Raw genomic sequence first — 121,896 nt, forward strand, 5'->3', positions numbered from 1 at the left:
TGATTTTTTTTCTCTCTCTCTGTTGGAAGGTATTTTTATGTCAATACATTATAATCCACCGCAGTGTTTTGAAAGGTTTATAGCTTTCACACTGCGTGAATGTATGTATTCCTCTACTGCAGAAGAGTGAGATCATCTTTAGTTCTTTATTGTTTCAAAGAATGCTACAATGAACATATTTGTGCACATGTGAATATTGTTAAGGAAGGGAATCTTGAAATGGATAGGAACATCTTTTTTTTTTTTTTTTTTTTTTTAGGAACATCTTGATAGGTATTACCAGATTGACTTCCTTAAAGCTAGGTCTGTCGGTCCACTGGATGACAGTCAGTTTGTCAAAATTTTTTGTTATTTCCTGGTCTTAAGTCTTGCTTTGTGAGGCCTTTCCCATCATGAAAATTGTAAACATTCTACCATATTTCTGCTTAGTACTGTTTTAATTTTGCTTTGTATTTAACATACAACTTTTAAAATCTATCCATTTTTTTTTTGAATTGGTGAGAAGTGGAGATAAAACTTTATCTTTTCCAAATGGATAGCCACTCTTTCCAACAACATTTGGTAACTATTCTATCCTTTCCCTGTGTTTTGAAATGCTACCTTTATCTTATCTTATATTCTTATATGTGGTCTCTGGCCTGTGTAATTGGTACATTATCTATTTCAGCGGGTCCACATTATTCAGCTATGGAGGATTTCTAGTTTGTTTGATAACTGGGAGGGCCATATTGCCCCTGTCATTTTTGTTTCTCTCATTTTCTTTGCCTAGCCTTCTGTATTTACTTTTGGGACAACCTTTACAACCACTGCATGTTCCATGACAAAAGCCTTTCATGGTTTTGGTCATGATCTGCTTGTGTTTTCTGTAATGAAGTCTTACCCAAAGCCATCCCCTTACAATAAGGCATGGAGGAGTAGATCAGATGTTTGAGGAGAGTGAAGTGTGAAATAATTGTTACGGAGACCAAAAGAGCTAGCTTTCTAGATTGTCCTGCAGGTGAGGAAGCAGCCGAGAATTTATTTATTTATTTATTTATTTTTTTTTTTTAAAGATTTTATTTATTTATTTGAGAAAGAGAGAATGAGAGACAGAGAGCATGAGAGGGAAGAGGGTCAGAGGGAGAAGCAGACTCCCTGCTGAGCAGGGAGCCTGATGTGGGACCCGATCCTGGGACTCCAGGATCATGACCTGAGCCCAAGGCAGTCGCTTAACCAACTGAGCCACCCAGGTGCCCCCAGCCGAGAATTTATAATAGAATCTTCATCCAGTGTGGGTGCTGGTTTCCATCAGCGCTCAGCGGTTTAGGAGTAGGCAGGAGAATGATTCAGTTGGGCTCCTGCTGGGATTGGGTGTGGCGAAGACAAGCCTAACAGAGGGAGGGAGGGACAAGAGAAATTAAGATATTTTTATTTATTTATTTATTTGAGAGAGAGAGAGAACACAAGCAGGGTGGATTGGCATAGGGAGAGAGAGAAGCAACTTTCTTGTTTTGTTGTCTTGAACATCTTTTAAAAAAAAATTCCAGTACAGTTAACACAGTGTTATATTAGTTGCAGGTGCACAATATGGTGATTCAACACTTCCGTACAACACTGGGTGCTCATCATGACAAGGGCCCTCCTTAATCCCCATCACCCATTTTACCCATCCCCCCACCCACCTCCTCTCCGATAACCATCAGATGGTTCTCCACAGTTAAGAGCCTATTTCTTGATTTGTCTTTCTCTCTCTCCTTTTTTTTTTCCCTTTGCTCATTTGTTTTGTTTCTATAAACATCTTAATAAAGTAAAAATGTCGACTTATGGGCAAGAAGCCTAAATTATACTGCTCTGTGTATTGTGTAAATAATTTATCTTACATATATTATCATGTTATACTTGAGATACTTTTCTTGTGTTGACAGGGGAGCACTTTTGGTGTAAATCCCTATTTTTTTGAACGTGTATATACTTCCTTAACATTTTCTTCTGTACTGAGCATTCTCAAATGTGCTCCCAGGGGGATCTAGAAATGTTGGTGCATATCCATTTGGCTGTTTAGGGATTTGTTAGAGTGTGGGAAAATTCTGAGGCATTTTCAGGTTATGACATCTGAATATTTCTTTGCAGGTCCAAAGAACAGTTTATTTTTAAAACTGTAAAGATACTATAGTCTTGGTCCTCATCGAGGGGAGAAATTGCTCCTATTTTGAAGTAATATCATTCAAAATAAAATCCCGAGTTATAAAGTTGAAGATCCAAGATCTAAATGAAATGTAAGAGTCTACTAATGTTTCAGATTGTGGTTTATTATATTTTCCTTTACTTAGACAAGCAAAATTCAAGAGTGATTAAAGAAGGCAGTCATAAGGGATATGACAATGGATATGACTGACGATGGATATTCATAAAATCAGTCCTCTTCCGTTTGTCTCGCCCTGCAAACCCAGGTGATTCTCTGCTCCATCTTGGGAATATAACTCAGAGTCTCTCCTTTGGGGCTTCCCAGACTTGTGGGATGCTCCCCATTCCCATCCCGACTGCCTCATATGTGGGGAAAGACCCAAAGTAGCTGTAACAATCCCAATGATACCCAGGGCTCAACTACTGGGAAGAGGAAATGAAGCCCTGTGGGATGGTTTGGAGATGGCCTCTTCCAAAGGCATCAGGCTGCTATTTTCAGAGTTGCCATCAGCCTTCAGAACCTTCTCCATATCTGCTTCAGCCACAGCAAACTGAACTCAGGCAGTTTTAAAGAAGTTGTTCCTGTGTAGACTCACTGCACCAAAATGTGGTCAAATCAGGTGACCGCAGTTTTCAAGAGTTGTCAGCAGCCTCGTGTGCAATTGTTCTGCTCGTGTGTTTTGGATAATCAACCACAACATATTCCCTGAACTTTGAGGTAAGAGAGGGAAAATAAAACATGAAACATCAATGTATTCTTGGCACATACCACCAATTAGAAAATTCACATTTCAGATTCTGACTCCTCTTGACACTTTTTCCCCCACTTCTTCCAACCAATCATAAATGTAGTCAATTTTGCTTAAAAATATACCTCTTACATCTATCTCCTCTTACCTGTTAGCACTGCCAAATTCTTGGTTCAAGACTTTATCATCTCTCACTCGGTACCTTATAAAAACCTATTGACTGGTATCACTCATCTTTTGAAAATGTACTCAGTAGTAATTTTCTCCTTAACAATTTTCTATGGATTATCTGCCCAAATGGTTGATTTGAATTCGTTCAAGTTCTGGTCCTTACCTATGTTGCCTGCCTCATCTGTCAGTCTCCCAGTGCTCCTACCAAATAGAATTACCTGCACTTCCAGTGCTGGTCCCTTTGCCCAGGGCTGATGTTCAAAATAGTTAAAGAATGGGAAGCAGCCAATCAGAACAAACCTCATACCCACTCAAAACTACTGCATTAGGGCTTTCTGCTGAATATCAGCTTTGGCGCTGTTTCTAGCACCTTGACCTTGATTCTCTTCCTGGGGAGTTTTTGCAGATCGTTCATACAGTTCACAGACGACTAGCATTTGAGCAAGGGCTGGAGGTAAGGATAGTGCCATTTAGGAAAGTTTATGGGCTTGAAGATATTATAACATTTCCAGTACCTATAGAGAGTCTGTAGTATTTGAACAGTACACACTATTTGCAGAATCTGAAATGACCTTTTATATTTTTTAAGCTGTGCTCAAAACAAAACAACACTGCTTTGTCTCTGGTTGCTTTGTAAATGGTTTTACTTGCTTCTCTTTCTCAGAATTTAATCAGCAAGAGACATCTACCGCTCACACAGGTCTACCAGAAGATCAGCTTTTTGACCAGGTTCCATCTTTTTATTTCCAAGCTGAGTAGGAACCATTATGTCCTGAATTGGTCTAAAAATACAGGGAAAAGTTCCAGGACCTTCTCTACCAAGAAAAGGAATAATACATGCTTTTCCTCAGTCCAAATCATAGTTGCATGAACTAGTCATCATTAATCATATTTCCTATATCAGCATCATTAAGAAATTGTTACTAAGTTGCCACACAATACAAAACACCAAGCCAGCATTGAGGGAAATGTAAAGAAAAATCAACACAATCCCTGCTTTCCATGAGCAGAGAGCCTGCTGTGGAGATAAGACATGAACAACTGAAATAAGAATTTCTATGAAAGCACTACCTTATGTATTACTATCAAATAATAAATGCTAAGGCAGGTGAGGGGAAGAAGTGACAATGTCTTTCTTTCAGTTAGGTGAGGCTTTCTGGAGGTGTTGGGTCTTGACCTGAACGTTGAAAGGTGGGTAGAGTTTCACCATCGTCTCAGCAGGAGAACCAGCATATGCTATGGACATAGATAACACAGGGCAGGGTAAAGCAGGGCCTTGACTTTGAGGTAAAGCTCGAAAAGTAACTGGAGTCAGACTGCAAGGAGGATTGTGCCCAAAGGAGGCATTTGGGCTTTAGACTAGAGGTAGATCCCTTAAGTTTTTGATTAGCAGGAGCTTGATGTAATCCAAGCACATTTTAAAATATTAATCAGGCAATAGTAGCTAGTAAGCAGTGTGTGGGGAAGAAATGTGGTATAATGGAAAACAGCCTGGCTCAGGGGTCAAGTACTGGGTTTGAGTCTGGCTCTGCCACTTTCGAGCTGGGGAGCCTTGAACCAGTTGCTTAACCTCCAAGTCTCCATTTAGTCTCTATAAAAATAGAGATAATACCTCATTCTAGGGGTTATTATGAGAATTAATATTTCACATTTATGCCTGTTGTCTCATTTAGTCCTTACATCACCATTTTATTTTATTCTGGTAAAATATGTATAACAGAAAATTGACCATTTTAACAAAGCTTTTTAAGATTTAAGAACATTCACACTGTTGGGCAATCACTGGCACCATCCATCTCCAGGACTGTTTTCATCTTCCCAAGGTGAAAGTCCATACCCATTAAAAAGTAACTCCCTGTTCCCAGCCCCCAAGCCTTTGCTTTCCACTTTTTGTCTCTATGTATTCAACTACTCTAGGTACTTCATATAAGTGGACTCACATAGCATTTGTCCTTTTGTGCAGGCTTATTTCTCTTAGTATATGTCTTCAAAGTTCATCCATGTTGTAGCATGGGTCAGAATTCCCTTCACTTTCAAGGCTGGATAATATTCTTTTGAATGTCTTATAGCACTGTTTCATCATGAGAAAATTGGATTTAGAGAGGTTAATCTGCCCAAAATAACATAGCTAAGAAGAGGAAGAGATAGCCATCTGGTTCCATAGTGCATCCGCATCTCTCCTATACATTCTGCCTCGTGTAGGTTAAGGACCCCCTGCTGCACCTGGCACAGGGTGGCTGTTGCAGGAAGACATTCTATTGTTCTCGATTATTTAGCACCACTTCCTCAACTCATCCTGGTAACACAATCTGTCTTTTTCTTGAGGAACACCCTCTATGATTCTACCACTGCTCCTGCCCCCCGCCCCCAATACAAGAGCCACAAGAGTAAGCATGTTACCCAAGCCAGGACAATCAGAGCCTTGCCCCTTCCCCTTGAAGGGACTGATTCAGGAATAGTCTCATGGGTGCAGTCAGAGTCCTGTCTGGTGCTCTGAGAAGGCCATGAGCCAGGGGTCATAGCTGCCATTTTAAGCTAAGCAGGGAGATGGCAAGAGAGGCAGAGTTCTGAGCAATCATCTGTCCCCTAGATTTAGACACATTTAAAGCCAACTGCCCCCATAAACTTCCCAGATACATGATCCAATACATTCCTGGTTTTAAGCTAATTGGAGTTGAATTTCTATAACTTGCAAGAGAAAGAAACTTGACTAGTATACTGGATCAAGTGGCCCTCAGTGGAATGGGAAGGATGGAACTAACAAGAAGTATTATGAAGCTGCATAGCATGAGGAAAAGGGAAAAGTCAAGAGTCCTTTTGAGGTTTGGATACCTGGTGACCAAAAAAACCCTCTGTTGCTGAAAAAGCAGAAGAAGTTGCTAGGTTGGGTATGAAAGAGAAAGTTACTAGTACTCCCAGGAACCCCGAGTGCTAGCTAGCTTCCAAAGGAAAATGCACAACATTACTTATATCTGTTAACCACTTTGTCCTCTTCTAGAATCTCAAACTCATGAAGTGTCCAAGGTCTGACTGGGATTGAGTTTTTGGACTCTGATCTTTATCCTCCACCTCCACCTAGTATGAATTCTCCTTTCAAATATAATCCATTCCCCGACTGGCTCATTCATTCACATAACACATACTTGGTGAGTGCTTACTCTATGTCAGCTATTGTGCTAGGTGCTGAGGACAGAGTGCTGAGAAAAGAGACCCAGTTCCCTGTCTTTAAGGAGTGTGTAATCTAGTGGAGAAAACAGACATAGCATGGACTATCACACAAATGAACATAATTAGAAATTGTGTCATGCGCTATGAAGAAAACATAGTTTCATAAGAAGTTTACAAGGACCCCCTAATTTAGATAGAGAAGGGTGAGGGCATTAAGGGATGGCTTCTATGGGGAGTAACATTGAAGCTAAGGCCAGGCCAGGGTGAGAGGTCAACACTGAAAAGGAAAGGTGGAAACCAGAGTAGTTAGTCTCAGCCGCCCCAAAGAAACAAGTGATTCAGGCATTAGGAATGTGAGCCAGGGAGGTTTGAAAATGGTTGCTTTGAACTGGAGCTACTACCCAGGGCCCTTGGAGCAGGGACTGGAGAATACATTAGGTATTGTACGACCCGCTGCTCGTTGCCCAGTCACCGCTCAATGGCTGCTCATTCATTCGTTCCTTTATTTACTCATTTATGAAATATTTATGGAGTACCCGCAGGTGGGGAGCGTTGTGCTAAACGCTGAGGATTCAGGAGAAGGAAGATCTCTAGCCTCGTTCCCAGCAGGACAGAAGCACAGGTGGGTCCTGCCTCAAGTGGCTCCAAGAGACACCCAGATTATTCCCTTAGGAACCCCTTAGACACAGGCATATGTGTATGTTTGCTAAGCCTTCTTTCTCCAGGCATTCAACCCTCCCAGACTTGTACACTTCTGTTATCTCAGAGATTTAAATCTAGTCCTTCCAGCAGAAGCAAAGCTTTACCCATACAAAGCTAAGAAACAGATCACATGGGGCCAACATGGCAGACTGACATGGAGCCCGGCATAGCTGCCCAGTCCCGCCAGATAAACATAAGGAAAGGTCATCCAAACACAGGAAGACAGCCGTCCCCTTGCCTTTTCCTTTACCCCCTCCCCTTCCTCCCTCTGGCTCCCTTATCCCCAGAGGGTGGACCCAGCCTTTCCCAAAGTTTATTCTGAGAGCTCCAGGCTCCCACAGTGGAACGTGCTGCGGACATGGGAATACAACAGCTTGGCCAACAGGGAAAACCAAAAATATAAACGGAGAGATTTAAGAGATTCCTCCCCTCTCCCAAAGTTGTAGCCGAAATATCTACTTTTACTGTTATTACTAATATTACTGCTTCTACCGTCTTTAAGTCAGCCCATCTTGGTAGGAGACCTTCTGAAGTTTATTGCATTTGTCAGTAAACACTTTGCACAGAAAAAAATTAAGCTTTCTTAGGACCTCAGTGCCACTGACTTGATCCACTAAATAAATGCAATAAAATGTTAGGAAATGAAGTCCAGAAAGTCTTACATTTCTAACACTGGCAATGAGTTTAACAAGAATACAAATAACACTAAAACTCCAGGAGGAAAATAAAAGTATCATTTTCTTTAAATCCACTATTGGAATTTTGTAAATAGCTAAAAGCCCCGAGCCCATAAATAGGAAGTCATTTTATCTTTTACTGCCATATTCCGATCAAAACAGTGGTGAGAGCATAGTCTTTGGTTTTTATTTTCCACGTAGGAGAAAACAAGTTAATATTACAGGATTGTGTACTTCAATGATTATAAATCAGCATTTGTGATGAAATGTTCAGGACTCATTTCAAAACAGACACAGTGTTTGAAAGCAAAGCATAATGGTGACCTTTCTCATTAGCTGTTGCTCAAACAAAGATATGTTCCAGCAATATCCGATGCTTCCTTCCTGCCAGGGCCTCCACCCAGTGCAATTTAAAACCCTTGTGTTACATCCAAACCAGAACTGGGGATGTGGTGGAGCAGAGTTTCGGCAGCGTTGTGTTTGTTATGACTTTCTAAGGTTTTTTAATGTTTTGTTTTCATAAACGTATTGTCACGAGTTGGGTCTGCAAGATTAAATATGTGAAACCCTACAAATTATATACGTATTTACTCTTCTATGCCTCCATCTATTTTTGTGGAAAATAACATCACAGTTTCTCGACCTTGAGGACACTTATTTTGTTGCTCTTTAGTAAATGTTTGTATTAATACATCGTAGGCCAAAAAACAAAAACAATCTTTAAGAGCTATGCTGAACTTGTTTTATGTACAATCCGATGACCACAAATAAACACAAAGCTAAGGAGAGAATGTGGGAAAGAAACAGAAAGAGAGAGAATGAGAGGCTGCTTTAATACACATCGTCCTCATTTTCATCACGACTGGTGTTCCTAAATCAGGTAATATAAGTGGAAAATGACCAAAGTCAAGGTGATTTTTCTGTGGAACAATAAATAAGGAAGTCTTTTTTTTTTTTTTTTTTTTCTGGTCAAAGATCCAGTGCTCGATCTTTGTGGAAATGACCATAAACTCTTAGTCCAACTCTAAATGACTTACCATTTATATTTTCTACAATGGATGTAATTTTAGAATAGAAAGAAAATACATGTTATTTTAAAAGTAATTTTACTTCTTTCTACTTAGGCAATATAAAGAAAGTATATGTATATGAGTTAAAAAGAGCTACTAATGATACTAATAAATACTAATAAATCCCCATGAAAGACCAGGTGGGTGGGTGACTCTGACTCAATTTAACCAGTCAGGGACTATCACTGGACTGAGAGTGGAATCTGTCATTCTTTAACAAATTTGCAAAGAATGGGGGAGCTCCTATATCCCCAAAGAAAATCTGGGTCCTACTAGGAAAAGGCAAGAGAGAATGGACAGTGAAGAGGCAACCAGTGACCATCAAGTTCGGTATTCCATCGAAGTTGCCATGAAGATTAAATAGTATCGTGGATGTAAGACAGTTTATATAGTGCCCAGTGCACTCAAGGGATGGGTTGAGACCCAAGCAAGGTAAATCTCAGTCCTTCCAGAAAATTTGGTGTATAAACACTGGAAGGGGCTCTTTCCTAAAGGACCATGAGATGCCAGGAGGTGAGCTTACAGCTGCCAGTAACCATCTTTCCCAATGGAGCCTATGGAGAAAGTCTGTCTGTTGCAAGAGAGAATAAGGAATAGAAACCTTTAAGAAACCTTAGAAATGAAAAAAAGAGAGCCCTAATAACATCTTCGAATCCCATGAATCAGGTATGTTTGGAACCCCCTCTGCCCTCGTACCTCTCAATTATATGAGCCAATAAATTCCTTTTTGTTTTAAGCTACTTTGAGTTTGGCTTCTGCTACATATAACCGAAGAGGTGCAGACCAATGCAAACTTCAAAATCACTAGTTCAAGCACCACACTCTTGTACAACTTGCCGTCTTTCCTGCAAGTTTGTCCAACGGTGTCTTCTCGGGGCACCCCGTTTTCTACCAACTCCTCCACTCTTTCCATATGCATTAGTCCCCTCCTGCCTTTGCTTTCCTCCCTTTGTAACTTAGATTTATGGTTCACCATTTCAAAAACTCCTTGGCCTCCATTTGGCAAAAATTCAATCCATGGAGCCTAACTACCTGTTTTCTCCATGTCTGAACATGAGCAATTAAATAGCAGTAGAGAAAAAAATCACACAAAGGAAAGGTTGATTTCACCTCAAGTTCATGACTAGACCTCATATGGGATCCAGGATGGTCAGCAATCCTCTACAATTCTCTGGTTGGCTTTCTCTCATGTTCCCTAATGGTAATATCATCTCTTCCCCACTCAATCTCAGTTGATGACCTTTGCTTCACAGACAAAATGGAACCCATTCTCTATTAATTCTCTTCACATAATGAAAGAGTTGTCCTTCCTATTTTAAGCCCTATTCATCTACCCAAGACTTGGATCTCATCCCCTCCCATCTTGTCAAAGATGTGCACTATCAGTTTGCCTTTCCCTAGTCCGTATCTCTAACTTCACTAGGCTAGACAGCTCTGTTTGCCTCTCCAGAGCCACTCCTTACCCTTCTCTACCCTGCCTTTGCTGGGGGAGGTGAAGTCTGTGTGAACTCTATCAGCAGGTGATTTTGCCTTTTGTTCTCTTGGGGGTGGGGGGAGGGTTGGCCAGTGGGAAGCCCCATCAGGAGATCTGAGAGAGAGAGGAGCCTGAGATAGGAGCATATATTTCTCTGACATCCTCACCTCAAAGTCTTCTTGGGTTGGCTGTTCCTTTTGAGCAAAGTTATTGTCCTCTCAAGACAGCCTTCTCCTTCTGAGTTCTGGTAATTTCTCCCTTCCCTCATCCCTTTAAATCTTAGGTCATTGTTCTTGCCCCAGGGTACCTTACAATCCCTTGTTGGTTCCCTATATTATAACGACACCATTGTACATAGTCCCTTCCTCAAATGATCCCAAAGTATTTTGTCTGTTTCCTGCTGATTGACACAAGGTAAATCTTATACTCTCCCTCTCTAATGAATTCTCATCAACATATAAACATGCTCAAGCAGCCTAGCCTCACAGATCTTTAATCTTTACCTGTTATCTACTTTTTCTATCCTACACTCTTGATCACATCCCAGAGCTTGTCATCAATTGGAATTGTTCCAGCTCTGAAATCTTAAACTCTAGTATCTGAGCATAATCTCCTAACCTTATCAGTATATATTTCATAATTGCATCAAAAGCACTAAAGCCCTTGACTCCTACACCCAACCACCAATTTCTGTCTCCTCTTCTCCTCATTCCTTCCACCAGGCAGTTTAAAAACAATGATACATTTTTCTTTCAATCTCTTTCTTGCTTAATACTCTCAATTGCATGTCTCCTCGTTCTTCTACATACCAACCTGGAGTAATCCCAGTCCTGAGTCAATCCAACTGTCCACCTTGTCTACCCTCTTCCTAGCAGCCATGGAGAGGAACACGTATTTGTACATATGGGTGCCACTATTCGTTTAACCATCTCTAACCTCCGAACTTTCTAGGTATCTCTAGTCAACACCTTCTCTTTTTCCTCAACAATATAATTTCAAAACTGCTTAAAATGAAAGGAGGGTTTACACTGTCATTTTACCTTTCTCACTTTCTAAAAGAAGGTTTATTTATTTGAGAGCAAGCGAGAGAGAGAGCGAGCGAGCGAGGGCAGGCAGAGGGACAGAATCTTAAGCAGATTCCCTGCTGCACAAGGAGCCCAGTGGGGAGCTAGATCCCATGACCCATGAGATGATGACCAGAGCTAAAATGAAGAGTCAGAGGTTCAACGGACTGAGCCACCCAGCTGCCCCTTCTTTCTCACTTTAACTCACTCCAATCTCTTTCAGTCTCACACTGTCCACTGAAGTTACTTTTCCATGGTCAGCAGTACATTCCTAATTTCTCAGGGCGATTGAATTTTCAGGCTTTGCCTTATTTGGCCTCTTGAAGACACTGATAATGTTGTCAGATTTCCTTCTTGAAACCTTCTACTGTCTTGCCTTTCGGTTCAATATTATCTCCTGTCACTAGAGGTTCCACTCTTTTCCCTCTTCTTGTCCTCCTCTTACTGAATGCTCTTCACATCTCTCCAGGGTGTTCTTACCACTGCCAACGGTCACCAGCATGAGCAACCTAGAAGCACAGGGTCCCTAAGTCTAGAGGTCAAATCTTGCTCCTAAGTTCCAAATCAGTATATCTAATTGCTGAGACTTTTAATTGTATGTTTGACCACTACCGGGAACTCAGTATGTTACAAATGAAATTCACATTACAGTCTGCCTGAGTCTTCCGTCTTAACTGAATGGCAGTCTTTTCCATTTCTGCAGTCACTGGGATCCAACTTTCTGCCAGCATCTTTGACTCGTAATGCACCAATTCTTACTATTCATTGGGTCACCAAGCTCTTATTGGTTCTAATTCTTTCTCAATAGTTCTGAAATCCATTCATCCTCTCTATTCCTTCTGACCACATTATTTCTTGCTTAGAATTTTATAACAGCCTTCTAAACAATCTCTATAATTCTAATCTATCCAACTTTCATGCCACAAAGAACGTGATCATTCCAAAACAAAGTTATCATGTTACTTCCCTTCTCAGAACCCTTCAGTGACTCTCCATTGTCTTGAGGGTAAAATCCAGACATGCTAACATGATATGATAATCTTTAATAGTGTAAATGCCATTGGCTGCAAGGAACAAAAACCAGCTTCTGGCTAACTCAAGAAAAAAAAAGAGTATATTTTATTGGAAAAATATTGGAGAAATTTATGGAATTGGAGGAATTGAACAACCAAATGCCAGGAAGAACCTGAATCAGGACAGCTCTGAGGATGTCAGGAGCAGAAGTTAAGAAACCTTAAATGGGGGGGGTGCCTGGTTAGCTCAGTCGGTAGAGCGTGCACCTCTTGATCTCAGGGTTGTGAGTTCAAACCCCACATTGGGTGTAGAGTTTACTTAAAAAAAGAAACAATCCTTAACCAGGGCTACCACTTATAATGGTGCTGATTGTACACTGTTTGTGGTGGCCCTTCTCTCTATAGGGTTATCATTAATGGGACTCAATTTAAAGACTCTCAGGCTCTGTATCCCTTGCTTCTAGGTTCAAAATTCCTAGGAATAATATTCTGAGCATCCACCTTGATTTCTAGACTCATGGCAGGAGCACATGGCACAGGTGTGACCATCAGAGAGTCCCTCCTGTGTATAGGACATTCGCAAAGAACTGGGAATCACTGTGAGTATATTAGTATATCTAATGGTCGTACACCATACCTTAAATTTCTTACCTCTCAATTTTCTTTCTCTACTATTCCTCAAATTATATTGTATTTTCTGTCATGATTTATGTTATGGACGGAAAGTTTATGTATCCTCAAAATTCATATGTTGAAGCCTTAACCTCCACTGTAACTCTATGAGAAAATAAATGACTATGTCACCGAGTCTATGCTAATTTGTCATGGTAGTCCAAGCTAACTAAGACAGTGTGCCACTGGCTGTCTCTCAGAATAAGTCATGCTCTTTCAGACTATCCTGTTTTTGTGACCTGTCTGGCTTTTTCACCCACTGTTGACTGGGATTTGAATTAACTTCTTCTCTTCACCAGTACACTCCCCTCCCTTCTTCATCTTGCAAAAACTCACTCATCTGTTAAGAATCAACTCAAGGATCACTTCCTCCAGAAGGTCTTCTTTGATTCTTCCAGGCTGATTTCATATTCCTCCTGTGTATCATAGCTTCCTGATCTTGACTTTATCACAGCTCTTACTGTAATTCTCTATTAAGGAATCTGTCTCTCTTACCGGTTTGTGAGATCTTTGGGATCAGGGGCTGGTGTGTTTTTTTAATCTGTATTGGCAGCAGTGAACATAGCACCCAACTCATTGTTTGACACTCAACATATATTTGTAGAATGAATGACTGAAATTCATGGCTGCCTTGTTCCATTCTCAATCTGCATTCAACAACATACTCTCTCCAACCCTTTATGCATTGTCTTGTGACTCAGTTGGTTATGAATGTGTGACTCTCACTCATGAGATTATGAAAAGCTAGAAGACAATTATTTTTACCTTTTATAACATCTCACTCTGTACTTGTACATGTTAGATAGACAATACATTTTTGTTAAAGAAATAAGTATATTTGACAAAAAACAAAGCTAACACACTCTAAGCCCTATTAATAAATGTTCAGTGCAAAAAAAATAGTGTTTGTGCTCCTAATGGTTCTTATGTGAATCAGGTCACATCTGAAGTATTGCGTTTGATTCTGGGCAACAGTTCTGTATTCCTTCCTTCAACAAATGTTTATGGAGTGCCTACTTTGTGCCAAGCATCTGTGCTTGGAAATTAAACAGACTTAGGTTTGAATTCTAGTTTAGCCATTTATTATGTATACTGGTCAGGATAGACTAGGTTTTGCTACAGAAACAATCAACCCCAAAATATCAGTGGCTTTTCACATCCCAGGTTTGTTTCTCATTCATACTGCATGTCCACCATGGATTGACTATGGCTCTACTCCAGACGGTCTTCAGTCCAGGACCAGGGCTGCCTCCATGCAGGGCTTCATGGAAAGAGAGAAAGCATGTGAATCATGCACTGGCTCTTAGAGTTGCTGCCAGAAGTGACACACATCATTTTTGCTCGCATTTTATTGGTTGAAGCTTCATATGACCACATCTGGATTCACACACAGAGGAGCAAAGAGGGGTGAGCAGTAATATGATCTACAATAGTATCTGTCCTAACCTGTTCAAGTCTCTGTTTTATCATTCATAAAATCATCATCATCATCATCATCATCATCATCATCATCTCTGCATTGAAGACAGAGGTGAGGGTGTAAAATGTTTGATAAAGTCTGTCAGGAAATGGTAGCTATTTTGGTTTAAAAGTTTAGAGGGGTGCCTGAGTGGCTCAGTCGCTTAAGCATCTGCCTTTGGCTCAGGTCATGATCTCAGGGTCCTGGGATCCAGTCCCACATTGGACTCCCTGCTCAGCGGGGAGCCTGCTTCTCCCTCTCCCTCTGCTGCTCCCCCTGCTTGTGCTCTCTTGCTCTCTCTCTCTCTCTGTCAAATAAATAAAATCTTTTAAAAAAGTTTACAGACCCTGATATTTAGCTTAAGAAATTACTGTAAGTGAAGTTCTTCAAGTACTTCAGAATAAAGTAAATCAGTTTACTCTTCTTTAGATTTTTTTTTTAAGACCCCACTTAAACTATCTGAACTATGTTTCCAGCCCTGGCTTGCTGTTTTTTTCCATCAAATGATTCTTGCCAGAATCAAAATGATCTGTGAAGAAATAAATTAGATAAAAATTCTGTGATTTATTATTCATTTTTTCATGTTCAAAGTCTATTTTCCAAACAGGATCATAAGCAACTGAGACAGAGCCATGTCTCATACCTTTTTGCATCACTAGAAACTAGCACAATTCCCCACCCAGGGCATTTCTTGGCGCTGATAAAGATGTTTGGAAATGGAATTAGCACTTTATGTTGTCATTTCCAGTATCCATTGATTTTCTAAATTTATAGTTACATTTTGAGATATTTATTTTTAAAAGCTTCTTATTTATTCCATTTACACATCATTTTCTATTGAATGATGTCAGAGCAAAGAGCAGGGTTGTCCAACTTGGCGTATAGGTCGAATTACACAAATGCTGGTAGGATCACTTACTGGATTCACCCACTGAAAAATAAGTAGAACAACAAGTTACCACTTTTTCATTACTCTTCCTAGCATGACTGAAAGAAATTCTATATAGGTAAAGAGTTGAAAATTCTTTCCATTGAGGTAATTGATTCTAGTTCTTTTAGAAATTTGGTAACCATGAGAACTATCAAATGTGATTTAAAAAATAATATGCACTTGGAAGCATTCCAAAAGGAGACTTTGAAGTGAATTATATATCTTCCTATTTAACCTCTTAAGAAATCTCTTTTGACATGAGGAACAGGCATGATGCTTGGAAGTCACATGGGTGGCACCTTTGGAGGTTTCTCTAAACCACTCGACCCTGTGAACTGGTGTGTGCATAACCACCAGACTATCCCTCAGCAATGTCACCTTGTGCAGAATACCTTTGTGACAAGGCAATGCTTTGAAAATAGGAGCCATGGTACCCAGGCTGCCATTCATACTAATTTACCATTTGGTAAAAACAAAACAAAACAAAACAAAAACAGATCCCACCAAGTTTGTAATCTCATTAAAAGATGCTCGATAACAATAGGAATTTTATAGGATTGGCAACGGGGATTAGAATAATGCTTTCATGCATTTTTTTCATAAGCTTAAAAAAAGGTTGCTGACAGCTGGTCTGTGTCTTTGCTAAACTTTTTAACTTGGTATTTCTAAAGTTCTAAATACTAGGGCCTAGCCTGCCAAGGGTGGGAGAAGTGAAGAACCAGGTCCACAAAAGGGGAATGGATACATCCTCTCTTACCCATAGAGGGAGAAATACTGATTTGAACTAGACCTGAGTAATTTAGATTCACTCAGGGGTTCAGTCTTAATTGTTGCCTGGGGACGAAACACGCAGAGAGGGAAATCATCCTAATCAGCTTACACATGACCCCTTTCTTAGTTCTCCGTCAGCATGAAGCAGTTCACAGCTCTCTAGGTTACAAGGCTTCCCCTCTCAACATCCTGTAAAAACCCTAAGGGTGTGGATACTCCCACAGCACAACAGAGCACTGAAGACCCGGAGGGATGGTAAGGAACTCTCAGACCTCATTCTGTCATCTTTCTTGTTCTCATCACTTTAATTTTTTTTTTTTTTTACCACGCATTAGCAAAAATGGACTATCACTTAAACTAGTGGTTCCCAAGCCTGTTGAATCACAAGACCACCCATGGAAATTTTTTAAAATGACAGGGTTCTAGGCTGTAGCACAGACTTTCTGAATCAGGCTCTTTGGGTAGTTGAGCTAGGAATTTGTGTTTTTTAAGAGTTCCGTGATTCTGATTACCTGCCAACTTTGGGAAGGATTGAGAGGATTGTCAGGCTATGGGCTACCTTGGTCTCTACCTTTGGTAAAAGAGGTGTACCTGGGTCTTGAATCATTTTGGCAATTAGAGAGATCTGGTTAGAGCTCCACCTCTCTCTCACATACACCATGCTGTTGTAGATGCTGAGGAGCCCAAACCTATGGACCAGAGACTATTCCATGCAGGGGCCTCAGTGATTGCATGCCCATCAACCTAACAGTCTTAAGCCGTCACATCTCCAGGGGGAAAAAAATTCCCCAACAGTGCTGCCAAGGCTGTGCTTACACTCAGAATTGATTTTCACCCACTCTAGCTGCTTCTCATCCTACTGTTCACACTGTATAGCATTTGCCCACCTGGGCGTAGCTGGTCCCTAGTTGATTTTATCCAGAACCCCCTTTCCCTTGAGTGCTTATAACAGTACCTGCAAGAGGAACTCATTTAAAAGGAGAAGCCTAGGGGCACCTAGGGGCTCAGTCATTTAAGCATCGGCCTTTCGCTCAGGTCATGATCCCGGGGTCCTGAGATCAAGCCCTGCCTCAGGCTCCCTACTCAGCAGGGAGTCGCTTCTCCCTCTCCGTTGGCCCCTCCCTCCCCTCGTGCTCTCTCTCTCTCTCAAATAAAATCTTTTTAAAAATAAAATAAAAATAAAAGAAGCCTATGCACACGTGATCCAAATTCTACAGTTCCCAACGATAACACTATTATGTGTGATTGTAATTCTCTACATTCTTTCAGCTTATTTCCTGCCACCAGAGTGACGAATGCTTTGATACGTTCCTGAATTTCTGTGATGCGCTGCCATGAAGTCCTGTAACTTGTCTCACTGATGGTGTTGAACTCAGGGTTAGCTTTAAGTGCTGGGCTGTCTTCAGAAAGAACCGCCTCTAGGCGCGCCTCCCACCTGGTGCTTGCCCAGTGCGATATGATAGCACAAGGGCTCCAGTTCCTTCCCTATCATGCTGTCCTGCTTGGCAAAGCTAAGGATTTAGTGCAGTTTTAGAAAATTGCAGAGTCTTGCTTTAGAAAGTGAGTTTAAGTGTGTGTATGCATATATCTATGTAAATATTTTATAAGTGCGGATGGGGCTATGTGTATGCGTATGTGTGACCTTAGGGTGCATGGGGATACCAATAAACTATAAGACACAAATTTGCTAGTGTTTCTTGTATCTCAAAGAACAATATTATGGCCATTTTGGTATCTAATAATCATAATAGAGCACAGTTGTTACCAGTAGAGATGTAATTTTTTTTAAGTAAGCTCTATGCCCAACGTGGGGCTTGAAACTCATGACCCGGAGATCAAGAGTCACATTCTCTACCTACAGAGCCAGCCGGGCACCCCATGTGGAGCTACAATTAATCCTTGAATTGGTTACCCTTCTATGTCACTGGAAGTCATTACTCAAAGTTGGGAAGATGCCTAGAAAGTCAGGACTGGTGGAGTATGTGGCAGTGGAGAATGGGGTGGAAACACCAGTTTTCTCTGCTTCTCCCACCACCATTCCCTCTGTAAGATAATTTGACAAATCCATCCCCTCCTCCCAGTTATGGAAGAGGAATGCAATAGTTAGAGGATCGGATTGCAGTTTGCAGAAAGGAATCAGGATAAGCTATAGACATTCTTTCTTTCATTCCTGAAACAAGTTCCCTTCCTAATGGTGCCCCTAAGTTATTTGTTCTCTCTCTCTTTTTTTTTTTTTTTTCAATTTTCCTAAGTCAGGGCAAAACATTTCTCTTTTTTTTTAAATTGGGATAACATATAAATAGCATAATATTTATCATTTTAACCATTTATAAATATACAATCCAGTAGCATTAGATTTCTCTACTTAATGGTGAATTCCATGAGTTCACCGTGCTGATTGTAGCTAGCTTATGTGGCTTCTGGGGGAGATTAGCAAGAGTGTACAAGTCAAAACCCTAGAAGCCTCCAACCTTTCCATCTTCCTCTACAGGTTTCTTAATAGTTTGCTCACTTTTCAATTCAAGGGACTTTTACTGAGGGCGGTTTACCTGTAAAAGGCTATGCCAGGTTGGATGGGAGATACAACACTGCAGAACATCTCCTGTCCCCCAAGGACATCTGCTGGAGAAGAAATCCAGACCAAAAAACTAATCATCAAACAAAATACAATGTAAACACAAAAGAAAACAGCAAAGTGCTAAAAGGTAGAAGAAGAAGGACAAATTAGGACTAACTGGGGGAGATTAGGAGAGGAATAAAATTTCTAAGGGAGGAGAAGGGTGGTCCTGGCAGAACACCAGAAAGAACAGTGCTTGACATATAGTAAGTGCTCAGTAGTTATTGAATAAGTGAATGAAATGCAAATGTGAATGAATAAATGAATGAGAACCAAATCTGAGCACAGACTGGGAACTGCGAAAGTGTAAGGAAACTGATGAATGATGTGTCGTAGCTGGATGTGGTCAGGGTGTCCGGGGGGGAGAAGTATCAAGAGGATAGGAGACGGACGCCTGGCTGGCTCAGTCGGTAGAGCAATTCTTGTAAGTTCAAGGCCTGCGTTGGGTATAAAGATGATTTAAAAAATAAAATCTTGAAAAAGATGATAGACAAAAGTAGGATCATATTAGGGAAACCTTGGCCCCAAAGAGCAATTTTCGTCAAATTCCCGTCAGAATAAATGGAAAGGAAGACCCTAAGGGAAAGACGATATAGCTACAGTAAAAGTCCAAGTCCACCGCACTCTTAAGAGAAGGCTGTCAGGACACTGGGGTGGGAATGGGGTGGGGGTGGGGTCTAAGAATTAACACAAAATTCAGACCACAGGGGAGATTCGGTGAAGATATTTATTCAGTGAGTCATAAAATAGTGAAGCAACAGCATGCGTTTGACAAACAGGAATGAAAGGCCTACTCAGGCTGTCCCTGGGGCCACAGAGTGGCTGGGGCAGTCACTTCCATCATGGTGTCCATTCTACTTTGAAAGACAGAAAGGTAAATCAGTGATTTGGATCGGCTCTGAAAGTGTTGTCACAGAGGTTCTGTGCTAAGTGAAATGGCATACAGTAAAAGCAGAGAGTGGGGTCAGTCCTCTGGGGTCAGGGAGAAACCTCACTGACAGGTGACATTGGAACCTCCTCTTTGGGGCATAATGTGCAAGCGCATCAGTCGGAGAAGAGAGGCGGGCGATCCGGACGAGAGGGTAGCAGAGACAAAGAGCGGCATGACATTGCACGGCGAGGGAGGCCCTGCTTCATACCATAAGCAGCTGCTCACTAATCTACGCAGAGATATTCAGACTGCTAGAGATTAACCATCTGGAGGACCCTCACAGCTGCTCTTTGAGAACCACGGTGTTAACGGACAAAAGGAAACCATGAGAAACAGTGAACATGGCCAAATGGTCAAAGAAGCCGGAAAGTAGGGCGCTGCTGTCCAGCACTGCTATGAATGCTAGCCGGATTAATAACAAGTGGTGAGTCAACTTGGTGTGTTATAAATGTACGCAGTAATTAGACTACTTTGGTTCCTTACAAATGCAGATTGATCAATATTATTACCGTCCTAGGGCCTGCACATCAGAAGTTAGTATTTTTCCTACTGGTCCCATTTGTGCCTTTACCCCATAAGCTTGAATTCAGTACTCATCACTCCACTTCCTCGAGGGCCTATGACAAGGGAAGGCAGCAGTTCTCCCAGGTGAGCAGCCTAAAGCTGTGAAGGCTGGAAGCATTTGCTCCCATTTATTGACTGTCGGGCTGGTCCAAAACCCATCTTTCCAGGCTGGCGTGCCTACTTAGTAATTAAAGTGAGGTTTTTATATGGCTTAAAATATTTTAATATGACTGTTCCCTGAAGGTCCACAGCAAAGTTTGGTTTAATAAACTTAATAACTAATTAAGACACCCTCAATTTCAACCTCCATTAGGTTAATTTTTTAATGAGTTTCAGAATGTCTCTCAAGACGTTTCTTCCCTAGATGTGGTGAGAAACACACACATGCATGCATGCACCCCAAGGATGGATTTGAGTCTTTGGTATGCCAGGCACTAGCTGTGTAACTTTGGGGAAAATCACTGAACCTGTTTTGGCTGCCTTTTCCTTATCTATAAAGGAAAAGGTTCGGACAAGGTTTTCAAATTCCCTTCATAGCTTGGAGGACCATAGGGGAAGGGAGGGAAAACTAAAGGGGGAGAAATCAGAAAGGGAGACAAACCATGAACCATGAGAGACTATGGACTCTGAGAAACAAACTGAGGGTTTCAGAAGGGACAGGGGTGGGGGGATGGGGTAGCCAGGTGATGGGTATTAAGGAGGGCACGTGTTGTGATGAGCACTGGGTGTTATAGGCAACTAATGAATCATTGAACACTACATCAAAAACTAATGAGGTACTATACAGTGGCTAACTGAACATAATAAAAACAAACAAAAAACAACAACAAAATTCCCTTCCAATTCTTACCTTTTATTAAGTCCACAGCAGAATGGCTGTTCTCAGTATTTCCCCTTTAAGGGAAGCAGAGGATCCTAAACTGTACAAAATATGCTGTGTGTGTGTGTGTGTGTGTGTACAAATGAATCTCAAACCATCTCATGGCTTTGTGCAAGTAGCAGAATTAGGAATGGGGATGTTATTCGTGTACAGAAAAATTCCTTAGAAGATATTATTAACTGGCCAATAAACATAAAATTTGAAGACAATTTGGAGTTACCAAGATGTATTTATTTTCCCCAGAGTACTTAACCCCTCTGCTCCTGGGAGCTTGGGTTGTTTTCCCTTCCGGTGCTACACCTTGGAGATGGAGAAGAATAACTCTAACCAACCCGCCAGTAGGGATTGTAGGGAAAAGCAAATCACCAGCCTGCTCTTTTGTCTTCCTTCTCCTCTCTCCTTGTCTGGCAGATCACACTGTGGGATATTTACCTTGATGGGGGAAGGAGGAGAGAATTTCAAAGAAAGGGAAAGAGGAAAATTAAAATACTATTTTGTGGCACAGGGGGCCCATCCTTCTTTCCAGGTAGACTTGGGGAGTACAGTCTTATTCACACATATGCATGCATGCACGTGCACGGTAGAATAAAAAGCGGAATCAGATCTACCTAGCACCTACAAAAATAAATGGTACTTTAAAAAAAAACTATTTTATAATTTGTTTAAAATCCTAGTCAAAATGAACATTTGCTTTCACCTTGAGCAGTAATTGGGGGGAACACGATCTGAAGAAAAACAAGGTCTGAGCTGTCTCATTCAGCATAGCCAAATGTTGATTATCCAAATCCATGACAAATCTGCCTTTCAGTTTCTTTGTGACATGACTCTCTCCCCCTGCATATTTAACTCATCTCTAAGAATGAGAAGTTGGCTTGTTCTCCAATTTCTTCAGAGCTGGATCTTCCCCGAATAGCAACATTATTTTATTTAAAGTCCATTGAATTCCTAGAATTCTAGAAACATCCATATTCAAATGTTAGAATAAAAACACATTCCAAAGTAAGATGAAAAAGTGCACTCTGCTCTAAAGCATGGAAAATTAAGAGCTGGCTGTTTGGGAAAGTTCCTGCTGCGTCAAAATCATTTGAGAGCATTGCCTGTCTTCATTTTTAGTATTCATAAAGGACTCAGTAACAATTTTTGGGCTCATAGCTATGGGAGTTAAACCCACTAGCTGGTTAGTGCCAAGACTCATAATATTCACTAAAGTTAGCTGGCCATTAATAATGCTCAGGAACAGGGTGACGAATACTACAAAAAAGAAAAGGAGAAACATACAGAGTATTTTTTCCCCAATATACCAATAATAGGAACAACAGCAACAATAGAAAATTGGGACTCAGGAATTTCTAATACCTATATCTTTAAAAAAATCTCTAAAAATCAATTTTATGTATGAACAGTTATAGCTTAATGTGATCATTTGATGCCTTTATCAGATTGTCTCTATGAGATCATCTTATTCATATTTCTATAGCCTAATAAGACACTCCTCTCCCTGTACTCTCTTCAGAGACACATGAAATAATTTAATATCCAGAAGGGTATCCAGAACTTTTTTTTGGTTGAAAATCCTCCTGCTGGGCTCATGGCTCTGCTTCTACCCAAATGCCCTAATTTGGAATGAAAGATGAAAAATCCTGGGTCTTTGGAGTGCCAGAGAACTGAAAACCCAATAATTGGACTAATTTTTTTTTTTTTAAGTTCAACGTGGGGCTTGAACTCATGACCCTGAGATCAAGACCTGAGTTGAGATCAAGAGTCGGACGCTTAACTGACTGAGCACCCAGGAGCCCCTGGACTAATTTTTAAAGCAGAATTAGGAAATTGGAACCCTTCTGCCACTCCAGCATTTCTTTTCTTTCTCATTGCCTTCTAAAACTCCCTCTCTTGTATGTTCCTCCTCCTTTACCCTTTTGCTTTTCCAGCTTCTAAGTTTTGCCAGCCGGCACTCAGTGATGCTACTGGACATAGTTTAAACCAACACGGGGGCTAAGAAGACCGCCAACCCATCTGTCCAGAACCCGGAGGCAGAAAGAGTCTTGCTTGTGCTTTACTAGGCTTGATTTATACACAGGTGCTGCTCTTTTGCTATGTAAAGCATGCCTGAAGTAAGCATGCAAGCATGACCCATCCAAGAGTCTCATTTTTATCCTGTTGCCTAACAAGGAGGAACTCCTGACCGTTCTTCAGCATATTAGGGCAACAAAGTCGACTTCCACACAACAGCCTATCAAACAAATCATTGGCCCTATATGGGAATGATGGGAAGGTAGTAACAGTGGTAAACATCCCTAAAACCAGTTAGATTTTTCCTTCCCTCTTGGTAGGATGTTTGTAAATGTAGTCATGGCAATAAACACAGAAGAGCTGCCTGGAAAGGTTAAAAACAACTTCAGAAATCCTCCCGACCAGCAGTTTCTAAACATAGTTCACGCACATCAAAATCACTTGGGGTGCTTGTTAAAAAGTTGGATTCTCAGACACTTAACCAAGACCTTCTAAGTCACGATCTTTAGGATCAGGGCCCTAGAGTGCTATTTCAAGTATCTCATATCCAACCAGGTTTCAGAACTCCTGCTAGGCCGGTCCACAGTTCCCCACTTACTCTACTTGCTGCTCTCTGGGAGAGCAGACAGCCACTGAGAGTGAGCACAGTGCTTCTTAGGGTAAGGATTCAAAGCAAAATAGGAGAAACTAAGATTCCTAAAAATAAACTGGTGATTTTTCTTTTTTTTAAACAGACCCCCAGGTGACATTGTCAAGCCCTGGCCATGAGAAATTTACACTGTAAAGAGCCCGAGTTTCACACTGATGGAGCCTGCACAGCAAGCTCAAGCCACACTCCAGCTATTGTTATTCAGATAACCTTTGTGGGGGCGCCTGGCTGGCTCAGTTGGTAGGGCATGGGACTCCTGATCTCGGGGTTGTGAGTTCGAGACCTGCCTTGGGTGCAGAGATGACTGGGAAATAAAATCTTAAAAAAAAACAAAAACAAAACCAAACCACAAATAACCTTTGCTCCTGGAGAGTGAGCTAAGTGGTAGGAACATAGTGTTGACACTGGATCATTGGCCCATTCTGCCAGAAGCCCCCTGATTCCTCAGGTCAGATAGTTGCCCTTCCTCTAAGTCCCCTTGCTACCCAATCACCGCCCCTATCATATAGCACTTATACAGTAGATTCACACAATAACTGGTTATTTACATGACTTTCTTTTCCCACTGTAAACTCCACTGTAAACTTAGGTATCTGTTATCACAATTGTCGGTACCCCAGCATTAAGTACTCACCCAGTGTTTGCTGAATGAATGAATTTGTATTTTAGATGGTTCCAACTTGGTTAGAATTTTCTCTGCGGGATTCCAAATGCATTTATTTTGAAAAGCAATCCACGTGCTTCACAATTTAAAACACTGTCCCACCTGAGAACAGCAAACAAACAATATTCACAGAGGTTAGGCCCACCTGCCAGTCCAGGTGGCCTGACTCTGTAAATAAAAGTCTTGTTGGAACACAGTTACACCCTTTCATTTACCTTATCGTTTATAGCTGCTTTCACGCTGCAACCACAGGATCAAGTAGTTGCCACAGAGAGACAGAGACTGTATTTCCCCACAAGAAGCCCCAAATATTTATGACCTGGCCTTCTACGGAAGGGTTTGCCAACTCCTGCCCTGGAGTTGGGCGGACCTTTGTGACATTGGACACATTGCTCGGCGTTTCTGAATTTTGGTTTTCTCATCTGGATAATGGGGATAATAATGGTGTTCTATCTTACAAGGTTTTGCTCGGAATATGTGGGATAATCCTTTTAAACCTGAACATACTCTGTGTTCAGCAAATATTAGCTGTTACTTTTATTACTTTGCCTATATTCCCTCTTGTCTTTTTTTGGCTATTCCTCATCTGCCTTAAAATTTTTAATAAAAATAAAGCCAGAGCATTCTCTAGCTTTAGAAGCTTTGCCATTTGAAAGAATTTTGGGTTCAACCACTCTTTGATGATAAACTGCCCCGCTCCTTAGAACAAAGACTCTAAATAAGTCTTTATTCCTATAAAAAATAAAAAACATCCAAGACAAGATCTTGGGGTATTTAAAAAACATGCTTTGCTATGAGATGCTTGCTTTTGCACAAGCTTCAATCATAAGAGACGGAAGAGGGGCTTGACCTCACACACATCTATCCCCCAGTTTGGTAACTGTCTTACATGTTATTCCATTGCCTCTAAAATCAGACACCCATAACACTTCCATTAAATGTCCTGAAAAAATGCAGAGGTGGGGAGTGGAGCACTAAGTGCATCGAATGGTTTTTTGTAGTGAAAAGGTCTGAGTGATAAATAGGAAACCAAGCCAAGAATCTCTAAAGGCATCTTTTACGTAACTCGGCGCCCTCATTTCTGGAAAGCCGGCTGACCACTCCTGTTAAAAAGTCCTTTCATCAGACAGATGTCCTGCTGAGTGGACTGTAGCTCATGCAAAGGACAACAGCTCTCTGACTCACCTAACATGTTATTTATTAATTTCTTTCTCTGATTGTGGAGCTCAAGCGGAGTTTCAGTTTTTCCTTTGCATTCAAGATTTCTGAAGTCTTGGCATTGACCAAGAGTCTGCCCTATAGGAATTTGCAGCAGTAGACAATTCCTACTTTGACTTCTTTCGGTACTCTTCTACCCATCTGTGGGGGTTACCTGCTTGGACACGGTGGCTAACTGCCCAGAGCAACAGGAATTTACAGTTTTTGTTAATGTACAAATCTATGCTCTGTAAGTGGGACTGTAGTGTGGACTTGTATAGTTGGGAGACTCGTGTGTTGGGTTAGAATCGATTCAGATTCAAGAAATTCCTTTGGGAATTTTACCCTGAACTCCCAGGGAGAAGTTCACTCAGCTCTTGCGTCAGTCCAGGTCCTCCAAGAAGAAGTCACCAAGAAGGAATTAGGCCGTCTGAGGTTTGCTGGGGGCAGAGCCCACTATAGGGGGCTGGAGAGTGAGAGGAGGCAGAAGAGCCTTCCAATTGCGATGTAGGTGTAACACATATGAAGAGAGAAGGGGAAGGAGAACTGCACAGTAGCTCTACTCTGAGCTGAGACAGAGAAGTCTCATGTTTGGCAGAATTGGCCTAGCTCTAGAACCCCCTAACTCAGGCGTTGGCTGGGACCAGCCTGGCATGACTGTGGCCACAGGGTGAACACTGGGACATATCCAAAGATGCAAGAACTGGCCTTACATCTGGTTCTCTTAAAGGGAGAACTGAACGACACACTTCTGTGGCCACCATCGTCCACTCCTACTGCCTCACAGGGCATCCATTTCAGACAAGTTCAAACAGCAGCTCATCCATGGTTCCTATAGTCCCCTCTTCCTGAGGAGCAACTTAGAAAAAGGAGGTTAGTGGGACAAGCTATTGTCCCACCTCTGTCCTTAGTTTTTGAGTCAAAACTGGTACTCACCCTCTCCCTCCTCTGCTATCCATTCTAGATCTCCCTCATCCTCTACCTTTACTTCCACAAGTACTGGTGGCTCTCCTGGGTGGTTGAACCCAAACCCTCATTCCTGAGGGGTCTTCATATCCTTCCTGCACTGGGGTTGCTCTATGTGCTCATTCACAGTTACAGTTGGGTAACAGACTACCAGGAGGTACCCAAGTACTTGTGTTCATTCCTGCCCCCATTGTGTAACAACAGCCCCATCTCTCTTACTGATCAGGGTTAATTGTTCCAGATTTTACTCTTTGTCAGCTGGTGTCTGGACACAAAGGTTTTGAAGTATCCAGGTGGTGAATGTACCTTGTAATTCAGTGGGACTCCTTGCTCTGTTTCATGGCAAGGGGGCACTTCCTTTGGGAACCAGGACTTCTAACCTTGCACTTCTCAGAATTACCAGGATAAGTCATTGGGAATAATGGCAAGAAAACTTCTGCTTCCATCCTTAATATTATTCTTAGCGGGGATACAGTCCCATAAAGGGGTCTCTAAAAGATACTGTGTTCTGAAGGATGGCACTCCATCCTGTAGGTATTGCCACCAAATTGGCACCTCAGCTGTACCTTCACTAGTCCATTCCAATGCTTTAATAGCATTGCCTGGGAATATGTATTGTGAAAGGCAGTTTCTATGATGGCTCCCAATGATCCCCACCTAATGGTGTCCATGCCCTTATGTAATTCCCTCCCCCTGGAGTGCGGCTGGACCTAGTGACTTACTTCCCACAAATAGAATACAGCAAAAGTAAAGGGATATCACTTCAGATATTAGTTACCAAAAGACTAGCTTCCATCCTGCTCACCCTCTTATACTCTTACTTGCTCGCTTTCATGAAAGCCAGCTGTCGTGTTGTAAGTTACCCTATAGAGGCTGATGTGGCAAGGAACAGAGGAACTCGGGCTAAAAGGCAGTAAGAAGCTGAGGCCCTCAGTGTAGCATCCTGTAAGAAACTGAATCCTGGGGTGCCTGGGTGGCTCAGTCTTTAAGCGTTTGCCTTCGGCTCAGGTCATGATCCCAGGGTCCTGGGATCGAGCCCCACATCGGACTCCCTGCTCCGCGGGAAGCCTGCTCCTCCCTCTCCCACTCCCCCTGCTTGTGTTCCCTCTCTTGCTGTATCTCTCTCTGTCAAATAACAAATCTTAAAAAAAAAAAAAAGGAAAGAAACCAAATCCTGAGAACTACGTGAGTGAGCTTGATTGCAGATCCTCCTTCAGTGGGGCCTGGAGATGAATCCAACTTGGCTGACGTCTTAGTTGCAGCCTGAGCCAGAGGGTCCAGCCAAACCACACCCGGATTTCTAACTTACAGACACTGTGAGATATGTGTTGTTTTAAGCTGCTAAGGTAATTTATAATGTAGCAATAGATAAGAAATATACTTTCCTATCTTGGGACATTTCTCCTTCTTCACAAAGAAGAAGGCATGCTGCTTGCAGCTCTGTCCATTGGAAAGATTTTCTTTCTTCACTTCCTTTCAAGTCCACCCTGAGAGTGGCTGTAATGTAGCTGCTGTCCATTTTTGGCTTGCTCACATATGCAAAGTCAACCCATCCAGAACTCAGACTCAGGCTTTGTCCTGTTTAAGCTGGTCATACAAGGACCCCCATATAGGTAGGTGAAAACTGAGGGAGAAATGCTTTTGTAACTGTTGTGGGGTGACATGGGGGCCTGGACTACCTGCTCATGAAGCTAACTTGTGCCTTCTGGTGTTGCTTGGGCTCAATCCTGGATGTACTAGCTCCATCTTTTAATGGATCACTGCTGGATCTGTTTGACTTTAAAACTTGATGGCATCAAAATAATCTAACTCATCACAGGTAGGTCTAGGTACTTGGTATTCCCTGTTCAAACAGTTCAGGTCTATAGGGCTCAGTGACGTATCAAGAACTCTGTTTAGCTATAGATGGCATGACCATGCTCCCAAACTCCAGAAGTCTACCTTGTGATTCTCCCAAAGAGACTGACCATAAACTCTACTTTTCCACCACTGACAACTTGACCATCATAGATCTGCTGGAGCTTATGGCCCAAGCAGCTCAGCCACTTATATTGGACTGGGTGTAAAGCCCTTTTCTGCTCTGGGCCCCACTCAAAGCTGGTAGCCTTCCATGATACCAGTATACGGACTAACACAATATTTAGGTGTAGAATGTGTTGCTTCCAGGACCCCAAAGTGTTATCGGTCACAGTGCTTCCTTCCTTGTAGCAGAAGATGTAAGATGCAGTAATATGTCTCTTACTTTGAAGGCATATCCCAGCACCCCACCCCATCTCCGACCACTGGATCCTGGAAACTGTACTGAAGTGGATCCCTGAATCTTCATAGGGCTTCTTTCCCACCTGCTGGAGCACGCACACATCTTACCCAGGTCTCCAGTATGCTAACTACCTCTTGTTTCTTTTGCCTGATCAGCATGATGTTATCAATGTAATAATGTTCTGAGAGAAGTCCAGTTCTTTCAGACTATATTGTGATAAGTGGGATAATTAGCATAACCCTGGAGCAAAACTGTAATGTTGTTTTTTATCCCTTGGCTTTCTCCATCTCCAACTTTCAAGTCTGTTAATCTCAATTATACACTTGAGAACAAGGGAAATGACCCCCATTTGGATCCATGGGCCCAGTGGACTCACTGAAACTGGGCTTTATCCAGGACTCTAATTATAAGCTCATGCACTTACCTGTTCTTTACTCGTTGTTTTTATGTCTCCTCAACTAGAGTATAAGTTCTTTGAGAGCCACAACTCTGTAGGTTTTAGTCTCTGCCATACCTCCTACACCTTCCATAGTGCTGGCACATAGTAGGTGCTCAACATTTAACAAATCAATTGCATTATTATTTTAATTTGCATTGTTTTAGTTATGAGTGAGATTGTTTTCCTTGTTCTATAAGCTCTTTCCTTCACTGTCATCACTGTCATTAAATATATGATGATGATGATAATAATAATACTAATGAATTTGCTCCCTCTGTTCCTGGCCATGAGCAATTGCCACTTCAGAGCAGTCAAAAGGACTGGTCCATTCTCAAAACTCTGGTTATCTAAGGGTGAACTTGACAACGGTTTGCATTACTTAAGAGACCAGGTATATGTCCTAACCCCTTGTGTTCCTTTAACATCCTGTTGTCCGCTATAAAGAGGCACTTATATTGCATTCTAATTGTCCTTTTACTTGTCTGTTACTGTCCTAGATTGGATTACTTACAGGGAGGAACTTTGTCCTTCCATTGTATATAACCAGGACGTAGCCCAATGCCTGACACAGAATGGGAAATAAATAAGTTGATTAAATTAATGTTCGTGAACATGAATCAAGTCAGCCTGTTAGGGCTAAAGAGCAAATAACAACTTTACTTTAGATAAAAACAGATTCTTTCTGAGCTTCCCTCTAAAATGATGCTCCTTCATATTCAAGCACCAATGTGGAGAATGATCCAGTTTTTCAGGGCCAAACCTGGACTCAACGCTGGGAGTTTTGAAAAGGAACCTTTTCTGGACTTTCACCCTGGGGCATTCACCGCAGGGATATGTGATGAAACATCTATGTCTTTTTTTTTTTTTTTAAGATTTTATTTATTTGACAGAAAGAGACACAGAGAGAGAAGGAACACAAGCAGGGGGAGTAGGAGAGGGAGAAGCAGGCTTCCCACGGAGCAGGGAGCCCGATGCAGGGCTCCATCCCAGGACCCTGGGATCATGACCTGAGCCGAAGGCAGACGCTTAACCACTGAGCCACCCAGGTGCCCCTGAAACATCTATGTCTTTAAAAATAAACATTCATTGCCTCAAAATAGAAAAAAGGAAAAAAAAGGATGACACTCTGTTGACAGGCTTAAAAGTTATTGCACTATGCAAAAATCTAATCTTCTTACATATGTGTATGTATGCGCATTTATGTGCATATTATGTATGTGCATGCATGTATACATATATACCTATGCAGGTATATATAAATATTACTGAAGTCTAGTTTAGCTTAGTAGGAAAATAAGAAAAGACAAATAATGGCTCAGAGATTTGTCTGTATTTTTACTACAGAAGATAATCATTTGGTAGTTCTAAATAGACCTGCTTAAGGACATATATGCCAGTGTATTCACTTAACACACATTAATATTTAACTTATTCACTGAATATCTATGTCCTAGGCACTACTGGAGGCACTTGAGAAATACTAATGAGAAAGAAGAGAGGAAGGGAGGGGGAGAGAGAGGGAGAGAGAAAGAGTAACTTCTGCCCATGTGGAAACACGCATTAAACACAATAAAATTACATAGTATGTTAGGTGGTGATAAGTGCTATGGAAAAAAAAATTGAGCAAGATAAAATGATTCAGGATTGCCAGTGAAGGGGGTGGGGGTGGTGGCAGGAGTGTGGGAAGGTGGAAGCTTGCAGCATTAATTGGGATGACCAGGGTAAACCCCATTAATGAGGTGAGATTTGAACAAAAACTCAAAGGAGAGGGAATGAATAAAGTGGCTATCTTTGAAATTAACATATCAGATATTGCCTATAGGTCTTGCCATATAATACAGATAACTTAATTAAACTAAGAGTTTCAATGGTTATAATTAAAATGAATATCTAAATTAAGACAGACATAATTCATTTAAAAAATCAAAGTATGAAACAGAACTATAATTAATGAAATTTACTCATCATTCTTCTCTGTTTGTCAAAAGAAGCCTATGTTTGCCTAAAGCTTATACAAGGTAAAAATAACTGAGAGAGCTAGAGAAAGAGGGAAAAGTCAACAGAACAAATATGAACACTGCCAGGATGCCAAAGAAACACAATTATATCATCTAGTAGCTTGAGTATCAAGGTTTCCTGTTATATAGTGAAGACGGAGGTAGTTCAAAGGACTGCAATAATCATAATAAGGTCAGGATATGATCTCAGATTTGTTTGATGTCACAATCCACCATCTCACTCTTGATGGTGGCCTCTACTACATTTTACTATTACATTTGTGTCTGTCATGGGAGATAAAATAATATGTGAGTTAAATCTTCACAAGAACAGAACAGAAATGTAAATAGGATTTTATGACCACATTGCACTGTTACTTGGTCCCAGAACTGAAGAAATGGTGACTTATGGACATTATGGTCATAACCACATTCAAATCTTGTGACACTATTGCCTTTGGAAGCCAGGGCTTTAGAAATGCATCTTAAGTGAGAAAATACCAATAAGCATTTTCCAGGATTTGGGATTACTCGCACACCTGTTGAGGATCTGGGTCCCATCATTCCCCATTCCATACATTAGCAGGCCATATTATTTTGAGGCTCCATTGTAGAAAGCCAGAAAGACAAAAAGAAAATGCCAAACAGGCAACTGGCCTATTTCTGAGCTACAGGAGTCATTTCAACTCAAGAGACAGCATTGCGTAAGCCAAAGTGAACCAAATGTTGAGGATGGCATGATAGGATAATGGAAAGATTCCTGGACTGAAGACAGATCTGAGTTCCTGTCCTGCCTCTACCATTAACTCGTGTGACCTTGGGCAAGTCACTTCACTTCTATGAGCCTTGGTTTCCTCATGCAAATGAGGCCCAGTGTTGTAAAGATTAAAGAAAGCCAATGGGTATATTTCCTTTAGGAGCTAATGATAGGTTGTCACAAATAATTTATTTGTATATCTGTCTTTGGAACCAGAAAGGTTGATTCAGAAAGCTGAGAATGGGAAACTCCAATGCTGGGGAGGTAATGAATACTGAGAGGTAAGCTATCATGAATTGAGTAAGGATTGGCTAACAGGAACTCTACGGAACCCACAGAGTCCTCTTTAGAACCAGAGTTAAAGGAATAAGTTGGTTCTCCCAGCCTCCCTCTGTGTTCTACACCCTGTACCCCATCACAGTGCAGATGAAGAGAGGCAAAGGCCGTAGCGCTAAAGGCCCAGTTCCTGAAGTGGGGTGGAGAAGAGAGCGGAATGGCAAAGACATTATTAGTTATTAGATCTACACAATAAGCACAACACTCAGGAGAAGTTAGCCCCTGTCTAAGTGAGAGAGATTCAGAATCCCATTCAAAGCTCTGATAATTCCTCAGCACAGTCTGGAGGTGAGGGAATATTGACGGTTGCGAGCTGTTTCTGGAGTAGCATGTGCTTCGGGAATTCCTAGTCTTTGTTTAAGCAGGAGGGAGCCCGGGAATAAGCATTACAGAAGGAGGGCAATGACAATGACCAGTGTCCATTTAGTGCCTGGCGTTTGAGCTTTGGCTGACCTCACTGCTCTGGCCGTGTCAGTTAGCCTGCCATCCCCTACTTTCCTGCTAGCTTTCCCTTCGAAGGTCCAGCCCTTCCTCTCATTCCATTTGCCTGAACTCTGAGTGGGTTTCAGTTTCTTTTGATCAAAAGCAGCTTGACCAGAAAGAATACCACCATGTGCCTTGCCTGCTGGCTCATAAAATAGACCAGAAACAAGAAGAGTGCTTCTTCCCAATCTCCCTACATCTGCATTCCTGGTGCTGTGCCCAGTCTGTCACAGCTGCCAGGGTGGCAAGGCACCAGACTCTTCTCCTGGATTTTTGGACTTGGGCTTCACAAACCAAGAGACATCTCTTCACTTTCTTGTTCCCCATGAGTGAAATAGCCCCTGGCCCTGTAGCACTCACTAGGGCAACCAGCCACCCCTACCCTTGAAGCAGGTGGATATAGATAGTCAGTAGCATGTCTAAGGAAAAGGTTTACCAGGGCTTCTGGGAGCAGGCAACAACAGCAAGGAGAGGAGATCCCATTTGTGTGATGGAAGCACTGTGGTAGCTCCCAATCAATTGGCGATCTGGAATTGGCTAAGAATATCCCATAGGGAGATGATGAGGGCATTCTAGACAATTGAAGGTTTCTTTCTTAGAGTTTCTTCAGATCCAAGTGGCTGTCCCTATTCTCCACATTATTTCTTCCCAAAGTATGTCCCTGGAAAGGATTTGCCGGAAAGGGTGGTCTGAACCTGAGTGCCCGTATTCAAGTATTATGCCTTATCTTCTCAAAAGAAAACCGAGATCAGAGGGGTTAAAATGTCCTGTCTCTACAGCTTCTGGAGCAGGGCCAAGCCCAGGAGGAGGCAGGGCCCTTAGGAATGCCAGGACATCCCTGCTAGGACAGCTTACGGACACAGCTCAGAGGGAAGCCAGACCAGGCCAGTAATACCAAGGTAGGAAGAAGGAGCCAAGTGGGGAAGAGGGATATCATATGGTGGGCCAGAGGCCAGAGAGAAGTTCAACAAAGGTGCTGATGCCAGAGATGAAGCTTAAATAAATGAGAGGTAGGAAGGACCAAATGGATATTGAGCAGGGAGGGGATAAGACCAGGGAGTGGAACAGAATTTATTAAGATGAAACTGGCAAATTGCCACAGCCCTTCAGTGCTCATTTAGTACACTCCCTTAATATCCTGAAGCAAGGCTTTGAGCTGTCAGCTTCTCACTGGACTCATAGCACATGGGCCAGGGCGTGCTGGGAACAGAGAAGAAACTCTGAGCCAAAGCGAGAGGGACTTGCCAGAGTCAAGGGCAAAGCTAGGGCCGAGGTGGCTTCCCAGAGGAGAGGATGGCAATAAGAGAACAAGACCGAGCAAAATTATAGGAACTACCGGCCCATTTCATAGATGTCAAGGTCAAAGGGAACAGCTAAAGGGAATGGTCTCTGGCAGACGAGTGGGGTGGGATGGTAGATTGTTGCAATGTAGGATTGTGAAAGATAAAGCTAAATCTTTCAAGGAAATCTATCCAATAGAAGACAGGGAAGAGTAAGAGATAGCTCAGTCCCAGGAAATGGGGCAGGCAAAGTGATGCAGGGAAAGCAAGTACCAGTTCGATTGTGGGCGACAAGGTGGGACTCCCCTGAGTGAACTCAAAAGCCCAAGAGAGGGGAGCCTGAGTGGCTCAGTTGGTTAAGCATCTGCCTTTGGCTCAGGTCATGATCTCAGGGTCCTGGGATGGAGCCCCAAGTCAGGCTCCCTGCTCAGCAGGGAGTCTGTTTCTCTCTCTCCTTCTGCCCCTCCCCCAGCTTGTGCTTTCTCTTTCTTTCTCTCTCTTACTCTGTCTCTCTCAAGTAAGTAATAAAATCCTTAAAAAAAAAAAAAAAAGCCCAAGAGAAGCAAGTGGAAGAGAGCTATAGAGGGACACCCAGGGGCATCCAGGGAGAATCATTGCCCAAAGACATCGAAGCACCAGGATCTTATTTCAGCTTGAGAACCAAAGACCATTTCCAGACTTGCATTGACTAGTAGGGCAAACGCTATTGACGTTCTTGCTAACCAAAGTCTTCCCAGTCTTTGGATGGAAGAGGCAGGTTTTGAACATCTGGATGCTAATTATGAACAGTGGAAATGAGATGAGGACCAGTATGGAACCTAACAAAGAAAGACTCAGGGAGGAGCCAGCAAGAAATCCAAGGCTCAGTGGGACTTCTGATACTTCACGGAGGCAAGAAATCAAATGCTGCTCTGTTGAGATGCATTCTGATATGCCACTGCCAAGACTGTGAAGAGGTATATTCTTTCTGGGGACCAGTTTGGCCATATGTTGAAAGATCCATAAAAATATGCCTAGCCTTTGACCAAAACTTCCATTTCTGGGGATCTAATCTAGGAAAATAAGGATTGATACAAACTCAGCTCTATGTACAAGGAAGCTCGCCATCTTGTTATTCATACCTAAGGAAAACTAGAAGCAATACAAACATTCAGTGGTAGGTTAATGTAAGGAACTTCTGGAAAATGAACTATTTTGTGACCACACTAAATCATGCTTTTGAAGAATCCTCAATGGCATGGAGAAATGCTTATGTTGTAAAATGCTAAGTCATAAAGCAAAAGCAAAGCAAAACAAACAGAACTAGAAAGTGGTATATATAGGAAAATTTCAATCTTGTGAAAAATTTAAATATATCTACAAATGCACAAAGACTAAAATGAGGAATACTAAGTCGTTAATAATCACTATCTTGGGTAGGGATGTTATAGATTGTGTTAAAATTCTCACCAATTTTCTAAAATGAACTTGTGTTATTATAAACAGAAAACAGAAACATACCATGTAACACCTAAGGGGAATTAGGGCACAGGGTGAAATTCCTTGCGTTGAGGAGTTCTGCCTCCTTGTTTGACACTTCATAATAATACCTCAAAATCACGCATGAACACACGGTCTGGAAGACTTCGAACATCTTTAGACCACTCTGGTTTCTGATTGCAGATAAGCTGGACACAGAAGACCCCAAATCTTTGACTTCTAAATTACTGAAACCTTTAATTCTGTTGAGATGTAGCTACACCTGACCCATTTGTATAATACAGTAAAGACAAGTGAGATCCAACCTTGTTGAAACAAATTCAAATGTTTATTACTTCATCGCTGAATGGAACCAGTACAACCCATGTGTCTTGATTTATAAGGCATGTCAGAACTTCTACAGCAAGTAAATTGGTAAAGGGGAAACAGCAGAATTGGGGTAAAAAGGACTAGCCAAGCTATGGTAATGAGCAGGCCGAGTGTCAGTGTTCAACGGGGGACTGGGTACTCAGGATCACTGTGAGGGTATCCAAGAATTCTAATCTGATGGAACTCAACAGTGGCACATGGTGGTTTCCTAGCCTGGTTTTTTAATGTCTCAAGAATAGAGATGTATTTACCTTAGTTAATGGCAGGAGTCGGAGGGATAAGATGGTGTTATAGGGATAAAAGTTGTATGGAAGTCAGAGAACCCTCTTAGTGGCTGTACAGCTGTGCCTCACAGAGACCAGAACAGCATTTAAAAACTAGAAGCTGCTTTAGAATACAGTGCAGCTTGGGTTGTCCGATGAGACGCTGGACACCCATCAACCTGACTGTAATGCTCTGTCCTTTTTACGCTTAGCCTGTTTTCTGTTCCTGCCTTTTACTGATAACTTCATGTCTTCTTCTTTTTGTTTCATGGCTTCTGCTCACTAATGGCTTCATGGTTTCTACTTTCTGGGTCTTTCCAATTTCTGTCCCTGCTACCAACAGCAGACGGTCTCCAGAGACTTAAACTCTCCAACAGAGAAGGTCTTATTTGTGCTGTTGCTTACCTTTTTCCTCATTGGGTAGAGCTCTCCTGCCCGATTACTTCATAGAACACTGATAGACCGGAAACGGGCTGCTCTTGGATGAGACATGCAAATGTGGAAGAATCGGCTGAGTGCAGGAGGTGGAAGCTGTGGCTAGCTTTTCTCAGAATGGACAATGGGCATTCTAGGAATTGAGAGTATGAGTATGAGAGATTCCTCCCCATTGCACAGAGTCCATCCAATTTGAGACAGACACTAGCCAGAGGTTAGAGTAAGACAGGGATCTGCCCTTAGAGAAATGAAAGCTGGTGAGGTTGTGGGAATCATAGTCCCATGAGGGAAACTGAGTCAGATGCCAGACAGGGCACACATGGCAGAGAATGGGAAAAGACTACTGTGTAACGCACACTCCAATGTCTATGGCTTATCCCAGCCATCTTGGATTTCAGACTTGCGTTAGTATGACAAATAGTAGTAGATTTATTAATGGGCTTCCTATCACAACAAGTCTTCGTCAAGTTTAGCTTAGAACTGAGCCATACTGAACCAACACACTGGATACTTCTGGTCCTCTGTTGAAATTCCACAGATGATTTCACAATATCTAGGGAGGGAATTTTGCCTCTCTGAAGAGTATATTCTTTAGCTAACAGTGGGTTAGGAAATACTTTCTGAACTTTTGACTTCAGGACTCTGAATTTAAAGTCAACACAAATTCTTCCATTCCTATTCTGAATGGGCATTACAGTAATTTTTTTTCTTTAACATGTGTACTAGTTTCCTGTGGCTGCTGTAACAAATTACCACAAATTTGGATGGTTAAAAACCATCGAAATTTGGGGCACCTGGGTGGCTCAATCGCTTGAGCATCTGCCTTCTGCTCAGGTCATGATCCCTGCGTCCTGGGATCAAGCCCAGCATTGGGAATCCCTGCTCAGCGGGGAGTCTGCTTCTCCCGCTCCCTCTGCCCCTGCTTGTGCTTTCTCTCTCTCTCTAAAATAAATAAATAAAATCTTAAAAAAAAAACAATAGAAATTCATTCTCTCACAATCCTGGAGGCTTGAAGTCCCAAAGGAAGATATTGGCAGGACCATGCTCCCTCTGAAGGCTTTAGAGAAGAATCCTTTCTTGCCTCTTCCTAGCTCCTGATGGTTGCCAGCAGTCCTTGGTGCTCCTTGGTTTACAGGTGCATTTTTTAAATTTCTACTCATTTTTCTATGGCCATCTTCTCTCTATGGAAGCCTCTGTGTCTCTTTCTCTTCTTATAAGGATTCCAGTCATCAGATTAGGGCTTACCCTAATCCAGTGTGACCTCATTTTAACAAATTACATCTGCAAAGACGCTTTTTCCAAAGAAGATCATATTCTGAAGTTCCACACAGACATGAGTCTTGGGGGGCACACAATCCAACCCAGTATAACATGTTAAACATTCCCCAATTTTTGGTCAAGTAGATAATGGAAAGAAAATCCTATGCTTTTCTTAGTCTCCATTGGGCAAGGTCTATTTCTTATTTATATTTCTAAAATGGGTACAGGATACAGAGATGACTAAGATCATGAAACCTTAAATCTTTGACCAGCTGCCTAGCATCACCATAGATTCTCAAGCAATCTGAGCAGAAGGGACACCTGGCAAATGAACACTGCTTATAACTAACTGGGACTTTGGCTCTCAACTTCCAAGGGGCCTCCATTCTAAGATTTGGGCTGAACCACTGGGCCTCTAGTTTAAAACCCTGAATAAGAGCAAGAAAATGTCTTCTTATAGACCCAAAGTCAATATTATAATTTTCTATAGTGACGAGAGGTCAGAAAGGATTCACTCAAATGAAAAAATGTCCCAAGGGGAAAAAAAAGTTGATCTCTCTACCTTGGGAAGCCACAGACACTAAGGATAAAGGTGTGGGCTTTGGAGTTAAGTTTGACATGAGTTCAGATCCTGATTTTGCCACCTACTAGCTGGATGACCTTGTTCAAACTAGTTAGTCTTTTAAGTCTCAGTTTCCTCATTAGGACAATGGAGATAGTAATATCTTCCCCGTATAATTATTGTGAAGACTAAATGAGATCATCTATGTAATGCATTTAGTACATGTGAAGCGCTAACTATAATCATTACTAAAGGCTACAACAACTGGCCCAAGTTGCTCATATCAGGCCTTTTAGCTCATGAAGTCCACACTGATTTCTACTGGAACTTTCTAGAGCAAGAAGGCCCTCCCACGTAGGAAGCACCCAAAGACCTTTTCTCACCAGCCATGAGAGACAAATTCTCCAAAGGGCAAACCAAAGAGCATTCTCATATCAGCCAGACATTTTAACCTAGAAGTTACAAACTGGCGGATCCCATGCCAGATTCTGCCCCTCATGAGTTTTCCTTGGCCTCAACAACATTTTTAAAAATTTGGAATTTGTTGGGGCGCCTGGGTGGCTCAGTTGGTTAAGCGACTGCCTTCAGCTGAGGTCATGATCCTGGAGTCCCGGGATCAAGTCCCACATCGGGCTCCCTGCTCAGCAGGGAGTCTGCTTCTCCCTCTGACCCTCTTCCCTCTCGTGCTCTCTATCTCTCATTCTCTCTCTCTCAAATAAATAATAAAATCTTTAAAAAAAATTGGGAATTTGTTGCCCTCATTAAAAATCCAAAGATGTTCTTCAAAAACCCAAATTTCTGAGTTGAAAAAAGACCAAGCAATATTATGCCTAAATTTTCCTATGACTAGAGTGTCCATATACCATATTTTACAAACTGGAACATTTTTGAGAGAGGAGTTTCTGTTAATAATTATGCCTGAACAACAGGCATTAAGTGAAACTGCTTTAAGCAAATAGGGATATGTGGTTGGTCACCCTACCCATTACCTCAATGTTCTGGAGCTAAGTAGAAATGAATGCCTACCTTCTGGCTCTCTCAGCCCCTACCTCCAGGGTTTTGAATTTTCAACCTCCATTTTAATACCTTTGTATATCATGCCTAGTAATTGGCCCTTCGTCACCACAATCAAACATCTCTGACCTGGGCTTCTATCATCTTCCTTCTCTAAGAAGGAAAGAGTGTGGGATGAGTCATCAATCAATGCATATTCTGGACTTCATTCACAAGCTACCAGGGATTCTTATAGAATTTCCAACAGCATAGTAACACCTATGTAATGTCATTAATACTTTGTCATCATCCAGTGTCTTATTAATTAGTCCTTCTCTGCATCTATAGGGCACATATCATTGGGTTATGTCATATATGTCACAATAATCTATAGACACTGTAAGATTCTTGAATTACCCTCTGAATCATGAAAGGATTGGTTTAAGAGGAACATAAAATAATTCTTTGAAAATTCTGAATTTTTAAGGAATCCCCATCCAGTGAATGGATTATGTTCCAAAAATTTGCTTGTAAGTTTAGCATAACGAATAAAGACATATTGCTATAAAACAATGCGGTTGCCTCTCCATCCCATACACATATACACCCCAAGTAAAATGGACTATATATAAAATAGATATACTACATGCTATAGTATATCTATAGTATAAAATAAATACACTAGTATATTAGTACACTGGGTACTAATCTATCCCTGGGTATTAGTAGTTTGAATTCTGTATGTAAGAGGAAGTATCTTCTAAGTATTCTTTTTTTATTATTATTTGTAAGTACTCACTCTTTAGAAATTCTGAACCAAGGCTAGTGGTGAGAAAAGTAATTTACTGAGGGGGTTTCTCTTCTTCTGCTCATTTGTGTGTGCAAAATGTTTATTCATATAGTATTTGTAAAATAAGCACAATACATATAATAAATGTCAAAGTTCTCTATTACCTAGAATATTTGATACACAGAAATATACATAATACAGAAATATAGAGAAAATGTCATTCCTTGATCAAAGTAGATTATATTTGAAACTTACAGTGTGGGATAGGACTATTCAGAGCTGGTGGGTGAGTTGGAAAGAGTCCTGCTTGAGGAGACAGGTGACCTTGCTCTGAGTTCAGTCTCTGCTATTAACTGATTGTGCAACTTTGGGTAAAATAGCTTACCTTCATTGAGATACAGTTTATCAGAAATCTGAAAAAGAGTGATAACAGTAATTCATATTTCTCAGACTTGTTTTGAAGATAAATTGAGATAACATATGGGATAGAGCTTCATATACTATGAAATGCTGTGAAATAGAAAAGTAAATGAACACTTATTGAGCTCTTATTTGAACCAAGAACTGATGGAATTGCTATTATTAACTAGCTACCAATACTAATTGCAGTGGCAGCAGTGGTATTGTTCCAACTGCCACTATAAATCTTCCTCTGTTCGATACAAATGAAGAGACCAGAGCATCCCTTCCACTCTGAGCAGAAACCAATCAGTCTCCTCCTACTGAAAATACTCACAGAGCAACAGGCTTGTACACATCCTGCCTTCTGATTTTAATGACAATATTACAATGGAGATGATGCCACATCCTGGCCTACACCCCAGAGTAGGAGTGATAATTGACTCACTGCAACTTGTGAATATTATGAAGAAGAAATATCTTCTTAAAGAGTTAGAAAATGGCAACATTCAGCCAGACTTGGACTTCATATTTCTATGGGGCAGGAGAAGGAAATGGTCTTGGGTCAAACTAGAACCCATTAATGGTATTATTATTTGATTCCTAGAACTTAAATGGTGTTATCTTGTGTGTTGGTTTACTACAGATGCCATAACAAAGTACCACAGACTGGGTGGCTTAACAAAAATTTATTTTTTCACAATTCTGGAAGCTAAAAGTCTAAGATCAAGGTCTTGGTGTGGCTGGTTTCTTCTGAGGCTTCTTTCAGCTTATAGATAGCTGTCTTCTCCCTGTTCTTCACATGGTCTCCCTGGGTGTCTTTACATGGTCTGTGTGTCTATGCCCTAATCTTCTTTTCCTCCTCCTCCTCCTCCTTCTTCTTCTTCTTTTTGACTTATTTATTTGAGAGAGAGAGAGAGGGAGAGTGAGCATGTGAGAGCGGGGTGAAGGGCAGAGGGAGAGAGAGAATCCTGAGCAGACTCCCCTCTGAGTGTGGAGCCTGATGTGGGGCTTGATCCCAGGACCCTGAGATCATGGCCTGAGCCAAAATCAAGAGTTGACCACTTAACCAACTTAGCCACCCAAGCACCCTCTAATCTCTTCTTACTGGAACATCAGTCATATTGTATTAGAGCCTGCACTAATGTCCTCATTTTAACTTAGTACTTTTTAAAAGACCCTATCTCCAAATACAGTCACTTTCTGAGGTATGAGGGGTTAGAACTTCAACATACGAATTTTGAGGGAGCACAGTTCAGCCCATAACACCTTGTAAGATAAATCAGTGATCTATTTTGTTCTCAAGAAATTTGCCCTGTGCTATGTCCTTTATCTTTTCCTTCTCCCCACAGTCTTGTCCAACCCCCACTACCAAAACCACCTAGCCCCAGTTTCATAGCACTTCAAACACTAATTCATGAATATAACATTGCTATTGACATTGGCAGCTCCATTTCACTGACTTGGTGTTCCAGAAAATCTTGTGTAGATTAAAATACCAGTTCTCCATGAAACATCTTCAAGGAGTCCTTCTAGAGGCCATTGTTCCTTGACCCACTTCTATGCTTCTACTCATTTTAGTATCTAAGTTAAGTCCAAGGTCTATATCAAGACCTCTGTCTACTGGTCTACTCATTTCCTTAGATTCTGGTTTCTTGATAAGCTTGTTTTATCTTTTAGTCATTTTTCCAGAATGGAACTCTCTTTTTCTCTCTCTTGATTCTTAGTCGTTACCCAGAAAGAAATCATTAGAAGTTGGCTTGATCTTGTTCATTCCAACTAAGCGTATTTGTCTTCATCTATTCACACGAGAGATGCATGTTTCACCTTGTAGCACAACTCAGGCTAACTTACAGTCTTGATGCCTTGTTTGCCACTCCGTTTGTTCTCCACCCTGAATATACTAAGCTGATGGTTTCAGTGATGTTACATAACAGGGATTTCATCAGCTTTCTGGCTAGTAACATATATGGTTATGTTTGTGACCTCATATGCTCTAGGACCATGTAGCTCTCAGACAAAATTTAATTACACTGATGAGCATCCTAAATTGAATATGTCATCAAGCATAATAACAATGTCAAATCTATCACTGGCAAAGGATATCAGTCTATCAGTGATAACCAATTAATATTTTGTAAGGTCTTTGAAACAGAAGCGTTTATAGACATTTCCAGACACCAAGAAGAGTTAATAGGATTATTAACTCATAGGACTAGTTTTTTCCCTATATTTTCTTCTTTCTAATTTAAGCCCCAGCTATTGAGATAGTTTCAAAATAGTTTATTTTTTTTTAAGATTTTATTTATTTGTCAGAGAGAGAGAGAGCACAAGCAGGGAGAGAGGGAGAAGCAGGCTCTCTGCCAAGCAGGGAGCCCGATGTGGGACTCAATCCCAGGACCCTGGGATCATGACCTGAGCCAAAGGCTGACTCTTAGCCGACTGAACCACCCAGGCATCCCAGTATAAAATAGTTTAAGTCTGGGTACCTAAATGACGAGATAATAATTGTTCTTCTGATGCTATAGAACGCAACCTCCTCTTGAATAAACTTGAAAGGAGACTTTGCTGAAACAGGTTTGTAAAACCAAGTTTTTTCAACTTTTACAAGCAGCCACTTTCCAATCCTCTGGCGAGCTTGCCACAGGCAGCCTCCCCTATATAAATATGCAGTTAGAAAGATAAACACTCATTAAAGTCCCTAGTGGTAGCATTGTTTCTCAGAGTTCAGCAATATTTGTTCAGTAAGTAGATAAAGAAAGAGATTAGCAATGTTTCCATTGGGTTTTACTCCTTCCTAAAGCCAACCAGCCTTCTCCCTAGGAGAAAGGCAGTAATCTGTGTGTGTGTTCCAGAATGTCTCAGGACAACTTTCTACTTCAAGAGCAAACCAAACTCCTCATTGGGTACATGCTAAGCCATTCATTTTTTTAGGGCCATTAATTTTAGTAACTTAGTAGGTCAGACCTCCAAAATAATAGGAGTAAATCTGTAGAATAAATTTCCTATTTAAACATGTTAATATAGCTTAAATATTTACACATGAAACTAAAAATGATTTGGGTAGCTGCTCTAATCTCATTTCATAGACTTACAGACCCTCTAAGAGCTTGATCTATCAGTTAGTGTAGAAAGAGCTCTGGTCTTAGTTCCAGCTGAATTAGGCCAAGGACTAACCGTATGATCTCTGAGAAAGCTGGGCTAGGCTTTCCTTATAAAATAAAGAAGAATGGAGTAGATGAGCTCTAATATCCTTCTGACTCTGAAAATTTATGATATGCTCTTGGGAAAAACAGCTCTCATCTTCCTATCTCTAAATGTTTTGGTGAGATCAAATGTCAGGATGTACTCCAAAGCATCGTGTTGACCATGGAATAGAATTCACAGGTGAGGGGTAGCTGTATTTGCTTTCTTAAGTCAGCATTTGGCAGAATAAATGAAAGAAAAACAATAGCAGAAAATGTTTGCCCCTCCACTTTAAAGAAGGAAGGAAATAATTTTAGATTCTAGAGTTATTTATGGCTCTTTCAGATAGAGATTGGGTGAAGTAATTAAATTTGTCATGTGTTAATATGCTGGTTCTAAGCAGCTAATATAAAATCTTTGTCAAACAAAGCAATATGGTTCTCATATCTGATTAAAATTTTCAAAATGTTAACAAACTAATCTTTTCAGAAGAGAAATCTAGTATTTAGGCATATGTTATTTTCTTTAAACTTTTTCATTCGTTGATTAATTTAAAGTACTTTTCCAGGGTCTGGGGATACAGTGGTGAACAAAACAGGCAGAGTCCCTTCTACCAGGGAGCTTAACTTCCAACACTAGTGAGGGAATATAAAAATACATGTAAATAAGCTAATAACTATCCCAAATCAGTAGAGGGCTAAGTGCCATAGTAACATTTAAACAGAGTAAGAAAGATGGGGGAGTATCAAAGAGGGGAAATGCTGTTTTCTATGGACTGGCCAGGGAATACGTCAATGATACAGAATAACAGGAGACTGGGAAGGAACAAAGAGGAAGTCATGTAGATACAGTCCAGGTAGAAGGAACAGTAAAGGCAAAAGCTCTATGCAAGTGGGACCTTGGGGTATCTGGGAAACAGCAAGAAGGCCAGAGTGGTAGAGTAAGAATGAGAGGAATGATTCCCCATTATTTTTTCCAAGGAAAGAGTGATCAAACTTAACTTCATCTTAACATCTACTTTAAGTCCAGCAGAAACTTTTTTTTAAAAAAGACTTTATTTATGTATGTATGTATTTATCTGAGAAAAAGAGAGAGTGCATGCACAAGCAGGGCGGGGGCGCCAGAGGGAGAGAATCTCAAGCGGACTTAGTGCTGAACGCATAGCCTGACATGGGGCTCGAGGCGGGGCTCGATCCCAGGACCCCAAGATCATGACCTGAACCGAAATCAAAAGTCGGACACTTAACCGACTGAGCCACCCAGGCACCCCAAGTCCAGCAGAAACTCTTCACTGAACTTTTTGTTTTGTGACTCAGTTTTTCATTTGTAAACTGGGGATAATAATAGTACCTCATAGGCTTGTGAGAACTAAGTGACTTACTAAATATAAAGAATAATTAAGACAGTATCTACCACAGAGTAGACCATGGAGGGCTAGTTTTTATTACTATCATCATCATCTCTTTATTCACAACAACATCAATAATTCAATTTTTTAAGTCAATAGTATTATTTTGGGTCAACCATTAATTATTGGGAGAGTTTCCTTACACGTGTTCTTAGGACATTAGGTAAGGTTCTGGTATGTGATGACTCAAGCTCAGAGGTTCATGTCATCAAATGTCTTACAGAGAACTTACAATAACATGGAAAAGAACTGGGGATTGAGATTTATATGTTAACTTAGGCATAAAATGATTATGATATATGCATATACTCACTTGAGTTTTTCTTTATTTTTTTTTTCAGTCAATCTTAGTTTCCTCTCCTGATGGCAACACAGAATTCTTGGATGTTTGCAATCTCTTTCACATTCATTTCCAGCATGTGGTCTGAATTGATTCCTTGTTTCTCAATTACAACCATCATAGAATCAAGATTAATAACCTGCTTGGTGAGTTTTGTACACTTTGGAATCTGGAGCTTTTGTACTCATTGTGGCCTGTTGGGCTCTCTGTGGTTCTTTCTAAATGCTCCTGCAGTGAAGGTCAAGGACAACAGCAAAGACAGGGAACCTGCCTGCCTTTGGGCCATCCCTACCTGTTTCCATGATTTCTTCTCTTCTCCCAGGGATGTAATCATTGTTGAGGAGAGTCTGGAAGTGGATTTAAAGTTCATTAATATAACCCCTGTACTTAGAATAATGCCTGACATATTGGAGGTACTCACTAAGTATTTGTGGAATAATTAAACATATGAGAGGTCTGGTGGACCATGTTGCACTCTACTAAACAGACTGTCACTGAAGCATGACAGAGAGGTAGAGCACCTGTCTACTGTACTATCCTGTGGGGCTGGACTCCCATCTCTACCTGCCGCATGGAGCATCTGCCTATTATCATCAGGCCCTTCAAATCAAGGCACAGGGTACCCAGGGCAGGTTTTACTTTTCATGGCCATTGCACTTGGTTTCACTAGTTCCAAGAGGTTGAGCAGAACTTATGAAGAAAGAAAGAAAGAAAGAAAGAAAGAAAGAAAGAAAGAAAGAAAGAAAGAAAGAAAGAAAGAAAGAAAGAAAGAAAGAAGGCATCCTGGAAAGATTTTTATTCCTGGGCTCACTGGTCATTCCCTCAACATTCCTCCAGAAAATACTTAATAGCAGCCCCTTCTGTATTGAACATAGGCCAAAGTAACATAATACTGTAGACCTGTATACTCTAATTAGTATAAATAAATACAACCAAATAAAATACTTCATGAGAATCATAAGTGGCACAAAAATAGGATTCTATATACCATATAATGTCAAATGGGATGATTGATTTTCAGTGAGGAGAACAGGAAAGCTTCAGAGAAGAGGTGGTATTCTCTTTATCATGGAAAGAATGAAGAACATTTCAATAGGCAGAGTTGTGTGTTATTAATAAATACTGTAATTATAAAATAGTAATATTACAACCATCTGTCAGAAAGTTTCATTATTAATCCATATTAATCCAAATATGTCTCTGAATTTTTGTCTGTGATTCCTTGTGCTCCAAAACTGTGATTCTGAGCCACTTTAACCAAGAAACACCTATAGGTAAGAACAAGTCAGTTTATAAGGCCATGTGCTGGGACACTATTATAGGATTTGGTGGAGGTATTGCCCTTTCTTCCTTCTTTTCTTTACTACACACGTGAGAGATCTGTCCCAGATGACAGATTTCTGATGTTCATTCTTTCTCAGTTAATAATTGTATTTATTTTATTGCAAAAAATGAATTACCATCTTTCTCTGAGAATGCTTTCAAGTGTCCTATTTCTCCTGACTAAGGACGAAAAGTGGAGACTGTGACAGGTGTTTAATATATTTGAGAAAGATCTAAAGGAAGGATGAGATTGAGGGATTTTTCAAATTCCCTTCCTATAATTTTGCTCATTTATTCAGCAGCTATTCATGAAGTGCCTGCTTTGTCTCATTCTAGACAATAGAGTATTCCTGGTAGAGTTGTTAAGCGTTATTAATTTATACTCTATTCAATAGAAATGCCGTACTTTTTTTCATATATGATGTGTGATCCAACATCTAGATAAAGGCTTTAATTTTGGTTGTTCGTTTCCCCAACAGCGTTGATGAGTCCCATTACTCAAGGAGCATTTAATGGTAAGAAGCAAGGAGCATAGTCGGGGGACATGCATTCAACTAGTATTTACTGAGCCAGGTACTATATATAAAATTTAACGTTATGAGTAGTTTAGTTTTCTGAAAATGACAATCAGTCGAAGATAGAAAAAGGCGGTCAGTTTTAAAGTTGAGCACAACATGTATTTTTGTTCTGAAAGGGAGAAGGAAGGTGTGGGAAGAAGGCAGACAAAGCAAGTTGAAGATCAGTTTGCCCATAGGGAGAAATTCATTGCCCACCAAAGAAATGTCCATTTAAACAAGGACAGATGATCTGCTACCTGCTGGACGATACAAAAGGTGACTTGTGCCTAAGGTTCGCTCCGCCTGTCGCGCCGCAAGCCGCACATGGTGGCTAACACGTCCTGCAACGCTGGGGACAGCCGGGCCGCTGGGGAGCCACAGACAACCCGCGCTCCGCGTGCTGGAGCCGGCAGCCGCCCCCACCTGCGGCACGGCGCCGGAGCCCCGCCCCCTAGGGCGCGCGGGCCAATGGGCTGGGCCCCAGGGGGCGTGCCGCGGCCGGGCGGGCGGTGCGAGGCCCGGGGGGCGGAGCGAGCGGGGCGGGGCGGTGGTGGCCGTAGCTGCTGGGGCTGCTGTGGCGGCAGCGGCGGCGGCGGCGGCGGCGGCGGCTTGGCCCGGCGTCCGCGGGCCGTGGGGGATGGGGGCGGCGAACTCCAGCCCTCGGCGGAGGCGGCGGCGGCCGTGAGTGTTGGGCGGGCGTCCGCGTCCGAGACGCGGGATGGAGCGCCGCGGTGAGTGTGGGGCGGCGGCCCTCGCTCCGGCCGCGGCGGCTGGGGCTCGGGGCTGGGGTCGTCCGCGGTGCGGCGGGCCAGTTGCGGTCCAGGGTGTGGGTGGCCCATGCGGCGGCCCCGAGCCGAGGCGGCTGCGGGCTGCGCTGAGGGTCGGGCTCGTGTCCTCTGTGCTGCTGGTTCTCCGGGAGGGGTCCGATGGGGCGAACGGCGCCCCGGGTGCAGTAGGAGCGGAGGAACCGGGAAGGGCGCGAGCATTCGCTGCGCGGACACTTTGGACCCCGGATGGGTGTCCTGAATTAGGCGGCGCCGCGCGGCCGCGGGGGAAAGGCTCGCCCGGCAGACTTTCATCCCCTTCCAGGTTCTCCCCCCGAGCGTCCTGCAGCCCCTCTCGCTTTTCTGGCCACAAGCCCTCATCGCCTCCGTGCGCAGTTTGGGGTTTCCTTTACCCCCTTACCCTATTGGTTTCCTTCACTGGGACTTAACGTTCGTCTTCCTCGCTTGGGATCTTTTTTTGGAAGTTTGGTGGCGTTTCCTGAAATTTCAGTCTGACAACTGGCAAGGATGAGATAAAATAACAGACATCTCGTGTTCCATATCTACCTTTTCTTATCACAACTCACGTCACCTAGGCCCAGGCTGTTTATTATTTGGAGAGGTGGGGGAAGAACTGAAGATGGAAAAACACTCTCCCTTTCTGAGTGCCCCCACTCATGCTTCTCTTTCACTCTCTCCACACGACTCCCCTCTCCCTACTCCTTTTCCCGTAGTAACTGGCCCTTCACCACCACCCCCTCCGTCCACCTTTTCTCAAGCCTTGGCTCTAGGACAAGTCCTGTGCTTTGCAAAATGGAATTGACAGGCGGGGGCTTGGAGCTATTGGGAAGACAACGTATCCCTGTGAGTTTGTTTGTTTCCCTGGATGTCCCAGGACCCTATCATGGAAACTTGGTGCTGAAGGCGGTCTTCCTTTGGCCAGAAGAGGTAGCCAGGGGCTCTCCTTGTCTTTGAGCCCATCTGAAATGTCCAGGGTCTATCTCGCTTTTTCACCACCACCACTCTTTACAGACAAGGGTGAGGTGTTTTTTGTTTATTTGTTTTTGTTTTTTGTTTTTACCACTACCCCTCTGTACATTGGGGTTTGGGGATTTTTTTTTGACATCCTCAGTCTTCTAATATTGGATATTTGGGGAGTATTAAGTGTTTGGTGAAAGTTCCAAGACTCTGGTGGAGCCAAAATTGCCATCAAGCTTTTTGTTCCTCATTTCTCTTTTCCTTTCCTCTTTTAGTGGGAATTAGCTTTGCATCTTCATTCCATTTGGGAAAGGGGTTTTCTCTTCAAAAAAAAGAATTCATGAGTAAAGAAGTCAGAACAAATTATGAGAATCTTGGAGATTTAGATTCCTTTCTTCAGAGATTTCTTTAGGCAGTTTGCCAGAAATGCATAATTAGAAATGCTTCCTGATTGTAGGAACAGTGCAAGTGAGGAGCCCTGACACTTAAAATTCATTAGCTTTATGGCACAAATAGCTCTGGTCGTCTGATTCTGAGAAGGGTTTGAGAGTGAACTTGAGGGAAAGTAAGGTAGGTCTGGGTAGAAAATGTTTCAGTCCCCAAATTGGTAGGAAATAGAACTTTGGCTGAGATGAAGAAAGCACTGTTCAGCAAATCGGTGGTGGCTGGTGGTTCCTACTCTGCCCATCTGTCTAAAATAGAACATCCACCTAAATTATCGGTGCCTTCACTTCCCAGCTGTAGAAGCCCTTGACCTAGGAATGTGGGCTTCTACAACCACTGCTGTTGGTCCCAGGAGTCAGCACTGTGTTGAACAAAGCCCACACCCAGAAGGCCCCCTGGAAGGATTTGGATTCCTGTGCCATTGGTGATTCATTCAGCAGTCACCCAGATACTTGAGTTTCATCCCACTGTATGTTAGACAGGGTCCTGTGGAAACTTTCATAGGTAGTTACAAATTGATAGGGCCCAAGGCATAATATATTGGGTTACCCAGGAAAGTATATTAAATGTCCTATAGGAAAGTAGAAGGATGATTTATTTTCAGTGGAGGGGATGAAATGAAAAGACTTCTTGGAAGAAATGATGTTTTGTGTGAGATTGAAATTAAGAGAATAATTTCAGTAAGCACAGAAGGCAGAAAGGCCCTTCTGGACAGAATTGCTGGTTATATGTAATGCATACCAGGATGTTACTGATCAGCTTCCGTGATTTTGCTTTGAAGGCTATTTTGTTTGTTTTTCGTTTCCTACCTCAGCTCCAGATGATGATGAGCCACAGTACATAAGGACACATGGATGTGTAACGAAACAAGGAGGTTTAAAAGGAAAGTCAGGAACATGTTTTGGTACATGAGGATTTTTGTGGAGTGTTTACCCTTCCTTCTTTATCTTTATTATTACTCTGATAAGCAAAATAGCCATTTGCTTGTACTGCCCCCTTAGATAAGAATTTTTCTTTTTCTTAGAAAATGTTTCAGTATTTGTCATTGGGAAAGTTTTCAAATACCATAGTCTTCCTTCCCAAGGAAGAAGATGGAAAATAGTTTGAAAAGTATTAAGGAAGGGAGTCAGTTGAGTTTGAAGGACTATTCAAATGTACCATTCTGTAATTTTATAATTTATTTATCTAATATTCATTGAGCACTAGCATGCTATCAGATTTTTATACACTTTGAGTGAGTTTTGACAAACATGTACACCCATGTAATTACCTCTGTAAATCAAGATCTTAGAACATTGCCATCACTCCAAAAAGTTCCCTCCTGCTCATTTGGAACTCCCCCCCATCACACTACAACCCCTGTCCCCAGGCAACAAATCATGCTTTTTGTTACTAAAGATTAGGTTCATCATCTTCTAGAATTAATGTAAATGGAATTATACAGTATATATTCGTTTGTGCCTGGCTTCTTTCATTTAACATAACGCTTTTGAGATTTACCCATGGTTTTTGCTATATCATGGATATCTATTGTTAAATAGTATTCCATTTTAAGGCTATGTCACAATTTGTTTATGCATTCATCTGTTGATGGACCTTTGGTTTTTCTCCAGTTTTTGACTCTCATGAAAAAAAGTTGCTGTGTACATTTATGTACAAGTTTTTGGATGAACGTACGTTTTCATTTCTGCTGGGTTGTATGGTAAATATATGTTTAATTGTATAAGAAACTGCCAGCCTGTTTTCCAAAGTGGTACTTCATGTAGCAGCAATGTGTGAGAGTTTTAGTTGCTCTACATCCTACCCAAAATTTGATATTTAATTCTAGCTAAAATTAGGAATTCTCATAGATATTTAGTGGTATCTCATTGTGGTTTAAATTTGCATTTCCCTGGTACTAATGATGTTGAACACTATTTCAGGTGCTTATTGCCCATTTGTGTATCTTCTTTTGCAAAGTTTCTGTTCAAATATTTTACTCATTAATTTATTGGGTTGTTTGTTTCTTATGAGTTATAACAGTTCTTGATATAATTTGGATACAATTCCTTTGTCAGATATTTTCTCCCAATTTGTGGCTTATCTTTCATTTCTTAAGTTGTTTTTCGAAGAGCAGAGGTTCTAAATATTGATGATGTCCAGTTTAACAATGTTTTCTTTTGTGGTTCTTGCTTCTTGTGTCTGTTTGAGAAACTGTTCCCTAGATTTTCTCCCATGTTTTCTTGAAAGGGAGGGATTCTCGAACTTTTTCTTAAAGGACTAGATTATAAATATTTTAGGCTTGTAGACTGTAGCACCTCAACTATTCAACTTTGCTGTTGTAGTTCAAAAGCAATTATTGACAATACATAAACATTTAGGGATGGCTGTGTTCCCCCCAAACTTTTATTTATAAAAACAGGCAGCTGCCCCCTCTGAATCCTGAATTTAAAAGGCTGATAGATTTAGGTTATATGTTTAGGTTTATGATACATGTTGAGTTTAATTTAAGGTATGCTGTGAAGTAAGAGTCCAGGATCATTTGTTTCTCATATGGATATCAACTTATTTCCCCATCATTTATTGAAGAGACTATCTTTTCCCCCATTGAATTGCTTTGACACAGTTGACTGTATATATGTGGTTCTGTTTCTGGACTCTATTCTATTATGTTAATGCGTGTCTCTAAATCAATGTCATGCTATTTTGATTACTGTAGCTCTGTAGTTAAGTTTTGAAATCAGGCAGTGTAAGTCCTCAAACTGTTCTTTTTCAAAATTGTTTTGACCATTCCAGTTCTTTTCCATAATCATATATATTTTACACTCAGCCTGTCAATTTCTACAAAAAAGCCAGGAGGAATATTGTTTAGGATTACTTCAAACTATTGATCTATTTGAGAGAAATAAAAGTTTTAACAGTATTGAGTCTTCCAATCCATGAACATGGTATACTTGTTGATTTATTCACTTCTTTAATTTCTTGCATTAGTGTTTTGTAGTTTTAAATTTAAGATCTTGTATGTGTTTTATTAAATTTATTCCTAAAAAATCTTGTTTTTTGATGTAATTGTAAATGGTACTAGTTTCTAAAATTTTATTGTCCAATTGTTTGTTGCTAGTATATAGAAATAAATTTGAAGTATACTGACTTTATATTCTGTGACCTTATAATATTCATTTATTAGTTGTAGTAGCTTATTTATAGGTTCCCTAGGATTTTCTAGGTATACAAACATGTCAACTTGGAATAAAGTGTTTTACTTTTTCCTTTTCAATCTGAATGTGTTTTATTTCTTTGTCTTGTTCTTTTGTACTGGCAGAGACCTTCAGTAACAATATGAATCCTTATCTTGAGAGGAAAACATGGTCCTTCATCATGATGCTAGCTGTAGATTTTTTGTAGATGCCTTTTATCAGGTTGAAATTATTTTCTGTGCTGACTGCTTTAATCATGAATTGATGTGGAATTTTGTCAGATGGTTTTTCTCTATTGAATATTAAAGTAAGCTTGCATTCCTGGGACAAACCCTTCTTGGTCATAATGTATTATCCTTTCTTATATATTGGTGGATTTGACTTACTAATACTGCGTTACGAAATTTTGCCTAAAGTTTTCTTTTAATGTCTTTGTCTGATTTTGTTATCAGGGTGATGTTGATTTCATAGAATGAGTTGGGAAGTGTTCCTGCCTCCTCTATTTTCTGAGAGTTTTTGTAGGATTATTTTGTCTGGTTCAATAGAGTTCATCATTAAGCCCATCTGGGTCTGCAGTTTTCTTTGTAGACATTTTAAATTATAAATTCAATTTCTTTAATACATGTAAGGCTATTTCGGTTTTCTATTCTTGTGTTAGGTTTGGTCATTTGTATTTTTCTAGGAATTTTTCCCATTTCATCTGAGTTGTTGAACTGGCAAAATCTTGGTAACATTTCTGTTACCCTTTTAATATCTGTAGGGTCTGTACTGATATTTCTTATTTCGCTCATGATTTTAGTAATTTGCATTTTCTCCTTTTTTAATCAGTCTGGCTAAGTATTTATCTATTTAATTGCTCTTTTCAAAAAACCAGCTATTAGTTACATTCATTTTTCTCTGTTGTCTGTTTTCTGTATCTGTTTCTACTCTTACCATTATTTCCTTTCTCTTACCCTGTTTAATTTGCTTTTCATTTTCTAGCTTCTTAAAGTGGAAGCTTAGATCATTGATTTTAGAACTTTATTTTTAAAAGCATCTAAAACTGCATATTTACCTAACCACTGCTTTTACTGTGTAACTTACACATTTTGAAATTCTGTGTTTTCATTTTCATTCAGTTCAAAATATTATTTAAATGTATATTTTATAATTTCCAAATATTTGAGGATTTTCCAGTTATTTTTCTGTTATTAATTCCAAATTTAATTTTGGTTGGGTCAGAGTACATACCCTATATGATTTCAAATCCCTTAAATTTATTTTTGTATGGTCCCATATATGGTCTGACTTAGTGAATAGTTTATATGCATTTGAATAGAATGTGTACGCTGCTGTTGTTGGGTGGAGTAATCTATAAATGTCTATCAGGTCAAGTTGGTTGATAGTACTGTTCAACTTTTCTATATCCTTACAGATTTTCTGTTATTTGTTCTATCAGTTAATGAAAGAGGATTGTTGAAATCTTATCATTGGGATTTGTTTATTTTTCCTCACATTTCTGTCAGTTTTTGCCTCATATATTCTGGAGCTCTTTTTAGGTGCAAACATTTGTAGGATTATGTCTTTATGACTAATTGATTCATTTAACATTATGATATCCTATCCTGGTAAAACTCCTTGTCTAATATACTAGAGTTACTTCTGCTTTCTTTTGATTTGCATGATGCATCTTTATTTGTTGTTTTGCTTTCAATCTATCTTGGTCTTTATATTTCAAGTCTATTTCTTATAGGCAGTATGTGGTTGAGTTTTATTTTTCTATTCAGTCTGATAATCTCTGCCTTTTTATAGGGGTGTTTAGAGTATTTATATTTAATGTAATTATTGCTATCGTTGGGCTTAGGTCTATCATCTTGCTGTTTGTTTTTAATTTGTCATCTGTTTGGTTTTCTCCTCTGTCTTTTTATTCTTGTCCTGCCTTCTTTTGGATTAATTCCTTAAAATTCCATTTATGTCCTCTATTGGCTTCCTAAATGTATCTATAAAGATTTTAATACACATTTTTAGCTTCCTCTTATGATTATTTATTATTATTATACACCTTCAAATAATATTATGCTACTTCACATATAATGTAAGAACCTTTTTGTATAGTTTCATTTCCCTCCTTACTTGATGCTATTGTCATACATTTTACTTCTGTATATGTTGTGAATGCCACAGCACATCATTATTACTTTTGTTTTAAATATGAATTTTTTTAAATTTACAGAATGAGGCTTGTTTTAAGGCTTTTTTGGGGGGTGAATCTAGAATACCATATTTGTTAGGTCTGAGTTAGATTATACCATCAACACATGCCATTTTGGGACCTCGTTGTCAGGTTCATCAGGTCTCTCAACTCTGGCTGATGAAAATTCAGAGGTCTTCCAGACCTGTGGGAGCCCTGGAAATTGTTCAGTTACAACTTCCTGGAAATTCTTTGCCTATCCTTGGTGGGATTTCACCCACACGTGTGTGGCTTTGGATTCCGCAAGAGAATTAAGGGATCGCCTGGGCAGATTTCTGGAGCTCATCTTAGCCTACCTCCTTCCTCTTTGGTACTCTGTTCTACAGATTCCAGCTGCCCTGATCTGCTCTGCTTGTCTTTCTACTTCCTGTGCCGTGGTCTAGAATGTGCCTCCAGGCAGAAAGGTGGGGCAGTTGAAGGCCTACCTCATTTGTTTGCGATCCCATATCTCAAGGATCATAGTTCTATGTTGTCTGTGGTCCAGTTCTGAAAAGAATATAGTGGAAGGGCAAGTCTGGTCTCATTTATTCCTGCACTTGATGTGTCTAAAAATTTAAGCCTTTTTAAATCTACATATTTCTTTCTATCTTTTTCCTTGCCATTTATTTAAGAAATTATGTTATTTGTTCTATAAAATGACCCACAGTCTAGATTTTGCTGGGTACATCCTATGATATAATTCAGCATTATTTTTCTATATTGCTTATGAAGTAGTATTTAGGCCTAGAGCAGAGTTTCTCAACCTTGACATTATTTCTCAACCTTGACACTACGTAGGCCTGATAACTCTGTTAGGAGTGGGGGTATAAAGGTTGGGGGGGCTGCTCTCCTGTGCACGTAGGATGTTTTAGCAGCATCCCTGTCCTCTACCCACTAGATGTCAGTACAACCCCCTCCCCAGTTGTGACAACCAAAAATGTCTGTAAGACATTGTAAAACGTTTTTAGACCCATGTTCTGTTATGAAAAGTAGGCTACCTAAACTACAGAAACAACTTCAGGAATATGAAAACACCTACCTAGCAAAAATAACAATACCGGCTAGTTAACACTGCAGAGAACACATGAAAAAGATTTTAACAATAAGCAATTGGAGGCTTTATAGAGTAGCTGATTCAAGGGCAGCATATAGAGGATGTGAGTTTCTGTTTCAGAAGGAAAAAAATAACAGAGATGATGTAAATTGGTAAAAACACAAGTAGTTTATTTTCAATTATATGTTGCTTTCATAAATGTTTTTTTCTAGGCAACTCATTGAACATTTTAAGACACTGGACTTCTACCATAGGTAGATGGGTTTACTTTTTTTTTTTTTTTGGTAGCATTTTACAATTTAATTATAAGCCAAGAATTTTGAACTTCCAGAAAGATACTATTTGTGTGATATAAAATTACTTAAAATGCAAATTGGGAGAATTAATAAAATAACCCTTTTAATTTTAAGATGAACCACCATTTTTGCAAATGTTTCCAAGGGTGGAAAAGATGACAGGTAATTAATGTATTTTTAAAAAGATGTAAAAGAATTGGGATTGAGAGACTTCTCAAAATTTCCCTCAGATAACCTTACTTATAATTTAACTGTCTAACATTAATTGAAGACCCACTCTCTGTCAGGTTCTATGCACAGTAGTTGTGTTTTGAGATGGTGTTGAGGTAGATCTGGTGGGAAGGGCCTTAAAATTAACCCAGAGCAGATCTGAGGGGCAGACTTTCCTCCTGTGAGCTCCCTGAGGGTTGCCCTGCCCCTACCCCTATTGGCCTTCAGAACTCTTTCCTCTTTCCCCATTAATGTCCTTCAGTTTAGTCATCAGTGATTTCCATGGTGAGTGTCCATAGTGTATCATTCTCCTCCAGTGGAGTTTGAAGATGTTAGGTGTCTTCATCATTTCTAGTGCTTTTGAACTTAGTATGGTTATGTTTAAGGTTTAGTGGATATGTTTTTAAAAATTAAGTCTGCAAAAATAATAGTAGAGCCCAGTAATCAGGGAGCCTGGGGTTCTTGTATTTATCTTTTTCATGTAACAACATAGGGGCCTGACTGGCTTCACTTCCTTAGAAGTGTGAGAGGTGTCCCTCCTTACCTTTCTCTGTCAGTGGGTAGTCTCTCAATCTCTTTCTCTCTATCACCTTTTTATCTCTTATTAATTCATCTTATTTTCTTTGCCTGTACTTGTCTCTGCATCTTTGTCTTTTCCTCTCTGCCTTTCCTCTCCACAGCCTTCTCACCTTCTCACATCTTTGTCTCTCTTTCTCCACTTTTTCTCTCCCTACCTCCTGTGTGCTCCTCACTGTTTCTGTCACACCACCACCTCCTCCCCACATACCCTTTCTTCCCAAAAGGACCTTATTCAGCACATTGTCAGTGACATTGTGAGCTCCACTTCAACAAGGAACACAGTCCTCCTTATTAAGGGTAATGGTGGATAAGATAGCACAAAGTAATTAATATTTAAAATAGATGTAAGGAGATGTTTGAGGTTGCATGAGTACCTCAGATTTCTTCCCCAAAGTCTTATGATTTAGTCAGGGTTGCACTGCTCCAGTCCCCTTTTGGCCTAGGGACTCCTGACCTCTCCTCTTACTAGTTTGTTTCCATGCAAGGCACCATCAGTTTCTGTGATGAGAATCCCCGGTGCATTTTTCTTTTTAAGTATGCTTAGAAGGACAGTTTGGTTTTGATATTTCCTGATTATCTGTGACATGTCCTTAGTACTGTAGTGTTTCGGTTTTGAAGGGATAAATTTGTGTAGGTTGAGTCTGAAAAATCCATTGTGCAGCTAAAGTAACCGAAGAGCTGAGCATTTTCATATTTATCTTCTCCAAGTAGCATCTGAGGGACCACATTTGCTTTATTTCACTAACATTGTTTTTCCTGTAAGGGTTCAAAGACGTTCCTCTTCTCTTTGTCAATGAGTATTTTCTCCTATTCTCACTACTTCACTTGTTGGCTCTATCAGGCTCATTATTTTTTTCTGTCTGTAAGTAGGTAGTCTCTCCCTTCTTTTATTTCTCATTCTTATTTCTCATTCCTATTTTCTCTGTCATCACCTTTCCCGGCCTTCTTTGGTTTTACCTCCTCCTATGTCTGCACCCCCATTTTCTTTCTACTTTTCCTCTTCACACTCTCCTGTGTTTCTCTGCTTTCTCCCATGGTGAAAATTTTTCTGTCTCCACCATTACCCACAGTCAGCTGCCCCATGTGACCTCTGTTTCTCCATCAGTTTTTTCTAAATGTTCCAACACTGACACAAAGGACATTGCTTGTTCCAGTGTGTAGTACGATATGGAAGCTGACGTGCTTGGGCCGCTGATTCTTTCCTTAATTATTCCATCCTTCTCAGACATTTTCTCATTGAGTTTTGAGAGAGCAGTTTAAGAAAGTAAAATAGGTCTAAGTGGAAAATATTACCCTCTACAGAGGGGAGTTGAGCCAGGCGTGTTACACTTTACCGGTGTGAGGTCTTGTTTTTGTTTTTGTTTTCTTAAAGGCGTTGATGAGGAACAGGTGATCAAAAGAAGTTCCTTGTAAGAAATGTAGATGCTCATCTGAGAAACTCTTGTTAGCCAGATCTAGTCATCAGGAGACTTGTGCCTAAGGTTCGCTCCGCCTGCGCGCCGCAAGCCGCACATGGTGGCTAACACGTCCTGCAACGTTGGGGACAGCCTGCCCGCTGGAGAGCCGCTGACAACCCGCGCTCCGCGTGCTGGAGCCGGCAGCCGCCCCCACCTGCGGCACGGCGCCGGAGCCCCGCCCCCTCGGGCGCGCGGGCCAATGGGCTGGGCCCCAGGGGGCGGGCCGCGGCCGGGCGGGCGGAGCGAGGCCCGGGGGGCGGAGCGAGCGGGGCGGGGCGGTGGTGGCCGTAGCTGCTGGGGCGGCGGCTGCGGCGGCGGCGGCGGCTTGGCCCGGCGTCCGCGGGCCGTGGGGGATGGGGGCGGCGAACTCCAGCCCTCGGCGGAGGCGGCGGCGGCCGTGAGTGTTGGGCGGGCGTCCGCGTCCGAGACGCGGGATGGAGCGCCGCGGTGAGTGTGGGGCGGCGGCCCTCGCTCCGGCCGCGGCGGCTGGGGCTCGGGGCTGGGGTCGTCCGCGGTGCGGCGGGCCAGTTGCAGTCCAGGGTGTGGGTGGCCCATGCGGCGGCCCCGAGCCGAGGCGGCTGCGGGCTGCGCTGAGGGTCGGGCTCGTGTCCTCTGTGCTGCTGGTTCTCCGGGAGGGGTCCGATGGGGCGAACGGCGCGCCGGGCGGCCGTGAATGGTGACCCACAGCAGATGACGATTGAAATTAAAGCAAACATGTAAAACGTCCCACCGTTCACGTACTGTTCTAAGACTGCTCCACATTTTAATTTATTTAATTCTCGCGACAGGTCCGTGATTATTTAACTTATTTTTTACACGGGGAAAATGAGGTTAACCTGGCGGAGCACACAGTCTAGTAATTGTCAGAGCGCGGGTTTCAACCCAGGCAGTTTTGCTCCAGAATATGTGCTCTTGACCGCTACCGAGTCTGGTCTTAGCTCTGACCCTCCCCACTCCCACCTGTCCTGAGAGCAGTCCTCAATTCAACTGGGTTCCATTTCTGAGACGTTTTAGAATTTCCGTGGTTCATTGTTCTCCTCGTCTCTGTCTTTTGGGCTGAGGAGGAGCTTTTTCGTTCCGAGGCCTCAGTGTCATTGGTTTTTCCCAATTCGGTTGTGGATGTGTTTGGGGCTTGACTGTTGTTTTATTTTTTTTCTTAACAAGTGATTCCAAGAGCCCTAATGACTGAGCCTCATGTCTCCATGATAATATTTTTCTACTCTCATTCTCAAGAAGGAATTGGCCTCACACCCTTTGAGGGGGCAGGACTGTTAGCTGCTAAAGGCGGGAGCTGAGCGCCCCTTCCCCTTTCTCCAGCTGTCTCCGTGACAGTATCTCCTCTGTCGCTATCCATCCATGTCCGCTGCCCCTTTTGGTTGCTCCGTTTCCCCACTCGGTATTTAAATACGGGGATGGGGAGCGTGCTCTTTGGCATTGGGTAATTTTGGCTGGTCAAGAGGGAGCCCTGCCTGCCAGGAATGCTAGACATTCTGGGGGCGTGGGAGGTTGGGCAGCTTCCTCTTTTTTAAACGTGCTAGGTTCTAACTGCCCAGGAATGAAGTGTATGTGCACTGCATGCCTTTCTTTAGAAATTACAGTTATTTGCATATTATTGATAAAACCTTTTGACTTGCCCATATGCTGTTTTTGTGGGGAGATTTACGAAAATATAATCGAAGACCTCCAAGATGAATGTTTTCTGATTTTTTAAAAGCATCTTTAAATAGATTCATACCAAATCAGAAACTGTGCTAAAATAGCAGATTTCTGAAATATCTGGCAATTTTTCCTGAGGTGGGAATAGTAAGATGGGAACTATTAAGTAGATATTTGGGGCAGTTTTACACTTCAATTAGCCTAGTGCCTAAAATGAAAGTACTTATATAATGATGTGTTTTTGGGAGGATGTACATGGAGCATGGGACATTTGATTAACACAGGCTACTCAAGTCTTGGGAAAGTCACATTTCAGATACTGGGAAGTTAGTGTTCACATTTCTAATGCATATACTACTTAGAATTTACAACATATAGAGAAAGTAGGTTTGTGTAGTAATATTCTGTTTGCTACAAAGTTCTTGGCTAAGTGGATAAAACACGTTTTTAATGTTGATGGTTTGGAGTTGGAAGAGCTGCATGAGATTTAGGAGAGTTTCGCAAATATTTTGCTCAACAATCTGTTTGCACGGTTCAAACTTCACTTGGAAGCCATTTAGTAGGTTTCCACAAAGTCAGTTAAGTTTCTGGAATTGTTTCCAGTGCTGTATTTCTTGCTCACAATCTACAGATATATTGTGGTGAAGCCACATCTTGTTCATTACTTAAGTATATTAAAAAAAAACACAATCTCCCACAATAAAGCACTGCTAGTAATAATAATAGCTAACAGTTATTGAGTCTTCATGATGAACCAGGCACAGTGTTAAGTGCTTTCCATATTATTACCTCATTTAATTAAATTGCCAGTGGCTGTATGTTAGTAACTACGTTTTATGTTACCACCAACTAGAGGATATTCATTTTGAGACATGGGAAGGTAGTGTGGATGATCTTGAAAAGTGTATATCCTCCAAATTTTCCACTATCATAGTTCAATTTTATGAAAACTTGGATTAACTTTGTTATTTAAAATTTTTTTCACCTGTCATATTTCCTTTTTTTTCAGTTTCCAATATGAAAAATAGTAAATTATATATAACAAAATTATTACATTACTTATAATGCTTACTAGGGGTAGAGAATAACCTTTTTTAGTTCCTCCCTCCTTCCTCCCTGTTTTGTTTGCTTATAGATTTTCTTAGTCTTGAGTAAAAAGGTTTAGGGATTTTTGAAATACTTCTTACAACTTTGGGTTACTAATTTGACATCGTGAAGATGGTGAAATAGGTGAATTGCTTAGATAGGTGAATTGTTTTATTTGAAATTTAGGATATAGGTCTTTAATAACCATCTTTTTGCCAGTGACGGGGATCAAATTTACTAAACTAAAAGCTGTCAAAATTAATCAGAGTGACTTTAATAAGTTGCAAAAGTGTTAAGTTAGGAATAGTCTTCTCAATGAGTGATTTGTAAAAGAGCTGCCCAAACAAGGTGCTTGAGTGTTTTGTTTTTATTGTTGGTGGGGAGACTTAGGTATAATAATTGTACTAAAAAAATTTGTCCTGGGCTCATTTTAGAAATTATCTACACATTTAAGGATTAATGTTAGATAGGTTTGGAACTAGCTTAAATGTAGAAATTACATTCTCAGAAATAATTTGAGGTTAACAAGAATATTGAATAAAGCAGCACTAAAAGCTATTAGAGAAGTAGAGAAATCTTATTTAATAGTCAGAAGTAGAGAAACAAGAATAGAAATCCAACTTTGATTCCAGTTTTATGTAATCTTGTCTTTATCAGCATTATATACTTGTTTTTTTCTTTTTTGGAAGATAGTGTTTTATACAGATTTTTTGAAAAACCATATATATTTTCCATTTAAAACACAGCAACAATCCAAAGTTAACCTTTTTTTCTGTAAAAATTAATTGCAACTTTACAACTTTATAAGTCCAGTGTTCATTCTGCAAATTCATTTATTCTGCAAATAGTTTTTTGAGTAGTTCTTCACTCCTGTGCCAAGCACTGTGCTGTGATCAGGGAACACGTGGTTAGCAAAATGACGTGGTCTGGATTTCCTTGGGATTATAATCTAGATGGGAAAACATGAATCATGTATTTGAACTTTGATAAGTACAGTGATGAAAATTATAAGATGCTATAATGCATCTAACAGGAGATTCTGCTCTAGTTTGGTGGTGGTTTTTACAGGGGCAGGGGTGGTCCAGGATCTTTGAGTTGAGGTCAGAATGAGTAAACAAAGGGGAAGGAGTAGTCCAGGCAAGTGGAACTGTATATAGATAGGACCCTGAATCAAATAGTCAGTGTTTTTCTCATTGTAGGGCCATGACCCATTATGAGTATGAAACCAATTTGATGGGCTGCAATGAGCATTTTAAAAAATGAAATGGGATAGTATAGAAAACATCTGGGTACATCACCTGGTTCCTTAGCCAGAACCAGAATCTGATTTATGCATTCCAACACACATACCACACACAAGCATAACATACTTAATGTGTGTACTGGCTCATGATGTGAAATTATTTCCTACTGTGTGGGTCATGGTAAGCAAGTACTGTTGGAAAATTTGAAGGGAGTGTGTGTGGCAGGAGTGTTGAGAGTGTCCAGTAGGAATTATGACTCCAGATGACAGTGCATGGGTAGGTAGGAGCCAGATCTCATGTTGTGCCTTAGAGTTCTCAATAGATTCTCACTTGTCCTTTGGAAGAGTTTTAAGCAGAGAAATGACATGTTGGGATTCATGTTTTGAAAAGTGTACTCATTACATTTGGAACGGGGTAAGAATGGATGTGGAGAGATCATTAGGAAATTAGTAACAATAGCTCAGACAAGAAATGGTGGTACTTCACCTAGTATGATAGTACAGACAGAAGTAGGTAGATTAGAGATACTGTAGATTAGGAAGGAAAAAAATCTAGGGAGTTCGGTGAGGTATAGGAAAGAGTCAATGATACAATAATATATCTTACACATGACCTGGCAGTGAATATTATGTAAAACTTCCTACTGTAAATTTCACAGAAGGTCTTAGTAATTCTACCATTTTGAAAGTATCAAAATATTGAAGACAAAATATTTGAAAAATGTTTTAATGATTATGCTTGAGCTAACTTAATTCCTCCAGTAATTTCCTTTTTGATTCAAGAAATGCAAACAAAATTAGGACTTTCAGTTCTGGAAAATAAAATGTGAGGATGAAGCAGAAACAAACTAAGATTTTCTGAGTTTCATCTATGTGCCAGGATTGTTTTACATATGAGGTCTTTTAATTTTATATCCCCTTTTAATTCTCACACAGCCTATAAGCAAAATTATACAGGTCACACATTTAGAAAGTATTGAGCCAGAAGTCACGTCTAAGTCTTTTTCATTTCAAACTGTACCATCTTGAAATTACCAAAAATATTGCTCTGATATTCATACACTTATTTGTTCAACCAATCGGGATGTATCAGATTAGTGGATACCCTTAGAACTTGTTTTCAACAGAAAATTATTCTTGCTGAAACTTGATAACCTAGAGTGTGTATGTGTGTGTGTGTGTGTGTGTGTGTGTGCATGCATTATTATTGAGAACTAACTGTAATCGAGCTTCTTTTATGTGTCAGACACTTCTATACCATTGTCTCTTTGAATGCTTACAATAATCTCATGAGGTAGGTATTGTCAGAATGTTATTCCTATTTTATAAATGAGCATACCAAAATGAAGAGATGATTAACAGCTTGTCAGGACAGACAGTAAATGATGGAGGGGATTTTGAAAGCAGGTCTTTTCTTTTGTTAGAGCTCATATTGCATCTTTATTTTTGAAGCTGATGTCATGGAGTTAGAGTATGTTCTTCCACCAAGTGACTTTTCAGAACAACTTTTACAATTAAAAAAATCACAGAAGTTATTAAGAGAATGGATTTTGGCAACAAGGTGGATCTGGGTTTTAAGAACCAGTTCATCATTTTTTAGCTGAGAGCTTGGACAAATAATTTAACCTCCAAAGCTCAGGTTGCTTATTTGTGAAATGAAGAAAATAGTAGTTTGCATATCATAGAGATGTCAAGATGACTGGCACTTAATAAATAAATTAGTAATACAGTGTTTGTTGTTGTCATAAATAGAGTACAGAGGTGGGCTATGGACTGTTTGTGGAAATCTAATGTTTCCCCTGGTTGATGTGGTATTTGTGTTTCTCTCTTGTTTTTTCTCCCTTCCACTTAAGGATTTCAGTTTTTCTGACTGTTCTATGGAAGGATGATTGCTCACAAACAGAAAAAGACAAAGAAAAAACGTGTTTTGTCATCAGGCCAACTCTCTACTGATGTTACAACTCCTGAAATGGGGCTCAAGTCCATAAGTTCCAATTCCATTTTTGATCCGGATTACATCAAGGAGTTGGTGAATGATATCAGGAAGTTCTCGCATATGTTACTATATTTGAAAGAAGCTATTCTTTCAGGTTTGTCAACTATTTTCTCTTAGCATTCTTACTGGATAGTTTGTAAAATTTTAAATGCCAGCCTAGCTACAGATAAACAGTACACAGTAGTAGGAACAGGGTATTCTGCTTTAGTTATTTTATGACTTCTTTTCCCCCAAATCTTTGATGTTTGATATTATGGTGTAAGCTATTTTATTATCAGATGTAGTACCATACATAATAGAAACGTTGGTAAGTGTGAGGGAACAAGAATACAAAAAAATGAAACTCAGTCTTTGGTTCTTAGCATTTAGGCCCATTTGACATGGGAAAATTTTAGATTGTTGGAATTTTAACCTTCTTAATGGTAATACAGTGCCTTGATTAGTCTTTAATAAGCAAGCTAATGTTTATCATCTACATTTTTGATACTTCTGCCTTGATTCAGTTTTCTATATTGTTCCTAAAACTTAATCTGGAATAACTGCATTTGAGTGATTTTTTTTTCTCTAAAATCACACTTAATTCTGTTTTGCTGTTCTATAACCTATTCTTCAATTAAGGAATAATCACAGAATTTATTCTCTGTCTAGTTAGAAATGGATAATGGAGACCAGACTTGGTTCTCCTAAAGTAAAGAGCTACATACATCTGCATTCCCCAACTTGATATTAGTCCCTAAGTCTTTTAACTTTTAATACATAATTTTATATTCAGATTTGATGGCAATGATAGTAAAGATACAGCCCCTATTCTTTTGTGATAAATAGTTCATTTCCATATTCATAATGGTAGGTCTGGATGTAGAAAATGAATATTCCTAGTTTTATTTATATGAGATCTCTTTGGGCTTCATAGACACAAGAGTTCAATAAATATTTTCTGTGCATATAAGATAAATACTCATTTTCTGATATATGTTCTAGAAAGGAGACTAAATCACATCTTGTACTAAATGCTGCTTTTAAGAGTTTATTTCTAACCTAATTTCAATATGAAATGCCCAAAATAACTGGACTTAAATTATAGCCTCAAAATTTTAGTATTTGAATTTTCCTTAAAACAATCACATAAATCATGTTTTTGAGACTATATATAATATTTACTAAAAAAAAGTTTCCTATACATTTTAATAGCTTGATTTTGAAATCAATTATGGTCAATTAAATGGTAAAGTTTTCTTTTTATTGGGGAAAGGTATTCTAAATACATTAAGCATTATACTGGGAATAACTCTCTTACCAAAATGACACTATCTGCCATTTATTTAAAGAAGCATAGTTTTAAATAAAGCCTTGTTCTTAACTGAGTTTTAAATTTGTTTCTAAATTTACATATAGTAAAAGTCATTTTTTTTGGTGTAAGTTCATAACTGGGTTAATTTTGAAAGTGAAATTTAAAATGATGCCTTGGTTGACAAATCATTTACCTCAATTGAGGGTAAAATCCAATTTTCTTTAATTATTGATATAAGTGTTCATTAGTATAAATAAGATTTTTAGTTAGGATTTTTATTTGTTTTATTTGTTTTCCTCAGGAGATTTGTATCATTTATAAATCCTGATCTTGCATATTTATCCCCTGTCTCACAAATTTAAAATGATGGTAATTTAAAACAAGTTGGACAACTCTTTATTTTCAGTTTTTTTAATGTGAATTTCAATTTGTGAATAGATAATTCAGAGACTAAAAGAGGATTGAAAGCTGATCCTAAGTGAGAAAAGAGAAAGTTTCTAAGTAAAATGGCAAAAAGAAACTGCCCCTTGAGATAAAAGTAGGCATATGGAAATACAATTTTCATGAAAATTAAATATTAAAAATTTATAAAAATATTACCCTTTTTAAAAAAAGATTTATTTATTTGAGAAAGTGTGCACACAGGGCAGGGGAGGGCAGAGGGAGAGGAAGACAGAGTCTCAAGCAGACACCCTGCTGAGCACAGAGCACCACACAGGGCTCGATCTCACGACCCTGAGATCATGACCTGAGCCAAAATCAAGAGTCAGATACTTAACCAACTGAGCCACCCAGGCGCCTCAAGATATTGTCCTTTTAATAAGAAAACCAGTACTTCAAAATTTAAATACTTGATATTATTGCTAATAATAAAAAAGTTTGCCATTTATGGCTGGTAAATTAATTTTAAAAATGTAAAAACCATTTTTTAACCAACTCTCATTAGTAAGCCATGGCCAGAGAATTTTCATTATTTACCTTTGAATGTTTGGTTCTTTAATCAGAGTTAAAAGGATATATGTATGCTATCTCAAAATCTTGGATTTAACAAAAATTTGTTTTCTGTCTTTGGATCATTGTTATTAAAATCTGGAAATTACTAATTTTGAGTTGAAAGAACCTATTTTGTTTTTCTTAAACAAGGGAGTATGTGTAAACATAAATTAACCTCATTATAAATAATAATGCTATATAATAATATGCTTGTGTTCAAATTTGATCATGATTTTCAGCTTGTTAGAGTATCAAACTATTCCTTAATAAAATTATTATAAGAATCACACGAGATATAATCTTCAGGAAAGCAGGTAAAAAGTTTAAAACTCTGTAATTACTTGAGATGGTATTGTTATATATGTTCTTATAGACTAGACATAGGCCATGCTTTTGTCTTCTGGGTATTGAGAACTTTCCCTGCACTTCTGCTGTTTTTTACTACCACCCTACTCATAAACTGGCCAGACAAATAAAAGCTGTTTCACTGTTTTTCTTTTGGAGTGAGGGAGCCTTGTCAGTGGCCTTGCCAATATTTTGTTTTGCTTCCTTAAGAGGAAGGATGCTAGATTTTTGGCATTGTTCATTACCATGTCTGTTGGCTGTTAAAAAGCTAAAAAAGTTAGCTTTTAAAAATAAAGAATGTAGGTATACCGTTAAATCACCTTTTGGTATAATCTGAATACCATTTTCTTTATATATGTTACCCTTCATGAGGCAGTGATGTGCAAAGTCAGTCGACTATTGCTTCAGGTGTTCAGTCATATTTTTGAGACTAGGCTTAGATTAATATGTTTATGATTGTTTAAGAGCCACATTTTCCTTTCCTTGAACTTGTTATAGAAATGATATGTCATTGGGGCGCCTGGGTGGCATAGTCGTTAAGCATCTGCCTTCGGCTCAGGTCATGATCCCAGGATCCTGGGATCGAGCCCCACATCAGGTTCCCTGTTCCTCGGGAAGCCTGCTTCTCCCTCTCCCCCTGCTTGTGTTCCCTCTCTCGCTCTGTCTCTGTCAAATAAATAAATAAAATCTTAAAAAAAAATACGTAATTACATATGGTGCTTTGCATTTTGTAGAGTATTTTTACATACAAACAGCATTTAATCAAAGAGTCCCCAAAAAGACAGGTACTTTTAGCCCCATTTCATGGATGGGTTGTATGTATAACTTAGATTGTGTGATTTCATCAACCTCTTTTTTTTTTTAAAGACTTTTTGACTTTTTTTTTTTTAAAGATTTTATTCATTTACTTGAGAGAGAGAGAGAATGAGAGATAGAGAGCACGAGAGGGAAGAGGGTCAGAGGGAGAAGCAGACTCCCTCCTGAGCAGGGAGCCCAATGTGGGACTCGATCCAGGGACTCCAGGATCATGACCTGAGCTGAAGGCAGCCGCCCAACCAACTGAGCCACCCAGGCGCCCTTCATCAACCTCTTATTGCTGATATATAGTGGTTTCATTTGGAATCCAGAGGTCATAAATGCAGAATGGTGTGTTCTTTCCATGCTATCTCAACTGCTTCATATGGCAGGTACTTTAAAAAAAATCCTACTAAGTCTTCCATTATTTCATCAGCCAGTTTTTCAATGGGGAACATCTAAACCTGCACTATCCAATATGGTAACCTCTAGACATGTGGCTATTTAAATTTAATTAAAGTAAAAAATTCAGCTCTTCAGTTGAAGTACCCATATTTCACGTGCCTATTAGCCATATGTAGCTAGCAGCTACCATTTTGGAAAGTGAAGATATAAATACTTACATCATTGTAGAAATTTCTGTTGGACAGTGCTGGCATAGAAATCAATCTCAAGACTACTGAGATGAATTCTTGAGCTATAAATATTTTTTATTTTTATAGCATTAAAAGAAACCTAGAAAAAGCTGCTACTGGAGCAAATTTAAGAAAATGTTATTTAGAAATAGGAACGCTTGGGGTCTATTTAGAATCCCTTTAAGTTGCCTTTGGAGTGAGAGCTTTAATGCTATTCTTTGATTTGAACCAGCAGATCAGTTTCCAGCCAGGCTACACAAATTGATGAAATTAGTAGTAATGGATGGCAGAAAGCTCTGAAAAGAGAATCACACTATCTAGGTTCTTGGCCTTGTTCTGCTGCTGACTAGTTTTGGCATATGGCCTCATTCATTTAATGATTTAAGAATGAGGTGCTATACCAGATGCTACCAATTTCATAATTCTGTGATTCAGAATTTCACTGGAGTTGGAGATTGTACATTGTTTTGAATATTGAGAGTTCAGAGCTGGAGAAGACAGCTAAGTATTTGTTTTCCAAATATATAATGCATTTTTTTAAGATTTATTTATTTATATTAGAGTGAGAGGGAGAGAGAGCATGCATGTGCAAGCCGGGCGGTGGGGGGCAGATGGAAAGGGAGTGAGAGAGAATCTCAAGCAGACTCCCTGCTGAGCGTGGAGCTCCATCTGGGGCTCAGTCTTATGACCCTGAGATCCTGACCTGAGCCGAAATCAAGAGTTGATCACTCAACCAACTGAGCCACTTAGGGGCCCTCCATATAATGCATTTTAGAGGACACCTGCCTCCCATCAGCCTATAGGATTTTTTTAATGTGAGTTTTATGATAACTTTCTTAAACATGGGTATTTGTGAAATTTGTGAAAAGTGAGAATGTGAAGCTCACGTTGCCATAGTTGAGGAACTGATTAGAGAAATAAGTGTCTACCAAAGAGTTGTGGTAACGGGTAAGAGAGGTATGCAGTTCGTCTCCGCTTTTTTTATTTACAAATAAAAATGGAGAGTTTAATGTGGGACATCATGGGACTGTGAAAACTCATGCTTTGGTAGGATAACTGAGAGTGTTTGTTCATTCTCTGTCCACTGTCCACTGTTTATTTCCGGGAGGAGGTTGCCCTGTAGTCTTGTATAAGTAGTACATGTGGAATTTGAGGTTTTAGATTTCTGTCCAGTGTCATTAAGATGCATTATGAATAATTACAGGGCCAGATTTTACATTTTATTTTAAAATGCTGAAGGTGCTCTATTATACATATACTTTCTGTGTTTAAATACAACACTAGCAGTTAACTTATGTGCTGTGTAAATACCACTTAAGTTTATGGTTGTCCCCCTGAGGAATAATGTCTTCTTAATTCCAAAGAACAGATTCATAAATGTTCTTCTAGTTCATACAATAATCTTAAACTCTGCGACATACCTCCTCATTTCAGGTAGAACACCATTCAAGGAGGCTCAACTTTTGGGAATTTGAAAGGTGCAAGTCTTTTTAATTGGGCTAGAAAGAATAGTGCGAATTACTTAATTTTTCTGCTCCTCAGTGCTTGGAAGGATCCATTGCCACTGTAAAATACATTTGAAGGAAAATTGGTAGTTTGTCTAATACACTATTTTAAAATTTAATAAGTTTACTGTTGTGACAATGGTGCCTTGTTTTTGTTTTGTTCTTTAAATAGGCTAGAAAAGGAGATAAAACTTTATCATCAGTTGCAGATAAAGTTAAGCTTTCTGACTTAAGAGTCTATCATTTTTATTTTGTATTTTGTAAAAACATAACTGAATCTTATAAGTGATAGCTTCTGATGAATTCTGTCTAGGTCCTAAATTTGGCAGAACTATAGTCAGAAGAGGTTAACTTTGTAAAGCAAATTTTTTTGAATAGAAGTTAAATAAAAAGTTTAATGCCATTAAATAATATGTTCTATTGTGAGAGGGAAGTTCTGCATAAATTTTCAAAGTCTCAATTGAAATCCTGTCTTGTTGATTAACTCAATTTTCCCCAGGCGAGTATACGGGAGGATGTGCAAATTTATTCCAGACAAATTTCAATAGAGTTAATTTTACCACTGATGAATATTAATTAACTTTTATCCTCTCTATTGTGCCAGAAATTTTGTAAAATATTAGAACGCTTAGGTTGCTAGTCTCAGATATGTCCTTCTGCCATGTTCTTTTAGAAGTAAACCTCTCCAGAAGTGATTTCTAATGGATATCACTTAGGAGAAGTTCAGGTAGATGTTGATAGGTCCTGACTTTGAAATGAATCTTTGAGGAATGAAGTATGAAATATAGGTAGCTCCTTTATGACATATGTGCCAGCTCTTAGGTGACTGCTTTTTTTTTTTTGCACTTTCCTGGAATGGTTTACATAATTTAACACCATTTATAATAGTAACTGGCATATTTGATTAGAAGTTAAAACCTGTTAAATCACAGACTGCAGAGTACCTGTCATTAAGCCATAACTTCTTTAATCATGTTAACATGTCATAGTGATTAAGAGCACAAATTCTAGAGCTAGAACAACTAAGGTGGAACCCTCATTCTGACACTTCATGGTTGTATGTAGCCTTGAGCAAGTTACTTCTCAAGTGCCTCAGTTTCTACATCTGTTGGAAGGAGAGAATAGCACCTACGTTATTTGGATGTTGTGAAGATTAGAGTTCATATATGTAAAGCTCTTAGAATAAGTGTTTTAAAATGTCAGCTATTATTATTTTTACAGTCCCCAAGTGGCTGGATAAAGAAAGCTGCTGCTCAGACTTTGCTTTTATCCTGTAAATTCAGAAGGCATTACGGCAAAAAAAAAAAAGGGGGGGGGGGAGTTTCCTAGTGGTAAGTTCTGAAACTTATTTTCCTCCTTGTTTTCATTGCTTTCCCAGAGAGGTTAAGCTGAATTAACAAGACTGGTTTTAAAAATTATTGTCAGTTTTTTAAAATCAAGGAAAACACCATGGTTTTTTCATTTATTTACTTAAGCATTTCCATGTAATGTTTGCAGTATAAACACTGTGGTATTGTGTTAATGCATGAGAACCAAAAAGTGGAGCTGGCTAATCTGTTTTCACTTGATAAGCTGAATGAAGCAGAAAATAAACGGCACAAATGAGTGAAACAATAAATTAAAATTCAGATTACCATATTGCAGGGATGGTAGATAAACAAGCAAACGTTGGGATACAGGAGTTTTACTCTTCTAGGTAACTAGTATTAAGATTTTGGCTGAACATTATAGTAATTGCATAAATTATATTTTTATATTAAATATATCCTTAATTATAACTTTATTTCCAATTAACTTACTAATTTAGATTTTATATATAAGATGAAACTGAAACTTAACTTTAGTGTCTTTTTCATTAGCCAAAATATTGTGAGACTTTGCTATAAGTGTCTTTGTTGTTGACTAATTCTGTGTGAGACAAATCTATTGTCAAAGGTATTTAGTTTGGCTTACAGATTTACTAGAAATAATAGCTGTTTATATATTAAGTCTATAAAGCAGTTTTGTTTTTGTTCATTTATTTGACATTCACAACAACATAAAGTAACTAGAACAGGTGTTCTTACTAATTCTGTTCTACAAATGATGAATCTGGGATCAGAGAAACTAAGAGTTGTATATTTCAACATCATTTCAAGGAAGTGGAAGATCAAGCATTGGAACACAGGTTTCTTGATCTAAATCTATTCTTTTTTTTCCAAGTAGGCTCCATGCCCATTGTGGGGCTTGAACTCAAAACCGTGGTATTAAGAGTCCCATGCTCTACCGACTGAGCCAGCCAGGCACTCCTGAATCTTTTATTTTCTATGATACCAGTTAGCCACTTAACAGCTTTCTTCTGTTTTGGGGAGGAACAGTACTAACTCATTGGCTTTGCTCATTGCTGCTACTATTTGGCGGGGTGGAGTGGGAATAGTATTTAGTGTTGGCGAAAGAGCTACTTAAACTCCTTAAACCTTTTTTAAAAAAGTTATATTTTCAGTTTAAGAGGCTTTTTGCTTCATAAAAATAATTTGAGGTAGCTTTAGCCTATTATAGTGTAAAAGGACATTTTGTAAAAACATTTCTTTACCACTTAAAAATTTAATTAAGGGCTTGCTAATTTATAAAGTTCCATTTGAAGTATTAATCTGAATATACTGCTGTTCAAGTAGTTGATTCATCTATTCAGGGAAGTTTATGAATCTTTGTAATTAATATTTTTAAAACATAGTTGTCATGTTCATTTCTGTTGATTTGTAGGCCTCAGAAATGTGTTCAATCAAAGGAAATTGGAATTATTTATAGGGTAATTTGACATACTTCTGAAATTTATCACTAACTCAGTTACTGTTTTTTAGTATTTTGACTTGAAACAACTTCAGTATCTGTTTATAAAAGCTTCCTTGTAGGAAAAAAAGAATTTCAAGTTGGTAAAACATTTATATGTTTTATACCATAATATGTTAACAGTTGCTGGGATATTTTGCAGTGATTTTTAAGAATCCCATAGCGGGGGTTCTCAAGACCTCTTACACTGTTACAAGTTATTGAGGACCCTGAAGGTTTTTGTTTATGTGGGCTGTATCTGTTACTATTTACTGTTTTAGAAATTAAAAATAAGAAAATTGAAAAACATTTAACAATTTTGAAATATATTTAATTCCACATATTTAATTTCCTTGACTCTGAGAAGACCAGAATTTATTATCTTGGTTTATTTAGGCACTTAAGCCGTTAGTGTTTTGTAGTTCTTGCTACCCAACACTAATTTTGAATATTGATGGTGGTTGGCACTCAAAAATCAAGCTCTTTGACCTGAGACCTTAAAATAAGGCAAAGTATTCTTATAGTATTCCCCAAGTGTATTTATATCTGTAGATTTTATTGTGAAACATCAGAGTATAGAATAGAGATAACTGCCTTTCCTTTCTCTTTTAATACTAACGTAAGTTAGGTTTTAAAAAGAGTACAGTACAACTCTTTATGGTATTAGGTATTCAACCTTGATTTTGATAAGTAGGCAGAAGTATTATCATTAACTAGCTTTATATGTATATATATATGTGTATGTATATATATAACAATAGACTTTGCAATGCAAAACTGGGAAAAAATGTAATGTTATTTTTACAACTATTTAAGCTATATTATTTTCCAGAAGTTTCTTTTATTTCAAAGCTACTAGGTTCCATTTCAGACCTAACCTATGTTATTAACCTATTTCTACTATTGCATTAACTAATAAAAATAGCTGTAAACATTTATGGTGGGCTTACTGTGTTTTGGCCACTGTTCCAAGTGCATTATGTGTTTTAACTCATTGAATCCAACAATCCTATGAAGTAGCTACCATTATTTTCCCTCTACAGGTGAGGAAACTGAGGCACACAGAGGTTAAGTAACTTGCTCAAGGTTTATAAACCATGGAGCTGAAATTCAAATTCAGGCAATCTGGTTCTAGAGATAATGCTTTCAACCAACCACTAAGCCATACTGTCTCAACTAAGTAAACCTACTGAGGGAAATAACATACACAATTCTAAAACAGACGATATAGATAGTGATCATTTAAGATAATTCCTTAAACTGCATATCACATATTCCCTAGGATTTGAAAAATTATAAATGAATTTTTTAATTATAAAAGTAATATATATTTACTGGGAAAATTCCAAAAGTACATAATATTCCTAATATCTCTTGCCCATCTGTATTTTATTTTTTAAATAGACTTTATTTTTAGAACAGTTTTTGATTTACAGAAAAATTGAAAAGATAGGACAGAGAGTTCCTATATATTCTTTTACCAGGTTTTTCTTCCTTATTAACATCTTAACATTAGTATGGTGCATGTTAGTGAACCAGGATTTGATAATAATACATTATTATTAATTAAGGCCCATAGTTTTATTCATATTGCCATAAATTGTTCCTAATGTCCCTTTTCTCTTCTAGGATCCTATCGTATTACACTTAATTCTCATGTCTCCTTAGGCCCTCCTTGGTTGTGATAGTTTTTCACACTTCCCTCATTTTTGATGATCTGACAGTTTTAAGGAATGCTGGTTAGGTATTTTGTAGGATGCATCCTGATTAGAATTTATCTGATGCTTTTCTCATGATTAGATTGGGATATTGGGATGAACAGCTGTAAAGTGCCATTTCATCACGGGTTATATCAAGAAACACGATTTATCACTATTAATGTCGACCTTGATCACCTGTCTTAATAATAAAGTTTCTCTACTTTAAAGTTACTCATTCTGTCCCACTTTCTCTACTCTACTCTTTGGAAGGAAGTCACTCTATGCATGCTCCACCTCCTGAGGACAAAATATCTCTATAAATTATTTAGCATTCTTCTATCCAAGAGATTTGTCTCTTTTCCTCCACTCACTAATTTATTCAATCATTTATTTGTGTCAGTATGTACTCATGGATATTTACTTTATACTTTGAGTTATAATACAGTACTACTTTATTGCTCAAATTGTTCTAGCTTTGGCCATTAGGAGCTCTTTCAGTTGGCTCCTGTGTACCCTTGACGTACCTTAGTCAGTGTGAGGGTTAGTTTTTTCTACTAGATGTGCCTAACTCATCCTGCATGTTTTCTGTCCCAGTCCTAGAATCATCCATTTGTGTGAGGAGCCCTGATATCTTTTATTAGCGAATGATAGTAGAAACCAAGCTCAGGGTGGTAGTTGTGCTTGTTCCTACTGGGTGTCATTTCTTTTAGGCCCTTTCAGCCGACAGAGCAAAGAAATATATGTGTGTATACGAACCTCTGTAAATAATACATATCTATAAACATTTCTATATGTAACCACCTGTGTCTGTATTAAGCTAAACATGAATTCTTACTGAAGTGTCTAACTCTAATCTGCAGTATGAATCATTACATTTATTTGTAAATTTCTACTCCAACAGTGAGATGCCTGGCTCCCAAAATCTACCATCCATTTACACAGTTTTTCAATTCCTGTATGTATGTATAGCAGCATCAAAATTGTTAACCTGAATCCTCATTGAAAATGCTTTATCAAGTATAGTACTTATGTGCATTTCCTTTGCTTTTTTTAGTCTTTATAGACTTACTCATTTCCAAGGTTACTTCAGCCAGCACCTATTCTCCTATATTTCTGTCATTAAAATTCATTGGATGAATGAGTCACGTTTTCTCCTGAAAGCACTTCTATTCTCTCTGCTTCCATTACTCCTTGAACTATTCTTCTTTGCCTCTTCCTGGAATACTCTTTGCCCTGATGTACCCAGCTCCCCACCTTGCCTACACCTTTTTTTCCCTTGATAAGACAGTTAAGGAATGGCATATTTGATGGATGGTGGTAGAATTTTTCATTTTTGTTTTTTTATTCTAAAGACAGTTTCTATTTCTAATGGTTATCTTTTCAACATTTCTGAAAAAGTTAATTGTATAAGATGACACTCTATTTAAAAAATGGTTTTTGTTTGTTTTTTAAGCTATTTCAGGAGGAGGTAGTCTAACATTAAGAGCATGGCTTCCAGAATTATACTCCCTGAGTTCAAATTCTGGCCCCATGGTTTAGTAACATGGTGAACTTAGGTGTGCCTCAATTTTCTCTTCTGTTCAATGGATGTTTTAAAATTACCTAATAAGATTGATGTGAAAGTTAATGAGATAATAGCTTTTAAGTGCTTTTAACAGTACCTACCACATAGGAAGCATATAAAAAATGTTAACTGTTATTAACTATTATTATTTAACTATTATTAAACACTAGTGCTGTATGTAAGCTTCCAGAAAGGAAAATTGCATCAGAGTATTGCATTTAAAGTAGTTGTCTTTTCAGACTTTTGAAGATTACTTGGGGGGTTTAAAAAGTTAGGGTGATTATACTTTCTTGTTTAACCTGGGATGGTGATCCAGGAATATGCCTCTTGGTGCTGGCAGGAGGAGTAGCACTTCCCTTTTCACTTGCTTAGAGTTTTTTGGTTTGGATGATAAATTATATGACCACCTTATTTCCAGGGATTATAAAATCGTGTCTGCGTGCATCTGACCAGAGTTGGTGTGAATGAGCGGAGCAGGCTGGGGATAGGTCGGGGCTGGGAAGGAAGGCACAATCTGGACAGCGTATTTAGACTGGGAAACCTGAAAAAGGTAGAACTAAATTGACCATAACTGTGAAATCCTTACTGACTTAAAATGATTATAGATTTTTTGAGGGCTGTATAAATTGAATGTACTAATTGCAGTGGTGAAAATACAAGGGAACATATAGTAGGCAAACACTGTGGGGCCGCTGCTTCTATTTATTTGAAGTGTGCTTCAAAATGGTCTTTCATAGTTTGCATTCCTGGAACTTGGTCTGGGAAACAAATAAATTTCTTTTTTCTTTAAGATTGTTTTGAAGAAGTCATTCATATACGTCTGGACGAACTTCTCCGTGTTTTAAAATCTGTAATGAATAAACATCAGAACCTCAATTCTGTTGATCTTCAAAATGCTGCAGAAATCCTTACTGCAAAAGTAAAAGGTAAGAAAGATGTATTAAAAGTTGGTTGGTGTGGGCAAAAAGCATCTAAGTCATACATTTTGGTCCATAGTGACCATAGTGCCACCTCCCCACATGGCATTGGTATGTATATCAATAAGAATTATGTATACTTCGATATGTAGATATTCCCACTAAATCATACCTAAAACTCTCTTCGTTTCAAAAATTAAAACTGCATTTGGCAGGAAGCAGTTTAAAAATAATAACTGAAATAAACTAAACAACTGACATTTAAAACCTACTTCAAAAGAGCATGCACTCTTTCAAAAAACTCAAAAAGTTTAAATGTCAGTTGTTTTGTAAGGACAATTGTTGCTGGAAAATGGCCATTTGTAGTGACTCCGCTTAAAGGAGGGAGCCAAACAGAGAAAAAGACTTAATTGGGATCTTTTTTTTAATGTGAAAAAGAAAAATAAAATTATATATGGATATACACACACATATATGTATAGTACATGTGCTAAAGATCCAAGAGTTGGGATTTATCCTCTAATGAAATGATTTGCCACCAAAAATATTTCATTAGAATCGATTATTCTGGACTGCAGTGTACAAAAAGGATTGAGAGTGAAGGGAGTATTTGAGAAGAATGAGGCAGGGGGTTCAGTTAGGAGATCATTAGCAATAAGGGGCTGGGTGTGGGCTGACAGTCTGATCTAAGAAGCTGTAGTGTGCTGGAGGTGGAGTGTGGTTGTTACCGAAGAGGGGATGGATGTTGGTTTGATAAAACAGGACAGGTGGAATGTTGAGGATTAATGTGAAGTTTGTGGTTGAAGGTGGGGACTTGAGAGCTGTTGGTGTGTAGGTGGTAATGGAAGAGGCCGGCACCAACTCAAAGTAGGCAGAGTAAGTGCGGGCTGAGTATGAGATCCCAGGGACAGAGAGAAAATAGAGGAGCCTGAGAAACACCTAAGAAATAGGGAGATGGTGTAGAGAAAGCTGTCTTGGAGTTTAAAAAGTATGAGGTTCTAGGAAGTGATTGTCAGTGTTAAATGTCATTGATAAGTAATCTGAATTCAAGCAAAGTAACTACAGAAAGTGACTCACCCTGGGTTGAATAAGGAAAGGAAAGGATTTGGCGGGGAGGGGAATTACCTGTTCTGAGTCTCAAAGGTCGGGTGGGCATTTCCTGGGTTAGGGTGTGTGGAGGTTGGGGACTGTGACATAGAGCACTTTTGTAAGAAATCAGGATGTGAAGAACTTGGTGCAGTTGGTGAACACATTCCTATCTAGAGGAGGCAAAGGGCAAGTGTCAAGGGATGAGGCAGGAGGAAAAAATAAAAACCTGTCAATAAAATATGGTCCACATACCTGAGAACCACTTCCTCTGCTTTTTGACATAGATTTATTGTGCCTGAGTGGTTCTTTCTCTTTGTTTCTTTCTTTTTCTGTATTTCAAGCATTGAAACACATGTAGATGGCTTTAAATGGGAAAAATGAATAGTTTGTTGTGACTTTTAAAAATGTGCTTAGTAACCAAATTTGTTTTTAAAGAGACTGTTTATAAGTGCCATTTAACTTAACTTAGATAGGGAAATTTGCGTCTATAGATAGTAAAATTTCCATGCTTGGAAATAGCGACCACAGTTCATTCAATTGTTGTCAGTAGCTATTGTGTGCAGTCAGGATGTCCTGGGGAAGGAGTGTGCCTGTGTATAGTTGGTGTCCACATTCCAGAAACAGACTTGAAGAAAGTGGCCTCTCAGCTGCCTTGGAGATCTTTTTTCCTTTGAGGTAAAGCTATCTTTTGAATATTATCTCCCACTATGACTGTCTTTACCTTTGGGATTATTGTTACCATTTTACTTTTGGTTTGGGTTAAATTTAAAAGATTACTTTTTGTTCCTAAACTTATTCTGTTTCAGTAAGACTCCATGAGACTAGAAAATGTAAAAATTGGCTTTTCGTTGGTATAAGTTTCTGTTTTTAAATAAAACCTTTCCTCCTTACTCTTATTGTTGAGGCCATCTAAGCGAAGGGAGTTTAAAAATGAAAAATATTCAGTGACCTGAAAAATCGAGGTTAAATTAGAACTTATTTAATTTTTTCTAATTTAATGATAATTTTCAAACCCTGGAAAGGCAAGGGGGAGGTAGAAACCATTTTTGAATATCTGTTCTATGGCAATCTAGATATTTTGCATATGCTATCCATTTTAATATTTTCAAAAACCTATTAAAGTGCATTTTTATTTCTATCTTAAATGGGGGAAGCTCAAAGAAAAAAAGCTATGGTACATTAGGATCAGAAAGCTTCCGGAATGTGGAGATCATTTTGTCTTAAGCCCCTGATTACATTTCAAAAACAAAGATGACATGACTTGCCCTGGACATCTTAACTGTCGATGCATTTGGCAAATATAACCAAGACATTTAAAAAAACACTTTAGAATCAGGGAGGTATAATTTTGTTTGTGGTACTGTAGGTGTGGATGCATAAAGTCTGTCCACTTCCTATGCATAATAAATGCATTGGAATCTTTTGACTCCTCTTTTTTTTAAAGTATGGAATTTACCTTTTGATAACTTTAAAAGAAAATTTTAAAGCTTTAAATTAAAAACTTTTTAAAAAAAGCTCTTCCCATTCATTCTAGTCGTGATTTGTATTTCCTGTGTCTCCTCCTGTTTCCAAGCAGGAAGTTAAGTCTGACAAAATATTTGCAATATGGTAAGAGAGATACAGCTTATTTTTGAAGTAGATAAAAGACATCTTCAGCACTCAGTAATTTATTATGTACATAAGTGTTTGTGTTTTCACTGTTTACAATTGTTTTAGTCAATCTTATTTGTAATTTAAATTAATACGACCATTTATTTAGGTTTTTCATGATCTGTATTTTGCCCTATATTGAAAAAATGACAAAAAAGAAACACAAGCTTTAATTATGCATCTAAAATTGTAGAAGCTTTGTGTCTTCTTTCTGTTTTGAAAACTTAATTTTTTAATAGGCAATACATTGAAATGGTTCATAATGCAAATGGCATAAAAGAGTATTTAGCAGTGAAGTGTCTTTCCTACCTCGGATGCTTAGCTACCCTTTCCTTTACCTAGATGAGCAGCAACTATTGCTGGATTTTTGTGTATCTTTCTAGAGACATATTATGCATATATAAACAATACAATATGTTCTTTTTTTTTGCTCTCCTTTTTACACAAATGGTAGCATTCTGCTCCTTGCTCATTGTTCTGAGGTATGTTCTATACATAAAGAATTCTCTAATTCTTTTGTTGTGATTTGTTCTGTTTATTTTTCAAAGCTGCATGGTAATCTGTTATGCTCATGTGCTATAATTTATTTTACCAATTCACTAATGGATATTTGGATTATTTCCATTTTTTTTCTATTACAAATAATGCTTTGATGAATAACCATGTTCATTTGTATTTATTTTTTTTATATTGCTAAATAACCTCTGCAGTGGTTCTGCCATTCTGATAGCAGTGCTGAAAAGGCTGACTTACTGCACCTTTGCCAACAGAGCTGGTTACCAAGCTTTGTCACCCAGTCTGATAGTAAAAATTGGCATCTTAGTATAGATTGACTTGCATTTCCCTCATTTTGAGCGCAGTTGGGTATGTTTTCATATGTTTTAGAGCCATTTGTACATCCTTTTATGTGAGTTGACCCTTTATTCATTTTTTTTTTTGATGGTTGGCCTTTTTTTTCTAGTACTGATTTGTAGAAACTCTGTGTAAGTGAAATTTACCCTTAATCTTTATTTTTTTGTATTTTTTAAAAGATTTTATCGTGTTACTCACCATACAATACACACCATTAGTTTTTGATATGGTGACCCACAATCCATTGTTTTCGTATAACATCCAGTGCTCCATGCAGTATATGCCCTCCTTAATACCCATCACCGGGCTAACCCATCCCCCCACCCCTATCCCCTCTAAAACCCTGTTTGTTTCTCAGAGTCCATAGTCTCTCATGGTTCATCTCTCCCTCTGATCTCGCCCTGCCCCCCTTCATTTTTCCCTACCTTCTCCTTTTTTTTCTTTAAATTTTTTATTGTTATGTTAATCACCATACATTACATCATTAGTTTTTGATGTAGTGTTCCATGATTCATTGTTTGTGCATAACACCCAGTGCCCCATGCAGAACGTGCCCTCTTTAATACCCATCACCAGGCTAACCCATCCCCCCACCCCCCTCCCCTCTAGAATCCTCAGTTTGTTTTTCAGAGTCCATTGTCTCTACCTCCGCCTTCCCCCACTTCATTCTTCCCCTCCTGCTATCTTCTTCTTTTTTTTTTCTCAACATATATTGCATTACCCTTCATCTTTGATATAAGTTGCACATTTTCTTTATCTTTTGATTTGCTTATGGTATTTTATTTTTGCATTTAAAGCTATCAGTCTTTTTTATGGTTCTTGGGGTTCAGGTATTAGGAAGGACTTCCCTGCTCTGAGATTATAATAACATTTTCCAGTGTGTTTTTGTTTAATGTTTTCATGATGTCATTTATTAAATTTGAGTCCTTGATACATTCTAGAATGTCTACATGTCTAGCTTATTTATTAAATAATTCACCTTTTCCCCATTGATCTGAGATGCCATTTTTATCATAAATACATTAAACTGTCATATATATTTATATCTATTTTTGGACCTTATTTTATGTCCCATTGATTTGTTTAGTCATGTGCCAATACCACGCTATCTTTATTGTAGTTGCATAGTATGTTTTAGTATCTGGTAGGGGTAACTCTTCTTTCTGTTACTCTTTTTGTTGAGGATTTTATTTTCTCATCAGGACTTTTGAATTGGCTTATCTAAATTCTAAAAAATATCTATTGATATTTTGAGGACAATGAGTAAAATTTATAAATTTATAAACTTATAATTAAATTTATAAATTAAGGAGAAGTTACATATTTAGCATTTCTGAGAGTATAGTATGCATTTCATTTCTTCAAGTTGTCCTTAGTGTTTCTCAGAAGCAACTTAAAATTTTCAATTTGTAAGCCTTACTGCTTTTTGGTTTGTCCCCCTAACCATTTTTTCCCCATGCATATGATGAAAATTTGCCTACATTATATCTTTTAATTCAGTGGTTTGCAAACTGTGGGCCCTGATTTAGGGATTGTGACCAGCGTTTTTAAAATATGAAAGAGAATAGAAAAAAATCAGAATGCAACACTCATTGTATAAGACTTAAGGATGTTTTGAAACTTCATAGGTGTTGTATAACTAATAGCTATTATATGTGTATGGTATACTTGGTCATGATATAATATGTATTTCTTACTGAAGGTTGTGGTCAAAAAAGTTTGAAAGTCACTAATAGATGCTAGGTATGAAAGCTATTCATGTGATTTCTTAAAGAGATACTGAATGTGTCTTAGTGCTTATTGTTGTGACTTAATAGGGAGCCCAAGAGAGACAGATATTTAAACCGTGAGCAAAATTTTGATGCCATTTTGAAGAATGGCTAATAGAGAGAAGAGAGTGGAGACAGCAACACCAATTATCAGGTTGTTAAATAATCCAGACTCCAGGTAAAACGTGGCCTTTTGAACTAAATGGCAGTGGGAATGGAAAGGAAGAAGAAGGATGTGAGGGCGATGTGGCTGCGACATCTCTCACCCCCATTGATCACCAGGGTTGATTCGGCTGATCTGGCTGGCTAGGCGGGTGTCCCCTTCCTCCCTCACCGCTCCATGTGCGTCCCTCCCGAAGCTGCGCGCTCGGTGGAAGAGGACGACCTTCCCCGACAGAGGAGGACCGTTCTTCGGTCAAGGGTATACGAGCAGCTGCTCTCCCCTGCTAGAACCTCCAAACAAGCTCTCAAGGAACGGAAGAAGAAATGTTTTAGAGGTATTTTGAAAGCAAAGATAATGAGCTAAGGAATATATAGGAAAGAGTAGGCTTGCAGGGCAGAATAGAAGGGAGGATAGGGTTCAGGTAGGACATGTTGAGGTTGTAATGCTGATGGGTAAAGCCTGGGAAGTAGGAGAAAGAATATATCAAACAGACCATTGGAAATGTGGATCTGGAGCTCAGAGGTGAGAACTAGATAGGTAGTTTTAAGGATTCATTTCCTTCAAAGGTATAAAAGTGGATACAGTTCTGTGGGGATAATGTGTAGAGAAGAAAGCCAAAGGGAACTGCAGGCTGGGTGGGGATGACTATATAAAGTAAAATTGTCAATAGATAGATACACAGAACATGGTACTAAGTACCAAGCAGTGTCCTCTAGGTGCTTTACGTTTGTTTTCTCAGTCATTTCTTTCAGTGATACGCCATTTTACAGATGAAGAAATTGCAGTGAGGTGATGTATTCAGAATAACACAGGAAGTGGTAGAGGTTAGATTCGAAAAAATCTCTGAAGCCCCACGTCATCTAGTTACTATAACACATTGCTTCTAAGAGTGCAAAATATTTCAAGGTGGAAGAAAGTGGTTAATATTTGCAGTAATAATAGCAGACATTATTGAGGATGTACTTACTCTGTGCCAGACACTGTTAAACTCTGCGTGGATTATCCCATTAATCCTCACAGCAGATTTTTCAGGTCAATACTGTTACTCTGTCAATTCCCGTTTTGCATATAAGGAAGCTGGGACATGGAGAGGTTTGTCCAAGGTTGCACATGCATTAAGTGGTAAAGCTGTTGAGAGTTGTGGAGTGGACAAGTAGGATGAAAACGCAGAAGAAAAAAGGCATCCAAGTTTGACTCACAGGTTTTTGTCGGCAGTGTTGTGAAGTGGTTTTGAGTGAAAATAATAACTAACACTTATTGAGCATTTTCTTTGTAACAGGCTCTGTTCTTTGTTCATTCCATTTTCATCACAGTTCTCAAAATACATATTGTCGTCCCCACTTTATAAGTGAGGAGACTGAGGCACAGAGCAGTTGTGTTAAGTCCCTAGTAGGAGACAGAGTTTAAGATTTAACCTAGGCAGGGCGCCTGGGCGGCTCGGTCGGTTAAGCGTCTGCCTTCAGCTCAGGTCATGATCCTGAGTTCCTGGAATCGAGTCCGCTCTGGCTCCCTGCTCAGCGGGAGGCCTGCTTCTCCCTCTGCCTCCGTTCCCCTCCTCATGCTCTCTCTCACTCGTGCTCTCATTCTCTCTCTCCCAAATAAATAAATAAATAAAATCTTAAAAAAAAAAAAAAAGAATTTAACCTAGGTACACTGGCTTCAGAACCCATCCTATTAACCAGGCTGAGCAAACTATTTCTGGTGGGCTAAATCTGGCCTGCTGCCTATTTTTGTAAATAAAGCTTTATTGGAGCATAGCCACTCTTATTCATTAATGGATCACCATATCTCATTCATTTATGTATGGCTTCTTTAGGAATGGTTGCAACATACCATATGTCCTGAAAAGTCTAAAATACTTGCTATGTAGCCCTTTACACAAAGTTTTTCAAACTCTGATAACCATTAGACTAGATGAAAAGCCAAATCCTGGTGAATTTTGTCATGACCCATTTATAGAGGTTTGGCAGTAAAAAAAAAAAAAAAAAAAGTTGGGTGGTAGCTTTAAGAGGAAATATGGCAAAATGAAAGTTTTCTCACAGAGAAAAGATTTGAGTATGTTAGTAGCATAAGAAAAAATAATGTCAATTGAGTGGAAGATAATAAAGCTATGGAGGGAGGTGGCATAGGATTTGGAGAATGCAGGAAAGAGTGGAAAGATTTATTACTGGAAAGGAGCCAAAGACTTTTCTTTGAAACACTGAGCAGAAGCAAAAAAGAGAAAAGATATTAGGAATATAGGACTGTTTTGAATTGGAGGCAAGGGCAATAATAGTAATTGTCATTTGATGGCTGTAACCTCATTCATGTAAGGATGAAGATAAAGAAGGAAGATGGTTCAAATAATTGTCTTTTTGCGATTCACAATTACTACTTTTTAAATCTCCCAGTCTTGTTTAGGGCTATGAAAGAAACAGGTAAGAAAGAGAAAGAATAATTACAGAATTTGCCGTAGTGTTATAAGGTATCTTTTTTCTTTAAAGTCTAACTAACCTGGTTAAGGTTAGGAAATATAAGTAGGCTATACATTTTTGCTGGTTATAAGTTATTGTAAATAGACATTATAAATTACTATTTAAAGTTTACATTCCAGTGAGATTTTTAAAGCAGCTTTCTTGAGGTATAATTGATATTCAATGAAGTACATATATTTAAAGGATACAGTTTGATCAATTTTGACATAAAAAACCTGGTGAAACTGTCCCAATCCAGATAATGGATGCCCCTTGGTACACCTTCCTTTCGGCGCCTTCCTGCAGCCCCCTTTCAACAATTTTGATACGTGGTGTTTTCATTTTCATTGTGTTCAAAACACTTTCTAATTTCCCTTTCTCTTCTTTGACCCATGGGTTATTAAGAAGTGCGTTATTTTAGTTCCCTGGTATCTGGGGATTTTCCAAAGATCTTTCCGTTATTTCTAATTTAATTCCATCTAATCACAGAACATCCTTTGCCTGGTTTGAATCGTTTTAAACCCATTTTGACTTCTTTTATAATATGGTCTATCTTGGCAAATATTCAGTGTGTACTTGAAAAGACATGCATTCTGCTGTTACTGGATGGAGTGTTCTACAAATGTCCATCTGGTAGAGAAGGCTGATAGTATTGTTGAAGTCTTCCATATTCTTACTGATTTTCCATATACATGTTCTGTCAACTATTGACAGAAGGCTATTGAAATCTCTGGCTATAGCTGTAAATTTGTCTATTTCTCATTGTGATTTTGCTTCGTGCGTTTTGAAGTTGTTTATTAGGTGCATAAATGTATAGAATTGTTATGTCCTCTTGAGAAATTGACTCCTTCATTATTACAAAATGACTTTTATCCATAGTAGTTTCTTTAACTGGGAAGTCTACTCTGTGTGATGTTAGGCACTAAGCTGGGGCCATTGTAGAGCTTACCATGTTCGTTTCTTGTCTGTTAAGATTCTTGTCTTTTGTTGCCTATAGCCAATGTCTTGAAAATTTTTATTTCATGTATTTTGTATGAGTTTCTTTTGATTGTTTCAGGCAGAAGTGTAAACCTGTTTTTCCATCTTGGCTGGAGCAGAAGTCCAAAAATAGCTTTAAAATTACTTATGGTGGTTCCTAAAGTTTTTCTTTTTGCTTGTATCAGCGATATTTAGAAGAAGCTGATGAAAGATGTGGCCCTTAGCCCCTCACGTCTGCAAAGGCTTATCCATGTAAAAGCTTGATTGTAATTTCATGAAGTTTAGAGGCTTGAGGCTTCCTTCATCTGGCTTAGGAATTCTTGCTTTCCTGCAAGCATTTTCCACCCTAGTTGTACACTAGAATCACCTGAGAGAGCTTTACCTGTGCTCCACCAGACTTGTGAAATCTGAATTTCTGGTGGTAGGACCCAGATTTTTGTTTTTAAAACTCCCTAGGTAATTCTGCTGTGCAGCTAAACTTGAAAACAGCTTGTTTTAAAGCAAAGGATGGCTTCCTCTTCACTTGCTCTGTCTACCTTCCCTTTATTGGCAAGGATCCTGGGGAGGATGGGATACAGGGAGCCAATTGCTCCTTAAATTCACCCTGAGTAGAAGCAGTCACTTTTAAAAAAATTCCCAATTCCACCTTCAGATTTTGTCTTGGTAAATTGTATCTGGGCTTTTAACAAAAGTGCATAGAGAAGAAGTTAAAATAAAACTTTTTCAGTTATATTTCACAATTTGCTTTAGCAAAATGCAGAATGTTAGAATATCCCTATGGCAAACAAGAGACAGCAATATATATCAATTAACATGGGCCTCAGAGCCTAAGAGCCTATAGGAAATAAGGCTATAAATAAATAGGAATGTAAATTTTCTAAACCATTGGGTGTTTATGTGATATGCTTCGTATATAAGATTTGTGCTATGTCACATGTATATATGACTTCAATTATTGGTAATTCCTAGTGAAAAATATACTTCATTTGACTAAAGTGGGCCACAGTGCATTTAGCTATTTTTACAAATGCCATAAAGCGGTAAGCAAGAGAAAATAGCACAGAGTGCTCTTAATGAGAGGTCTGATATAACGTGGACTCTGTGACTCTGAGACGGATTTCACATTGTGTCACTTTTTAGATGTGTCAAATTATGTAATGCATGGAGTGGTAAGTTTGGAATGCCAGCCACTTGTATGCAAGCTGATTCTTTTGTATGATTTCTTTAAAGAAGAACTTGAACATCATATTCATTTTGTGTATTAGACTTTTCAGTTTCCTAATCTTTTAATGCTTCTAGAAGTAATGGTGAACTTTTAAGAGATTAAATGACTTTGTATAAATGTAGTTGAAAATATTTTCTTCCTCATTTGTTGTAACCAATCTTTCCCTGTAGCTGTGAACTTCACAGAAGTTAATGAAGAAAACAAAAACGATCTCTTCAGAGAAGTGTTTTCTTCCATTGAGACCTTGGCCTTTACCTTTGGGAATATGTAAGTAGAGGACTGTCATTTAAAGAAATTTCGGCCTGGGAGTCTCAGAATATGTCATATAATCCAGTAGATACATGGAAAGTAAAGTGTTAACCAATACAAAATAGTATCACAACACTGGAAAAAAATACATTCATTATTTCATTATTGTTTTGTTACTGTATTCGGCAGTGTCTGTGTAGCTGTTCAGAAGCAGCATCCATTTGCAAGTGACTATGTGGTTTATGTGAATAGATTCCTAGGAGTTTATTTCTAAGGTTCTTAAAAGAAGTTTATTCTATATTACATGTTGAATGTGAAGCCTGTGACAGAGCAATGTAATGACTTGTCTTTTTATTTCTATTTCTTTTTTTTTTTTTTAACTTCCCTGGATAGCCTGACAAACTTCCTTATGGGAGATGTAGGCAATGATTCATTATTGCGACTGCCTGTTTCTCGGGAAAGTAAGGTAGGCCAAGTTTGTGTGAGGGCAGAGACTTCAATATTTTTAACTTAATATTTCAATAATTTCCTGATCTTAATCTCAGCATTAGTCTTTGATAGTTTTCGAGTTGAGCAAGAAAAACAGATCACTTCATTTTAAATTGAACTTATAGTCAGTTTCTGGAGCAAAAATTTAATTATACTTTCTAAGTGGTTCTATCATTTTAAAAGAATATATCTGATAGTTTTATGGTGTCCTATGTAATGAATCTATGTCATATGGTCCAAAATTTTAGTAAGTAATTCTTAACCATTTTTCTCTCCTGACATTGTCACAGTTCTTAAAGACTGGTGGAAACAGAAAAATAACACAAGAAGTAGAGAGGGTGTTAATCTTTTCACACATCCTATAGTTTATTACCATGAATCACTTATAAATAGGCTGTAGGTCTTCATTCTCCCTAAGAGCAGTATGTTAGAGGATTGCAGTTCCAATTCCCAGTTTTGTTTTTTTTTTTAAGATTTTATTTAATTATTTGAGAGAGAGAGCAAGAGAAAGCACATGAGCTGGGGAGGGGCAGAGGGAGAAACAGAAGCAGACTCTCCCCGCTGAGTAGGGAGCCTGATGAGGGCCTGGATCCCAGGACCCCAGGATCATGACCTGAGCCAAAGGCAGTCACTTAACCGACTGAGCCACCCAGGTGCCCCCTGATTCCCAATTTAAAGAAAAATTGCCCTGAAATAATAGAACATGAAGAATGTTTGTAGAATATTGCTTTAAAGACTTATAGTAGTAATATTTTTATTTGACTAAAATTTTTTCACTAAATGCAAGCTATTTTTAAAAACTGCAGTAGGGACATACGTTAATAATTTCTTTTTAAGGATGTTCAAATCCAGAAGGAGGTCAACAAATATTTGGAAGTGTGCCAAGTATTTGTGTTATATCAAAGTAATATAAAATTGCAGGTCTTTCTTAAAGTGGTACAAAACATGAATGACTAATTGAAGCATTTGTTATATGTACTATAATAATGAAAAAACAATTGACTATTTTTGAAGTCATCCATTGATGAATCAAGGATAGTGTATAGACCATATCAGTAATGAAGAATTTTAGGATCCTTAAATATTTGCTATTACTTATAATTTTTCTTCAATTTTATCTTTTCAAACATACTACTAATTTAGAAGATATAATAATATTATATCCGTGACAAGGCTCTGAAGAATTAAAATTTTAGGTGTGAATCATATTTCCTGTTCCTGTTGGCTCTATTGTGTGCACAATATTACACTAATTCTTAATAGGAAAATACTTTTTCCTTTTTTTCTTTTGCACCTTATTTTCCTTCTTGCAGTTTTTAATTAACCCTAGAGATTGAGCTTTAAAAGTCCATGATGATATAATGCTACTAATAAAACTACTTTGGTGAAGAGTTTTGAAAAATACTTTAATAATTGCCTTTTGTTTAATAGTGTTTATTATGTAACATGCCCTATGCTAAGCCTACATCATCTTAAGCCTTAAAGTAGCCTTATGAAAGTAGTGTTCTTATCCCCATTTTACAGAAGGGCACACCAAAGTTAAGCCTAAATATATAGCCCAGTGTCATACAGCTACTAAATGATAGAGCTGGACTTCAAACCCAGGTCTCTTTGATCCCTTTTGCATTGAATCCCTGCATAGTCTGTATTGCCCAACCAAGTAGATCACATTTGTTTAAGATCTCACAGTTTTGGTAGATATGTTCTCCTGCACTGTCCAGTAAGGTAGCCACTTGCCACATGTAGCTCTTTAAACTTAAATTAATTAAAATAAATAAAATAGAAAATATACATTACATTACATTTACATTAGCCACTTTTCATATGCTCAGATAGCCACATGTAACTAGGATCTACCTTACTGGACAGTGCAGATACAGAACATTTCCATCATCATAGAAAGTTCTGCGCTAAGTTGTCCACTAGACTTTCAGAGAAATGCTTTTGTCATATGATAAAATGGTAAAAGATGGCTGGAAGAAACAGGTCTTTGTCTTCAGTTTAAGTGATAATCTATTTAGATTGTTTCTATAACTTCCTGACTAATATTTTTGAAATCTGCAGAATTATTTAAAGTTTTGAATGGATTTATTAATGTTAACTAATGCTGTTAGTAAACAATGAGGTTGTTTATTCTTGGATCTTGAGAACTGCAGTTGTAAAAGGTATGTAATTCTTGTAAGATGTAGTAGCATTTAAACAGATTTCTTAGGCCCTTTGAGTTCTAAATACTTGAAATTCTTTAACAGGAATTATGTCACAATAACAAATTAGAGTGAAAAATGTCTGAAGCAAACATCTGTTATCTTCTGCTCTAACCTTAAATTTATTTTCTTCCATGTTGTAAGTCTTTTGAAAATGTTTCTGTGGAATCAGTGGACTCATCCAATGAAAAAGGTAATGCTTTTGAGGTACTTACAGTCTTAGTCAAATTTTTTGCAGTTCCCTCCTTCCTTCCTTTCTTTCTTTTCTTTCTTCTTCTTTTTTTTTTTAATCACTCCCCAACCCCCTACAGTTACTTTCAATACCTGTTTTGAATTACTTAATCTCTTCTTGCTCAGTAACCTAAGTATTCATTTTTAACACAAAATCATGTGTAAAATTTTGCATAAAAACTTAAGAAAAAAAGCCTGCTAGAATAGATAGATAATATAGAGACTGATCAAGAATTATATAGGGTTTATAACTTGATGAATAATAGAAATATGTATAAGATAAAAAATATAATTTGAAACCATTGTAAGTTTAAACTGTGACCTTTAATTCTAAATTTGTCACTTGTATTTTTTTTAAACAGTTTTCTTTGAAGAACATCTTAGGATTTGAATGCTTCTTTGTTTAGAGTTATGTGCTGATATTTAATATATACTTGATATTTTTATTTTCAGGAAATTTTTCTCCTATAGAACTAGACAGTGTGCTATTGAAGAACACTGATTCTGTAGAATTGGCTTTGTCTTATGCTAAAACATGGTCAAAATATACCAAGAACATAGTTTCATGGGTTGAAAAGAAGCTTAACTTGGGTGAGTTGCCCTTTGGGGCATCTAATTAACTTTGGAGTGTAAGAACTAAATTGTTTGCAATTCATTTTCTACAGATGATGACTAATATGATTCCAAATTAGTAGCTGCTTCATTGTAGTGAATAAAATCATTGTCCATTTTCTCTTCTTGAAATAGGAAAGACTCTTCTTACAATAAATGTACTTATTGAACATTACTGTGGGCCAACCACTTGATCTGGGGACACAAAGACAAATAGTATACTGTCTTTGCCTTTAAGGAAGTCATACTCCATTGGGCAAAAAGAAATGCAATCAGATAATATGGTTAAAAGAAATAAAAGCTACAATAGGTGTATGAGCACCAGCCATGGTAACATCTTAATAGCTAGTATTTTCCCAGTGTTTTACAGTTGACAAAATACTTTCATATCCTGCACCTCATTTAATCCTTACCAAAACCCTGGGAAGAAAGCAAGAAAAGAATTATTCCCATTTTACAGCTCAGGCAAACAAGACTTGCCTAAGGTCAGATAGCAGATTTGCATAGGATTATATAGCACTAACTGGAAGAACATAGGCTTTACCAAAATCCTGTGCTCTTTCTACAAAATTATTTGCTTTAAATAGGGACTGCCCATCAGAATCACCTGAATAACCTTAAAAGGGCAATACACAGGCCTAGGTCCCATCTCCAAGAGAAGTTAGGCCAAGCATGTATATTTTGAAAGTTTCCTAGTTGTTTTTTTTTAATAATTTTTTATTGTTATGTTAATCACCATACATTACATCATTAGTTTTTGATGTGTTCCATGATTCATTGTTTGTGCATAACACCCAGTGCTCCATGCAGAATGTGCCCTCTTTAGTACCCATCACCAGGCTAACCCATCCCCCCACCCCCCTCCCCTCTAGAACCCTCAGTTTGTTTTTCAGAGTCCATAGTCTCTCATGGTTCGTCTCCCCCTCCGTCCTAGTTGGTTTTGATGAGCACTCTGGATAAGAATCACAGTATGGGGGGGGGTGGGGGGTGGCAGGGGATGGATTAGCCTGGTGATGGGTATTAAAGAGGGCACATTCTGCGTGGAGCACTGGGTGTTATGCACAAACAATGAATCATGGAACACTACATCAAAAACTAATGATGTAATGTATGGTGATTAACATAACAATAAAAAATTACTAAAAAAAAGAATCACAGTATCATTTGATGCAGACTAGTATGTGTGCTCACTCTTTAATTTGGGAATCACAAATAATTTTAGAGTATGGAGGGGAAAAAGTTAATTTACCTTCTGATGTTTTCTTTGACCTTTTCAGAATTGGAGTCCACTAGAAACATTGTCAAGTTGGCAGAGGCAACTAGAAGTAACATTGGAATGCAGGTAAGTGTTCAGTGACCTCCTAGGGTATTGGACAAAGAGGTTACCTAGATGAACTCATGATAGTGCCTTGGGAAGTCAGAAACTTGTATACTAAATATAGGAAAGAAGTGAAATGCTAAACTTTTGGCTGGGCAAAATAAAGACCTTTTAAACTTAATGTGGAGACCCATTATGGAAAAAAACTAGGAAATTCACAATTTTATACAAATGTTGGTTGTTTTGTTAGCCACTAGTCTTGCCTACCTAGTTTTATAATTAATATTCTTCAGTACCTCCTCATATAGTCATCTTTGTGACTAGTCATTTGTCTGCAGAAAATGTCTAAACTTAAAATTTCTCCCTCTGAAGAAGAGTAGTTGGGGGGTCTAGAACTCTAGTGCTATTTCCATTGGAAAATTTACTTTTCAATTTTAAATTCTAGGAGTTTATGCCACTGCAGTCTCTATTTGCCAGTGCTCTTCTTAATGATATAAAGAACAGTCACCTTTTACAACAAACAATTGCAGCACTCCAAGCCAACAAATTTGTGCAGGTAAAAATTTATGTGTATAATACACTTTTTTTGTTGTTAACAACAGCATACCTTTAGAAAACAGCTTTTTTTTTTTTCTTTCTTGTTTTGAAATACCCTTGACAGCCTCTACTTGGGAGGAAAAATGAAATGGAAAAACAAAGGAAAGAAATAAAAGAACTTTGGAAACAGGAACAAAATAAAATGGTGAGTATTATAATGGAGTTTCATCTGCCTACTTGTGAACATCTGAAATCATCTGCGGTATGTAATAAGCATCCACCCTGGAAGATGCATACCTTACTCTGTAGTTTTTCTAAAATGCTTGTTTTAACTATCTTGTTGAATATGCTAATGAAACTTATACATGAGGGTTTGTTTCTTATTCTGTATTTAATAGTCTTTTTTTTTCCTGTATAGCTGGAAACAGAGACTGCTCTTAAAAAGGCAAAATTGTTATGCATGCAACGTCAAGATGAGTATGAAAAGGCAAAATCTTCCATGTTCCGTGCAGAAGAGGAGCATATGTGCTCAAGTGGTGGATTAGTAAAAAATCTCAACAAGCAGCTAGAAAGAAAGCGAAGGCTGGAAGAGGAAGCTCTTCAAAAAGTAATCATCTTTGTTGTTATTTGCAAGTTGAATTAGCAATAATCTGCTAAGGCTTCAGTTCTCAAATGTTAGCATGCATCAGGGTTGCCTGGAAGGCTTGTTAAAACAGGCTACTGGGCCCCACATCCAGAGTGTCCGATTCAGTAGCTCTAGGGTTGGCCCCAAACGACTTGCACTTCTAACAGATTCCCAGGTGATGCTGCTGCTGGTGGTGATGGGGATCCACACTTTGAGAACCAGTATACAAGAGATTTTTGCTTATCTTTTAGATCTTTGGTTTTCTTTCTGAAAAAGTATCTTAGAGAAGGCAGTAGTTTAATATTTTTTACTTCATTGTTCAGGAAGTTCACCTTTTAGGCAACTGGGTGTATATGTGCGCTAATTCTAGTACCTGATAGCAAAGCTAGGCTGGAGCTTTATATTGCTTATGAAATATAATTTGATGAATTCTGCAAGATTATATAGAAAATGGTAAATATAAATAGAAAAGGCTGTAAAATAGAAGTAGTCATTTATCTTGTAGACAGTATACCATACATTAAAGTCAAGTGCCTGAGTCACTGACCAGAACAAATTGTTACCTTTAGAAATATTCTATTTAAAACAGACTATTTCATAGTTTTTATGTAAAAAGTCTTTTTAATTTTTCCATTGAGTTTTATTATAAGTATTTGTTTTAAAATATAAATTCTAGTGATCAGTGTTATTTTTTTTCTGTGATATTCTTAAAGGTAGAAGAAGCAAATGAGTTCTACAAAGTTTGTGTGACAAATGTTGAAGAGAGACGAAATGATCTAGAAAATACCAAAAGAGAAATTTTAACACAACTCCAGAAACTTGTTTTTCAGTGTGATCTTACCCTTAAAGCTGTAAGTATTTTGTTCAGTATTTTGAAGGCCAGGGCAAGAAAGGGTCTAAATATCTGCGGAAGGGAAGAGGGATGCTTGATGAGTCATGATTCTTAAGGGATTTAATTTCTGAGATTATTGCAACATTTGGATTTGGAAATTGACTTTCAGCTTTTAATAGTGGTAAATGCTTTGAGTTACATTTTTTATCTGGTCCCCCAACTGGTGGATTGATGATTTGTCCAATTAAAACTGAAGTCTGAGAGTTTGAAATTGCCTCTAAGCCACTGTCTTTCTTGGCTTGGTTGACAAAATGGATTTGACTCTTGAAACTTCTTTCAGCACTATGAGATTGGTTCTTCAAAATCTGAGTAAACTAAATATTAAAATTAAACCCAGTGGCTTATTTAAAAAAAAAAAAAAAAAACACGGGCGCCTGGGTGGCTCAGTTGGTTAAGCGACTGCCTTCAGCTCAAGTCATGATCCTGGAGTCCCAGGTTCGAGTCCCACATCGGGCTCCCCGCTCAGTGGGGAGTCTGCTTCTCCCTCTGACTCTCTCCCCTCTCCCCTGCTCTCTCTCTCACTCTCTCTCTCTCAAATAAATAAAATCTTAAAAAACAAAACAAAAAAGCATCCTTCCCTCAAGGGTTTTCATTTGCCTCTTTAAAATGACTTTTATAAAAAGTTTATATATAAAATACCTTTTTTTGATGTACATTTCACAAGTTTTAACATGTGTAAATTTGTGTAACCACAATCAGGATTCAGAAGAATTCCGTCACTCCAAAAAATTTTGTTCATGCTGTCCCTTTGTAGTCAAATTCTCTACCCACCCTTAAACCCCTGGCAAATATTGATATGTTCTCCGTCTTTATAGCTTGATCTTTTCCAGAGTGTCATATAAATGGAATCCTATAGTATGTGACTTGGGGACTGGCTTCTTTTACTCAGCATAATGTCTTTGAGATTCATCAATGTTATGCCTGTATCAATAGTTCATTTCTTTTTATTGCTGAATAATATTCCATTATATGAATGTACCACAGTGTTTATCCATTCATCAGTTGGACATCTGTGTTGTTTCCAGTTTTTGGTGATTGTGAATATAGAGTTGCTATGAATATTTGTATACAAGTTTTTGTGTGAACATGAGTTTTCATATTTCTAGGGTAAGCACCTAGGAGTGAGATTACTGGATGTTATGGTAAATGTCTGTTTAACTTTGTAAGAAATTGCCAAATTGTTTTCCAGAATGGCCATAACATTTTCATTCTAACCAGTAATATATGAGAGTTCCGATTGTTCTGCATCCTTGACAATACTTGTTGGTTGTTGTTATATTTTAACTGTTCTAATATGTGTGTAGTGGTAGTTGTTTTAATTTGTGCTTCTGGAGTGACTAATGATATTGAGCATCTTTTCAAGGACTTATTTGCAGTCTCTATTTTGTCAATTTTTTAAATTGATTTGTGGTTTTTTTTTTTTATTATTGAGCTTGCATATTTTGTCTTCCAGTCTGAAACTTCTCTTTATTCTTTTAGCAGCTTGTTTCAGGGGGAAAAAGGTTATAATTTTGATGGAATCTAACTTACCAATTTCTTCTTTTATGTGTCATGCTTTTCATATTATAGCTAAGAGAGTTTCAGTGTCACAAAGACTTCTCTCCTATGTTTTCTACTAAAAAGTTTATAGTTTGACATTGATATATGATCTATTTTGACTTAATTTTTATGTAAGGTGTGAAATATAGGTTGAGGTTTATTTTTTGCATATAAATGTTGTGTTAAAATTATGCCTGTGGGATTTTAATTTATGGAGGTGACTGAATGCTGACATGGAGAGGTCAATGTTACTGAAAGGGTGAATTGCTTACTTATATTTTCTGAGAGAAGGGGACGTGCTGTGCCACGTAGGGCCACAGAAGTACCAGGTTTGGTGAAGCAGAGGCAGGAGTGAGGGGAAAGCTGAGTATAGAGCCTTTATTGGGGTTTCCAAGGGAAAGACAAGGTGGGGCAGGATAAGCAGTATAGGATTGGCTAGCTTGATGGTCTCTAGTTGCTTGGTACCCGGCCCTGGGATGATTCAGAGCAGGAGACAATAATAACTTGGTGTGTGAGAATTAGATAATGAGGTTGTTTGGGTTGCATATGAAAGACATGCCCCCCACTACTCCCCACACCTGTGCTAAGAATTGGTTAGCCCTGGGAGGAGCAGACTCTCCCCAGCCGGCAAACTTTTTAAGATGTCAAAACATTATAAAATACGGAAAATAAAAAACATTATTAATACAGATGTCCACTTGTTCCAGTACCATTTGTTGAAAACTTTGTGCCATCTCCATTGATTTGTCTTTGCATCTTTGTCAAAAATAAATTGACCATATTTTTATAAAAGGTCAATTTCTAGATTCTCTATTCTGTTCCATGGTTATATGTACCTGTCATTTGGCCCAAACTCTACTACTGTGTTGATTACTGTTGTTTTATAGCAAGTCTTAAAATCAGGTAGGGACGCCTGGGTGGCTCAGTCGTTAAGCATCTGCCTTCGGCTCAGGTCATGATCCCAGGGTCCTGGGATCGGGCTCCCTGCTCCACGGGAAGCCTGCTTCTCCCTCTCCCACTCCCCCTGCTTGTGTTCCCTCTCTCCCTGTGTCTCTCTCTGTCAAATAAATAAATTCTTTAAAAAAAAAATAAAATAAAATCAGGTAGTGTGAATTTTCAACTTTTTTTTTCAGAATTGTTTTGAGTATTTAAGATTGTTTGCCCATAAAAACATTGGAATCAGCTTGCAGTATCTACAAACAAATCCTGCTAACATTCTAATTGGAATTGTGTTAAATCTTAGATCAGATGGGAAGAATTGACTGTAATATGTAGCATCTTAACTATATAGAGTTGTTCAATCGATGAAGACAGTATGTCTCTCCATTTATTTAGATACATGATATTTTTTTAATCAGCATTTTGTAGTTTTCAACATAGAAGTCTTTCACATGTTTTGTTAGATTTAAACCTATGTGTGTATGTATGTATTTGAGCAGGTATTGTGAATGTGACATACAAATAAATCAAAAGATAAATATATACCACATATAATTTATGTGTATGTATCTGCACACACATTTCTTCAATTTCACATTTCATTTGTTCATTGTTAGTATTTAGAAATACAAGTGATTTTTGTATGTTGATCTTGTATCTTGCAAACTTGCTAAAACTAAATAGTTCTGGAACTTTTTTTGTAGACTCATTGGGGTTTTCTACATAGAACATTATGTTAACTACAAATAGGGACAGTTTTATTTCTTCCTTTCCAATCTGTATTCCTCTTACTTCTTTTTCTTTCTGCACTGGCTAGAGCTTCCAGTTCGTTATTGAATAGGATTGGGGGAGAGAAGGTATCCTCGTCTTCTTCTGGACTATTTAAGGGCAAAGCACTTAGTCTTTCACTATTACATACGATGATAACTATAGGGTTTTTGATGATGCCCTTTATCAGGTAAGGAATTTCTCCTTTTCCTAGTTTGCTGAAAGTTTTATGATGAAGGTGTTGAATTTTTTTTTCCACTGCTGAAAATTTTAAGGTTGTTTGTTACTGCAGCATAAGCTAGCAAAACTGTCTGCTTCAGTATATATTGAATAGATATGTACATATATTCTTTATTCCTTTATATGTACCTTTACATACTATATACCATATGTGTACCTAAATATGATAGAGGAACATCTTTGAACAAATAATATATAAGTACAGTTTACGGGACTTAAGATGCAATTTTTGCTAATTAAATTATTATAAACATTTATAATTGTGTCTGCTTTTTTTAAAAAAGATGTTAGATTTTATCAAATGATTTTTTCTGCATCATTTGATTAATGTGGTAATACAGTTTTTCTTTTGTAGTCTATTAATATGATGGATTACATTGATGTTTGAGTGCTGATCTAGTCTTGCATTCCTGGATAAGCTGCTTTTGGTTGTGATGCATTGTTACTTTTATATATTGCTGGATTCAATTTGCTAATATTTTGTTGAGTATTTTTTTCTTTTTCTTCTCTGTTAATAAAAGACATTGGTATGTTATTACTGGGTTGTTTTTTTTTTCTTATACTGTCTTTATCTAGTTTAGTATCAGGGTAATTCTGTCCTTGTAAAATGAGTAGGGAGGTGTTCCTTCCTGTCAGTATTCTGGAAGAGATTGTGTAGAATTGGTGTTATTTCTTCAGTTGTTTGATGGCATTCCCTGGTGAAAGTATCTGGGCTTGGGGTTTTCATTTTTGGAAGATTTTTCACTCTGTATTCAATTTCTTTTGAGAATAAATCTATTCGAGTTAATTATTTTTTTTTGGGTGAATTTTGGTAGTTTGTAGCTTTCATGGAATCAGTCCCTTTTGTCCCAGTTGTCTAATTTATGTGCACAGAGTTGTTTATGGTTTTTCTTTACCCCTTCAGTGACTCAGTAGGCTGTAATAATATCCTCTCTTTGATTCCTGATGTTGGTAATTTGTACCTTCTCTCTTTCTCTCTCTGGTTAGTCTGGCTAGATAGAGGTTTATCAATTTTACTGACCTTTTCGAAGAACTAGCTTTTAATTTTCATTGGTTTCTCTATTATTTTTAAAATTTTATTTATTTCAGCTTGCTTTGGGTTTATTTTGCTTTTCTTTTTAGTTTCTTGATGGTGGAAGCTTAGATTGTTCATTGAGACCTCCCTGCTTTTGTAATATAAATATTTAATCATTTAGATTTCTCTCTAAGCACTCTTATCTAAATCACACAAATTTTGAATTTTGTATTTCTATTTTTGTTCAATATAAAATATTTCCTAATTTCCCGTGAGACTTCATCTTTGACCTATGGATAGTATAGAAGCTGATTGTTTAATTTCCAAGTATTTGAGAATTTTCTGGATAAATTCCTGATACTGATTTCTAGTTTAATTCTGTTATGATGAGAGAAATGTTTTATATAATTTCAATTTTCTTAGATTTGTTATGGTTTGTTTTATGATTCAGCATATGGTCTATCATGGTGAATGTTCCATGCATATACTTTTCAAAATGTGTGTTCTGCTCTTGTTGGCTGGGGTATTTGGTAAATGTAAATGTCAATTGGTTATTGTTGGTTTACAGTGCTATTTATTTCTTCTATATCCTTGACTTACTTTTTACTTCTATCAGTTACAGAGAAATGAGGGTTGTTTTTTTAAGTTTTTATTTAAATCCCAGTTAATCAACATACAGTGTAATATCAGTTTCAGGTGTACCATACAGTGATTGAACACTTCCATACAATACCCAGTGCTCATCACAACAAGCGCGCCCCTTAATTCCACTCACCTATTTAACCCACCCCCTACCCACTTCCCCTCTGGTAACCAGTTTATTCAGAGAAAGGAGTTTTGAAGTCTTCAATATACTGTATACTTTTAGTTCTATCAGTTTTTGCTTTATGAATTTTGAAACTCAGTTGCTTGTGCATTAGTAATTGTTACATATTCTTGGTGAATTAATCCTTTTATTTTTATGAAATGTCTCTTTTTATCCTGGTAATTTTTATTGCTTTTAGTCTTCATTTAATACTGATGTAGCTGTTTCAGTTTTCTTTCAATTATTTTTTTCATGGTATGGTATATCTTTTTCCATTCTTCTACTTTGAGTTTTATCATTATATTTAAAAGTGAAATTGGAGGGGGAGACGAACCATGAGAGACTATGGACTCTGAGAAACAAACTGAGGGTTCTAGAGGGGAGGGGGGTGGGGGGATGGGTTAGCCTGGTGATGGGTATTAAGGAGGGCACGTTCTGCATGGAGCACTGGGTGTTATATGCAAACAATGAATCATGGAACACTACATCAAAAACTAATGATGTAATGTATGGTGATTAACATAACAAAAAAAGAGAAAAAATAAAGTGAATTTCTTACATAGCATATAGTTCCGTCTTGATTTTTTTTAAAAATCGGTTTTGGGGGCACCTGGGTGCCTCAGTTGGTTAGGCGACTGCCTTCAGCTCAGGTCATGATCCTGGAGTCCTGGGATTGAGTCCCACATCGGGCTCCTGGCTCAGCGGGGAGTCTGTTTCTCCCTCTGACCCTCTCCCCTCTCATGTTTTCTCTCACTCACTCTCTCTAAAAAAAAAAAAAAAAAAATCTGTTTTGATAATCTGTATCTTTTAAGTGAAATATTTAGTTTATATTTAATGCAAATGTATGTTCACATTTAGGCCTACTTTTCTCTTTTTCTGTTTGTACCTTATGTTTTCTTCATTTGTTTCCCTTTTGCTGCCTTATATTGGATAAATTGATAATTTTTTAGAATTACATATAATTTATATTACAGATTAATCTATTTTTATTTATGTATTAGAGTTACATTTTAATTTATCTAAAACGCTTATTCACATTTTATTATCTACATTTTAATTTACTGAGCTTTTGACTATGTCTCTTTTTATGGTTTTTTTTTTTTCTTTTTAATGGTTGCACTAGGGCTATATTTATAAAAACTTTTCACTGGCCTATTTAGAACTAACATTTTACCCCTTCAAGTGGAACGTAGGAACCACATAGTCCCACCATATAAGTCCCTTTTACTTGTTTTGGGTTGTAATTGATATGTGTATGTTACATCTATATACTTTGAAAGCCTCACCAGACAATCTTATAATTTTTGCTTTCAAAAGTCACATATTTTAGAGAAGAGAAGTCATCTTTTTTAATTACCTAGGTATTTACCATTTGTTTCTACTCTTCCATTTCTACAGTTCTTTCCCTTTGATATCATTTCTCTCTTTTCTGAAGAACTTACTTTAGCATTTCTGTTGTAGCAGGTCTTCTGGTGGTGAATTCTGTATTTCATCTGAGAAATAAAGACATTTCTTTATTTCTTTATTTCATCTTTATTCCTGAAGGACATTTTCATTTGATAAAGAATTTAGTTCTTTTCTTTCAGCACTTTAAAAATGTCCTTCCACTGCCTTCTGGCCTCTGTGTTTCTAATGAGAAATCCATAGTCATTTGAATTATTGCTTTCTCAATGTGCAATGTGTTGGAGGTTTTTTTTTGTTTTTTGCTTGCAAGATTTTTTTTCTTTGTCTTTGGTTTTCAACATTTCGATTACAGTTTATTTGGGTGTGAATTTTGTTGAATTTGTTCTGTTTTGGGTTCCCTGAGCTTCTTAAATCTGCAGGTTTGACTCATAATATTTGGGAAGTTTTCAGCTATTGTTTCTTCAAAATTTTTTTTGTAGCACTCTGTGCTCTTCCTCTAAGACTCCAGTGCCTCAAATTTTAGACCTTTGTTTTTATTCTATGGGTTTGAGGGGGGTGTTTTTTTTTTCTCCCTAATCTTTTCTCTTGGTGGTTGTTCTGTTGATCTATCTTCAAGTTCACTGACTCTTTCTTTTGTTATCTCTTATTTTCCTATACAGTCAAAACAGTGAATTTTTTTGTTTGGGTTATTTTATTCTTTTTTATATCTTCCATTTCTGTGCTGCGACTTCAGTCTTACCATGTTTTAAGATTATTTGCCCTTAAGTATTCAAACCGTCATAATAGCGGCTTTAAAGTCTTTATCTGATAATCCAAATAGGTGAGTCATCTCAGGGTTAGTGCGTTTATTGTCTTTTCTCTTGCGTGTTGATGAGATTTCCTGGTCCTTCATGTAACAAGTAATTTTGGATGATATTCTGGACTTCTCCATATTACCTTATGTGACTCAGGGTCATCTTTCTAACCTATATTGAATGTTGAGTTTTTAAATTTTGGGCAGGCATTTGATCTAGTTAGGTTCACTCTACAGCTCCTAAGGAATCCCTTCCAAGTCTTCTAGTTGTGAAACTTAGCCTACTCTGCTGCTATTGAGGGCCAAGTAGGGAAAGGATAAAGACAAAAACCAATAGGGAGTTCAGACCCCTCACTCTTCAGATCCAGTTTATCTGGTTCTAGAGAAGAATTCCCCTCAAAGTTGTAGATGTCTGTTCAGTGGCTACTCCTGTTGGAGCCACAGCACCACATCTTAGCGCTTGGGACTTGCTTTGGGGCTGGGGGACAAGAGAAAACAGACAAAAACCAGTGGGTTTCCCCCCACTCTTTCAATCACAAGTCTTTGAATAGGAGTTCAGTATTGGCTGGGAAACAGTAGCAAAAGAAATAACAGGAAGCATATCCCTGGATTGCTCATACCTTGATTTGTTTCTTTCCACAATCTGCCTGCTACCATTTACTTTTCAGAATTCTCAGAAAGTTGAGAATTCAGTGGGAAATGGGGGCTGGGGGGGCGGTGAGCCTATTTCCATTTGAATCAGAAACTCTCCATAAAATGTTCCCAAGTATTTAAAATTGTATCTCATTCATTTACCAAATTCCAATTAATGTGTGATTAATTTAGAGACCCAATTTTAGCAAAGTGATTTAAAAGAATTATAAAAATCCCAGGATTCAAAATTACATTATGAGTTACGTAAGCCAACCTTTACACTTGACAAGTCCTTTTCACCTCAGACAGTAGCTCATGATAGCTAAGATTGCGTATGTACCTGCCAGTGTATTAAGTTCTTCGCCTACATTAACTCACATAAATCTCACACAATCCCATTAGGTAAATATAACTGTTTTTAGCTCCATCTTACTGGTGGAGAAACTAAAGTTTAGAAAACCTTTCTTCTCAAAATGTGGTCCTTGGGCCCATCACATTCTCATTACCTTGGGAGCCTATGAGGAATGCAGAATCTTGGGTTTCAAGTCAGACTTTTGGAATCCGAAACTGCATTTTGAACAAGAATCCTGCCCATGATTCATTTGCACATTAACTTTTTATGAAGCATTTGCTTAGAGAAGTTACAAATAACTTGATCAAGGTCACCTGGCATGTAAATTGTAAAGCTAGGATAGAACTTGGTTGAATGACTTCAGAACCTGTGCTCTTAAATACTGTGCTGTCTTGCTGAATGATTATTTAGCCTGGGTGTGACAACTCCAAAATTAATATAATTTTTATATTGAGCTAAAAAGAAAATCCATTTTCTTGTGGACCTTTCAAGTTATACCATACTGCTATAATCCCTCTTCTACAAAATAACACTTTAAATATTTAAAGGTAATTGTTATCTTCCTTTCCTGAATGCTTTTTCCAGACTACACACCCCCAAATCTGATTTTTTTTATTTTCACTCTAGGACATATCACATATGTGATTGCAGAGAAAACAAAATTATTTGAGATACAAAGATTCTAGACACTCAGTTTCTCTCACTATCTTAGGGAAGTTACACAAATCATATTTATATCCCAGCAAAATTTTAAGTTATATCATGGACATCAAGGATTACTTCTGAATATCTAAAATTGTCTTGAATTATGAAGTATTGGAGGGTAGGGGATAAAGATCATAATTACATTACTGAGAGGAAGAAGAAATGACCAGGCCAGTCACTAAAGACCTAACCAATCAATGGGCTTTGAAGAATGGAAAGAATTAGAACAAGAGTTTTTTGTTTTATTTTAAAGTACATTCAAGAGAAATTTATCTTTAAAGTCATACAGGATAGAGAATTACACTAAACCAAATTTATTTTAGATTATTGCTAATTTATATGAAAGAAACTTTCCCCATTATTTGAAATTAAAATTCTGTTTGAACAGCTATCCTAAATATTTGCACTAATCCATGTGCCAGTGGAGGAACTAAAAATTTGCTGTAGGTGATGAAAGCTGGGCATAGAGTTGGAAGTCCTGTGTGCTCGAGTGAGCAGTCCCAGAAAACGAACAGAATTATAGTATGACTTTGGCTAATAAAACTTTTTATTACTATACATTTGGTCATTTCCCCTTTATGAGGCACTTAGGTCACTGTGTGAGATAGAGGACCTAGAAGAAAAGTCTAAGTTCCTGACTCAGGGAACAGATTGAGGCACAAAAAAATCTAAAGGCAGGATGATTTTTGAGGTACCTGTGAGCCACCTCAGTTAAGATGCCAAGCAAGTCCTGCAGGATCTACCCCATGGGGGTTCACTCTTTAGTGTTTCTATTAGGTAAGTGAGAGGCTGAATAATTTGGGGAAAGTTATAAAGCATTTTTATTTTTATAGGATTGAAAAAGTAAAAGTCAAAATAATTGTGCTCTGATTGAAATGTTTTCCCTTATGTTTTTCACTTAAGAGTTTAGAGCGTTATGGTCAGACCCTCAAGAGTATGGAGCTGGGAATCCTCAAAAACACATCTGTCTGCTAAAATTATGAACCAGTAGGGACATGGGGATGTATTTTTGAACTTTGCAGTTTAAAGCCAGTTTTGCTGGCAATGATTACTCCTAGATATTGGATTACAACTGTTTTGGTTTTTTTTTTCTTCCTGATCTGCACTTCGCACAAAGTCAGACAATGTAGTATGCTCACAATGATATTCAGTGTTCTGTGCTTCACTGTATGATCTTTTTTTCTTTTGAAATCAATGTATATTTATACAGCATTCTGTATAGCAGAAGTTATTTTGCCTTTTGTCTGTCTGTGACCATAGGTGACAGTTAACCTCTTCCAGATGCAACACCTACAGGCAGCCTCCCTTGCAAACAATTTACAGTCTCTCTGTGATAGTGCCAAACTCTATGACCCAGGCCAAGAGTACAGTGAGTTTGTCAAGGCCACAAATGCAGCCGACGAAGAAAAAGTTGATGGGTAAGAATGTGTAGATGCAATTATTTCAAAAGATAAAACCTTTATTGCTAAGTTCCTATCTGGTAGTAGGTGGTATCTTTTCTAACATTGGCAGGATTGACTTTAAAACTTTCTGAACTTTTTTTTTATATTCAAATGTAACTCACTTAAGAGTAACACTTTTTGTTTTGACACAGAGCTAAGTTCTTTGAGATTTAGAAATCCTTTGAGAATGGGAAATCATGGTCGTATCTGTTTTGAATGTCCACAGATTTAACAGCCTACATTTTCCATAGAGGTGATATTAGAAAAGCTTAACCATGACATGAATTATTGACCATACTTTTGCTACTCTTTTCCATGTTTCAGCTGTAATAAGTTCAAATGATGAATAAATTTTGTTCACATTTCCTCTAAGAAGTTGAACCATGTAATAAGGCTTTTTCTTACTATTTAATTACTCTGTTCAGATGTAACAGATTTTTCTGAAAATAGAATAAAATAGGCTGGGTATTAGTCATTCTTCTAAATGATGAGTTTTATTTGGGTTTTTCTTAGGAATGTAAATAAACCATTAACAAATAGTCCCCACACTTCTGGATACAGACCTACCGACTCGTTAGAGGACGTAGTGCGCCTTCCTGACAGTGCTAGTAAGATTGAAGAGGACAGATGCTCCAATAGTGCTGATGTCACAGGTAAACTTTCACATTCAAGAGAGCACTGATTGGTGAGAGAGCAAGTTGTTTAAATGTGATTACTAAATGAGTTGCAACTCTGGAATTTAAAAATCAGGCCTTGAATGAAAACTTCATGAGGCCTTATTCACAGTTGTAAGCACTGTGCCTGTGTGTTAAAGTCGACTTTCGATCACTGTTAAATTTGACTTGTCTCATTTTATGTAATATCAGTATTTCACCTCATGAAATCCGTCTGTAGCCACGTTTGACTTTAAATATTCTTTTCTTAAAGGTCCTTCTTTTATAAGGTCATGGACATTTGGGATGTTTAGTGACTCTGAGAGCACTGGAGGAAGCAGTGAATCTAGATCTCTGGATTCTGAATCAATAAGTCCAGGTACATAAGCATTTAAGTCTAGCAGAGAGAATTCAATGAAATAGTCCTTTTGGGGGATATATTTTAGCTACCTTATTTTTTTAATGAACTGTCTCCTAGAGAGGAGTATGTACGTATACCTGTTCAGCTTAAAAAAAAAATACAGAGGCAAACCCACATATATTTACCACCCAGCCTATAAGAAATAAAACATTATCAGTACATTAGAAGGACCCTCTGGACACCTCCTTGAAAACCTTGCCCTGCTTCCCACCAGAACAGACCATCATCCTGGATTTTGTCAGTCATTCTCTAGCTGTTTTCAGTGTTTTACTACTTGAGCTTTGCCCTCTTTGGAATGTTATACAGATGGAATTATACCATTTTTTGTGTGACTTCTTTCATCTTTTTTTTAAGATCCATATCGATGTGAATAGCTCTCTTTATATATCTTTATTTTATACTATATATAGTATTCCATTCTTTGAACATAACTATACCTTTTAGATTGTTTTGTAGTTAATTGCTGTGATGAACAGTACAGTTAACACCAATTTTGTGCCTGTGATTATTCAGTTTTTATAAATGTACCTTAAAAGGTACTTTAATAAAGAGAGTCCCATGCTCCTTAGAGAGGCAGGATAGATGTGTTGAATTCTCCCTTGGTGGCTTCAAAGAGGCTAACTTGCCGTAGGTAATACAGCTAGCGGGAAAAGAAGGTAGCATTTGAACCCATGAGATTCTTACTGGGACATTCTTTCTCCTCCACTCTCCTACCAAAGACTGCTCCAGGCCTGTTCTTCCAGCCCTTCTCCTAGGGTCCTTGGCATGGTGGGATATATGTTATAAGATTTCACCTACCTCAAAAGTCCAAGGCATTTTTTAATAGTGTTCTATTTATTACAGAAACTTATTCATGTAAATAAGTCTCTTGAAATTTAAAGTTAGAAATAACTTCCATGCAGCATTGGGGTTTGTAGCTTACTTTGTGTCTTCCTTTAAAACTAGCTCTGTGCAAGTGACGCCCTGAAGATGTGAGCCTAAATACTTACCTAAGTATTTGTAATTAACTTTGTAAAAACAAGACGGTTGTAGCTATCCCCACAAATTAAGACCCATTCTAGAGCAAGCCCTCAATTATTTGGAATCTCACAAGACTTCGTGTGATAAAGACAAGAATTTGAAAACTAGTTACATGATAAATGGTGGTGAAGACCTGGGGAGGCCTGGCCTGGGAACAAGGGAACTGGGGGACATGACAGCCGTCCTCACATCCTGGAGTGGGAAGGGATTAAAGTGACAGTTCTCATCTGCTCCTTCAGGGAGAACGGGGGCCAAAGGCTGGGATTCATAGGCAGGCAGGTTGCTGCTCAAAAAATATAAGGAGGCCATTTTACAGTTAGAATAGTTCGAAATGGAACGTGGGACCCCAGATTTCTCAGTCACTGAGAACACATTCAAAGCAAAAACTAGATGACCGCCTGCCTCTTCGGCATATTTTGAAGAGGGATCTTTTTTGGGGAAAGATGTTGGTTGAAATCATCTGTAAAACCTTTTCTAACTCTCGGCCTTAACCTCATGAAGGCCTTGAGGTAAGTGAGATCTTCCACTTGGAGAGATAGAGCCCTGTTTGTACGATCTGCAGGGAGCAAAGAAAGCTCATGCCCTAGTCTGGCCGCCCTTGAGACCCATGCAGCGTCCTTTGCTGACATGGCATGTGTCCTGTGCTCTCAGCGCCCCGCCGGGGGTCTTTATTCCTGCTCCCTGCTCTCCCATCCTCCTCGTAACCTGAATGTGATGTTACTGAAGCATGGCTGTATTCATTAGATTTTTGTATATTATTTTTGTATACATTTCTTTGTAATTCAACAGGCATTTAATGACAGTTTACCATTGTGCCAGTCACTTTGTTAGTAGGTGTAAGACATGAATAGAAAATACTCCCTGTCCTTGTAGAGCATATAATCTCTATCAGAAGTTGGCAGAATGTATTTGGAAAAGTCAGGTTTGGTTGAATTCTCTTTTTGTTCCTAGTAATAAATACCAGAGTTCCCTATATCTAAAGTCTGAGAATGGAAGCAGCTTTTTGTGTTGTAGCCCACAAAATAGTATGACTTGTGTTATTCAAAAAATATTGTCATCACCCATATCTTAAATTCTAGAGTGAATGGTCAGGTGATTGTATTCACAATTTTCTTTTAGGAGACTTTCATCGAAAACTTCCACGAACTCCATCCAGTGGAACCATGTCTTCGGCAGATGATCTGGATGAAAGAGAACCACCTTCCCCTTCAGAAGCTGGTATTGCTTTCACCTGAATCAAGTTCCCACTAAACCCTTTGAGTCAGCAACACTGCATGATACTAGGAAAATAGTATAAAGAATTACTTTGCTGTGTATTAAACAAAAGACATTATACTGACTTAAATATATCCCAAAAAATTATGTACAAGTAGGGGTTGATAATGCACTAGTGAAATGTTATAAGCGGAACTACTAGATCTAAAATGTATTAGCATGGTACAAAAATAGGCTAGTTATTTTGATCTTTTATAGACCTAATACAGTGACTTAACTGTTAAAAGGGTTGCAATGCATGAGAGACTGAGAAAATCTCTTTAAAAGAAGTAGTGCAAGAAGTTAGGCAGGAAAAGTAAATAAATTTGTTCTTGAGGACAAGGAAAGTTATGGATGTTGACAGATATAAAAGAGAAATCAGTTACCTTAATGACTTGAATTAGACTCATATAAATTCGTTTTGTACATTTGAGAACTTCTTATACCTGTTTGGGCGTCATTTACTAGAATAATATGGAACATCTGACCTTTGGGTAGGATATTGATATAGAACTAGCTACCTTTAATTTTATAATGAACTCAGAATAAGAGTAGCTTTATCTTTAATGCAAATAATAGTGACACTAGTGGTCTCATACAGCTAGTTTTCTTTGAAGCTTTTGTAGGGGCATTTTCTAAGACTGTAATGCCACCTCTGTAACAGACTTCCAGGTGCTATAAAGAGTATATTAATAACAGTGTAGATTCATTGATGTTGAAAATATTATGCCATGCTATTTTAGAAGTATCTTAGTGGTTTTTTGGTGATTTTTACTTATAGCTCAAATGTTTGATAAATGTGTACTTTGTAAGAGATCTATAAATTGGATGCTTATTTTGATGTTACAGACTCAAAATAATAGCTTGATGTAACATATGAATGATTACAAAGTCTAAAGATTTTTCAAAATTTAGCATCATGTGTTATAATTTTGTCATCTTACAATTCTTACATTAATTTATTTCTGTTGCAAGGACCCAATTCCCTTGGAACATTTAAGAAAACATTGATGTCAAAGGCAGCTCTCACTCACAAGTTTCGAAAATTGAGGTCCCCCACAAAATGTAGGGATTGTGAAGGCATTGTAGTATTCCAAGGTGTCGAATGTGAAGAGGTAAGATCTTTGAGGAATTACATTAGCTCCTTCATGCTTTTTGCTTTATACTCTTTACTAATTTTATTGATTAGGCTCTCTTGCAAGTATATTTTTAATAAATTGAACCACAGTGTAGTTTTATATTTCATTTAGCTTCAGACACCACAAGTAATACCTTTTAAAATTATTTTTGTTGTGTTACCACTTTACCTATAGTTTGCTCAGTTGTCCATAGTTTTAAGGTGAGTGAACCATTTTTTAACTGTCATTTTCTTGTAGTGTCTCCTTGTTTGTCACCGTAAGTGTTTGGAAAATTTAGTCATCATCTGTGGTCATCAGAAACTTCCAGGGAAAATACACTTATTTGGAGCAGAATTCACACAAGTTGCAAAAAAGGAACCAGATGGCATCCCTTTTATACTCAAGATTTGTGCCTCAGAGATTGAAAATAGAGCCTTGTGTCTACAGGTACGTTGTAACTCTTAAAATTAAGTTTAAAAATATAAATGCCTGTGTGATGTGTTCTAATGGTGAGACTTTAAAGGAAAACAATGCTCTCAATTTTTAATAAGTAACGATTTATTCGGACTTTTTTAGAAAATGTTACCTCATTTGGCCCTAGGTTTTCCTAAATTTCTAATAAATATTGAAGTAGACACATCAGATATATGTAGATGTCTGCATTTAGCCATGTTCTAAAGGAAAATTTTGCCAAATTTTTCCATTTTCTTCTCAAGGGAATTTATCGTGTATGTGGAAACAAAATAAAAACTGAAAAACTGTGTCAAGCCTTGGAAAACGGAATGCACTTGGTAGACATTTCAGAATTTAGTTCACATGACATCTGTGACGTCTTGAAATTATACCTTCGACAGGTAAAGTTTTTACCCTTAAAACATACCGTTAAATAGAAAAGAACGAAAATATGATTCATATTTTGCTGATGACATTTGCTACACATATATTTTCATTGACGTAGACCATATTAATGTGTCTCTCATTATTGTTACAGATCAAAGAGTATATAAAATACATGGACAGTTTAAAGGCCAATAATATTTAAAACACTCATTTCCAATCACCTAGCTTTAGGAAGTAGAACATTAGCTTATTGAAGGCTCCTATGTGCCCTTCTCTAGTAAGTAGCCCTCAGCTCCACCCCAGTGGTCTGTTCTAACCATGTTAATACCTCCTTCTCTTTTCTTAATAGTTTTAATACCTGTTGTATGTTCCTAAACAGTGTATCATTAAGTTTTAGGTAACTGAGAGGAAAGCATAAATCTAGCTGTGTATTATTCACACTGTTAATGAAGGATTCAGTAAGTTCAACACTGTCGGAGTCATGGTCCAGCTTTACCTTCATTGATATTCTCAAGTAGCCATTGGGCAAAATCAGTGGGGTCAGTGGGCAAGATCATGAAGGCATCCTGGGAACATGCAGTTCCACAGATTTGGGGCATCACGCAGGGCTTTTGTGTAAGCTGGGTACTGGAGGAATATGATCAGGGCTGGGCTGCCCTGTATTTTCCCTTTCTGTGCTCACTGTTGTATCTGGGGCTTATAGGAGCAGATCCAAAAAAGAAAAAAACAAAACACTCCTGTGGGGTGAAGCAGTAATTGGCCTTAGTGGCTTCAGGCAGCAGCTCATAAAGGGGTTGCAGGAACGATCACTGCATTGCCACGATGAGCCAAGTACAGAAAAGAGCTGGGTCAAGCCCAGCTGCATTCTGTCCTTGGGTAGAAATGAAGAGACAGTCACAGAGAGCAGAGCAGTGATGGTTCTTTACATGCCCATCTCTGGAGTTCTGTTCTGCATCTGGATCCTTTTTAATATTGTGACTAGCTGTCATCCTAGGATCTCTCCCTTTTCCGCCCCCTTCTGTCTTCTGAGGGAGCACCTGTCTTCTGTGTCATGTGTTCCTGTTTGTGGTTTATGCTACTGTTTTGGTCATGCTGTTCTTGAACAAGGTGGAATAAGTGTAAGTTTATTTATTTGTAAATGTCTTTATTCTACTTTCTTGAACGGGATGGAAGAGTGGATATGGATAGTATGGAAGGTTATTGTGTTCTAGACCGTAAATTATTGTTCTTCCGAATTTTGAAGGCATTTTTTATTGTTCTCTTTGAAGTGTGAAATCTTTCTCATTTCTGATTCTTTGTATGAGGCCTATGGTTTGCTCTCTGAAAGCTTGTAGAATCTTCTTTTTTTCTCCCCAGTGTTTTAAAATTTCACAGTGTACGCCGTGATGTGGATATGTTCTCATCTGTCCTTTCAGGTATGCCACGTACTCTGTCCTCCTTGGCCTTTTGTTCTTGGGACTTTTATTTTGTTGTTCATTTCCTCCTATTTTCTCTGTATTTTCTTTCTGGAAATGTGCATACTGGACAGCTTATACTGGTTCCTTCATCTTTTCTCTATTATTCATTTCTTTTTTTGTTTTTGTTTTCTTTTAACACTTTATAAGAGGTTTCCTCAGGTGTTTTGTTTTGTTTTGTTTTTTTAAGTAGGCTCCATGCCCAGCATGGGACCCAACGTGGGGCTCAAACCCACAACCCCCAGATCAAGACCTGAGCCGAAACCAATAGTTGGATGCTTACCCAACTGAACCACCCAGGCGTCCTGAGATTTCCTCAGTTTTATCTTCCATACCTACTGTAATCTGTTTCATTTCTGAGATCATATTTTAATTTCTAAGAACTTGGCTCTCTGTTCCTTTTCCAACATCCTTTTTTAGGATTGTAGTATCTGTCCGAGATAGTCATAACTTGTTTCCAAAAAGGATTCTTTTCTCTGTTTAGTCTCTAGTGCTTTTCAATAGGACTGTAATTTGAGCCCTATATATAATATTAAATTTTCTAGGAGCCACATAAAAAGAAACAGGTGAAGTTAATTTTAGTATTTAACATACTGAAGTATCATCTGAACATCTAATCAATACTGTTAAATTTTTGCTGAAATGTTTTTGTTTTGTTTGAAAGGAGGGGTTACTGAGTCTTTGAAATCTGGTGTGTATTTTTCATTTAGAGCATATGTCAATTTGGAATAGCCACATTTCCAGTGCTCAGTAGCCATATGTGGCTAGTGACTACCATATTGTCAACACAGTTCTAGACCTTCAAACGGTTTTGTTTCTGCTTATTTTTATTTCAGTCTTTCATGGTTATCACTTAAAATGAAAGAATTGGGAATTGAAATCTCTTTGGAAGGTTTTGAATACATGCAGGCTTTAAAAATTTTGAGTTTTACTGTGATCTTGGAGGGCTCTTTGGGAAACACCTGTTGTCTATATCTCTAGGTCTCTGCTCTTTGGCTTGGCTGATACCCCAGAGAATGGTCTTTCCCTGCCTCTAGGTGTGGTGCCAGAACTCTCTGAGCCACATTGGGTAAGAAGGCTCCAGGATCTCTGCCATAGCATGCAGACAGTCACTAAATTCCTATTCTTAGATAGTTGCCCACCTAGAGGCCCTCTCTTTTATACTGCCCAGAGAAGAAATCCCCACACTCCTGGGAAAGAGGTTGTTCAGAAGCATGGAGTGGAGACAAGGATCTGGAGATCTAATGCTTCTTAAATAGCCCACCCTCCGCCAGGATCAGAGTACCTAGTGCTGACAGTCTCTGGGTCGCTTATAAATTGCATCGGTTCTCATTTTGGAATTTTAGCTTTCTCAGGACTGCTAACCCATTACTTATTTATCTGCTCTTCAATGGTGAAATGTAGCTTTTATCTCCTTTCCCATTCTCCTAGTCTTGTGGGCTTAACTGTGTTTCAGTTGGGGTTGCCAGAGGGAAAGAAACTAGGTACAAATGTTGGATCTGCCATGTTAGCCCAGGAAACTTGATTTCTTTACAGGATTTTCACCTTTTGCAGAATTCTCAGCTGAGAAATGGAGACAGAGGACCTCTGAATGACTGTTAATCTCACAATGAATCATTCTGTCTCTTCTAGTCAGTCAGGGAGAGGAAATAAATGGGGTTCAGTACTATTCCATCTCAAGAATACTGTGGGGAGCCATGCTCAGTTCTTATAGTATTAGAGAGTAGCCTTCATTTTACTCATATATGGGAAGTCTGAAGCCTCAAGAGGTTAAGTGAGCTCCTTCGGATCTCAGAATAATAGAGGTAGAAATTAATCTCAAGGCTTCCCCTCTCTGGGACCAGCAGGGGAAACTGGAGAAGTGGGTGCCTACCTCACCATAGATCATAGATAGTGTAGGACACCAGCTAGCCAGAGATAGGCTCTTTCCATCACTGAGCAGTGGAAATATTGAAATCATTTATGCCAGTAGAGAGATCAAGTCGGCATGCCCCTTGATAGTTTGAGAGAGGAACTTTTTCTTTAACCTATTTATGGCAATTCAAGTTGTACTTAAAAATTAGATGAATAAAACGTTGGCAGAGTCTTCTTTTTTTTTTTGTTTTCATTTGCTCTTTTTTAAATTTTTTATTATGTTAATCACCATATATTACATAATTTGTTTTGGTGTAGTGTTCCATGATTCATTGTTTGTTCATAACACCCAGTGCTCCATGCAGAATGTGCCCTCTTTAATACCCATCACCAGGCTAACCCATCCCCCTACCCTCCTCCCCTCTAGAAACCTCAGTTTGTTTTTCAGAGTCCATCATCTCTCCTGGTTCGTCTCCCCTTCTGACTTACTCCCCTTCATTCTTCCTCTCCTGCTGTCTTCTTCTTTTTCTTTTTTTTTTTTCTCAAAATATGTTGCGTTATTTGTTTCAGAAGTACAGATCTGTGATTCACAGCGCTCACCGTAGCACATACCCTCCCCAATGTCTATCACCCAGCCACCCCATCCCTCCCACCCCCCACCACTCCAGCAACCCTCAGTTTGTTCCTGAGATTAAGAATTCCTCATATCAGTGAGGTCATATGATACATGTCTTTCTCTGATTGACTTATTTCACTCAGCATAACACCCTCCAGTTCCATCCACGTCGTTGCAAATGGCAAGATCTCCTTCCTTTTGATGGCTGCATAATATTCCATTGTGTATATATACCACCTCTTCTTTATCCATTCATCTGACAGAGTCTTCTTATAAGCCATATTGTCTTATGCTAATCTTCAGTCTGGCCAAAGTAAAACAAAAGGAACCAATAGCATTTTGTGTTCTCTGTCTACCCTATACCAATAAAATTCAGAATATAAGCTTTTTCTAATTAATATGACTGGGCTTGTTTTAATAAAACAGTTGAAGATCATGCTAACTTTGGGGCAGTCATGAATGTAGTTGGTATAGGATATATAGCAGAGTTTTAGAATCCCTCATGCAGCTTTTGGTTTTAGAAAGTTTTACTGATTATCAATTAACTCATTTTTAATATAGATACAATTTTTGGTGATGATGTCAGACTCACTTTATAGATAACATCAATAACAAACATATGTATATTTCTAAATGTGGATTGACCTTAAGTTCCTTAGAAGGGACATGCTAAATCCATCAGTAGATATTCAGTAAATTGGAAAAAATGGACAGACTGATATTCCTAATGTGATTTTATATTTCTTTAGCTCCCAGAACCATTCATTTTATTCCGACTGTACAAGGAATTTATAGACCTTGCAAAAGAGATCCAACATGTAAATGAAGAACATGAATCAAAAAAGGATAACCCCGAGGACAAAAAATGGCCGAGTACATGTATAGAAATAAACAGAATTCTTCTAAAAAGCAAAGACCTTCTAAGACAACTGCCAGTGTCAAATTTTAACAGTCTTCATTACCTCATAGTTCATCTTAAGCGGTAAGAGTTTTGTATAAGGCAAGCATTCAGTAGTGGGTGGATAATTGATCATTTTTTTTTAATTGTGGTAAAACACACGTAAATTTACCATCTTGCAGCTCAGATGCCTCCTATGTGCTGTGCTCTAGCTGGGGAAATAAGGATGCAGATGTAAGATTTCTGTCATCTGTTGTGCGGGTCAGCTTGAGGGCAGACCTGCAGGCAAGTGCAGCGCAGTACCATTCCTGTTCAACATGCAGAGGACGAGGAGGGGATGCAGGGGTCGTGAATCAGAGAAGGTAGCCCTGAGCCAGACTTGAAGAACCAGGTGGTGGTTTGGTGACAAAGAATGTGCAAAAGAGCATTCCAGGTAGAGGGTAACAGACACAGGGACACGAGATAATTTTGCTTTGGGGAAGCATAGGTAATTTGGTTAGGCTGGGCCATAGCAAGCAGTAGCTTGAAGTGAGCTAGGCAGAGGCCTGATGAAGAAAGTCATACATACCTGCCAGATGAGCTGACTGCCTTCCTTCTGTACCCACTAAAGAATTTTGAGCCAGGAATTTAGCATGTTTAGATTTGTTTGCTAGATCTTTCTGGCAGCAGTATGGAGAATGGGTTGGAGGGGGGATCGTTTACTGCAATTTAGAGCTTCTTGGGTAGTCATAGAAATGAAAGGTGTGGAGAGCTTGAAGTAGGGCCAGAACGTTGGTAGTGGCAGTCGAGCAGAAAGCTCTTTAGGAGACAGAATCAGCTTGGCTTGAAGACCAGCTGTGGCAATGAGAAAGCAATCGACTTTAATGCTTAAGTTTCCAACATAAGGACTCGGGAGGATGTGCTATATACTAAGATAGGAGCGGCTCTTCATTTTTGTTTTTGCTTTTCTGCTGGTAAAACTTTAGTAGTTCCTCTACTTGCTAAAATTTTTTCCTAATACTGTGAAAATTGTGAAACCCAATTAGGATAAAATTTTATCCTAATACTGTGAAACCCAATTCAGTGTGTGGTCAGTATCTAATCAAATAAATATATCCTTTTTCTGGACTTCTTCAGCCCATTTTTTCCTCCACCCATCCCGACCCAGAGTAAACCACCAGCAAGGAAATCTAATAGGCAAATCTAATACAACTTTGTGTATTCTACTTCACAGAGTCGTAAATCATGCGGAAGAAAACAAAATGAACTCCAAAAACTTGGGGGTGATATTTGGACCAAGTCTCATTAGGCCAAGGCCCACAACTGCTCCTGTCACCATCTCCTCTCTTGCCGAATACTCAAACCAAGCACGGCTGGTAGAGTTCCTCATCACTTACTCACAGAGGATCTTCGATGGATCCTTGCAGCCACAAGAGGTAGTCATGTGCAGTACAGGTGGTGTTGCCCCTCATGGGGATCAAGGCTGCCTTCCAAAGCCTCTATTATCACCAGAAGAAAGAGACCCAGAACATTCTACGAAGTCACTGTTTTTCTCTTCAAAGGAAGTGAGTTTTGACCTTTATGGAATTGTGGTAGAACTTTGTAATGTTTATTAGTTATTAATAAGATTAAAGTTAAAAATAAACTTTGAGTTGTATTGAGGTGTGTTTTACTTCTTCAAATTAAAAAATTCTCCTCTGTCAACAGGATATGCATACTGTGGATAGTGAAACCAAAATTTTTGAGCCAGCTACATCATTTGAGGAATCAGAACGAAAGCAAAATGCATTAGAAAAATGTGATATGTGTCTCATTGGTGAGTGGCCATGTAAAATACATGTTTGCTGACTTCAAACTGTGCCGACAAACCTTGTCTAATAGCTGCAGTGAGTGAAGTTGAGAGAAATCAGAGAAAGAAGCTTCATTAGTAAATGCATCTTTACTGGTCATTAAAAAGTTGCTGTTTACTATACCTTACATTTAAATGAATGTGATCCTTTACAATGATCTTTCTTATACAAAGACCTCTTGGAGTTCATAGGTATTTTTGTTCTCTCTTTCCGAAAAAAATTCTTTTTCATTTTTGCCATCAATTAAAAGTCAAGGCAGAAATGTGTTGAGCAGCATGAACTCTGTTACTATGAATCATTGTATTGACCTAACTGCTCATAACAAGTCAACTAGACTCCTAAAATTTAAAAAATTTAGACTCCTAAAACTCCTAGCATTTTTTTTCAAATGCTTTTACCTGTCACCTTTCACACATGAAGCACAAATATATATTTTATTCACTGTATGATCATTTTAGTTGCAGTGATTAGTAGCTGTCATGCTGGTGAAAAGGCTTCCATTTGTTACCATAATGCTATAGGTCATTAGAACTAAATTCCAGTTTTTAAAAATGTAGAGATATATGTTAAATTCGGTGGGTAGTCCTATGTCAGTGATCATATCCTGACAGGGTCTAAAAAGTAAGGGAGCTAACAGTCATTGAAGCATCTGCCTGCTCTGGGCTAAGCACTGTGCTTATTGTTTGATTCCATTTATCCGATTTGATCTTTATAACAGTTCTGTGCTGTAAAGTCTGTAGTATCAACCCCATTCGACTCATAGCTGAATACTCTGAGAGAAGTTAAATAATGTCAGCGGTCATGCTGCTGTAAATTGTTCAGTCAGAATTTGAACTGGTATTTGTGCTTATTTTACTATCTCATGATCGAGGGCTCCCAATTAGGAAGAGTAATTACAATAAATGTCATTTTTTGAGAGCCTATTATAGACCAGATCATCGTGAGCACTTTTCAGGATTAGGTCATTTAGGCCACACATCATCATAGATACACAGTCATGATCTTTTCTGACAGATGCGGACACTTAGGGCCGGTGACATTGCCTTGCCCAGTGCAAAAGTGGTAGAACTGAGCTCAACCCAGCAGCTGGGCTTCAGAGTCTGCACTCTTACCCATTATGCTCTAACTTTGTCCCGCAGAACTTTAAGAATATACTTCGACTCAGGTCATGATCCCAGGGTCCTGAGATCAAGTCCCGCATTGGGCTCCCTGCTCCACAGGGAGTCTGCCTCCCCCCTGCCCCTCGTTCTCTTAATCTCAATCTCTCTCAAATAATAAATAAAATCTTTTTTAAAAATGTCAAAGAAAAAAAATGTACTTTGGTTGGTGGCTGTGGTCGGTTCAGCAGTCAGTTCCTACAGGGTGGTCCATAGATGCGGGGAAGGACCTGGGAAGGCAGACCAAGAGCGCAGTGCGCTGGAAGCCCAGGGGAGAGAGGTCAGCAGTGTCAGGTAAGGAAGAAGGTCAGATGACATGAAGACTGACGGGTGATTCTGATGGCCTCCCGTCGGCAAACCTCTGCCCCAGAGATGTGGGAGAAGGACCTGGCCGCGGGGAAAAGGATTGCGCAGTGTGCTCAGGGCAGCTGAAGTTCAAAGCCAGAATGGTGTCGAGGCACAGATTTGTCTGATACTTTCCAGCAGGAAAGGACAGCGTGAGCAGAAGCCTGGAGTTCTCCAGGAGTCGGCATTTTTTAGTGGAGACGCTGCAAAAAGGGACCAGGTTGGAAGGAGCTGAGGGTTCTCGTTTGAGAAAGCATGGACCGTGGGTCCAGACTGGATAGGAAAGAGAAGAAAGTAAGCCTGGGAGAAAACAGTCAATGGGGAGAATGGTGTTTTTGACTTAAAACTGAACTCTTCAAGCTGAACTGGGCGGGATGAATGTTGTAGCGCATTTATGAGTTGATCAGATAAGAAGGCATCTGAGGCATTTAATGGGATATATTCTCACTGTGGGTTGAATGTAACTGAAAATAGATTGAGTTGGCAAGAACCTTTGGATTCAGGACACACCTGCATTTGGTTGGTGCGTAAATTGGTGTAGCTTTTCTGGGTTAATTTACCAATACCTACTGAAATTGTGATACTCCTTTCACCTCACAAATACTTGTTTACATGAAGCACATTAAAAAAAAAGTTACTTCAGCAAATTTTTTTTTTACTAACCTGCAGTGGATTTTGTAGCTGTTTATTATATTGATTCAAATAAATATAAAATTCTAACATTTTTATTTCAAGTACACCTTTAATACTTTATGAGTAGTTAACTTCTCTGCATAGATAACTGAGGATAACTTGGAAAAATATATAAGACTCTTGTTAACCATATGTCATGAGGTTTGATTTTTAAATAAATCTTTTCCTTTTTTAGACAACAAAGTGGGTTTGCTTGTAGACCAAGAACTTGAATCAGCATCACAAAAGATGGAAGATGTGTTTAAAACTTCCAAGCTACTTATTCTGAAATCAGATAGGGAAACAAACAGTGTTGAAAGGCATGCTCCAAGGACCAAGGTTAGACCTGCAAGTCTGCCTGTAGATAGACTACTACTTCTTGCAAGCCCTCCTAATGAGAGAAATGTCAGAAATATGGGAAATGTAAATTCAGACAAGTTTTGCAAGAATCCTACCTTTGAAGGAGGTAATAGGAAAGATACTCCTACTATTGTCTGTTCCAAATTGGATGGCTTTAACCAGCAAACTCTACAAAAAACTCGGGAGAAACAGTATGAACAAAATGGCCTCAGTACAAAGACTGCCTTGACTGTGCCCAACGCACTCCAGGAAAGAGGGGGAACTGCGAGCATCAGGATGGGCGGGGACCAGCCAGGCAGTGCCCCCCAGCCCAGTAAGCCGTACACAGAACCAGTCAGGTCTGCGAGACAGGTGTCAGAGAGACGGTCGTCCGACTCCTGCCCTCCCACTGCAGTCAGAGCACCCAGAACGCTGCAGCCCCAGCACTGGACGACGTTTTACAAACCCCGTGCTCCCGCTGGCGGTGTGCGAGGGGATGAGGAGAAGCCCACCGTACCCTCCCCAGCACTGCCTCCAGGCACAGCCCCCGCCCCTCAGGGCCCCGTGCTAAAAACAGCTCCCGCCTCGGACCAGGTGCCCGCTGCCTCCACGCAGCCCGCCAGCAAGCCCAGAGCAAACTCTGAGGAGCGGGACTTGCCCGAAGTGCCTCCTGCGTGTCAGAGACCAAGGCTAAAACGAATGCAACAGTTTGAAGACCTTGAAGATGAAATCCCGCAGTTTGTGTAGGGTTGTCAGAATTCAGCTTTTCTTTGTTGTTGTTTCGTTTTGTGGTATTGTGTTTGTTTTGTGAAAGAAGCTTCTGACAGGGCCCCTTCTGTGTAGTATTGCCACATCATGGGTTTTGCTTTTCGTCCTTGTGTCATGTTATACTGTGTTGGTCATATTGAATGGTAGCCTGTTTTGATAGGGCCCCATCTGTGCCTCACTGGAATTCTCTGTATTTTTAAAGTTGTGAATAAATAGGTGGACTTATGGTTTTTTTAAAGTTTAGTTGATTTTTCCCATAAAATGGTCCATTTAAATGCATCCCTAATATATGATATAGTTCTCAGCTAATAGGTGCAATTGGGGAAAATCCGCTTTATTTTTTGAAGTGAAGCTGCGGTGCTTATTTATAAAAGGATTATTTCCAAATGCAAGTGCCTGAAAGATCTTTGTCTGGTATGATTGTTTTGTTCACATGATTTTATAGTGCGTCTTTGACCACTTATATGGTATGTATGTAACCTTTTATTTTTCAATTGGCAATTCACCTTTTAATATTTACACAATGGCCAAAAGGCTTGCAAATCTCTATTTAATTTCATTTTGATTAATGGCCAGATTTTCCATGTGGTAGTCAGTTGAATTGTACAAAGAAAGTGCACTTAAACTTGTTTCTAAATTACATAGTTCAGTTATGTCTTATTTGGCTTTAGATGGTTTTAACACATTTAATATTTTTTCACCTCTTGGCTTTATTCTACATGAACTTTTGTTGTTCAACAGTTCTGAAAGTTTTGGTATTTTATATAATGGTCCAAAAATGTTTTAAAATTCAGTGCATTTCTCTTCATGTTGTCTGGGTTGTTTTTTGTGTGTTTTTTTTTTAACCACTCTTTTGGTATGAAATGTTTTCACTTTTAAGTAATTTTATATACTTTTTCTACCTGAATTTTTAACCATTGACAATGTATGTTTCATCCAAATCATGCAGAGATTTATTTAAGTTGATTCTAAGAATATAGTTTGATAAGCCTCATTGTTTGGAATTTGAGAAAAGGTATAGATGACTGGATGGATATATTTCATTTATAAAATTCCCAGTTTTTAGAACTGTTGCAGTTCTGTGATTTTCTGGGTTTCATCATTTTGCCTAAAATAAGATATAAAAGGGACAAAAAATTAAAATAGCCTCTTTTTCTATGTGTGAATTCTATTTGTAGCATAAGCTTTTATAGGAACATGTTATCCTTGATAAAAAATACATATTTTATATATATATATTAAATATATATATATATTAAGTATATATATATTAACCTGTTAAATTATTTCAAGTTCTCGTGGCTTCTCTGAAGTTGTTGCCTCTTAGGGTGTGAGACTTTGAGATTTAGTAACCATTGGCTTAGTGGTCAACACTTGGGCTCATACACCCCTTGACTGTAACATAGAATGCATGTTGTGGGAAGTTGTTATATAGCTCTATATGACATTATGGACTAGGGAGAAATGAGTAACTCCTTTGTGCTAGAGTCTTGTTTTTAGTCCTTACT

General features: G+C 38.5%; 1 protein-coding gene and 1 long non-coding RNA gene across 6 annotated transcripts; one reads left to right on the plus strand and one right to left on the minus strand.

Moving 5' to 3' along the window:
- Positions 1-14,023: 14,023 nt before the first annotated feature.
- Positions 14,024-47,866, minus strand: LOC112824264 (uncharacterized). Of its 3 annotated transcripts, XR_012379251.1 has the most exons (6): positions 47,736-47,866; positions 45,891-45,945; positions 24,370-24,501; positions 21,443-21,508; positions 18,634-18,706; positions 14,024-14,184 (listed from the first exon to the last, which is right to left on the minus strand). It is a non-coding gene; the product is annotated as an uncharacterized lncRNA (long non-coding RNA). The 3 variants fall into 3 exon arrangements; XR_003208386.2 differs by lacking the exons at positions 14,024-14,184; positions 18,634-18,706 and adding an exon at positions 14,840-15,313 and having other exon boundaries at positions 21,377-21,508; XR_012379250.1 differs by lacking the exons at positions 14,024-14,184; positions 18,634-18,706 and having other exon boundaries at positions 21,302-21,508.
- An 11,062-nt stretch (positions 47,867-58,928) lies between these two features.
- ARHGAP29 (Rho GTPase activating protein 29) lies at positions 58,929-121,530 on the plus strand. 3 transcript variants are annotated; one of them, XM_025872230.2, is made up of 23 exons: positions 58,929-59,092; positions 64,484-64,720; positions 77,054-77,188; positions 87,529-87,625; positions 88,001-88,073; positions 90,445-90,493; positions 90,985-91,122; positions 92,421-92,485; positions 92,907-93,017; positions 93,123-93,203; positions 93,417-93,605; positions 94,337-94,474; positions 104,969-105,126; positions 105,664-105,803; positions 106,078-106,182; positions 108,364-108,462; positions 109,474-109,613; positions 109,875-110,063; positions 110,333-110,470; positions 115,130-115,362; positions 116,492-116,822; positions 116,965-117,073; positions 119,478-121,530. In XM_025872230.2, exons 2-23 carry the CDS (start codon positions 64,516-64,518, stop codon positions 120,365-120,367), a joined length of 3,813 nt encoding a protein of 1,270 aa, XP_025728015.1. In that variant the 5' UTR covers positions 58,929-59,092; positions 64,484-64,515; the 3' UTR covers positions 120,368-121,530. The 3 variants fall into 3 exon arrangements, with proteins under 3 accessions (XP_025728015.1, XP_025728017.1, XP_073752377.1); XM_025872232.2 differs by having other exon boundaries at positions 64,492-64,720; XM_073896276.1 differs by lacking the exons at positions 58,929-59,092; positions 64,484-64,720 and adding an exon at positions 78,819-78,943 and having other exon boundaries at positions 77,063-77,188.
- The last annotated feature ends 366 nt before the right edge of the window (positions 121,531-121,896 follow it).

This window comes from Callorhinus ursinus, unplaced genomic scaffold (genome assembly GCF_003265705.2).
Source record: "Callorhinus ursinus isolate GAN/ISIS: 27379988/994484 unplaced genomic scaffold, GSC_fseal_2.0 scaffold9, whole genome shotgun sequence".
Classification (NCBI taxonomy): Eukaryota; Metazoa; Chordata; class Mammalia; order Carnivora; family Otariidae; genus Callorhinus; species Callorhinus ursinus.

What these genes read in the sequence shown, in the direction of transcription:
- ARHGAP29 (XM_025872230.2), top strand. Translation starts at nt 64,516, where the DNA reads ATGATTGCTCACAAACAGAAAAAGACAAAGAAAAAACGTGTTTTGTCA. An exon ending in GAAAGAAGCTATTCTTTCAG is followed by an intron (nt 64,721 to 77,053) that starts GTTTGTCAACTA and finishes TTTTTCTTTAAG; the next exon opens with ATTGTTTTGAAGAAGTCATT. An exon ending in CAATAGTGCTGATGTCACAG is followed by an intron (nt 105,804 to 106,077) that starts GTAAACTTTCAC and finishes CTTTTCTTAAAG; the next exon opens with GTCCTTCTTTTATAAGGTCA.